Raw genomic sequence first — 129,651 nt, 5'->3', positions numbered from 1 at the left:
GTTGCCGAGTTATGACCGAAAAAGCAACATTTTACCCCCCATTCCGCGATTTCCTGGGTTGTGAGTATAAAGTTGAAAGATACAAGTATCAATACGCGTAGTGGCGCGGGGTAAAACCGGGGGGACCCCGAATTTTACTGTCAACAGCAACTAGTTAGATGAAAGTTCTCTAATTACATGAATAGAGCGCAGTACAACATTTAATTATACTTTTAAATGTTTACTTATTTTTACACAATTCTGCAATTCTGGCGATATGTTAACCGCGGAAAATATTAAGTTGCTGGGTGCTTTGAAAGTAAATCTATTCTGTTACCAACTCCCTCTTCAGTGAGTTCTTTTGATATTACAATCGATGCTGACATTAATCCATTGCGCGATTTGTAGTTCCTCGCTACAGTTAGATTTTCTGTTCGAGTCCAGAAAGATATTGAGGATCTTCTATTTGTTTTATGCTGAAGGGCAAAAGCCCGATTTCTATAGACTAGTTTATGATAGACATCCTAAACAGTTGTACCGCAAACCCTGCAGCACCAGCTTCGCATTGAATTAAATTTTCAGCTGACTTGAACCTTAACCATTTGTCCGCAATCCAATACAATAGAAAGGGAAAACAATCTTATATGATAATACACACGTAGTATTGAAGCAGTTTTCAATTATGATACAACGTGGAGACTGCACGGCCTGCATGGCGTCGACGTCTTACATTTTCTCCGGCCAACGTTCACATTGGCCAAGGTTTGCATTCAATAATCTGGTGCCTCATTGATCGTCAGGCTCTTGTTTGATGCCCGCCATGGACAGCATTTATAATTCACTACAACCTAGGAAGTTTGGTTGCTTAAAGGACATTATAGGAAAGACTAAGAGGCCAAAGACTGTTGGGAATATAATGCATTGCCCTTCACTAAAGAAGAGTTTAGTGTCATGTGCATGCAAGATCAATGAACCTAACTGAGATAATGATCAACTTTGAATTTGCCATCCAATTGGGACAGTGAAAGTCCACATACTTTATATGCACGGAGAAAATTTCTTAGGCTAGTCAATGATCAATATACATATGGTTGATGTATTGAAGATTATAAAAATTCAAAATTAAATTTTTCGCACGTGTTCCATGATTGCAAAAAGCGAATTGGTCTACTCCAAAATTATCTCACTGGCAACTACATACAACGAGCTACTTATGATATGAAACTTTCTATACACGAGGAGTAATAGCCTATGAAGGTAAGAAAATCTAAAAATTTGTTTATCGCATTTGGATATTAGCGAATATTTATTCAAGGTTAAGATCGCAAAAATAAAATGCACCATACTAATTTCCTAAGTAAACTTTAGGAGTGAACTTCTGAATTGATTAATAAGAATGTTTTTATGAAGTGCGGAAGGCAATATTTTCATCTTATTTTCCATTGAAAATAACTAACCTCTAGTATTAGGAGCAATTATTCTCATTTGTCATTGCCGAAACTCAGTATATGAATTAAATTAAGTTCATATTATTGTGAAATTCGCTTTTCCGGCGCCAGTAGATGCCGTTCTAGTATTCTCATTGATTCTGTTACGAGTTTCATAGACTTGCTCAAACATGCCTCCAGTATTAATTTATTGCAGCCATAATTCCTGAACTTAATCCTCAAAACCTGTCAGTCATGAACGAAGTCGGCACAATTTCGACGGGGAACGAGGCTGAACTTCATAATAGTGCCATTATTCACCATTGATGGACGGATCGATCTCTTCGATAGCTTGTAACAGTCACTTACAGGAGTGATGCTGTGTCAATTCATATTAAAAATCGCAAAACATTAATCACAAGATTAAACATAACGGAATTTTTTAGAAAAGATCAAAATTTAATTCTCGTGTGATTATATACCAGTATTTTCACTTGTACGTTATACGATTCACGCTACATGTGCTTCAAGAAAATGTTTTGCACAAGGTATTCATCCACTTTCGTCGAAAAATACGGGTCCTTAATTATCGCTTTTTGGTATGCAAGAATTCAATTTCTCGTCATCTGTTCGATTAAGTTCAGACAAGTTATTCTACATCTACAATCTTTTCTTCCAAGTGCTCGTGAAACTAAGTATTTGGAATACAAATTCGATCCATAAATTTACTTTCAAAGTCACATAATTAATTTCAATTTGAAATTTCACTCAAGTTACTCAGCTGGGAATTTTAAGTTACTCAGTCTGTGTTTGTCTAGTGTTCGGTTACTTCATTTGTACGCATCCGTCACAATTCAGTACAATCAGCTGTAAATATATGGATGTTGATGGACGTGGTTCGTTATTTATACAATCCACATTTTATTGTTGTTAACTGCTCTACTGAGTGACGATTACTTTTTAATTTTATTCTATTCTAAGATGGCCATGCGTTCCCGTAAGACATCTGTCAGCATCTGCGACCGGCCATTCGGCAGCATTTAAATGCTCCGGACGCACATTCCGCCGTGGCCAAGTATTGAGCTGTGAGCCTCTAGCCAGCTTAGTGCGGCCATAAAATGGCCTAGGCTAGGTCAGCCAGAGAAAATGCGTTAATGATTTTCTATAGGGATGGAAAGTTTGGTTTCGGCCGCGGTTTGTTCGGCCACCCGGAGGTTTAATCCGCTTTTTCGGTTGATGTTGGGTCGTTGCAGCTTCACATGCTCCTCAATGCTTGGGTGTATTTGGCTAAGCTTCGGATAAACGCGGTTCTCTTGCACAAACACTGTCAAACCTCCAACCGAAATATATATGATATATACGGTGCATAGAGATGCAGTGAAATTCATAGCATGCTTGACATTTACATTTGAATGTAATTCATAATATATATATACAAGCTGAAATATGTTTTTTAGGAAAAAATAATTACGATATGAAAGAAATAAATCATCATCATCACAGAATAAGTGTTTGATAAGCGTTGTAATATAATCACACTGCCGTATTTTCCTGAAGACCATCAGTGTAATAATTTGCACGGTTGCCAGAACATCGCATACATATTTAGTTGACAAGAACGTTTTTGTTCCAAAGCCACTTAGCAGGGTGAACTTTTTGCGGGCCAATACAGAGGTTGTTAAGTGAGATTAATTAAAGGCGATTTTCCTAGTATTTTTACCAATGAAAAAGCTGCACCATTTACTTCGATCAATCGTAGGCCAACTTCTAAATATTTCTCGACGCTTTCCAGCACAGTTTATGAAATCTATTTACTGAAGTCCATTTATCAATTTTTTTAATCAGCATAGTTTTAACTCTCTCTACTGTACAGCTGATTAAATCTGTTTGACCAGTTCTAGGTCAGCCAAACATTACCCACACATTTAACCAAGGAGCTAAGAAATCAAAGGATGCTTTTTTGGCCCATATATAATTTAAGCCCTATCACCAGCACAATAAACCATGCTGACACATGAACGAAATTATTTCCTGCGCAGGGGGTAAACATTTTTCTATAAATCAAAATGTACTAAATGTTCGAAAGGATCAAAACAAGTTGAGGAAGATTCAGGTAAATTAATCGGATTTTATCGTTGTATGAATTCATTCAACCTCGCTGGTCCCAGGTTTCAACGTAGTTTAATCAAAGATTTAAAAGAATAACGTCCGGGCAGCCAGGCAGGACGGAGGCCGATAGGAGATAAGATGAAGGCATATATATATACTCTATCAAAAATTTGAGCTGGTGGCGATCCTGAATTAGGAACCGCCTAGGACTCGGACCGAACGTAAATCAGCTTCTCTATGTCCGCTTTTTGGTCTACATTCCGGTCCCCGAATCAGACAGCTACAAGCGCCTGGTCATTATTCTGCCAACTCTTGCCCTACTCTCAGGAGACTATAAAGTCGGCCAGGAGGTTCTGACTAGTCGCTGATTGCGATCAGTTGGCCAACTGACCCAGAATAACTCTAACGCTAACATAGCAACTCTGGGGCGGAGGCTGAAGCATGCCCCGAATTTTGTTAGGGTAGTACTGCATGGGTGAAATCGTGCTGAAGATTGAACATAGCTCAAGTTTTTAATAATTTCATCGCTACAAATTAAGCTCACGAATGCTGTTTGTCTTATTTAACTAAAAATAAGTGCACATCCACAGAGAAGTGCTTTCAGAAAGCAAACATGTATAAAACACAGTATTTGAACGCTGCTACACTTCAATTATTTAAACTGCATGAGAAGAAGAGTTTAATATGTCACCACAGTTCAGTAATTTAAATGAAACCATGCCTAGTTACAGGCTTAAATACTTTGGTACTCAAGCTAGAAGGGGTTAAAGTTTTACCAGCCAATCCAGCCAATTAAAAAGTTTGACCAGTCAATCGAAATAAGTTCACAAATATATCAGAGTGTTTAACAGTACAGGTTAAGTAGCGTTTATTAAAATTTTTATTCGTTTAACAAAATTTACATTGAAGTGAGAGCCATTATCTGAAACGAACACCTAAGTTTAGCGGGCGATCCTGCGCCTTCAAAAAGGATGTGACAAACAAGAGTAGCTTATCAAGGGTTGTGCAAAACAAATAGTAATACCATAATAACGAGGGTAGAAATAATTTGGAAACAATGGCTCAAAAATAGGTAGCACTAGTACTGGTAAGTAGGAGAGAGCAGATATTTTAGTTTGTAATGAGAGTTAGTCCAATCAATTGAGCTGCGGCTCGGTCTGATTGATGACCCAGCAATGCATTTACATTTTCAGTCCGAGGATCCATGTCTTTCGAATCAAAAACAGAAGCGTAATTTTTGAAATATTCTATTGAAAATTATTGTCGACATTTTTTTGGTGCATTGTATTTTTATTCATTAACATCACCACAGTAATTGAGAAATGGACAAATAATTTTTAGTTAATAATATCATTTATTGAAAGCGCCTTTTAACTGCCTATATCGTGGTGGTTGATGAGTTTAATTCCTTATAGGAAGAAGCTGCTGAAATCAATCAAATCCTTCATATGAGACTTCAATAGCCAACACATTTTTACAGTCGGATAATACAAAAATCAGACGCGTAAATCGTACAGAAGGTAATTTAAAATAAAGTTTTATTTTTTAGAGTTTCATACCCAAATAAAAATTACTGGTTTAGCATCGATGATTATTTGTGGCATAAGTGGAAATTATAGGTGGAGTCCCGAATGCGCATTGATGCGTCATCGATGGCGTCACACACCTATGTTCCACCTAAATTTTGCCGATGGCCAACCCTTCCCGAAAAACTCTTCTTACACCAATAACTAACCATTGACATTGGTGGCGCATCGATGAGCCACCGATGGTCACCTTTAAAATGAAGTCGATAAAAAATTATCCGTAAGTTTCAAATCCGATGTATTTGCAATTATGTTATTGCTTCGTACTATCCCACATTCTGCGGACTACGTGTGCACATCCAACATGGCAGTACAAGTAAATGGCAGTGCAGCAAATTATTACAGTGCCATACACAAATCTCGTGAGAAATCGACTTAAAGAAAAGTCCTTTACTTCAGGATTCAAACTACGATCTCTTGCGCGTGATGCCAAGCCTCAACTGTTGAGAGAGGACTTGGTACTCGAGTCATTTTAAGGGACTGAATCCAAGTATTGCAGGTATTAATTTCATCAAATGACAGAAGTTAATGCTACCAGCGTGATAATTGGATGGTTCCACTAACCATTTTATTTGAGCATGCTGCTATATTCGAGTAAATAGTCGCTGAAAGGAACTTCGTTTATTCATAACGTACGATGGTTCAGCTCAGAATGAAGGCTATGGGAAAATGCTTGATAAGTATCGTTTCATAATGTGAGCATTACACCAATTTTGACAGCAGTTCGATTCGAAATATTTTCGCCAAGAATATTCTTGCGTGTTGTTAGACGTGATGTATCTTCAACACTTTACCAAATGTTAGACGTGAAATATCTTCACCACTCCATGTCAGTATTTTTCTCTAGACTAATATATAATTTGTTGCGCAAGAAAAATAACGAGACTGCTTTATTTGAAATGTATACTTGAAGGCAAAATAATTATCTGACCATATAAGCAATTTACCCATAAATAAATAAATTTCTCTGTCGGAGTCAGCGATAGAAACCCGATTTTTCACTGGTTTCCCTCAGCCTGCAAAGTATATTTTAGACCAGCAAATTACCTGGAATGCACATATTTCAAGAAGGTCAGGGCAAAGATTAGGAAGAAAAAAACTCAACGATGACGCGCGCTAACCCAACAGTTATGAACGTGAAAGTGTACCTACTTCTTACTAGCTCATTGCGCTTTAGAGATGCCGAGCTGCAGTCGACTACATTAACGATGATTTAGGCCCTATAAATCATCGATGATTCATCGATGAAATATGTGCGCGATCCTGAGCATGAGCATCGATGATTCATCGATGACCGCCACCAATTATCACCGCCATATTGGTGTTTTACGGTCGATTTTTAGCAGATGTAGCCGCCCACCATTACGCCACCTATAATCTACCATCGCCACCTATAACCATCGATACGCCATCCTTATTTTTTTTTCAGGTACCTATAAAGCATTGAAATGTGTTGTGGTTCGGAATTAAATTCATTCTCCTGAAAAATCCGCTAATTCAATATTTGCCATCTTCAATAGGAAGATGGCTAAAGGAATTTTTACATCATCAATACATCAAGCTCTATAGTTGATTAATATTTCTTGAATTTAGCATCCCTTCTTTCTGAACATGTTATTGAGTCTCCGATTTTTGTAGGAACTGTTTAATAACAATAACTACTTACATTGGGTTAGATTCATTTCCAGCATAATTATCTTCATATTTTCAACTGTTTTCAACAGTTTTACCATGGATGATAAAATTAAATGCTTTCTCCGAACTGGACAGTACAAACTTGTAACATAGAAAAGTATAAATCAATTGTTTCTCAATTCATCATATGCCATTTATCATTTATCTTCTAAAAATTTATATTGTAAAAACAATCATAAGTTACTATAAAATAAGTTTAATCGTTGTTCTTAAACTTTGATTTATACTGTAGAGGTTTTTTGCTTCTCGTTGAGTTTTCAATTCTTTGGAGTAGCTCAGTTAACTCATTTAGCATTTTCTATAATTTGCTATGTCATTCCTGTTCCACGTCACATCTCTCACTGTACTCGCAATTATTTATAAAGCTTCTACTAGCTTACAAATTATTTTATTTCCTTTTATTTCTTCATTTCCGTTTGGAATGACAGTCCGTACCGTAAATATACTTCCTTTTTTTTGCAACCTGAGTACAGAATAAATCGAGACACGGTTACATATAGAATTCTTTAGTGAGGTGAAATTTTTCACCAAGATTGTCCAATTTACATTTTATTTCAGCACGAAGAAATTCCATATCATTTTGTAGTACCAGAATCTCAAACGTAATCCTAATATTTTTCGAGCACTTCTACCGCATAGTGTTATTATTTTTAAATCTAGAATGTCACACTCTTAACTTGCTTCTGGAATTTTCTTGCAGTCGTTTGACCCTCAAGTCACTGGATTTGTAATTATTCTGTTACTACGGTTAACGAGTTTTCTACCAACGCGATCCTTTATCAAAAGGTTTAGTTTTTTCGGAGCTTTCTTCATGTCATGGAATAAATTTACATACCTAGACAATTTTACAGTTCTGCTCCAGCGAATCTTCATGAGAAGTCAATTTTATTGACCTATGATTACAATAACTATGATATTATATTATAGATAATGACAAAATATAGTATATAATATTATTATGTAATATTATAAATAACTATAAGATATTGTTTTGTCCTTCGTCTTTTTCCACAAAGTAAGTGAAATATTTCCGCATTTTGAATTGAAAGTTCGGTGGGATCGTTCAACAACTTAGTTTTAGCTTCAATTATTTCGCAACATACCATATAGAGTAGCCTACTTCTTCAATAACTCTTTCGTTGCTTAGTTAACAAATTCCAATCCTTTGCCTGCTTGAATTTTGCAGGGTACTCGCTCATTTAAAAGCTTCTGGAACAAAGATTCAATTCTCCCCACTATTTCTGCGCATACTAACAGCCCATGAATGCTTATTGAAGATAACAATCGCAATCAGATTGTATTTTTTACGTCGATCTGTATACTTCTTCATGTCAGCTAAATCAGCTTGAAATTTAATATTGGTCCTAGTTACTTTGACTTTTATGAATGTATGTATATTGTTTATGTAGACTTTGTAAACTATACGTTTCATGTAATTGCTACCGATTCGTGACGAGACAGGCCACTCTGATGTCATAGGTCGGTTATCCACTGCAGGTAATAGTTTCAACATAACAAAATGATTCATTCAATATTTTACTGTTCATTTCCGCAAGTGGACATTTAGGTATTTTGAAACGCCGATCCAGGCCTGCCTCAATTGTCCCAGCCCAAACAGCATTACGTTATTTTATTATACTAAAGCCATTTGTAAGGCGGTCATAGTAAGCACCACCAAACTGACTATATATTTCTACCTGAGGACAGGGATTCGTTGACTAAGGGCGTGAGGGATAAGTAAGACACTTAATTCTCTCTATAGAGCTTATCTTGATACGGGGCGGAAATACATGAGAAATACAATACAGGTATAGGCGAAGACGTGGACAGTCAGGCCAGAGTGGCTCTAACTTGAATTACATGGCGGCGTACCTGTCGGTTAATGGGGCCTTACTGAGGTTCCCAGCCTTTTTATCCAATATAATCATCAATTATGCCCACTACTGTGATCTTGATCGCGTGATCTGTCACGTAATGGTGTCCATGCTGACTCAGGTATAGTACTTTTCCATCAATCTCTAACACGTCTAGTGAATATTACGACTCAATTACAGATGATTTAATTTTAGAATATAATTTTAATGAATATAATATGTAGCCGCAGCTCATTAATTTTAGAGATTGTTTATTTTTGAGTTTCTCGTATTACAACATCTGCTAGAATAAGCAGATAATTGTGGACACATTATCTCCGCCGCGGCCACTTTTCCTTAGTCTGTGACCAGTATCGATCGCTTTACCTGTTCAGTGTTCCGAGTTCATATTTCTTCCTGTGTTTTTCATTGATTATCTTATATTCATTTGTCACAACCTTGCCAGCGTTTCTATTATATATTCATTTTCTGTTATGTGCAGATTTATTCAATAATTGCAACTGGTCTGTTCCCTCACTATTAAACCGACGAAGCGAACTTAGTTACTTAGCGTTCAATTATTGAACCTCTTTAGCTTAGAGCTCAGAACATCGGGAGGTAAAACTGGTGCTGAACCGTTCTAGGCGTAGCGTCCCTTGAGGAAGGCGTTACAGAATGAGACGCACGATTGACACCTGACACATTGGTTGTAGTTGTACATTCACTCACAAAAGCATTAAATTCTGAATGCCACATTGGGGGAAATGAGCTGCATTCCCTTTAATAACTCGGTTTACGCAGGATGCAGCACAAGAAATCATTTGTTGCATTTTCCCTTTGCGCTTCATCATGCCAGAAAATTTTCGAATAATGTTCCCTAGGAGGAATTTTATACGGGAGCGCAGCCGTGCACCACCAATTTTGTGCACCAATAAGCCCTGAATCGAACGCCTTGGAGCTCTTCGGACATCCACCAATCAGCAGTGAACCACTCCGCTTTGTCCTACTCCGGCCTTGCATAAAACCTGCCGTGCACAACCAGGCCGCGGATCGAATATGACTTCTGGGCATCCCTAAATTACGTAATTTACGTTCACCGCATCTGGGGTTAGGTTTCAGATAGCATAGTTATGTTCCAAAATTTATCCTCCTTCGACGAGTGGCCATTCGCTCGAGGGCTGGTTCAACGCACGGCCTATATATGATTGTCAAGAAGTGTTGAAGGCCACGTTCCGGTAGGCAAGAATCATGATGGTCCATTACATCCAGGGCAGTATAAGTGGTCTTCGACAGGTGACCCGTTTTTACATTTCATGATTGCAAATGCAACATTTCAACAAACATTAAGGAGAAATTAAACTTCATTTCCAATTATGCTAGTTCCAAATATTCCTACATGAGAAATATTTTCAACATTTCTGAATTTTCCAGTTCAACTTTATTAACTTTCTCCTATAATAAATTTTTTATTGTGATTAAGGTTATTTGCGTTCATCTCCATGGAATATTTCATTTTATGCTAACATTAACACAAATTCATCGATAAATTGTACATTGCTGTTCCAATTTCTCCGAAATTTTACCTCATCTCCTTAATATTAACGCAAGTTTTAAACAGAATAGTTCAAGACCTTCAACCCTATAATAAACTGACAATATATGCTTCTTATTGATGCGATGCGAAGCTTAGAGATCATTTCACTCTGGCTGGAGAAGTTGATGGCAAGCAGGGAATGTGATCTTCTCTCGGGACAACGAGGCGACTTAGTAGGGTAAACTTGAGCGAGCTCTTAGAGTGAAGCCTTGGTTTTCATAAAGGGAATTCTTTGTTGCCTTTGAAGCCTCTCAGAAGTCAGCAAGATCAATTCACAAAGACAACAAACACTAAAATGAAAAATGTATTATTAATCAACAGAAGAGAGGTTTCCTTGTAATGTTGTTTGAGCGTATAAGAATAATTTTAATAATTCAAAATAGTTGGTAATATAACTAAATAAACCCGCGTGCAAAAAGTTGAAGATGTAAAATGACTTGTCGTTTTTCGTTGAACAAGAGTGCCAAAGGCAAAATCTCAGGATCAAACGAACACTTTTCAATAAGTGAGATTTTCCACGTACAAATCTGCCACTCATTGATGGATAAGAAGAAATTATATTTTCTTCACAAATTTGTCCTCTTTTGTGATATAAGAACATTGCAACTGGAAGAAGTTTGACTCGTTTACTTCCTTTTTTTCCTTCAATTTTGAAATTTCAGCAAAATCGATTTAGCCGTAAAAGCATTGTCTACTCTCATTATCTGGAGTATAGAAATATATTACTGATTTTTTCTAAATCAAAAATTGCTAGAATTGATGACAAAATCTTATGTCACATTGCTCTCATTGGGTGCAGCCTGAGCCACTCCCGTCGTACAAAACTTTAGCGCGACCTCCCTTATCAGTGGAAGGAAAGATTGCATTACACCGGAGAAATAATGTAAAGGAAACAATTTTAATATGCTGAGTTTACTGAATCTCAATTGTGTTAGGTGAACACAATAGTTAAGAAAAAAGGTGGATTGGCCCGAGTTGCTGCCCGTAGAAGTCCTCGGAAAATCGGGAGCAAGAGCTTCTTCACCTGGCCAGCGCAAGAGAGCAAGGTAGCACAGAGAAACTGACGCGCTAAGTTCCGTGCCGCCCATCCTGTCAAAAACAAATGCCAACTGATCTTTAATTAAACGAGAGCCCATTATTCATGTAATGGAAATTTAGCGCATGCTGAATATTAGGGTCCAAATTTTATTAAATGGATGAATTTACGGACCTAGCAGCTATGCCCTTGAAATTGAATAATCATCTTAAAATTAAGAGGCTTTAATAAATTGGTATCTAATAAATATATATAATCAGTTGGAAGACAAGGAGGGTTTTATCATTTGGGTTGAGAGCAGTGAAGGGAAGACGACTATCCATAAGGGAAATCGGCCGGAGCTGCAAATTACCACAACACCCTGAGCTTTAGTGCCGGGCAACCAACCTGCAGCATCCGGTTCTCTTCTGAGCTCTGGCAGAGACCCGTCCTCCGTAAGAAGACGAGTTGTTGCCGCAATCCCCAGATCGTCCCAACACCTCGAGGCCGCCACCTCAGACGAGACGCACGCTAGAGGTCTCACTTCATAGTAGTGACGATGAAGTGGACGATACATGAGGGGTGGAGTAGTTGGCAGCCGAAAGGAATCTTACTGGTGGGCTGTCTCTGAATCTGACTAAAGGTTTGAGTTTAGCTTTTATCTTAAAATGGGGATTTGAAGAAATGCGGAAGGTTTCCCACAGTATTGTAAGAAATGTTGGGAAGCTGTAGACCGCCAAATAAAATCAACACTAACTCAAACCCAAATAATAGTCTTCCAACGGGAGTTATCTTGGGAAAGATAATAATTTTATACACCCGTTTCACACGGTCATTTACTGAACTATTTGGTGTTCGGCGTCAGCAAATACAACTTGCAAGAATTCAAGGCATCCTGTTGCATGCTGTTTCAATTCTTCATGCCCCATCTTGAGGGACGGAGCCCAGTCAGGGTCGATGCACCATGGTAAACATCTCATAAGCTGACTGGTCTGTAACCGACATACAATCACACATATTTAATGTAAGATTACCTATTTATAAAATGCGACTTATAAATGCAACTGCTAGGCAGGCCAGTGACGTAGCATTATTGCGACTGAAGAATAATAAAACACAGCCATGGGTAAACTGTAAATAGATAAACCTACTTTAGTTTTGGAAAGGAAACTGCTTGTGCAGAACAAAGTTCACCTGATGATCAAGACCATAGAAGAAAAGGAAACACGGTGGTTGCAATAGATATGACTAAAGTAAACAGGTGCCACTATGAATGATAATGCACAGCAGAGAGAAAATGTCTAGAGCAGGCGAACACTTTCTGTTCAGTTTCAAATGTTTTGGTCCCACGACGAATTGCCGCAACCCATGCTCGTCGACGTCGTGTGGTAACGTCGAGAACTTCGCTGCCTTGGCCTTCCTTCAGGTCTGGTAAACGGAGGAAAGGCATTCCATTATCCAGTTTTCTGTTTAAACAGTCGTGAGAACGACTGGTGCATCCAGCAACAGCGCAGTAGCGTCCCACCTTCAAGCAGAAACTTCAAAAAGAGGCTAGCGAAGTAGACAGAAATCGTTGGCGAAAGCTAAACTATGCTACAAATATGGCAGCCGATCCCACAATGCATTTCGCGATTCAGTTCCGTGACGTCATCCTTTCGAAGCCGATAGGTATTTCACGAAGGAAGGATCGACGTTGTTCGAGGGAATTGTTTTTAGGTATTTTTCTTACCGCCAAGTAATACATTATTTAAGCCGGAATTTTTTGTATTAGTTGTAATTATATTACTTAATACAATAATAATTGGCAAATGCAGGAGCATGGTGTTGTATGGCAAAAGTTGCTAATCATTATCAGGTATCGCCAGATTAGAAGATATCATTCGTTTCATCGCTGGAGTAAACTGAAAATAGATCATTTACGGTACCATACGTGTTCGCGTACCTAATAGGTTTACTGTTCATAGTTTCTAATTTAACTTTTTAACAGAAATTTGACTTAATGATAGAACCTATGTGACAGCGGCAAAAGTTCAACCGCAGCGCGATGTACGCGCATTTGCGTCTTGGAATTGACAGCATGGCCAGATTTTCGCTATAATCACATTCGGCTCTTCACTTAAAGCTATTTTGTTTATCCAGTGTGCTGTCAGCATCAGACTTTGTTCATTGAAGTCAAAGGAGCATTCAAATTACCGCAAAAATAATCGTTTAGACGAGAAAATGAGCGCATACTCCACAATTTTCTTCTTTTCACGCTAAGGACGCAATTTTACCACGATACGTTTTTATTAGTAAATGGTTTAGGACTCCTTGATAATAATTATAAATGACTCCTAGATAATTATTCGGAGAGAATCATCAGTACACCTGAACAATTTTCAATGTAATCCCGTCGGTCAATGCATGACAAAAACTCAAGTTTATGGTCACCGTTTGGTTTCCAATGCAGGAGAGAGTGGCCAACAATTTCACTTTGTGTCATAAAATTAGGAAACGTGACACTGTCGGACAGGCGTATTCGGCAAGTCGGAATATTTTAAGGATTTCAAACTTCGTGCCTTCTTTGTTTTCGAAGCCAGTCTTATGAAATGTAATAATTTTTGGCGACTTATTGAATACTTTTTCTCCTTTGTCTAGTACGAAAAGATACTCTTTTCTCTGGCGCATTGTAAACTCTTGGCGTTCAGAGCCTGCAGGTACTTTAACCAGCACAATACCAAGCCACAATATACTCTACCATGTTTAGAGTCAGGTCAAGTGGAAGGTACTGAAAAGGCGCAGTTTTATCGTAAATTCCTGCTGGGAGCAGTTGGGCAAGTGCAAGGGGCGGTTAAGTTTTACGAGCTGTGACTGTCCGTCTGCTTTTGTGGTGGCAAGCGCCTTCACTTAGTGGGACGCCTTCGCTCTGCGGCCTCCAAGAACTTTCCCAATATTCCACACCAAATTGAGCACTCCTCTACTTGATGGTGGTTCTTAAACTTATAAATTTTAACAGTCACTGAAACAATTAGTTTTACTTATTTACACAACAAGTTGTTATTGGGAGTCTCTTTTATTTGACAGTAAATAGTTAGCAACCACTAATCCTATCGAGGCCACAAATAATTAAAGTTTGCTTCAGGCTTCGTTTTAAACGAAGCCGTTTTGTTGCACGTATAGTTTTTTTGGTCAAAATTTCTACATTATTTGAAAAGTGCCAAAATTAACATGCTCCACGTATGCAGAGGCGGAAATCTAGTCGCTTAACGATTAATGACTGACAATAATATAATCGATTAAAAACTGACAGAATCTTAATGACTGACAATAATCGCTTTCGCGATTATTGTGGGGGAATGTGGAAAAACAATGCTTTTTAGTGGTATTTCTTTTCATGAATGCAACATGAAATTATGTCATAAAGCTTTCATGTAGAGATTCGTGGTTTTGCGAGTCTTTCCCTTGAATCATAGAATTTGTTGAAAATTTGTGAGTGTTTTGCCATCGCAGTCGCGGAATACTTCAGGCGAAGGCTGCAGCTGTGAGCAGAATACATGAATACTAAAAGATCCGAACGGTTGGTGCTGCTGTTCCCATAACCCAACAGCATTTCTGTTCCCCTTTATAAGCGACAAGTTAGAAAAATATAACTCAGTACTCACTGTAGTGAGTGACAGAGAGCATATTTTCTCGTCGATGAAAACTTGAGGTCACGGACAGACAGACAGACAGACGGACAGACGGACATTGCGAGCACAATAGTGCATTTCTTTCATAAATGAGAAAATGCGCTAAAAATAACAGTTTGGTTTGATCTATTTTAAACCTTCTACGGTCGAACCTCTCTACTGCTGCTCCAGCCTTCCAGCAAAAATTCAAATAACTTTTGTCAATCCTCCAAAGCACGGAGAAGTGTTCCAATAATAAATTCTTAGTTTGGTGCGTCTTCTTTTCAAAGTTCCCAAGACCGTTTTTCGCGCATTTCTTCCTAGTGTCTGAAAGTACGTAGTGTGCTATTATTATTTTTTATCCCCTATTCGAATCTTGATGCAGTCTGATCGAAAGATATATCAGATAATATCAGATAATCCCTCAAGGTGTGTAGAAAACGTTCTGACTATTTGAATTTGATCTTAATAAAATATATAAATTGGTTTGTCCTGAAATAATTTAAGGGTTTCTTCCAAATTGTGTGTGATTACAACTTATTTTAGAGTTTCAAACAATGGCAGGCATTCTTCGTTAACCGAAACGTTTTAGGTTTCTCGCCTTCACAAACTATGTCTTTCGGATATTTTTATCTCAATCTTATTATTTTGGGTCGCGGTCAAGGCAGATCAGCGATATTTTCTGTGTTATTTTTGCATCAGTGGATCAGCCTTCCATTCTGCCCGTCCCGTCCACAGAGTTTAAGCCTTGAGGTGACTTCTGATGTCCTCTGTATGATGTAAAGGTTAAAAAATGTACCGTGTAAATGAATTATATTATATATTATATTAAAAAAAATAATTGCAATGTATGAAATCATCAAATTTCTTAAGAGGAAAACCTGAACAAATTAGATTGCATCTCAATTTCGATTGGGCAATGAAGAATGAAAATAATTGAGTCTCGGAAAAAATTTGAACCCAAAACAAAAAAGTTAATCAGCTTGGATGACATTCTAATCTCAATTTAATTAACGGAGATATTAGAAGGAAAAGAATTTCATATGCTATAACAAACAGGGTGAAAATTTGACTTTCGAAAGCAATCCTGAAGCTTACTGTTCAAAATCCTGAGTACATTTCACAAGATTGGCAAAAATGTTTATCTGATTTTTCCTTCAAAACTACTGTGAATTTTTCATGCAGAGAGATATTTTCTGATGAAATTGCTGACGCTGTCGTTGATCGTTGCCAGCTTTTCATTCAATAATACTGTAAATTTTCAATGTTCCTAGGAACGAAAGACAATTAAATGTATCACCAATATTATTTGATGCGTCTAATTTTACATCATCGTCTGTTTTCAGCGTCTTTTTTATTTTTTCTTCTCCTTGTGATAATAATCAGTTCAAGATCCCTCTAGGCAATCTGTTTAAATTATCTTCTGTTAGTACATAGTAAGCGCCTTTTATATTTTCTTCTCCTCCTTGTGATGATAATCAGTTCAAGGTCCCTCTAGACAATCAGTTCAAATTATCTTCTGTTTATATTATCGTCGGCTCCTTTTATATTTTCTTCTCCTGCTTTTGATAATAATCAGTTCAAGGTCCCTCTAGACAATCTGTTTAAATTATCTTCTGTTTAAATTATCGTCATCACCTTTTTTATTTTCTTCTCCTTCTTGTGATAATAATCAGTTCAAGGTCCCTCTAGGCAATCTGTTAAATTATCGTCGGCGCTTTTTTTATTTTCTTCTCCTCCTTGCGATAATAATCAGTTGAAGGTCCCTCTAGGCAATCTGTTAAATTATCGTCGGCGCCTTTTATATTTTCTTCTCCTCCTTGCGATAATAATCAGTTGAAGGTCCCTCTAGGCAATCTGTTAAATTATCGTCGGCACCTTTTATATTTTCTTCTCCTCCTTGCGATAATAATCAGTTGAAGGTCCCTCTAGGCAATCTGTTAAATTATCGTCGGCACCTTTTATATTTTCTTCTCCTCCTTGCGATAATAATCAGTTGAAGGTCCCTCTAGGCAATCTGTTAAATTATCGTCGGCACCTTTTATATTTTCTTCTCCTCCTTGCGATAATAATCAGTTGAAGGTCCCTCTAGGCAATCTGTTAAATTATCGTCGGCACCTTTTATATTTTCTTCTCCTCCTTGCGATAATAATCAGTTCAAGGTCCCTCTAGGCAATCTGTTAAATTATCGTCGGTACCTTTTATATTTTCTTCTCCTCCTTGTGATAATAATCAGTTCAAGGTCCCTCTAGGCAATCTGTTAAATTATCGTCGGTACCTTTTATATTTTCTTCTCCTCTATGTGATAATAATCAGTTGAAGGTCCCTCTAGGCAATCAGTAATGCGGTTGTAGGCGCTATAGCTCCTGTATTGTCGTGAACGGTCTATGGATGAGCAGCGTGTCGACTATTGATGTCGTGCGAAGGCTTGTGTCCCGAGACAGCCAGGGAACTAACTTTGATGACATAGTATCGTGGACCTCAGAATTTCCCCGTCATCGCGCCTCCATCATCCCGTGGCCGGCGTGAGATTAGCTCAAAGCTTTTAGCTTCAGATAGTTCCTTATCGACCAATTTCTTCATGCTGCAGATTATTTTTTTTGCCCAGATTTTTCGTCAAAATTGTGAATCATCTAGAGTGAGTGACTGACTGTGTGAATGAATGAGTGAACGACTGAGTGAGTGACTGAGAGAGTAAATGAGTGAGTGACTGGCTGAGTGAATGACTGACTGAGTGAGTGAAAGAGTGAGTGACTGACTGAGTGTATGACTGAGTGAGTGACAGAAAGTGAATGAGTGAGTGACTGGCTTAGTAAATGACTGACTGAGTGAGTGACTGGCTGAGTGAGTGACAGACAGAGTGAGTGAAAAAGTTAGTGACTGACTTGAGTGCATGACTGACTGAGCGAGTGAGTGAGTGATTGAGTAAATTAGTGAGTGAGTGATAAGTCACTCACCCACCTGACTGAGTGAGTGACTGAGTGAACAACAGAGTGAGTGTTTGAGTGAGTGAATGACTGATTGAGTGAAAGTCAGAGTGAGTGACTGAGTAAGTGAATGAGTGAATGACCGAGTGAGTGAATGACTGAGTGATTGAATGATTGAGTGAGTGAGTGAATCACTGAGTGAGTGAATGACTTAGTGAGTGAATGACTGAGTGAGTGAATGATTGAGTGAGTGAATGACTGAGTTAGTGAATGACTGAGTGAGTGAATGAATGAGTGAGTGAATGACTGAGTGAAAGACAGAGTGAGCGAATGACTGAGTGAGTGAATGCCTGAGTGAGTGAGTGGATGACTGAGTGAATGAATGAATGACTTAGTGAGTGAATGACTGAGTGAGTGAATGACTGAGTGAGTGTGACTAACTGGCAGCAGGGTTTAAACGGCTGATAGAAATATGATAGCAACCAACTGTAATCAGCGGAAATGATACTATTAAAAGTAAATTTTACATTTGTGGACCTGAAGGCTCTTTTTCAATGATGGCTCCGCACTGAAATTATGAACATATAGTAACTGTTCGTTTTGGAACCTCAGGTAGCACGTCTAACATCGGTAAGTTTAGTCGTAATTCGTGATTGATTAGAGGCCGTTGGATTCACATGCTGTTTCCCTTATTTAGTTTCAACGCCTGAAGCAGTTTATCCTCCTTGACTCGTATTTTAGGACGAGATGATGCAAGCGCGAGAGCAGCAGGCAGCCAGAGCGCACCCGTGAGGCGTCAGGGTTGGAGAATTGACGGCAACTACAGAGCTCTTATTGATAACATACTCTGGACTGATGCTCGCATCGCTGTCTCTTACAGACTTACACTATGAACTTCGAAATTTTCGAAGAATGAGTTTATAGAATCCTTGTTGGTTGATTAGCTTATTTATGTACATACCCGTATAAAATTAACTTACGCGCTCCAACATTTGCTCGCGCATGTTTCGCGTATAAGTTCCTAGCTGACGACCAATCAACTATCGTTGACTTATTGAAGCCACTTGCTATCGCGAAGTAGCAATCAATGATGAATCAGAACTTCCGTCTTCATAGTTATACCCGTGAGCAATAAAAAATTATAAGGCTTCTTCCAGAACGGATACAGACCGCTGCAAGTAGTACAGCAAGCTTCTGACACGAAGAAATCGAGGCATCACATAATGCATGGAGCTTCGTATGAATGAAGCATAGAGCGTCACGAGTTCACTTGGAAGATAATTGCCTAGCATGAATTAAGCAAGATCAATATGTAGCTCAGTCGTGGCGGAGTCGCGAGTTTGCCCGTAGTAATAGCTCGTCGGCATACAAGCTGTTGCTCTTCATTACTCACCGGCCTTACAGTCTTCATCGATGGACAAGGTTCACACGATACAATGAAAGACAATACGTCTAAAAAAAGATCAATTTTATAACGTACTTTTAAACAAACATTCAAATACTACGTAAGGAGCACAGCAAGTACATGTCGAAAAGAGATGAAATTGCGCGAATCGCTTGAAAACCCAATTTTTTCGATGCAGCAGTCGCCGTTAGTGCAGCCAGGGGCCTGGAATTGCATTGAGAAGCAAGAATACCATTCTCATTGCATTTCCCCCCGGTGCCGTACGCATAAACTTCGCTTTCTTAGCAAACAAAGAAGCTTAGAGGCCGCTTGCCTTGCTATAAGTAAATTCAACAGTCCCAATATGGAGGGGAGTTGAAAAACGATCTTAAGTATACTATGTCTTCAAACATGCATTGGTGATATCGACGCTTATTACATCCATGGTCTTTTAAAAAAATTCAAAAATTTTTAAGCTCCGCTAAAAATGGGGATACGAAGGTTTTCGTTTGAATTTACGAAGTACTCTTTTAATCTTGCCCTGCCCTACATGGCCTGAAAATGTATATGATACCATTTACATTGTGCAGTGCTGATATAAAATGATCTGGGTAAAGGCCGGTCTAGACCCTACGGTTTCATTGAGTGCTCCACATGTTTGAGGGCAGTATCAGTAAGAAATGTATTACACTACGAAGCCGTAATTCTTGGTTATGTCGCCCGAGTGCCCCATGTGATGGCAGGTCTGAAGCTCGTAGCCTCGATGCTTTTGTCTCAGCGGTGGACGTTGATCTTGCTCAGTGTCCCGCGTGGTGCAGCTTTTTGCTCTCGCTGCTCAAAGATTTGTCACGTTCAGCTTAGGCGTTTAGGGCTTGCCAGCGGTCGTCGTAACATATAGCATGGGGCTATGCTGCAGGTATGCATCTCCACAGGACAGAATTTAAAAGGATATCAAATAAAATATGTTTATGGCGTGTGAGATGCATGGAAGAATATTCGTTCTAAATATAGGTTGAAATGTTTTATGATACTGTTTAGTGTGATTCAACTGTAAATTGGGACATCGGGCTCGACTTTCATCGGGTTTCAAACACGCAAGTCAGCTTGACAATCAGATCATATTGTATATTAATATTGGGCTCATTGAATAGTTCTGGAGCATCATTTTGATGTTTGATGATCCTGATGAATAGAGTTTCAAGTTACTAAATTTCACTTATGGGGTCTTCAAGTTATTTTGGAGTAACAAGATCATCTCAAGTCAGGAAAGAACCGCCTCATGTCATCTTAAGCGGTAACTAGACAGAGTTTCATTAAATAACAAGGTATAATAGCTAGTCTGCCTCTCATGATTGTGAGCACTAATTAAACAAACCTTTGGTGAATAACGAGCAGATGGTCTGCCTCACATGATCTTGAGCAATGACTAAACAATGCTCATGTGAATAAAAATTCAATAATTTATTTCAAAGACCAAAATTCTACACAAAATCTACTTGTTGATCCAAGATTACGAATGGATGCACGCATTCCCTGAGTCTCAAATAGGAGAAATAAGTGAACACGTAGTCATTTTTAATGTTCTTATAGATTTTAGTGAGAGGAAATCAGATCAACTATCTTGGTGACCCTGCTATTAGATCATTCATTTGAATGCACTCCGGCATTTACTAGTACCTATCTAATCTTTGTTCTTTAGAAATTGTTTTAACTGACTGCAACTCGTGAAATTCGTTGATGCAGTCAGTATCAATAGCGCATCACTTTTAAATGATTTCAAATTTACTTATTCCTTTAGTTTATACGAAGCGTTTACAACGCACGATAAGCAATCAAGGTTAAATGTAAAATCTCAGAATGGAATACTATCACAATTCACGCTCATTCTGGGTGTACATTGCCCGCTCAATCTGTTCGCTTTTATTTGGATGCTCAGAAATTTCATTTTGATTTCACATTTTAAATTCTGTTCCGTTTTCGTCTCTGCGTTAAGCTGCCTTCAAATCATCAATTTTCTTTCGAACAACGTTCTTAGAGTCTTGTTAAAAAAGAGGATGAATCGCTTGGAGTTGTGATGCAAGTTCCCGCGACTGCTCTCAAGCCAAACTCCATTGTCATTTTAAGTTTGTGCAATGATGAAGACTTGACAGCATCCTTCATCCAAACTTTTGATAATGACGCCGAACGATCTCAAGTCCTCAAAGGAAGTATATACGCAACTTTTACTATCGCACACCGGCTTCAGTTTTTAATGAATTGTGAGTGGATTTGCTGACTTCTGAAGCGTTAACTTATCTGTTTGATAATGAAAATCAAGGTGTTCAGTCTTTTAATCTTTCTCGTAGAGATTGTTGCTAACAATTTTACTTATGATACCTGAAAAATAATTTTTTTAGTTATCTAGGAAATGATTTTCGCCCTTTATTTTCATTTTCGTGCATTATTTTATTTGATAGTTTTTGTGCTCTATTTTATTCGATCACCAGATGCCAATGTCACGTCCATTAGGGGATACAAGTTAAGGAGCACATCGCTTGAAGCAACACACGTCTTTTTAGAATAATACACACAAAATTCAATTTTTGTGAATGAATTAGCAAACATTCATTTATTCTTACTCAAATATTTGTGAAATAACGATGAGCTTGAACAATACAGTTGATGGCTAAGTGTTATTTAATATAAGGCAGATCAAATGAGAAAACATTCTCTACAAGCAAGCATCAAATTTATAGTTAGTATAAAGTTTCCTACTCTCGTTGGATGGACTGGCTGCTGGCTGGCAACTTTGCTCGTTCCTCTGAGTTGTTTTTGTCATCGTTAGCTGCAGAGAAATTGAGCGTCTCCTAATTTTTTCATGTACAACATATCTGCCTGGTTGATGATTACTTATACGTAAAAATCCCAGAGACACAATCAATTACACGAGCCACATTGAATTTGAAATTTTTCGCTTGCATGCACCCATATTTCACTAGGTTTGATATTTTGCAACGTAACACTACTAAGTAAAATGAAGCAAATGACAATGAATGGTTTTCAGCCTGTTATGTGCCGGCACAGAGCAACTGTTAGCATTGGTTTACAGAAATCAATACAATTTGCCTTCGAAATGTCACGCACGAGCATCCAGAATGCATTACTCATATTGCCTGGGTTCCATTTCCCTTTATAGTCCGTCTTCATCTTCGTAATGTCTTAGTGGAGTCATTCTGTACTCATTTCTCACTGGTCCATGGCTCGGCGTGAAGAAGTTGAGGTGAGAACGAATAAATTAATCTTTAGTGACATTCTGCACCCCTTTTCTAAATCTTTGCCAATTTCTCTAAACAGGCTTGGAAATCTCGAATGCATGTGTTTTAAAGGGAGAAACTCCAGAATGGCTAAATTGCATGATTCTATTGCTATTATTCCTGCAGGTAAAAAACCCTTCCCAAAAGCATATCCTTCCGCACTTCGAGGATCTGAGGTCCGATAAAGTTGGCCTTTTTGAGCGTATCTGCACTATATATACATACGTATATATATAAGACATGTAAACATGGCAGACAGGTGTCGGAAAGCACCACCAGTTTTGTCAAAGGCCTTCACGAAATTCTTAATAGCACCCAGGGAGGTTGGAAGAGGCAGAATTAAGAGGCATTCATGTACATCTGAGGATTCTCCTCGACGCTTTGTTGGTCAAGAACAAAATTGCTCCAAGATCCTAATGCTTGTAATGCTGGTATACAGCTTGACTATCAAAGAGTGAAGGAAAGCCACAATACCGTAGTCCTTGTGCGATAGTAAAAGTTGTGTGGATACTTTCTTTGAAGACGTGAGATCATTGGCGTCATCATCAGAAGTACGGATGAGGGATTCTGTCAAGTCTTCATCGTTACACAGACCTAAAATAACAATGGAGTTTGGCTAGAGAGCCCAAGCGATTCACTCACATTTTTAAAATGACGCTCAAAACGTTGTTCGATAGAAAATCGAAGATAATTAATTTTGGAACATCGTAGGAAATAGGTAGGTGCATTGCATGGTAGGTTAATGCAAAGACGAAGACGAAATTATTTTAAGAATATACGAAATGCACCAGACATTTCTCAACATCCTAACAAACTTGTACAACATAGAAATAGCGTAAATTATGACAGTATTACATTCGGGCGCATTTCTATTAGCTTACGTGTGTGTCATGTGTTGTAAAGTTTCGTACTATAAGTGAATAAATTCATTTTGTTGCACATTTTGAGTGACATGCTATTCATACTGACTCCATTTAAGAATTTCACGAGTTACTATATAGCTGGTAGCTGAAACATTTCCGAAGAACAATGATTGCATAATAATAACTGATGGAGTGCATTCTAATAATAACTGATGGAGTGCATTTAAATTAATAATCTAGAAGCGGAGTCACCAAGATAGCGGATCAGATTTCCTCACATTCCAATTCATTTGAATGGTAAATGACACAGTGTTGGCTTGTTTGCTTGGTTGATCGGAGTTTTGTATGATTACTATTTAAGTTCAAGTAAGGCATTAATTATCAGATAATAAATTAATTGTCATTAATCAATAATTAATTATCATTAATCAATAATTATCAATAATTATTCACAGAAAGTTTCTTTAAGTTAATTCAAGATCATTTGAAGCAGACCATTGACTTATTTTCAACATATCTTTGTTAGGTCTGTACTTAAGATCAAATGAGGTAGACCATTCACTTGTTACTTATATAAGCTTAGGTTCATTCATTCCAATAGATCATTCACGACCACAGATGATCTTGTTACTCACAAACTTAACTTGAAGGCCTCACAAGTTTTAATGAACAGAGCACAACTTAGAATAAAATTATAGCCATTACAATAGCTTCTCAATGATGGAGTCAGAAGTTTGGCAATAGCCGTAAATTACGGGTCAATCAGAAATAAAACGGAATGGACGAACTCCGAGCAATCAGGCCAGGCTTTAATAGAGTGACAATTAGTAACAGCAAACTTATGAGGATGATCAAACATGAAAGCGCTATTTCTAAAATATTCATTGAGACCAACAGTAATATTCAAGATATTCTGTAAGTTTGAAACTCGAGCACGATGTCCAAATTTACAGTTAAATCGAACGACATAATTTTAAAAACATTCCAACCTAAATATAATGTTCATTCATGCATCGCACATGCAATAAACATCTTTTATTTGATATCCACTTAATTTACATCCTGCAGAGCTGCATATCCGCAGTAAAGCCCCTTGCTATATGTTACGACGACCGCTGGCAGCGGCAAGCCCCAAAAGCAAATCAGGCCCCCTAAGCTGAACGTGACAAATCTTTGAGCAGCGAGAGCAAAAAGCTGCACCACACGGGACACTGAGCAAGATCAACGTCCACCGCTGAGACAAAAGCATCGAGGCTACGAGCTTCAGACCTGCCATCACACGGGGCACTCGGGCGACATAACCAAGAATTACGGCTTCGTAGTGAAATACGTTTCGAACTGTCACTGCCCCAATCATGCGGAGCACTTATTTGTAAAGCAGTGTTGTCGGCGTCCTATCAAGATGGTCAATAACATGTGATGTCATCATGTCACTGCGAACGAGGCCGGTTGAGTTCTTTTACCTTGGCTATTATGTAGCTATAGCCTCTAACTATTCTACCATCAAAACAGCAATTGCGAAGTGAACGTGGGAAGATTCATTACAAGAACTGTATTTCATAACCTTGGCTACAGTTTTGGGGTACTTTCCTATCATTCAACAAACTAGCGTTTCTCCGACACAAAGCACGTGACCGCTCTTCAATAAAAAAAATTATCAAACCAAGGATTTTTCAATGAATAAACAGTCGAAAGTATATAGAATTAACAGTTAATAAATCGAAACATAAAGCAACAGACCTTACACCCTAAAAACCTAATCCTAACCGTGCATTTCAATCCACTTACAATTGAATCCTCAAGATTTAAGTACAAAATCCACAAATTGTGAACTTTAGAACATGAGGGCTTCCCGAAAAGATCAAAATAATGTTTTTTTTTAACACCTAACCGTAATAATGACTATAATAACAATAAGCAAAATTAAATTGCCACATAAAAATAATATACTGCCAGGTAAATTTCGGAGTCAGCAATCGGCGCCTAACGGTTGCAACTTTCGCCTTGAAGGTGAATCAGGCTTGAATCGGCCAACTTACTTTATTCGGCTGTTATTTAGGGGCCCATTGCGGGAATCGATTGCCTGATGGGCCAAAACTGCGTCCGAAATGTAACCGAAAAAATAGTAAGTAACTGATGGGCTAAAAATGTAACCGAAAAGAGCAGCTGGTCACGATCCTTCATGATAGCCTGATCAGACTCTGGTATTAGAGCGAACCATGACCATCTCCCGCTCATGGAATGGCATGAACACGTACGTTTGTTAACTCGTTGTAGGGGAAATTCATCAGGCATGGCAACACCGGCCAACCTTCATTGGTCCGCAGCGCCACGTCATGCAGGTACATAGCTAATTACCAGCCGCAGGTATCGACTACTGTTCATTGTCTCGTTAGAACTCGTGGGAGGTGGATAGCGCGCTGCTAGTCGTCCACCTTCGGTAAGTCCTACTTTCGATTCCTAGTAGTTTACCTGCCTTAAACGTCGTTGTCAATATATCCATCTGTTGGATGATCACTTGTGTAACTACGATCGATACTTAGTTCATTTGTAATCGCCTTGGCTCCTCTTATCATGCCTTCCATTTAAACCCGAATGTTCCAGAGCGGCGATTGCTAACCCATGCAATCTATGACGGATAGACCCACTGACTGGCCACCAGAGGGCTACTCATCCACGAGTAAACGTACCGGCTCCTCATCTTCATCGTCCTCTTACCTGTTGCTCTGGCTCTGGAGTTACCTTGCCTGCTTCACGGAGCCTTGCCTGCTTCACGGAGCCCTACCTGCATCTGGGCCTTCCCCTAAGTTTACCAACCTTAAGTATATGTTTAAGAATCTGTTGCGTTTCTGTCACCTCCCTTGGCTTGGTTTGGTTACTCTCGAGCGGCTGTGGACCCAATTGGCTGGACTAACTCAGGGACCGTAATTTGGGATCTTCCAAGCTTCACTTGGATCTCTGGAGTGAGTCCTGATTCCTTTACACTCGTAAGATGGACCAATATGAGAATTTACTTGACCAATTTTTGAGCTTACATGTCATTTAGATAGTAATTTCATAACATATACGACAAAAATTGTTTTACGACAAGAAGATGCCTCATTTACTATCCTATATTTATGAACTAGAGGCAGCTGAGACCCATGGAAACCTGATTCAGGGGTGCAAGAGGAGAAACACGCTCGATTTAGATTACGTGACAGCAAAAAATCAATGCCTGTATATTTTTATGGTAATTTCACATCTTCACATCATAAAATAAATAACTGATATGCAAGCTGTTGGCAGCCAGCAATTGGCAGAACCAGAAACAGATGAACGTCTGGTTTCGCAGTCGGGGTCTACAAGTTTTATGAAAGGTTCAGATCATTGTGATTTTGGGATTGCACTGCTTGATATTGTGATACCAATGCATTGCCAGCTAACAGGTACTGTACAATGCTCCTTCGGTTGTGCAAACAAGTTCTTCAAAATTTTAATTTTTCAGGTCAACGTGATATTGCGGTGCGTATAATGGCCTACGTTGCCCAGGTACTTCACTACTTTTTAAACAAATCAAAATAATTTCCATTCATTGGTTCAAACGACATCGATAACAAAATCTAGTCAATTTTTACGTTTTTTTTCACAGAATTATTTTATTCTATACAAAAATTTGTTGCAAGACACGTTTAATCATGGTTGAATTAATACACTAATTCAATCATGCGTTTAATGTTTTGATTTTACCCTGTTTTAGGGTAATGCAGTGTGAGGGGGCTAACTCTGACGTTGCTGGCGGCAGCGCTTAAGTGTTTCTTGTGTTGATTCGCTGTCGAACGGCACTCGCTACTCATTTCAATTGTGTAATCGTGCCATGAAAAGTGAAGAATGTGCCTTGAAATTCATCACCAGTTTTAAAGGCGGAACATGTCAATTCTGAACAATGTTCGAAACAAAAATTTCTGCGCAGTGTCTAAAGCTTTTTAAAGTAAGTTCGTTGGAAAACTCGACATCGGCTTGGCATTCGACTGATGATTCAAGAACACACATTTGAGCTTTCAAGATTTTGAAAGTTATGAAAATTTTGTAACTTAAGGTATGTGTCGGAATGAGCGTGTTATGTTAGCTACTCGTGTTCGCATGCTTCAGGTTCTAAATTCTCGAATTCATCAAGATAGCTGGATCGAATTGTGAAACCGAAAATTGAGCATTAGCAACAGTCGACTGCGTAGAAGCGTATTTATGTTGACAGTGCAGACTGTTCAGCCTTCACCACCGAGCCGTTTTAAGCGAATTTACGCGTTTAAACGTGGATGTGGAGTGTATTCGTGAAACTGCTATGCTAGTTTCCTGTGACGATGTGTTTTTCCGTTGGAACATCAGGTTTGTTACCGGAATGAAAGCAGAGTGCCGTTATGAATTGTGTAATTTTCTAAGAATTACATATCATTACAAGATAAATTTCTGAAACTGCCATCGAGCATGGCAATGTCAGTAAGGCAACAATTCCAACTGCAATTTCGACATTAGTAACAGTTCAATTCATCTTTACAGCCACTGTAGGCAGAATTTATTGGCCCGTGTAACAGTTCGCTGAACGGAACTTACTAGTGACGTATCGTGAAATGACAAGTCGCTATCGAATTATATTATACTTTTATGCCCACATGGGTGCGGGAATGGAATGCAAGCGGGTTTCGCCTTGAATTGCATAACACCCGATAATTCATATGATAATATTGTTAGTCATTCCATCCCTGGAGATAAAGGAATTAGCTACAACATTTAAACCCAACCATGTGTAAATGGCTTATTCAAATCAAGTCCATGCATTAAAATTGACCCTTGTAGATCCAATAGGCAGTTTGTGAATGTTGTGAGAGAACATTGAGGACTGATAATTGCTGGGGGAATGTTTGGTACTGCTGTATATATGGTAAAATGCTTGGTAATGGAGAATGTAAGAGAATGCATGGTACTGGTGCTATATGAGAGAACGCTTGACACTGGGTTATGTTAAAAAATATTTTGCACTGGTGTATGAGATGGACGTTTGTTACCTGGGATAAAGTAGAATGTTTGGTACTGATGAATGGGTAGAATGTAGGGGTAGAATCTGGCAATTCAAAAGGCAATGTATGTAATGAAAAGCCCCCTCCCTTCCCCCAATATAAAGAGGGAAGGAAGGGGACATTTTTTTACGCACTTTGCAGATTCGGCCGCGTTTGTCCCGAAGGTATCAGGTGCAAAATACGCGCGCCCCCGCACTCGCCCCACGGTTGTCAGGAGAGGCCATTCTAAGGCGAACCTACAAGAATTCTACGATTGGTGCTTTATCTTGCTACCGTGGCCACTTTAGGGCGAACATACAAGGATTCTACGATTGTGGCTTTATCTTGCTACCGTGGCCACTCTAGGGGCGAACATACAAGGATTCTACGATTAGTGCTTTATCTTGCTCAGGTGGCCTCTGAATGGCGAACTTACAAAATTCTGCTGTGTGCGCTAAATGATCATACCGTTGGCTACTGTTAGGCATACATCATCATAAGGACCCTCCAATCACCGCCGTTATTCATCTTGCCGGCCTATGTAATCACGACTTACTTAATTGTTGGTGCTGTATTCTTTTATTTTTTAGTCTTCATCTTGGCAATGACTGTGTTAAGGGTTAAATACACCGATGTCCAATTTTTTCGTGTTCAAACGTAGATTTTTTGGAAATTTTAGTCTTCTCCTTTTATAGACTACAAATCGAGTTCTTATTATATCCTGTCCTAATTATGACAGGAAATTGATTGTGCAACAATAATATTGTTGTTTCGCTCTTTTTTTCTGCCGTACTATAATAATTCAATAATTCGTTTCTTCCGAATATATTTCGTCAACCATAAAAGAAATTTGTTTTTCGAGGCAACAGCTCTAAGCGTGTCGCCGACCGGTGAGCGTATCACTGCCTCGATATTTCGTCAGCATCGTCGGCTGGCGGAAATAAAAAGCGAAGTTTTGAAAGCGAGTATCTGCGAGCGGAAGAAGTGCCCCGCCAAGCGTTAATATCGGCCTAGCAAACACGAAGTTGTTCTTTGCGCGCGCTGTGATCTCCGTCTGCTCTACAGGCTTCTGTTAATGGTTGTTGTTTTTAGCTATAACTATCCGCCAGATTTTTAGTATCGCGTTCTTTGCGCTCGCGGTGATCTCCGTCTGCTCTACAAGCTTCTGTTAATGGTTTTTGTTTTTAGCTACAACTATCCGCTAGATTTTTAGTATCACGTTATGTGTTATGCAGTGAGGTCAATCATTGTTCTTTGCAAAGGATTTTGATATATTGTATATCGTCCCTAGTTATAAATGTGGAGACAAATGGTTGTGTAAGTTTTCTCATTTAACCCGTAGTCTTCAAAGGAAATTGAATAATTTTTCAATGAAATAGACACATTGATTGGTACACATTCATGAAACTGTCCATGAGTAGCAGGGCTGTCGACAAATACGATTGGTAGTTCAATTTTAGATGGCACTGCAAAACTTTTCCACATTACGTAGTTAAACCGTTAGCCGTGGATTTATGTACAGAGGCTGGACAAAAGGGAAAAGCCTAATATTTTGATATCGTAATTTTTGAAAATGTTATAAACAATGAAAACGTGACATATTTTTAGGTTTTATTGTTGCTGCTAATTGATATTTTATCCGTGCGCAGATATTTTTGGTAAATTTTTGCGTCTATAACCTAACCTGTAACCGATAGAAGGCAAACCTTTCTGACTTTCAAAGAGGCCGAAATGTTGGAGCACGTGTGAATGTGCTAGTGTGACAGAAACTTCCCGTATGCTTGACGTTTCTAGAGGTACTGTCTCAAAAGTAATGACTGCTTTTGAAAGAGAAAGAAAAACGTCCTCAGTGGAGCACAGTTCTGGCCGAAAGTCGAAGTTGTCCGAGACAGACCGCTTGTACCTAAATCGAATGGTGAGGGACAGTCGAAAGATCACGGCTGTTAAAATTACTGCAGACCTCAAAGAACACCTACCGAACTCAATTTCCATAAAGACTGTCTGCCGGGAGCTGCACAGATCGCTATTCTATGGATGAGCTGCAATTAGAAAACCTCTGGTTTCATATATAAATGCTTCGAAGCGTTTAAAGTGATGTAAAAAAATCTAGAATCGTTCTCTCGAGCAGTAAAAAAATGTGATTTTCTCTGACGAATCATCGTTTACCTTATTTCTAACCTCTGGTCGAGTTTACGGTTGCTAACAGCCAAAAGAGTCTCTTAATCCCGACTACCGCCTCCCAACCGTAAAACATGGCGGGTGATCTGTGATGATCTGGAGTGCTATTTCTTGGAAATACGGAAGACCAACGATTTATTTTATGGAAGAATCGACAGGAATTTTAGGAATTTTGGCAGACCAAGTTCATTCTGTTCAAGTTCATCAGGTTCAAGCATCCAAGTTCATTAGGGTCAAGCACTGTTTCCAGAGTTGAACACCATATTTCGAGATGATAATGCCCATATCCATAGAGTTGTAATTGTTAAAAAATGGCACGAGGAACATTCTAATGATGATGAGCCACACATTTAGCCACCACAATCACCTGACTTGAATATTATCGAGCATTTATGATCGATTTTCGAGTTGCAAGTCAGAACTCGATTCCCGCCGCCATCGTCCTTAATAGAGCTGGAGGGGAGCGCAGCCGTTCACCACCAAATTTGTGCACCATTAAGCCGTTAATCGTAAGCCTTGGATCTCTCCGGACATCCACCAATCAGCCGTGAACCACTCGGCTTTGTCTTCCTCCGGCCTCGCATAGAACCTGCCGTGCACCACCAGGCCGCGGATCGAATCTGACTTCCAGGCATCGTTAAATTACGTAATTTTACGTTCACCGCATCTGAGGTTAGGTTTCAGATAGCATTGTTCTGTTACAAAATTTGTCGTCCTGCGACAACTAGTGGCCGTTCGACCGAGGGCTGGTTCGACCCACGGCCTAGATACGGACGGCTTGAAGTGTTGAAGGCCATCCATTGGAGTGTTGAATTGAAGTGTTGAATCATGATGGTCCATTACATCCAGGCAGTGGTGGTCTTCGGCAGGCGACCCAGCTGGAGGGAGATTTTACTAAAGAATGGGTTAAAATTCCGTTGGAAACAATTCACAGTTAGTATGAATCAATACCTCGTAGAATTGAGGCTGTAATTGCCACAAAAAGTAGACTTACACCATACTAAACTATATTTTGTGGATTTTTCAGGCGTTTCCTTTATTTTATTTAGCCCATGAAGGTTGATATTGACCTTGCAAGCACATTTTACTGTATTGAAGCAATACCTTAACCTTTGCGGCGATACCTTTTATACATTTGCGGCCGAAAGTCTGTAGGAAGATTTTCCCACCATTAATAATATTTGTCGTGCTCTGTAAATTTAGTTGGCTATATGTCGTTTTCTGTTCATGTTGCATTCACAGTTTTGTTGTATTCAGTTTAGTTTCGCAGTTTAAGTAGGTAGCAGTATCCGCTAGGTTAGACATTCCTCCATAAGCATCCATATCGTTCAGACGACCTATCTCTAAACGTGCCTTTTGGCAAACTCAGCTAATTCTCAGTTATTCAATCGGGACCAATATTCACTTCGGCTAGCACTGCAACTGGGGCTCCTGCGATTCTAAACGTCTTCCTGGTTACTTTTTCACTATCTTTTTGTTCGTGCGAATGTTGCTGTTTTTCAGTTTACTTATTTACGCTCTGTACGCAATGTTGTTCTATGGTACTCTAGACAAATCAATATTCAATTACTGAGATCTCAAATTTCAAATTAGCTTTAAACGTGGTCTCTGATATTGGCAGAGGAACTAGCTTCCTTAGCTGTGACCCACAATTTATTATCTTTATCTTCAAATTTTCAACGTCAAAATCTCAAACTGTCCTTTCTACTTTTCCGTCTAGAGTACCTTCCTTCGACTGATTTCCTTTATAATTCTTATATGCCTCTTAACTGCTTTAAGCACTGAGACGCACCAAAATCTTAGGTCTGTTAATTTAGTAATTTGTTCAGTATTGATTCATAATTTGGAATTGTTTGCTACATAGGTAGTGGCTGATCAATTAATTGTTTAGTAAGTAGTTTAATTTTCATTTCAGTATCTGGGACTCGTCGGGGCATCGCCATTAAGGAACTTGAAATTCTGCATTCAATATCACTTCACTGAACCGCTCGTTCTTCCAAGATTTCTAGACTCCAACGTATGAACTTTCGTTTTCGGCTTCCTCATACAACTGGCCCCGATCAACGCCAGTTGCTCGTTCAAATCAATTTGAATAAATTTCAGCTGACTCTAGTCTCTTTATTTGTCCGATTGTGTGAGACAATCAAAATTACTCACAAGTCTAATATAGATTTTTGCTGCTAAAAAACTTAACTTCACTCTCTGTTGAAGCGCCATCATATTTTTTCAATCGTTGATTGCCACTGTTGTTGAAAAAAAAACATCGTACCAAAGGATTCTTTTGACGAGGTACTTCACAATTCCATACGAGGTTGATGTCAATTACTGCCTCTGCTTGCTTTCGTTTTCGAGGCCCTATCTTTGTTCATTGCTAAGCGGCCACTTCGAAACTTGCCTTGTCTATCCTATGCCATCGATGGGAAATTCGCTCAAGTGTATCCACGAGAAGAGAAGGCAGCCTTTTTCTCCTGCTACTGGGCGAAACGCCATTGATGTTACCAGCGTCCATTTGCCGATGGTGGAATGAAAGAGCAGAATTTGGTCTCCCCTGGACGAAATATCGGACGGGATTTTGTGCCCGAGTGTGGCCATTGTTATGTTATGGCCCGACACGTTTACCATGAGAAGGTTGTTATGATATTATAATAATTAATTATTGCAGCATTGTGCGTTCCCCGGCTACTCTTCAACTGGTAGAGATATTCAGAATAATTCACGAAATTCTTTTCCATATGGGATGATAACATACATCATGTCTATTTTAGAGGATTTTTGAAGTGCAATTTAACGTAAAATCACAGTTATAGATTCAATTCAAGACTCGATTAATCCAAAGTTTTTCATGCATGTATCTTGCAAATTTTGAAAAACTGAAAAAAATTCATCTCGAAGATTGCTGGATGTACTCGAAATACCAATCGAGAAAAAATTAATATATCGTTAATAATTCTACTATAATGCTATGTTATGTTCTTTTGTCTAGCCTAATTGAAAATGAAAGCAATTATCAATTTTTTCTATGTTTTAATTTTCTCACATTGCTAGGAATGAAAATATTTGCATATAATTTTCCTATCAGACCACGTTGCGAAAATATTTTGTTTCGTGCGAGTCACAGCTCCGGGCGACATGGAAGCCAATTGTGTTGCCTGTAGAAGTGTAAGTCAGAACCCAGAGAGAACATCCAATTATGGAGGCGGCGACCCACGTTGCTGTTGCCTGTCGCTCGTTAGTCAAGTTGTCCGCCGACTCCAGCCCCGATCCTGGCCGCGGCAGCGATCGCCATCGACAATTTGACATTTTGTTTTTTGGCTCAACGAAGCGTGTTTTTTTTTCGTTCCGGCAGGCAGCACGAAAAATAGAGTAACATTTTGTGAACTTTTAGTAACAGTTGGTCCACTTTTGCTGGAGGTTTCCACCATTCGATGCCCAGGTATTAGTGTATATTAAAATATGATTGAACTAATCAACGGGATAGAATTTAAGATTCCCAAAATACGGGAGAAAAAAACTCGTTTGATCGCGCGAAATGCGGTTGTCGCGGTTGCGGATGTCACGAGTTTTTCTATCCCTCATTTCATGTACCACGAACATATTTGCATCAAAATAAATATTTTGAAGGAATGGTACGCTTGTCCTAAAATACGTGTATGATAAATGCGAGGTTTTAAAATAAAGAACACAAAATATCACAATCTGACACAAGACGTCGAGCCGAACGAGAACATTGATACCAAACTACATGAAACGTTTCACATTGGTGGGACTGTCAAGCGAATACGTTGTTGTACGTAAAAAAATAACGGGGATGAATTCATTGACACATACAGTACAAAATCCATCGATCTTTATCTATTGCATTTAAAACTGGTATGGTCGTCAGAACAAGTTATACTGCTGAGATAAAACGAGGTGGAAATGTCGATTTGGAAGTGAATTTGTTCCAAAGTCGGGTCATGCGAGGACTAAAATTAATCCCCATAATACCTTTTTCCGAAATTCTTTGCATAAATCGTACAAACTACAAGTTAGTTGTTTAAGATACGTGCAAAAACTTCTTTTGTTGTACTGAACCTAAAAGTGCGTTGCGTAAGATTTACACGCGGCCAAAGCCGTTACGTTATCCGCGTCAGGGGCGTTCAGCTGTCGCACTTGTGACGGCCTTTGATCCCGCCAGGCTTAGCCTGCCCTCGACGAGCCCCAAAATTCCTCAAAAGAAGACGTCGTGCCCGGCAGATGCTTCCGTCTTTTATTCGATGCTAAAAATTTAAAAGTCCGCGGCTCAATCTTGCGTGAATTTTTGACAAAGAAAGGAAATGCAGAACATCATATTCCTTCGTTGTGGGGTTTTGGCCTGAATTTTTGTGGCTACGATGGAAAGATTTCTGTTTCCGTGGTGGTAAGATATTATAAAAATGTAGGAAGGGTTTCATTGGTAAACAGAAAAAATTTACACGTCAAAATGCACAGAGTCAACGAGTTTCAACTGATATAATCTCATCGGCCTCAGTGTCCCGCTTATCTTTGAATGTTCATTAGTTGCTATCGCCCTCTAATTACACGTCATTATGCCAGTATATACACCCTGCAAAATTTTGTGCGCGAAAAAAACTTAGCACTTCAAAACTCATCACGAAACCTAGCTTGTACGTAGAATATTTTCATCTCTTTAGATAAATTATATTTTTATATTTTTTTGGGCATCATTGCAAGTTAGAATTAAATGATTCGCTCGATTTTATTTTCATTTATTTGTTCTGAAATAAGATAGAGTTAAGAAATATCATGAGCTGTCAAGATGTCACCATCTAGATTCTCGAGCATTTTGGAGACTCTTCAATGGTGTATTATCTAGGCTGTGTTAACTGTACAATTGATGTATTTCAGAGAGCCTTAAGTGTCGTCTGAATGGTGCTTTCTTCTAGAGTAAAAAATCATTGACTGATAGACTTGCATAGTCAATTAATGTTGTTCAACAGGAATATTTGCTGCATTTCTGGGATAATGATGAGTACTATTTAACATGCTGTGTAATACGACTCATTACTCCACTTCATTATTCACCCGCTGGAGGTCTTTACACGAGTCATTAACTTTTATTACTAACACATGTAAAAGATATTTCCATTTTCGTTGGCACATTGCCTCAGTCACGTGCTGCCAGTGAGCTGTTAGTGCGTTATTTTTAATGTCATTGTAGATGAATATTTTTAGGAATTCTTAATGCTGTTGATTATTGCTTTATTCCTTAGGGTACGCACACAGTGAAAGCAGGTTGCCAGCGTGCTGGTTACCTGCTCAGGCTGGCGCCTGAAATAAGCGCGAGAGGTTCACAGAGGAAGCAGGTTGCCAGCGTGCTGGTTACCTGCTCAGGCTGGCGCCTGAAACCATAGAATACAGAAGCCTATTCGTACAGGTTTTCACTGTAAAGTCTTACATTATTATCCTATGTTCATTCTTGTGGCAGGTTGGAGCAGGTTGCCCGCGCGGGCAAACCTGCTTTCACTGTGTGCGTACCCTTCAGGTTGATGTCAACTCTTATTATTCTATTATTATTACTGATTTCTTTGCTGTAAAAGAAATAGGTTTAATTTATACATGTATATTTAATTTCTAAGTTGCAATTTACTAGGATTTATGAAGTTCGTTTGCCTTTTTTATATTTCAATCACCTTAGCTTGACCTCCCGCAGTAGCTAGTGCGTTTTAACAATCGTTGTAACGGGTGATCTTGTCGTGTAGGTTCGTGTCTAAGTTGATCTATGAATACTGGGGATTCTTTGTGATGGTTGAATTCTAGAACTAATTGTTTTGTATTATGTTCATTATTTTCGTGTGCCAATTTGATTGTGTGTATTACTATTACATTCACTATTTTATCTAGGTATATAATTAAAGAAAACCATCTTGATCTTTTCAGTAAGGTCTAAAGTTCTGAAGTGCTCGCGTGCTCGTATTCTTGATATTTGGGACTTGAACTTGTGGATGAATCGGAAAGTGGATTGGAATGTCAAATGAAACACACGCTTAGGATTAGAGTATTAGGGTGTTATATATTTTGTATTTCTATTTATTCTTCGTTAATTAGATTCAATTTTAACTGCTTATTCATTGAAAGTCCTTTGTTCGGTAAAGTGTTTGCTTTAAAAAAAGTACCGTCGTTTTAATTGTGGCGTGGTAATTCTAGGGATCACTGTTTGATAGGTCCTAGACTATGCTATGCCGAGCCACGCAAATACCTTTACGATGAGAAGCCTGTAGTTGGTCCTGATTCGTGATGCCTTGTTTCCAGGAGTCAATTTAAGTACATCTTTGCTTATGAAGACTTCCGTCCCGGGATCAAGTAAGACTTTTAAAACGCCATCAATACACAATATAACAGAATTTGTTACCTAAATTAAATATCCACTGAGGATCTTTCGATTATGTAGAATCTGAAAATGTCTTGCAACATCGCCCAAGGTAAGAACAAAATATTGGGCGGTCCATGATCTAAATAGTTTGGGGATTCAGTCTGGCTGTCAATCGATTAACCTTGATGGAGCTCCTTAATCTTTGGGGATTAAGATTCGTTCATTAATACGGTTTAATAGTAATAAAAAATAATGTAATAATAATAATAATACAATAATGTAATAATAATAAAAATACAATAATGTAACCAAATTAATACGGGGATTAAGTTAATCGTTTGGGGGATTCAGTCAGGCTGTCAATCGATTAACCTTGATGGAGCTCCTTAATCGACGCCACAAATCGACCGCTGGACGCTCGTTGCTGGGCGACAGGAGGCTGAGGACCCGACATGTCGGCCAGACGCATTGATGTTGGAGCCACAATGGCGTCATCGACCAATATTGGCAGTAAATCTCTTAACTCAAGTCATATATCCGTAGGAAACGAAATAAATCCGTCATTTTTCTGTCTTTGACACAGAGTTTGATGAAATAATTGGATCGGCTAAGTTAAGCTACAATAATGAATAGTAAAGCGTTGTGCCATGATTATTTCGTAGATGTAAATTAATTGGAAGTGATAGCAATGAAATAATTGGAACTGTAGTGGCACTTGAAGATCAAATGAATTCACGGGGAATTTTAGAAAATACGTCATTCAAATAATTTTTAGAGCCAAGACTTCTGTACGCCAAAGACTAAGGATTTCAAATTTCTAAAGCTCCATCTTTCAAACCCCTGTTTCGCAATCTTTGAGGTACAAAGCCGCTCGTCGTCCAGAATGCATTTCTATTCAACGAGAGCTTGCATCTTGGCAAGACGCGTTAACGCTGCCTCTCCTATGGCTCCTTGAGAGCCTTCCTTTTGTGTGTCGAGTCATAACCACAGAACCTCTTTAAAAGATGCAAGATGAATGCCTCCTTCTTCTTGACTTACTCTTGCATGACCACAAATCAGGATGGCGGTGCTGGCTTCCAACAAGCATCTGGGGCCTCTGCTTGTGCTGGCGAAAATGTCAACACAACCATGCAGCTTGTGTTTTTTGTACATGTTGCATTTATAAATATGGTCACTATTTGAACATTAAATAGATTAATTAAAGTAAAAGTAGGATAACACTACTCTCAGACATATTCAAAACCCTGATAACTCTCTTTTCATGAGTAGTTTATCGGTTCCTAATAGGAACCGGACAAAATAGGAAAGACAAATAGAGAAAATTAATGCCCTTCTACTCTCTCATCTTTTGTTTAGATCCTTTCATAAAGCGATGGAAGAAATTTCTGTGTTGCCAGGCTTGAGCTAACTTCATAGGATCAAGGCTAACAGGCTCTTCATTACCTGCGAGATGACGAATTAGGGATCCTTCAGTTCCCGGGGGGGCATGGCAATCGACGGCTTTGTTTCCGGTGCAGTTGACCTTGCCTCCACTCCCTCAATAATGGTCTCATGCCTCCACTCCCTCAATAATGGTCCCGTGCCTCCACTCTCTCAATGATGGTCTCGTGCCTCCACTCCCTCAATAATTGTCTCGTGCCTCCATTCACTCAATAATTGTCTCGTGCCTCCATTCCCTCAATGATGGTCTCATGCCTCCACTCCCTCAAAGATGGTCTCGTGCCTCCACTCCCTCAATGATGGTCTCGTGCCTCCACTCCCTCAATGATGGTCTCGTGCCTCCACTCCCTCAATGATGGTCTCGTGCCTCCACTCCCTCAATGATGGTCTCGTGCCTCCACTCCCTCAATAATGGTCTCGTGCCTCCACTCCCTCAATAATGGTCTCGTGATGTCTAACTGCGACTGGGAATTGAAGTCAGTTTGGTTTCAGAGATCTGATAAACCTTAATTTTCATGTCAGAAATCGATTACAAGTTTGCCGGCGAATTGTATTTATGGTGATTCCCGACTTCCCTTCAATCTAAGGGAAGATTTCTTAAAAAATATTTGCAGCATTATTTACGGAAGGTATTTTAAGTAGTCAGGAAACACATTTGAAATGCTAGAGCTAAATTGGACTCGTTTGTCGATACGAAGAGAGACTATGCTCCAACGCTCTACGGAATTGACAACCAGTATTTCATTATACGCTGTCAGTCAGCAGCGAAGAAATTAAAATCTATAGCTTTTGATTTATAATTATAGGTGATTCTTACAACTACGCAGTTGATAGTGTCGGTGCTGAAAGTTGCGCACTCTGTAAATTTTAAAGCATAAAGCTATAAACTTTCATTATGTCACGAAGCGTCCATTGCGCCGTGGAGGCTCGTGTCAAGCGGATGGATAGAGTAGACAGCCTCTGAGTGGCTTAGTTCATCCGTTCCGTCATCTGCGTTCCTGTAGAACAAAAGCTGGAGGACCGTTGTTATATTTGCTATCAAGGTTCCAGGATGTAAGTTTGAGACCTAATTCATCATAATGGATTGCTACTTGAATACGCAAACAACGACATTTTTTTAAATTATATGCTTTCTGAAGTTAGTTTATTTGAAAAAGATTTTTCAATATTAGAATAGTAATAAAATATTGAATTAAAGAGATTATAAGGAGAAAGCACGACTGTGTATCCTCATTCCTGTTATTGTAGTGTAGTTGAGTACTTCAATGTTTTCTGGTATCCGAGGATTGAATAAATCGCTTAAATAGCTTTCGCAAATTAATACACGACCAAATAATTATTCCAGAAGTCTTAAGACGCTTTGCTTTTGCTTATTAAAGAAATTTTAAGACGCTTGATGGATGTGTGAAAATCTCATTGTCTAATAAATTTCAAGTCACTTTTTAACTAAATTCAACGAACCTTTGACTAACACATTATATTAAGTGGGTCGTAGTTCGTTAATGAACTAATAGGAGTAACTGAAGTAGCTGAATGTAAAAAAAATTCATAATAATTTAGGTCCTGTAGCTGATTAATAGTATATCATCGAACATTTTATGTTTTCTTTAATCTCAAAGCAAGTTTGTAATATTCCTCAGTGAATAATGAAAAGTGATTGGTGGCACCGTTTTGGTTTAGATTCTATATATGTCTCAGTAATAGTAATTATGGTGTCATTCAATTCCCGTCGATTGAAATACTGTTTAAAATGAAATACTTTTCCTATCCAGCACTTCATATTGTATTGTTATTATAATTTATGCTACTTTGCACAAAATAAGCTGTCTGGCTGGTGGCGAAGCGCCGCCGGTGTTTTGGAAGCGCCGTTTATTCATATTGGGCAAATCAGAGCCACTTTCGAGGAGCTCAAAGTTAGGAAACTTCCCTCATCTAATCACAGCAAATGGCAAGGAACTGAAGAAATCTGCGTCTCATGGGCTTGACAATCATAAGCCTGAGCTTCGCACATGAGAATGACATTCAAGATTACGGTGTTAAGTTGCGAGCTTCTGACGTAGAATAGCATTAAAATTGCATGGCTAGTTGAGGAGTCGGAGTCTCATGAGATCTTCTTCATAATATATGTACCTTACAGGTGCTCGTCTCTTAAATATCTTTAATTAAAATGTTATCAAAATCAAAAAGCATAAAATATAGAAGGAATATTTTAGGGAACGCACAAACCGCCGAAATATATTCGATTTGAAGTTTTTTTTTTTTGTGTCAATACACTGGCAGTTTTATGAACCCCCATGAATTACCATTCGGATGCACTGTTTCGTCTTGATAAGAATCAGTTGAATATTTTGAAATTTTTAGTTGCCGTTTTTCTTATGACTTGGTAAAGTGTGATGCGTAAAAGTTGGCTTTCTTCTAAGATTTGGGAATATGGAATGGATGAAACTACGATTCTTCCTTAAGACTTGGGAATGTGTTATGGATGAAAGTTACGTTGTTCTTTAGAATTGGAAAAGTGTGATGGACAAAGTTACAGTTATTTTTCGTTTGCAAACAGATGGTTTCAATGCTTATTGTAAGGCTCAGTGAATACTGGAACTTTTCTTGGAATGTTTGTGACGGGTATATAATAAAATCAATTATTTTTCAAATCGACCTGTCTTTCACGACGAGACAAAAGCGGGTCTTCCTTCTTCTGCACGGATAAATAACGTGTGCAGAAGCGTGACGGGAAATTGTTAGGGGCTGCGGGGCCTCGAATGTCAGCCATGCATTATTGAGTGGTCGACATTTGCGTGGGACTCCACCCGGAGACATTGCGCGCAGCCGGCCCACACAACCGGCATTTTGCTCCACTATATATACCTACGATTGAAGAGAACAAACTGAGTAATGTGTGATAGAGAAATTTTAAAACCAGGGAAATAAATCGAAGCGAAAAAATTGCAATTCGTAATCAAATTTCAGAAAGCATTCAACAGAAGTTTTCAATTTTGTTTTAATTTTGAGGAAATAATACTATGATTTGGTAATTCGAGTAATTATATTAATTTTTTACATGAAACCGACGGAATAGTTAAAAATACATGAAACCGACGGAATCTAAGCGCGTTTGACAGAGCTTTGAACCGTATCAGAAACCCAATCATTTTTTTGCTGAACTCTATTCAATGTTTGTTTAATTTTAAAGTATAATTTAGTGAGAAATTTATTTGAAAATTGCATTGAGGAAGATTGTGAATATTTTCAGACACCCCGAATTCTTTTATGTTATAAGAGAAGTAATGAGCACATCAGCCGCTGGCAGTGAGAAACACTTTCAGATTATTACTACATGTCATATATGAGATCAATATACAGCGTGAATTACTGGTAATTGGCTTAGAAACCTTAGATTAACTTATGAAGTAATAGAATCGCGATAGAATAGAAGCTTTAAAGGTACGCTTTGATTTATCACTTGAGTTCGACAATGACTCAGAAAATGATTCACTACAAGTTTATGAAGTGGCCCTCGTGTAGTGTTCTGATGGAGCCCCCTCGTGTAGTGTTCTGATGGAGCCTCCTCGTGTAGTGTTCTGACGGAGCCTCCTCGTGTAGTGTTCTGACGGAGCCTGATGGAGCCTCCTCAAGTATTGTTCTGACGGTTCCTCCTCGTGAATGTTCGGACGGTTCCTCTTCGTGTAGTGTTCTGACGGAGCCTCCTCGTGTAGTGTTCTGACGGTTCCTCCTCGTGGAGTTTCGGTCACTCAAGGGCTCTCGAAGACCTGCAAGTCACAGGCTCTGCGCTCGAAGGTCCTTTCGACGGTCGAGAGCGCTGACAATCGATGCTCGCGACCTCGCTTCTGTGACCACAAAAGATTTTCTTGGCTTTTCGTGCTTCTTTCGTCTCTAGCCAAAGAAACGGCGAATCTTCTTCCACTTACCAGGGTAAAAACTCCGTTCATGGTAGGCTTTACTTCGTTTTCATTTCCAACAGCGCATGACACATGTTTAGAAAATTCACTCCATTCAATTGCATCTTTAATTAAAACAAGAAGGTGATTCTCTGGAAACATCATGAACGTTTCTTTAAATGGTGATGATATTATTTCTTTGAGGAAATAATAAATATTTATTCAAGTTATTAGGGGAAGCGAACAGCATGGTTTGAAGCGACGGCCGCCTTCAGCTACGTACGTTCACTGTTGATCAAGCTACGTTCTGAGGTTCTCGCATTTCTGGCTGTATTTGTCCAGAATAATCAGTGATCATTAGACCAACTTAATTCAATTTCCAACTCTCATGCAATAGGAGGCTCCAAAACCCGACATACGCGGAGGGTGAGGGAGGCGAGCTCGTAATAACCGTCGCTTCGATGGTAATGGCATATCACCTTACTAACTATAATAGCACTACAGCGAAATGTGAAGAGAAATTGAATCAGTTGATGAACGTCAGTAGTTCCTAAACAAAGTATTATTTCTATGATCATTAGAAACAAAGCATGAATAAGGCTAGAAACTGAAAAATACTTTGACGAATTTCCTAAATTGGAAATAAGTTCGATTGAACAACATTATACCGTTTAACGGCCCATCTACTACTGCTGTAGTTCCTTGCCATCGACTGTACAAACGTTGTGGGGAATTAAGCTGTGTCTGATTTTAACTACCACTTCAATTTTTTATGGACACTAGCGACGAAAAATAAATCGGCTGAATAGCTAGTACAAACACTGTAAATCATTAAATTCTCACAGCATTTTTGCCGTGGCAGTGCTAACAAATTCCAGTAGTTTCCGTGTAAATTCGAGTACGGTGATATCAATAGTACTAAAGAAGATCTGTTTACTGACGTGACGAGTAAAGTTGTAGAGACGTTATCATTGCTCCTACAGACACCGCAGCAGCTGTCTTCTAAACCAAGTGAAAAATTAACCATGAAATTCTTCCGAGGGAATAACAATTTTTATTAATTTTGTCATGTGCAAATTTGGCGTCTCATTATAATCATTATAATTATATTATATGATTACATCATATGTAATTGGGTCGTAATATTCACTTGACCTGATAGAGATTGATGGAAAAGTACTATAGATATCGGTCAGCATCTGGAAGAAATCACGTGTTAGATCACGAGATCAAAACCTTAGTTGTAGAACGCTCGTAGACGACCTTGGCTGATGCCGGACCTTTTCGCTCGTAGTCGCTCTCGTAGTTGCTCGTAGTCACCTTCAGCTCTGCATGTTCGTACTGGATTCCAACGAACGCAAGAACAATTTCGCGGACGCTTCAAATTTCTCGGCGCCTGTCGTAGGCATAGATAAGGAATTCTTGACGTTGCAGGTTAATTTATAAGGCGCGCCAGTCCAAACTTGAATATTCACACAGTTTTCGGCTGCTGAAATAGTGTGATTAGTACATGAAGGTCTTTTTGTATTCCGTTAATCAGATGTTTAAGTGAGTATGACCATTACAGAACTCTCCGTTGAAAGGCTTGGCCGCACGAAAATCACTATGCGACAGTGTTGCTATAATCACAAATATTTAAAAAGTCTTTGACTTCACCACCGTATTTAAAGTCTCAAAATTATTGTCAAGCAGTCGAGTTTCACTTTTAAGAGAACACGGCTGTTATTACATTGTTTGGGTGCCACTCGTCAGTACTTATATTTATTAAACGCTACCTGAGGATCGGGATACGTGACTAAGGTCGTGAAAGATAAGTAAAACACAGCTCTCTAGATAACATATCATGATATACGGGGTGTTTATACAAGAGATACGATACAGGTAGAGGCTACGGCGTCGAACATAAGGTCGGAGAAATCAACCAACGCGTTACATCGCGGAGCGCATATCAACTACTGCGAAGGGTTAGTAGTACTCCTGCGACATACTTGCTCATTAGTAGTAAAACTACCATTACTACTACTACTACTACTGCTACATGTGTACTTATACTACTACCATTATTACTACTACTACTACTACTACTACTACTACAAAATGTGTACTAATGCTACCATTAGTACCATGTGTATCAATACTACAACATTTACTACATTATGTACAACATACTACATTACTACTGTGTACTTATACAACTGTAGTACCATTACTACTACTAAAACTTGTGTACTAATATCACCATTAATACTACAGCGTTTTTTCTTCTTTTTATTTTTACTGGTTTAGACCAGAATTTTTGAATGAAGAATAGTTCACGTTAGTAAAATGATATTGTGGCGAGTTCGAGCCAATACAATTACTGTGAAAGGCGCTTGAAAAGCGAAGCTCTGTGAGACTTTTTTGAGACTGCAATTACGACCATTGCCCCGCTCAACGATGCTCATTATACTTATCCAATATTGGTTGCGAGGGTCACAAGCTTCAAGTGGGTACCGGGAGGCTCACATTACTGATTTTTACCGAGCTCTGTTTACAGAGCTCGGTAAAAATCAGGCTCACGGTTGAGGCTCACGGTTGAGTATCTCAGGCTCACGGTTGAGTATCTCATATGACATTTTTAAAGTAACCAATTTCCATTGATTGACAATTTGATGGAGCACGATAATCATTGCTTTTTGCTTAACCGTCGAAACTGAATCAAAATGACGATTCAACGGCTCGATAGAATTTTGTTTCAGTGCTATGTCAAATTAACCTTTCCTATAATTAACTGACTCAGAGGGAGTCAGTTTATGATAACCCTCATTAATTTCAAATTCCATGTGCGTTGAATGACCATTGCTTTTCAGTTTTTCACAATAGCCATTTATTTGAGCCTCGATGAATGAAAATAATTTTGTACTCGACACTACCGATTTATCGTTCATTGATCCCGACGACGTTTGCTATATACAGTACAGAAAAATGTTTTGTTGCTGCACAGCACAATAACCTGCCATCAACCATTAATTTCACCGAGACAGATAAATTCAGTTTTAGACATTTTGTCTTATATTGGCGTTAATAAACTATGTCCTTGAACAATTTATCCTCAACCCCATTAACCTAGACCGAAATACATAGACGTCTGAGATCTGGTGTGTATTGCTATTCAGAGGGAAATTTCAAATCAATTTACACTTTAATTTATAATCGAGGTTCATTCATTTATTCGCTCCAGTTATTTATTACATTTATTCTCTAAGGAACATATGTTGCGAAAGCTTTTAAGAATTAGACTCTACGCCAAAGGTTTTTGAAGAAAGAAGATTTGTTTTTGGTTTCCTGATTTTTGTCATAGATTGCCAAGCCACAATCAAAGCCAACACTTAATGACATTGATTCTGGCCGTATGCGATTGTTAAACAAATTATCTAAAAATCCCTCAAAGAAATTGTTACTTTAAAATAAATCTTCATGTCATGACCTCAACACGACACAATGGACGCCCCGTGATCGTGTGTTGTAGTATTGGAAGTGTAATTAAATCTTTCTTAGTGACGTCTTACACGCGGTTCTTAGTGACGTCTTACACGCGGTTCTTAGTGACGTCTTACACGCGATTCTTAGTGACGTCTTACACGCTGTAAGCAAATGCTGGTCTGCTGATGTGTAGAGACGACCCAGCAATAGATCATTCAAAGTGAGCTTTTCTTTGGTTATTGAGTGGTCGATTATTGGGATCCTCCTTGCAGCAACAGGCTTCTTGGGAGCCATTTACGACTTTTCATGGCTGTTGTGGCAGAACTTTTAACATGTGTGATCTTGATCAGTATATAAATAAATGCCTAGTAATACCGGAATGGTAATTTTTGCACTTACTGCTGCAGGAGAAAAATTATAGTTTAAGGATGAATACTTAGCGTCATTAATTATATTGAGGTCAGTGTATCTAAGGTGAAATTTCAGGAACTGTTCAATGAAGATGTAAATTAAACGTAAGACCTGAACGCAAACGTCAGCTCGCCCGAAGTTTACCCGCCATGACAGAAAGATCTCACGACCAGGAGATATTAGACGTTAACGTTGATTAAAAATTTAATTAACAAAACTGCGAGAGCCGAAGGGACCTTTCGTACAGGCCTCGAAGAGAAGAACGAATGGTGACAACTACAAATTTGTCTGATAACAGAAGTAAACAGCGGACAACCTGCTAAGAGAAGGATGGCGGGCTGCACCGCAAAAGAACTTCGAAGCACGACGCTTCGTCCTGAGCCATTTGGCAGTGACATTATATAGACAAATTATTCCTCTTCATAATATTGGTAAGCTTTGGATGCGTAACATCCCTGCAAAGCCTTCTTTCCTTCAGGAGACAATCCTAGTGGACAAATAACATAAAAAGTTAACAATTCCCACAAAATTAGAGACATAAAAGGTGACTTGGGCTGCGTGGTACTATGCGTAATGGCGTGGTATGTGTAATGGCATTGCATGCGTATAGCTTTGGCATGTGTAATGGCATTGAAAGAGGAATGGCATTGCATACTCATAGCCTTGGCATGCTTAATGGCGTTGCATGCGTGCAGCCATGGCATGGGTAATGGAATTGCATGCGTATAGCTTTGGCATTAAAAGAGGAATGGCATTGCATACTCATAGCCTTGGAATGCTTAATGGCATTGCATGCATAATGCCATGGCATGCTGGCGTGCGCGTAGCAGCAGCGCCCGCCAGAACCTAATTATCATCCAGCACAGCGGCGGGCTGGGTCCGACACGCCGCATGTTCATTCCAATTGCCTTCGGTCCTCAAGGACTAATTTGCTCAGCACCAACATTTTCCGTTTACATAATGCATTCTTCGTTAATTAACGCCTGGAAAACTCATTATATATTAATTTTAGTAGGTAATCACTGGACAAGACTGGAAGCGAATTTTGATGGAACCAAAGCTTGGTTTAGCCTGTTAATTGCAACTGCTATTTATAATGTTCAGTCTTGATTTCCAAGTTTCGGTTGTGACATCAACGCTCAAAGTTTATCGTAATAACTATATTTAAGTTTAAATTAAAGAAATTTTCTTACTGTAAATTCTTCAGTAACATCCAAGCACTTTTTTAGCGCATTTTCTCATTTATGGAAAAAAGGCGCACTTGTGCTAGTCGTGTCTTCTTGTCCGTCCGTCCGTCCGTGACGTTTTCGTTGACGAGAAAATGCGCTCTCTGTCACTCCTCACTGCAGTGAGTACTGATCTAATTTTTTGCGCTATTTTATCAACTCTCAGACTTTTCAAGCGTTCATCTCTATCGTCCAGCTCATAATTATCTCAACGGAAATACAAATTAAGCGCGGACGATACCAGACTCCTACATCGAAAGATCATCGACGTAATAAATACGCAGCTAAAAGCCTCAAGTTCAGTAGCCTTAACCTTATATTCTGAATTTGCAACTCCCTCTCACCGCTTGGCGTTTACACTCGCGCTGTAAACGGCACCGTGGGCGTCAATGGCGAGGCAGGAGATTATCGATGGTTTGCTCTGCGACGCAACAGGTTTGTGGCGACGTTCCTTTTGTTCGACAGCCTCGAAGACTTCGAGGGTCTGGCCATAACAGATGTAGAATTTTATGACCTTTGGCTAGGTTTCCTCTCGGTGAGCTCAGATTCTCAAGCAGTTATAGAAATTATTGTCAGTAATATCCGCTTCAATTTAAAATTATTTTCCAAGTAAGCTCCGTTTCTCAAATGAGGTGGATTTTATTGAGATTTGTGATCAACTCCTGTGAATTTCAACGAACTTGACTTGAATAGATGCATCGAAAGCTACAAGACGAAACACTACGGGAAATACCTAACAGTAGAAAGTCATATGGCATGCAAAACGTGCTCACGACAATTAGATGAAGCTATTGGTGACTGCAGGGTGTTTTTTATTCGGGCCAGTCTTTTTCAGATGGGTAATTTTGACTGTATTTTCTGTTTGCTATTTTGTAAAATTTTCGCTGCCATATGGACTTGCCATGAAATATTTTCATAATTCTCTCTGTATTCCACTTCTCAGTCTATAATAAAAATGTGGTTACAGAGCGTCTTTTTTTGTTGTTATTGTTGCGGTGCCACTAGGAAAGTATGTCAAAGAGCCTGAGGCGGCGCTGAGTGGCCAGAAAGAGGAAGAAGAAATGGAAAGCATCGTACTCCAATTATGCCAAAGTGAATGACTATCACCATTAATATTCATCTTCCTACTTAAATCTCGTCAAAAATTATTACATTTTGCTGCTCCAAATTTGTAGATTAACCAGAAAGAGGAAGAAGAAATGGAAAGCATCGTAGACGGTGACGAAGGAGCATTGCGCATGATTAGGTTGGTTGTGAGTGTTAGGTTTGATTGTGGATAGAGGAGGGACCCATCAGAGCTTTGAGAAATTCACACGGAGGGTATGGGAGGGTGGTGGTTCCTTATTTACATTTTTTGAGTACAATTAACAAAAATATAATGAATGCGCGTTCGCGCTATTTACACGAGTTTTAACTTTTTTAAGTATTTTACTCTATTTTATTTTTCTCAAATGATGATACGATGGACGTGGTTGATACTGTGTATGATGATTGATGATGATAATGGTGAGTCGATCGAGACTCGGATGAAGGTTGTGTTAACAACGATCGAGTCTCTCGGTGAGTCATGTCAGTCCGTCAGAGTAATTGGGCCTATTAAATTGGAGGTACAAGTGATATGGTGAGTAAAATGCGGGGTAATGAGCCCATTACTCATTACTCAGAGTAATGGGCCTAATACAGACCAATACATTACAGACCAATGGGCCCATTAAATTACATTTGCCTTATTGCACTGGTCTAATATACATAAAATGCAGTTTAAGTAGCACATTGATCGATAAAAGTTTATCATCAGATCGGAAATACATTTGACGGTTCAAAAGAAGTATATTGGCCAAGTATGATCCGAGGAAGTTCGTGCAATAGTTTAGAATCAACTGATCACATTGAGCAATGAACCGCATCAAGTTTGCAATTGATGAGATTTAAGGAGTAAATGATATGAAAAATTTTCTTCCACGCAATCTAATAAATTGCCGCCAATACTCACAATGACACATCCATTTGTTAGGTAAACTTCCAATTCTGGACAAAGCAAGAAGGGATCTGAGCAAAATAAATGAGGAATTTTACTTAAGAAATGACATGACCTCGAAGCATCGCATAATATCGGGCGCACGGGAAGTTAGCGGCGGAGCTGCCATTGACAGCCATTGATTTGTAAGGCAGGCGGCGGCATGCAAAAGAATGATGCGCTCGATACGCTCCTATAGGCAGAGATGCAAGCTGTTATCTACTCTCTGAACTGATGCAGACGTTTTGTGGAGGTAACTTGGAATATTTATGACGATCTGAATATGACGACCTTCATAGTTTGTGATCAGGAAAATGAATGACAAGTGATTTATACCACAATAAATTATTCTTCTCAAGAATAATGGCTGGAATAGATAATCCAGAATTTTACCGAGGCTTATCAAAAAAGTAAGATTTTGCTTTCAATATCATTACCTTAGGGTTATAGCTTGCTCTGTGCCTAATTTTGGGTGACGCATAATGTAGATCCAATCTCAAAATTAGATTTTGAACCGTTTTCAATGAAGACTGCTAATGAAGCTTAGGATACGATACTGATTCATTTTAATTTTCTAAATTTCGAGTGTCATTGCGTGGAGGAATCTTTGAGGAATCTTTGACCCTGGTACATCTTTAGATTTGAAATGAAGTAAAGCCTCATATAGAAGCCTCAACGAACGATGGTTAGGACTCGTGGCGTGAGCGCCTACACGCTCTCAGTTAGGTGATGTCTGCGCTACGTCTTCTCAGGCACCTCTAGTTCCTGTCTAGGCTGCGACCATTACTTTGGCCCCGGCAACCTACCTCTGCGCGGTGTGGACCAGCCCTCCTATTTTGTGGTGCTTCTCTTCATTGGGAGGGTAAAATAAATAAATTTTAATTCCTTCATTAGAGCCCTATAGGAACCAGCTCTGCACCGACAGTTCACCCAAGGAGTTTTAGTACATTAGGTACGTCACCCTATCTGCGGCGGCACTGAACATGTGGTGCTGAAGTGCTGAATCCTGTTCCTTTTCACTTAAGACCCGAGTAAATAATAATTAAGCCCCTAATTGTCAATGCATTTTAAATCTTTTAACATCATCTTTTAACAGTTTACCTGCCTCTTTGAATACTCTTCTCAATTATTTGACAGTTTTCCAGTGAAAGATTTTCAGTCCAGCAACGAATACTTTACGCTACGATGTGCGATTCTTATCAACTGTGTCATCAGAAAACCTTTCTCCGCATCTAGCCTTTTGTGCCAGTTTAGTTTGTTGGTGCCTGACGTAACCACGGTTTTTCTTTATTCACGATTTGCGGGTCGGTCATGCGCGTGAACAGGTTGGCGGTTCCCTTTCTTCTTCACTATCCGTCAAGAAGAATCGCTATCGGAATTCGGCAGCATAGAGCGAATTCTTGGGGCTTTAGCATATGTACCGTCTTGCGACTTTTAATTAAAGAAAATATAATTTCAGCCATGATTTGATTCATGTTTTTATTGTCTCCGAATTTTTCTAGTCTCTTTCCTCAAACTTTTGTCTAGAGGTCAAATTCGGAACGCTCAAATTTTACCCTCGATCGCAGTATCCAACTATGAACACACGTATCCCTCCATATTTGATCTCTCGACGAAATAGCATACAAATAAAACTCCCACGAATCCAATGGAAGTAAATAACTGTGCCAGTAAGAAATTTTTACCCGAGTATGAGCAGTTTCAATTTTTATTCGCAATCACAAGTCTAAAATTGGGTGATTCCCCGTGGAAATGTTAATTAATATTTTTTATAAATTTATAAAACAAAACCGATGTGCTGGCGAAGGAAGTTTCGCTATTTGGTCTGCTCTCATCTCATAGCACTGATCAAATATTCCTCGAAGATCTCGGATGAGGAAGAATTGAAGTTCATTAAACTTTTTCGAAACAAATATGCTTCTCAACTGGGTGGTAATGAAGCTTAATTAGTTACATCGCAATAGCGCCTGATGGAGAACCAAGAGGCATAGTGATATCGCAGGAGCAGATGAAGAGCCCAATCGAAGGACTAAATCGATTGACCTGATGAATGTAGTGAAAATAGACTGTGACTGATGATGTAAAAATTTTTTTTCAAAACTACCTTTGGCTTTCAGTCACTTCTTTTAAACCCTGTTTATCGGCTTTGTTTTAACCCTGGAAAAGCGTACATCGCATCGGAATTCAATCTCCGGGCTGTTCGTGACTATTATCCGCAGACTAGATAAACAATTTTTACGAAGGCTTCGTTGCTGCATCCGTTTTCAATTCGATAAAGAATAACCTAATCCCAATACGTTTTTAAAATGACTTAAATTTACTAAAATTATTGACTAAATTTAACTAAATATAGCAAAACCTCAGCAGGAATTTAAAAGTAGCACGTTTCTTGAAATTAGAATTTGGGCTTTTCTTTGTTCCGAGCTCGTTACTGATGGACAAATAAAGTGTACCTGCCACTGCTTCGTTCTACGAATTCTACACGAGCGAAAAATCCAAAATTCAATTCAAGCAAACAACGATATCAAACAGGCATTGGAAAATATTGCTGTAAAAGTGAGTTATTTCACGTAGTGTGCCAAAAAGTTGAGATTCAGTTTCCATTAGAACCTCTTGGCTGGCTTGCCGTCTTGGCGCAACTGAAAGCTCTTCTGTTTGGTAACAGGCACGCGATTGCCTTTATTTAAATAACAAAGACGGCAAGAAGACAAACAGAGCCGTCACGAATAATAACATCGAGACGAGACATACGCCTTCGTCCATACTCTGCACAGGAAAATCGTCACTCGGCTACAAAACAAGCCGCTAGAATACAAGTCTGTTCCTCTGCGTGCATGCAACTACGAATGTGTTGAGTTATTTGCTGGAAAATTTCGTTGAAGGGGATTTTCCTTCATGAATAAGAAAGGATACACACGTTTGGGTGCCAGCCTGCCTGGGATTATTATAATCACTTTGCTATTGAAGCGACTCCTATTGAGAATGAATCGCATTCCAAAAAATTCCGCAGAGTTTTTAGCATTCCAAAAATTGATGGCATTTGCCATTGAAGGAGTCGCTATTGAGCGACTGCATCAATTGAAACGCCATCTATTTTTCATTCAAGCGTGCCATCATTATTCAAGCATGAAAAGTAAACGCTGTAAGATGAATTGTATTTTTGTATTCGCTCGTATAAAAAGTGTGGCATCGAAAGTTCTTGAGAGAATGTATAAGAGATTTTTTTATGTTCGCCTTCATTTATTCCATGTTTTTATGGGTACATTGGGTTTCACTTTGCATTATTGAATGTCCTGCCAGGAATCCTGATCCTGTGTCCTTAAGTTCAGCAACATATGCATGGACGAGCCCTGCATCGACTTTGCATTATCTCCGGTCCTCCCGATAAGATTATTTTTGCGGTAGAATATAGAAAATATTCTTGAAGCGTTGACACCTACATGCAAAACCACGATCCTTTCAACTTGAACGACTTTAGCTTCATCGTCCGGAAATTTTTTGGCTTTGGCGAGACGAGTAAACCTGTATAGAGAACGGCTTCAAACCCAGGCAGTACGCAGGTTTGCGCGTAGCAAAGAACACTAATTTTAGAAACAAATATAATTTTCGAGGCAGCTCTTGGGTAGATATTTTATTCACTGTTATCATATGAAGTCGGGCTGCGTAGTCCTGCAACTGAAGGATACACAGTAAAAAAATATGAGCCAAGGCTGGAAGCAGGGCAGCCAGACGGTCTTGTTTCGAACGAATTCCACGATTTATTTTTTTTTTTCAATTGCGTTGGTCGGCAAGAAATTAAGATGGCGATACGGCACTTCCCTATTGAATTTTGAAAAGTATAAATAATAAGGAAAATTGAATTTTTGCAACGGAACCTGTAAATTTACTATTTAAAATTGGAAAATAGGCATTTTTTTGTCCGTAAACTTGGCCTTTTTTAGGCCAACTGGCAACCCTAGCTCGAAGCTCTTCACAAGCGCGTCACTAAAACTAGACACAAATCCGACAGTCCCGCCGCCGTGCGGAGATAATGGTTTTGCCCCACATTCAGGCAGAATAATTCCTTCATTCGAACAGCAATGAACAGCTCATCCGTATTGATCCTTTGTCGATATGAATGTGGACCATTCGTGGATTCCGGTGGATATACATATAATGCACTTCTCGGTTGTAGACCATTCATGGTTCCTGGTTGATAATGCACTTTTCGGTGGCACGAAGATAATCTTACTGAAAAAAATGGTAGCAATTGTGATGAATTGTTAATCTTCTTTTGCAGATGGAACCCGGGACAGAGAAGTCCGATTTGGGGCGCGGAGTGATGCCGGCTCTCGATCTGGGCGTGAAGCACGTTAACGATCACCCAACCATCCTCAGGAACTACAAACTCCATGTGGTGTGGAATGATACAGAGGTGAGAATTTTTAAAGGAACTAGTATTTCTTGCAAAAAATTAAAAAGAGAATTCATACTGTGTCCCTTGAGCTAGAAGACTAGTATTATTTGTTTTAATGTATGTAAACAATTTACCTGTGCTCTGTCCTAGCTGCTTGCTATAGAGCAAGACGTTCTATTGTATCCACGTGTAGTGTTCGCTCCGCGTGTAGATGGCTGATCGAGCACTGTGAGCAGGTGTCAGTTGCTAGCAATACTACAAAAGATGGACAGCTAGGAGATCAGTCTTACAAACAGATGGCTCCCGGAGCTGTCTGAAGTCGCGTCCTCACTAGAAATTGAACAGAATAAAATTAGACATTCTCCAAGCCACAAGATTCGTTTAAAATAATAGTTCCATCAATTTAATACTACACGACCCTAACAAGGCAACCGAGCCCTAGACCGTCTAATTGGATGACGCCGTAAAGTTTGCATCGCTCGCTGTCTGTAATTCATTATCTTCGCATAAAAAGATAGTAGCATTTGACCAGAAATCCAGAGTGAGGTGAACATGTCCTTTGTGTTTTCAACAATTGCTTTTTGCGATGTCATTTCCGTCAGAGAATTTAACAAAACGGTCAAATTCGTTAACACGTCCAGACTAACGAGTTCAATACCCGGCGAATGGTACGGTAAATTTCAGTGTAGGCCAGATGCCACTACACTTTGAGAGCTCGTTGATCCCTTCGCTTCGATAGTTCACGTTCTGTTAGCAGAGGACGGCCTTGTCTTTATTTCTATCGATTCTCACGATGTTGCGAGTAACAACGAAGGGTTATTCCAATACGCTTTTAAATGAAATCAGGATTTTGATCAAGTCAACGAATGTAGGAAATGCATCAGTATGTAGCTTCACCTCCGAATAATTACTTAATTGATCGTAATTCATGCAAGTGTAATCGCGCTTTGTTGATCATCGCCCATTTCTTTATAATTAAATTGCACGACAAAACGATATGCAGAACGACCAGTCCATTAATAACCACTTGGACATTACTTAATTATCTACTTTAGTCAATAGAAAAGCGCATTTATTCAGCTACCAAGTGGAACCCCTTCATTTTTTGATGGTCACAAACAAACTAATACTATGATGCCTGGAAAAAACTTTTCTGTTTCCACAATGTTCGTAAGGGTTGTACAATAAATCAGCGGAGCTATCAACCCTTGGCCCTAGCAAACTAATACTATGATGCCTGGAAAAAACTTTTCTGCTTCCACAATGCTCGTAAAGGTTGTACAATAAAAATCAAGCGGAGCTGTCAACCCTTGGCCCTAACAAACTAATACTAGGATGCCTGGAAAAAACTTTTCTGTTGCCACAATGCTCGTAAGGGTTGTACAATAAATCAGCGGAGCTGTCAACCCTTGGCCCTCCAGATCGGTATGGACATCATGCAAATCGTGCCTGGATGGCTCACGTCGCTGCCGCTGCGGTCGCTTGGGTCATATGGACAACTGCTATATAGGAGGCCACGCTCCTTGTATATATAAAATTCTGTCTATAGACATCAAAATAACATATGCCATTTCTATCTCTCTCATCTACACAACCTTTAACTGTCATTTTAAGTTCAATAAAACGCTGGAACAATAAAAAATACTATCAGGAACCCTGATAGAACTGGCAGATACCCGTTAACTGAAGACAAACACTGTTGAATTGCAATTTATTGTCAAAAGCAATAACTTTATTTGACGAAAGTTGAGTTTTGAATTATTGGGTATAAAATAATCCCACAGAGGGTATTGCAATTCGAGACAATTAGTTTAAAGTAAGGCAATTCGTGACATTTCAAGACTATATATTACTTTAAATTTGCTGGGAATGAACCTTTGCACTTGTAAGAGTTTATAAAAAAGTCGCAATAAAAAATGATTTGTAAAAGCGTGCCCAGTTTAGGCATTTGGCTTACATTGAAATGTGAGAAATTAAAGTTTCATAGGGTAGTTCAAGAAACTATGACCAATTCCGATATTTATTTACCCGTAGGCATTTTCAAACTTTGCAAGCTGTAAATCGTAATTGAAAAATGTTTCAAGTGCGGCCACTACTGCTACTTTATTTCAGATTAATAATTATTGTCAAGTTACGGACATTAAATGAATAGAATTGGCTTCTCCAGTAATTTGCAAGAATGTTACAGGTGCGACAATTTCAAGACCTGAGCCACAACTTTCCTTTAAATGCTCCTATATAAATCCTTGAGCATGATAGGAGGGTGGGGAAAGATGATGCTATGCATGGAACGATGGACAGGTTATTATTGATTAAATTATAATGATAATTAATAATTAATTAATAATAATGAATAATAATATCATTCCATCTAATAATTATTATTATTATTATTGTACGGCATGATAAGTTGCATCAAACACTAGCAGGGGGAACGTGGTGAGCTGTTTGGGCGTAAATTCCAAGTTATCATTATAGAAGGTTGCCCACTAAAAGGTTTAAAAATGTTTGAGAAGTTTGGGAAGGCTGGGCGATGCTCACTGTTGGTCGCTGCTCTCAGTCTTGACAATTCCGTTTTAGTTATAAGCCACCGAGGCATATCGATGCTCATTCAATGGCCGTCGATTGACAAAAATTTGAAATTTTTCACCTGCAAGTTGGCAAGGTATAATTGCCTCTCTTCTTCTTCAATGAATGTTTTCTCATTGTAACGCTTTTAAATTGATAACATGTTATCAATTTATAACATAATTGATTATGTTCTCAATAACAAAACCAAGAACGAAATCTGGTATACTCGTATAATACAGACGTCAATAATGATGTCACCTGACCTTTTCTTCGACGTCACCGATAGAAGAAAGTCAGCGGGGCCACGCACGTCACACTGCCGGATCGAACCAATCTGACCAAGCAAACCCAGACGAGTTTTTTTTTTTATTTATCAACCGTTTAGCGGCGTGAGCGACTGGCCATTTTTTATCAATACCGTAATTTCAAGGATAGAAATTGCGCTCATAAACAAATTTGATATGGCCATTACGCGATTATTATCTATTAAACAAAGTAGGATAAATTCTAATAAATAATTTTTCTAATGCAACTCGCATTCAATATCGTTTTTTATTAATGAAAACGATGTCGCGATGAACGAACTTTAAATTTTAGAATAAATATTTATTTATAATAAGTAGTTAAACAAGATTTTTGATGCCATAAATTAATTGTCATTTCAATTCGACCGCTGAACAGTTTACTTAAACTGAAAAGTATTTTACGGTAAAACGGATATAATTAAGTTGCCTGCTGTATGAATACCGGGAAGCAGTTGACTGCATCCCGGTCAGGTAAAAAGAGCAATTCTGTGAAAGTTGCGTGTCGGATATCATCCTGCCGCTCCTCGGCGATTTGCAAAATTATTAAAATATTCTCATTCATATAACAAATGTGTATCATTCTAAGAGGAAAGTGTCCTGGTCCGTAGATAAAAGTGTCCTGATCCATCGATAAAAGTGTCTTTGCTTATAATGCTGCACTTTCAAGTAGATGACTGAACCATTCTATATAATTGTACAGATTATGCTGCTGCTAACGAGTTCTGTTACACTGACCTGCATAGACATTGCATGTAATTTTGGGTATTGGTGAGTCGAAAGAGCGAATTCTCATATAGTTTGATTTTTTGGAGAATTTTCGAAGCTGTGAAAACTCGAAAAGATATTGTAATGATGAGTATATATTCTCAAGCGGGAAAAAGCCAATGTCGTTATCGCAAAATTGATAAAATCATGGAGCAATGTAAAAACACATAAGAAGCTCAAAATATTTTTGAAGTAAATAATTTTCACAAACCTTTAAAAATTTCACGCGTGGAGTAGAAGATACATAAAGTTCAGCCGGTGCTTTTTATGTCATCAAGAATAAAAATTGCACCTGCGACTTGGAAACAGGTTGTCTAAATGTTTGAAATGCAGCCAACGGTAACAGTTTCAATTGATGTGACAGTATCAGCAACACAACACAACGTTTCAATGGGCATAGTTTAATCCAGTTTAACCTTTTCGCCAAGACTTTCAAGCTTTTCATCAGGAAAATCCGTTCGAGCGTCAAAAAAAATGACATGATGTCAAATTCTTCTCCTATGCTCATCTAGTCTGGGCTTCAATGCACCATCCGGTTTCGGTTTTTCAAACTCCGAAATTGAAGCAGTGAGTCTTGGGTTCGATTCCCGGAAGCAAAATAATTATGTGTTTTAGTTTTCTGGCATTGTTTAGCTTTTCTTCTAATTATTATTAGATTTAACTAATCCCAGGATCTCTAGGTGTGTAGGCATATTTTTTTCATATTTTGGCGAATTTAAACCTAAGATTTAAATTTCTGTGAAACCAGCGATGCAGGTAACATCGCTGTTGCTCTAATCTACTCATAATTTGTTAAAATGTATTCTTCTATTATTCAAGAGTCAGATCAGACACTGAGAAAAATGAATTGGTCGTATTATTCTAGTTTTTTAGTCGCACACATCATATTATACTCTGGAATAAAAAAAGAATGAAGTCAAAAGAAGCATTATTCTTTTAATTAGAGAGCGGACGTAGCACTGATAAAAACTGTTTAGCGCGGCCAAACTGTGATCAGGATGATGATCAGGATGACAAACACAGAGGAACGAAGTGCATTGCCATTCTGTCAAAGTAACACCCATTCCTTTAGGTGGAAGACCAAACCTCTAAGAAATAACCCAACCCTTAACTGCCATTCATAAGCTATAAACAATCAGAAGCACATCAGATCTCAAAATGCATATAGTGACTTAATTTTTTTGAGCCCTTGTACTATATTTCATGTACTACACCAACATGAAAAATTAGCATTATTTCGGCAGTCATCTATTTTTATCTACTATATTGTGAAACATTGATTGCTAGAGATAGCTCCTGATATATCGCAAACAATGACTAATAAAATGAGTGAAACTTTTCCACTTTCTCTGGCAGCGCAGAGACAGATCGAGATCTGGAACTTTTTGTAGGCATTAATTCTTGGAGCTCGCAATTCTTCGTCGGGTCGATCGGCCCCAGGCACAAATAAAGAGTGCGTTCCCTCGAGCAAAGCAAAAGGAGCTGTGAAATTCTCCGGAAATAATGGAGGAATTGCGGCTCTCGAGCTCGCTCCATCATCTATCGTCCCGTAGGAATATTACAGGACGTGTATCACAAGAACCGTGCTTCGGTTCTTTTCCGTGTTAAGGATGGAACGCGTTCTAAAAGATGCTAGTATGATAATACGCTGATATCGCAATGACGTCTGATAACTATAAATGCTTATAAGACGAGACGCCTAATTAAAACATTGTTGCAGGAGAAGTCGAGTGAAAACTTCATAGAATTCCTGATTAATTACCTATGTTTGATATTTCGTTTCACTTTCATTTCTGTTGCTTTCTTCGTTCCTCATGCGTCATTTAATATAGTTCATTAGAGGTCCTATTCATGATTGCACGCCTTTGATGTGAGCGCTGAGATGCAAGTTGCAGCCACTCTAGATCACGAAGTCCTGGGACAACGACGGGCATCTCGACACTCAATTACACCGCAACTGCCACTTCACTCCAGGAGTTTAATTTATTGGAAACTATTGCTGTCTCTCAGCAAGCTCGCGGACGCCTGAATATTTCGCGGGCCTAAATATTTCTGAAGATTAAAAGTACGGTGCAGGTGAAATTTATGAGTGAGCGACTAATATACTGGGAATTTTCATTTAGTATCACGGTAAATTATCACATGCTGACAAGCATTCAATGCAAGGAAAGGTTGACGAACCTACGCAAAATTTTTGCCCGCACTTCAAAACGTCCGTCACAACCGCCTGGAGCTGGATCTTAAATCTGTGCGGTTTTAAATGTTCACGCTTCAACACTTTTCTGATGGGATTTCCTTGCAACACTCCGGATTCCATAGACCCTAGGAATCTCTGTTACATTTAGTTCTGGACTCGAGCTCAGCCTCAAAGGTCGGAACGAGGAATTTGCTTCTTGCCGCCCACTCTCAGCTGACAGTTTCTAAAGGAGGTCTTTGACGGTAAGTCACAGAGATAACGAAGCATCTTTGTGATCATGGTTTTCTATTGATTTTTTTTAGCTTGAACCTCCTAACGTTGCCGATTATTTATTTTTATTTTCAGTGGAAAATAATTAATTAGAAATTGTTAAGAAAAAATCAATAATAATAATAAATGAATATTATTCTTTATATATATTGTTTGAAAGTTTTCACTTTGTTAATGTTTTATAAGTTTTCTCAATTTCAAACATGATATTATAATCTGGATTAAAAACAATATGAAACAAGCTTTATTCTTTTAGAAATGGTAATAGTTTTGGAAGATGTGCCTAAATAAGCTCTAAATATTTTTATTCTAAAAAGATCAGTGCTGAATATATGTTTAAGTCAAACAGTCAGCAGAACTAAACTAAATTACGAAAATCTCGAAAATCATATAAGGAAGAATATACGTACGTAACATGCATCTTCGAAGAAAATCCTCCTTGAAATTAATAATCCTGCGTCATTTTATGCTGATAAAACAAAACTGAAATAAATTTTTAAGTAATTCCCCGTGAAGATTTCCTCACGGTCCATTTGTAGCTCGCAATAGCCACGGCTGCACAGAGAAGTGCATAATTAGCAGCGCTGGTAACAGGAGATGGTCGTAAGTTTTGTGGTGGCAACGTCCGTGGAGTTTTGTGTGGATGTGACTTCCTCTTGACTTAACTTAACAACGCTGGTTAGAAAAACGGCTTAAATTCTAGCCGTAGGTCTTCTCATGGCACTAATAGTGCCTCAGATCACAATGAATAGCTTCCGCTGTCGCTTTTATGTCATAAAATTGCGATTTACTTCACCAGATTCCACTTCTTATAGACATAATTTGAAAAAATTCAACGTTAGTTCACGGTTAAATTTTTCCGCTGTTGACTGAAGGGCAATGTGTGTTCATTGTCGCTCACGAATTTCTGAAAATTTCTCAGATGATAGTGAAGCAAGAGCCGCTCTAAATGTAACTTTTTTGCTAGAGTAATAAAGTATTTTCATCTCAAGCTCAAAAATGCTGTGTTTTTGGCTACCTGGACCCACAGGACGAATGCTGACCCGAGTGAGCTGGATGTCCCGCCGTGTCTGTACCGCGTCATAATTGACTTCAATTTCCTACAGGACCAGGCTGCCAGGGCCACAAATTTTATGGGCGCCGGGCATGCCTCATCAAGGCCAATTTTGAGCGGTAAAATGCATCCAACCGATGGACTGGCCAGCGATGGATGCTGGCCGTTTTAGTCGTGGCTGTCCTCCTCAGGCTGTTTATGGCACTGTCCACAAATTAAGAAAAGATGCGATAATGCCGTCCATGGCTAAGTTCAGTTTGAACGGAAAATGCTCATTATCACTATGTAAATAAAGTTATTGTGTAGTCACAGATTTAATATACCGATTTGGGAGCAAAATTTCACTGTAAATGATGGACTCTTTTTTAACAAATTTAGAACTCCAGCAACAAGTTTAGAGCTACAGCTACAAGAATAGAGCTACAGCTACAAGTTTAGAGCTACAGCTAGTAGTTCTGAGCTACAGCTACGAGCTTAGAGCTACAGATACTGGTTTAAATCTATAACAGCTACAAGTTTAGAGCTACAGCTACAAGTTTAGAGCTACAGCTACAAGTTTTATAGAGTTACAGCTACAAGTTTACAGCTGCAGCTACAAGTTTAGAGCTGCAGATACAAGTTTTGAGCTACAGCTACAAGTTTTATAGAGTTACAGCTACAAGTTTAGAGCTACAACCACAAGTTTAGAGCTACAGCTACAAGTTTAGAGCTACAGCTACAAGTTTAGAGCTACAGCTACAAGTTTAGAGCTACATCTAGCAATGCAATTCAACGACACAAAACTACTTTAATAGGTTTACTCCTCCATTTCTAACTTATTTTGATTATCTAGACTTTTATTTGTCATTTCTATTTACTGTCCCGATTTTTCATTAATTTTTAAACAGTCATTTTGGAGATGATTTTCCAAATTTTTTTAAACTGTAGAAATTCGAATTTCGGGCCAAGTCAAGTTTTTTATAATGCGTGAAAATGGGAAAAAGAGTTTCAAGTCGGGGAAAGGAAGAGCAACCTTCTTGTAACTAGATTCACGAGTCCATCTAAGAGTATATTGTAGTTTAGAAATGAAAATGAGCCTTGAAATTTTAATCTTGTCGATCATTACGATGAAACATAAGGGCGTGATTGAATTTTATTCGCCATGATAATTCACCAAAAATACTTTGTTCATAATAGTCTGAGAGATAACCTAGTGATATTGTTAATCATTCGTGCAACAGGGCGGTAAAAAAATGTCCCAAATTTGAGCTGAGAAGTCAGGTGCCACATTAGGACTATAAAAACTTTCCTTTCTGACTAAGGCTGACGCTAAACAGGACGGTCTCTCTCACTCCTAACATGCATGGCCTTCGGAAAAGCCAAACAATTTCAAGACTTCAGGAGAAATTTTTCAATCCTATCTGGGAGATAGATTTTATGCCACCATCAACTGCCACCATAAAGATATTTTTCTCTTCCGTAAGGAGATGGAGGAGGCAGCTTGGTTACCTGCTCTAATGGAGTGGCTGTCGGACACCTTGCTGCTACGACAATAATTATTTGAGGACCAGTTTCTCACCCTACAATTTTCCAACTATTCTCGAACGTCACTTTTCTGTAATTTATGGTTCCAGATTTTGTATAAATATTTGAAATTTCGTTGACTCTTGACTAATGCTTCCTTTCAGGAACTCCATAAATGTGAGTTGTGCAGGTTCAATGGAAACAAAATCTTGAAAATATTTTCAAAACTCCTTTTCATTCTTCGTGTGATAATTAAATGAACAAATCGCTCTATGAATGTATATAAATGATGAAAATATATTTTGGTTTTCATTTGGCAAAATTATTCGATGAGCATTCCCATCGAAAATAAAAACAGATCAAATGAAGGCATGCTGTAAGTAACATGCAGGATTTATGCAATGGGAGTACCAGCAACTTATCCTGTGGCCATACTTTCAAAAAATCGCTAAGTGAACGTAAGTACTTACGCTCTATTTACTTGTCCATGATTGGTGGATTTTGCTTGAAAGGCCGTCAATGATTGGTTGATGAACTTACGATGTCTTAACTTTTTTTGAAAGTATAGGCCCTGGGGCAAGTGTGCGCCAAGTCTAACACCACTGCATATTTGCCATCTAAGCCGCGGACATCCAACACTAGTCCGGATTGCAGTCACTGCACCCAATCTCTCAGATAATCTCTTATTCTGACAAGCTTGGACTTGGGCTTCATCTTGAACCATGGCCTTTACCAGCAGAGTCTTGGTCCTGCTCATGAACGTTGATGTGTGTCAGCCGGACCCTAAGTATCCGACTAGTACACTGATATGTTTACCAGGCGTCCCTAAGTCTCTCAGGGCAGAACATAAGAAGGTCAGCTGACCCCAAGTCTCAAGCTTTGGGTTAGCCTTTACGACGCCTAAAATTGTTCCACTCAAATTCATGAACCCGAAATACTTCTTAGGTCGTGGCCCAGAGTGCGCTCTTTATAGCCCCGGGTCCGAAGTTTTGTGCTTCATGAAGAGAGTTCTGTGTACCGACGTCGTCCAGTTGGCAATTAAATTCGGTTGCAAAATTAAATACTTGATGGGTATTCTGGTACTCAAAGTTCAAACTGCCCAATTAAACTCAGTTGAAATTTTGCACGTTTTATGAAGGTTTAACGTACAATTACCGCAGCAGCGCAGTTCAAAATCAACAAGTATTTATAAGTACAATTATTCTATATAGCTTGTTCTGAGTTTTTTACCTGCTTTTTCCAGTAGAACATCCAGTAGAAGACAATGGTTTTCAAAAATATGAAAACCTGTTTGTTGGTTTTGGTTTTAAGAAGCAATCGAGGTGGAACCCTTTATCATGATGGGCTTTTTTTTTCAGTGCAACACGGCAATTGCGACGAAGGCGTTTTTCGACCTGATGTTCAAGGAGCCCGTGAAGGTGATGCTCTTCGGCGCGGCGTGCACACACGTCACTGATCCCATCGCTAAAGCCTCCAAGCACTGGCGCATCACTCAGGTAATTATTATTGTAGTTACGTATTAACTACTATTACCTGTACATACCCGTAAAATATCGCAGAAGCAATCACCACAATATATTTGAAATTATTCCTTGTTAAACTCCCTGTTTTTATATTTAGGCGGTCAATATTGATGCATAGTCATTCTGCTGACAATCATTATAGACTGGCGGCTCAGATAATAAAGAGATGAACAACACAAAAACTCTGACTGAGGAATCGTGTCAAAGGAAGACGATCGATCACTCTTATCTGCCGGACAGTCAATTATTTCTATCTCTGGTAAACCAGATCACTCTGCCTGACATTCATGCATGTCTTAACTCTAATTACTGAAACTCTTTTGTATTAAAAAGTCACCTGCCAAATAATAATTTCCGGTTAAATGATTCATTGGTCGTAAGAAAATTGACCCTAAAAGTCTTTTCCATGTTCAACGTAATTAAGAGCATTTTATTAATAAGAATGGCACATGCAGGTCACGCATGTCAGATTGAAATAACCGACTTAAAAAGCAACTTCCAGCCCTTATTAGCCAGGGAAAGGCATCGTGTAGCCACGCAAAGATCGTTACTAAGCCCAGCTTGTTTGCTCATAACCAGCCAGTCGTGATGAGCAGGAAGAAAGCAGACCTGGGCCGATACTTTCAAAAAAAGTTAAGAGATCGTAAGTTCATCAGCCAATCATTGACGGCCTTTCAAGCAAAATCCACCAATCATAGACAAGAAAATAGAGCGTAAGTACTTACGTTCACTTAGCGAGTTTTGAAAGTATGGCCCTAGGTTGCGTGCGATGAGCAACTTAGCACTCTGAACTCGCCCCAGCTACCGTTAATTACCCACCATGCTACTCGACAATAACACTAAGGCGCTTCACTGGCGCAAATTAGATTTAGATGCTCTGCTGCAGGTGCACTTTTTCCAATGACAGCTGCGTGAGCGTTTGCGTGCCTGTATTCGGAACAGGAGAATAGGCAAAATAAGTTTAGAGTAACAGCAGCTGTGGGAAAATCAAAGAATTGATGTTTTTTCATCTTGTTAATGAATTATTTTTTACTGTAATTTCGTTATTATAAACTGTGCATTAAATACATGGAATTTATATGCCATTATGACATGTGATGTTGAGCCATTTTAAAGGAGGCGATTGGGCATAAAAAAGTGAATAAAGTAATGCGATTAAAAATTAAATATATTGTTTTGACTGAGTGTCATGGGTTATTAAAGCTGAGTCATGTTGATGTGTCCTGATCGTTGACATGGCAGAATGTTCGGCGGCAACGACCATCACAAACAATGCCCCGTTTATTGACGCTACAATGCAAACAAATGCTGGACAAAGCATATGATTTGAATTTATCCGACGAAATTCGGTGAAGTTGTTTGTTTTTTTTTTATGTTTTTATTTTTAACAATGATGATCGGGGGGAACGAAGTTGTGAAGAATGCTAAATAATAATGTGGTTATGATTACCTCTAGTATGTGCTCGTCTAAAATACTGCTATCACAACCAATCAAATGATTTTTGGCTATTTTTAGCGCATATTCTCATTTATGGAAAAAATGCACTAATGTGCTCGCCGTCCGTCTGTGTCCGTCTGTCTGTCCGTCCGTCTGTCTGTCCGTCCGTGACTTCACCTTTTCATCGACGAGAAAATGCGCTCTCTGTCACTCACTGCAGTGAGTACTGAGTTATATTTTTGTATATTGTATAGATACCAATATTGTATTGTTAACTCATCCATTATCTTTAAAGTTATCAACATACGCAATACGACATTTCTAATATTACGAATTTAGCACTTGACTCTCTATGCCCTGGTTTTTCCGGCAGTTGTCGTACGCGGACACGCACCCGATGTTCTCGGCCGTGAAGTATCCGAACTTCTTCAGGATGGCCCCGTCGGAGAACGAGTTCAATCTGCCACGCCTGCAGCTACTGCGAACCTTCAACTGGACGAGGATCGGCACGCTCTATCAGAACAAACCTCGGCATGCGCTGGTGAGGACTTGGTTAATGATTAAATATAGGTCACCTTCTCTACTGGTAATAATTCAGAATTGTTTATCATTGTAAAATAATTTAAAATTGGTCCTAAAGTGAAGTGCGTACAAAATGTACTGTCAACGTTTGATGTCGAGAATTTACGATTGCTGGTTTGCTGGCGAGCTTGTTTAATGTTTACAAGAAGTTTAAAGCAAGAAAACTCTTATAAATATTCGTGCGTGTATAAATATAGGAAGTTCCATTCAAATTTCATTACACTTAACAGTAAATAATAATAATAAATCTGCAGCATCATTATTAAAAATTTCATTGAGCGACGAAAAACAGAATTAAGCCAGATTTTCTCCAGACGAGTCAGGTGAAGTTAGCAAATGTTCGTCAGGTGCCTTTAACCACTCGTTGCGCGGATGCTATCGAGTCTTTATCAGTTCTTAGAGCCCACGCTCGTTTCCATGCAAATCCTGGCACCAGGAGTATGTTCTTAGAAGCAGAGAGGCCGCCCTATATAAAGACAGGACAGTCTTGTGCAATTCGCTAACAAGCCCAGAATGCGACGAGTATTCTAACGGGTATGATTGAATTTAACACAATCCTCGATCGATTGTTTGGGTTTCTGTGACATTCAATTGCTCTGCTATTACATATATAGTTTTCAGTCGTAAATATAAATATATTGAGGTGTTTTTACCGACTTACTACATTATTTAGAGTAATACATTTACATATTTACAACCGTTAAAATTTTCCTGATAACTTCGACAAATATCATTCTATGGATATAGTATGGGTTCTCACGAGCATCTATAACCACGTTTGGCTAGATGTTTCTATTGATAATGTCATATCTGACAGGTCGGAGATTCGATGCAACGCCATGCAGTTTTTAAGTTCGAAACTGAGAGAATTTGAAAATCCCGAAACACTCAAATAGAAAGAATAGAATAGAAGTGTCGGCACTGAAGAAATAGGCCCATGGCCTGTTGCAGATTCTTGAATTTTTCGTGACTTGATTCACAAGGAATCCGGCCTTTGGAACCCGATCTTTCCATAAACATGTGGAATCAACCAATTTTGTTCAACGCCTTTTATTTAACTTGAGACGAATTTTGACGACCAAAGCCGCCTGCACCAATCCTTCCGTGCCGCGAGAGCGCTAAGCGAACTGTAAAAACCCTCAAAAAGTTTGAATTTTAATGGAAAGCTCATTGTTTGAAAGACAGCATGGCAGACTCTCGTTCGACACGCCACCCACCTTTTCTCTAATTTCTCATCCAAATTATACATAATCATGCCAATTCTCACTAGCTATGCTGAGCTCGAAAAAATACTTGAGTTTTTAGTGTGAGGAGAGAAGACTACGTTTCAAGGACGAGCTCACGTGCTCGAGTGTTGAAAAAAGTGGTCCAATCACTGAATTGATCTTGGTGGTATCTTAAGATCATTGGAGCTTTTTACATGCCTAAATAAAGGGAAATAGTCAAGACCTTGATGACATTTTGAAGTGCCAATAATCAACAATGGATTTTTTTTGCGGAAAAGTATACAATTTTCTGGCACTGCTTAGTACCAGCATTCGACTAATTTAATAAATATTCTACCAAATTTTTAATTCAAAACTTGACATTCGTATTTTTATTTTTTGGGTAAAGTTTTTCTCTTCCTCGCTCGTGTGGATTATTATTTTTTTATGCTGGTGAAAATCATTCACTTTCCAAACTTCCCTTTGTAATATATTTATCTCGGAGAAAGCCTTAGACTCTGTAAACCACAGGTGGTTCTCCTCTATTTGCAGTCGCACAATCACCTGCTGAGTTTATTGGATAACATGGACGGATATGAAATCGCAGAGGCTCAATCGTTTGCCGACGAATTGAAAGATCAACTGAACAAACTTATCGAGAAAGACGTTCGAATTATATTGGGAAATTTCGATGAAGATTGGGCCAGGAGGATATTTTGTGAAGCTTACAGGAAGAAAATGTACGGCAAGAACTACCAGTGGATTATAACAGGTGAGATATTTTTAATCTATATGATGATAGAAAAAGGCTACATCTAATTTTTTAATATTATGGCCTGTTTTATTTGAATTTCATTAACAAGAAGTGAACCGAACCTATACGTTAATATAGCCTGAAGTAACTAGGTTTAAATTTTCATTAGTTAAAAGTGCATCGTAAATAAATGAAAAATCATCGTAACTCGAAAAATCAAAACTGAACTCAGCAATGAGAGTCCTAATCGTTGAGAATCCTTCTCGTAATCAATTTACATGTACAGTCAATTTAATTCAAATGTTATTTCATTTGTGTCACAGTGGCCATGACTTCGTCACGATCAGGGTCTGCTAGCAAAGAAAAAATTCAGCACATTCAATATCGTGGACCTAGACGCAAAATCTTTAGCTAAGAACACTAGGAGATTTTGAATTGGTCGGTGTGGAAGATATTAATAATTATTTTCACAAGGCAATTCTGATAATCAATATATTAATATAAATTTCTACAAATTGCGGCCAATGAACACATTTTCGAAAGTTTTAAAGTCATAAAAAAATTACCTTACAGAATTTTCAGCACCGTACAACATTTTACTTATAATGACGCAGACATGCCCAAAAGTTGTGATCCACTTCCACGATATACTGACTGTTCATCAGCAATGTAGCTCTTTCAAATCACAATTCGTTCAATAACTATTTTCTTTGGCATGAAATGACATACTTTACCTAGATAAATAGAAATATTTTCCGAACACATTCCGAACTATTTGAATGAACTCAAATTTAGGTGGTTCTATAACATGCTCGTGCAACGGTGCTGTTTACTGCTAAAAGTGACAGGAACAGGAAGTAGTTAATTTATCTTGATTGACATTTTTTTAAATTGTATTTATTACATAATTTTGATTCTGGATCTTTCTGAAAGAAATAAGCGGCCGTTTTATCAAAAATATTTCAGATTTCGTGACTCCATCAGCCAAACATTTTGGTGTTATCTATAAAATAATCATAATGACACGACTTCATCACTGACGGCTTTTCAAGCTATATATACGCGACGATCCCAAACAAGAAATTTTCCGCTACGTGAACTTAGGCCGCAACACGGACACCAATAAATTTTGTATAGCAATGCCCTGTCCTGAAATAAGAGATTCTTCTTGTGCTGTTCTCATTATTTTCTTGCATGAAAAATTAGTCTATAAAAATTACTGTTGTTAATTTCTACTGTGAAGTTCTTCTCACACTTTCCATAACGCTACTGTAATTCCTCTGCACGCCGTAACTCAACTATGCACTTGATGAAAAGTTTCGCCATTTTTACTAGTTTTTCAGTTCTGCTTGGCTTCCTTTTAAAAGTCAAGGCACAAATATGATCTTAAGCGACCATTTTGTTATGTTTTGCAGTGCGCATTTATTTGGGGTATAATCTCCAAGTAAATTTTTGTAACGAAAAAAATTCGATCAGTACGCACTGCAGTGAGTGACAGACAGCGCATTTTCTCATCGACAAAACGTGAAGTCACGGACAGCCAGACGGCTGTCCGTGACATCATCTAATAACATTACATTACATTGCATCATCTAATAACAATAACATTATATACTGTCATCTTGTACTCACTTGAAATTTGGGCAAGATTTACATTAGGTATGTCAGTAATCAAGTATTATTCTCGAAGCATTTTCCAGTGAGGAAAGAAACATCTCTTCTAACGGACGGCAACGTAAAAGACGCTTGTTCGCCTGTAACGAATAATGGTGGCAAAAATGGTCAATTGTGTAAATATATATGGCTATAGTTGGTGAGGTACTTATTAAGAATATTAGATTTTGAATCTTTAGTGTTCGATAGTGGCCTGGTAATTAACCTGAATGTAGCTAGGCTGATTTTAGTGTGACATTTTGATTAAGCCATGAAGAAAGTGTGACGTGAAACACATGATTTTAAACATCCCAACTGTTCTGCACAGAAATATACCTAGCTACAGCTGCTGAATAACAAATGAATGACATGTTGGCGCACGCTAATTGCATTGTAAAACATATAAAAACTTTACGTGTTTTTACGCTGTTACGTTGTTTACTAAAATACGCTGTTTTGTTTATTAGATTCTACTATGTTAAAAGAATAATTCGCGTACGTAGACCATATATAGTAAATACATACACACAGCGGATCTGAATGTTTTGGGTGTGTGTTAATTAACAAAAATGGACCAAAATATGTGGTAACTGAATTGAGAGAGTGAGAACGTAAGAGGAGGACGTAAAAAATAGCTTGAATGTTCAAATTGACTCGTTTCGAGGAATAAAATTGCAATTTGAATAAAAAAAATTAGGGAAATGTGGAGGGAATGATATAATAAAGTGATGTGACACAACTTGATTTGGTGCATACAAGAATCGAAAAAAAACACTGGCGTTTCAATTTGCGGTATGAAAAATGTTCATTCTAAAAAATAAATAGATGTACAACGGTGCGGAGAGAGCTACAAGGTATTAATGTGTGTGGCATGTGTGTATGTGAGTAATATGTGTGAGTATGTGTGGCATGTGCGAATGCTGGAGAGAAGACACGTAGAATGAGAGGAGAGTAAACGATAGAATGCTAAACACACAGAAATTTACCACAGTTTATAGAAAACGTTTCGGAGTCCAGCTCCATCGTCATTTCGAAATTCTAGAATGTTCAAACTGACGATTGAGTCCGAAATGTTTTCTGGAAATAAATGGTGGATTTCCCTAAAGTTTTAATTACCTTCAAATTTTTATTGAAATTGCGATTTAAATATATGAATGACATAATACTTAAGAGTAGACATGAATGAGAAGAGGTGTAAACAAAACTGCCGAGAACTTGTCAATGAACTGCGATATGAAAGAGAGATAAAGATAGCAGATTTTGGAGAGGATCCTAAATGAGGAGAATGGGTGAGAGTGATAAAGAGAAAAGAATGAAGAACTCACAATTCTTACTGGTTCGTTCTTTGAAAAGATAGTGGCTATGATTGTGAGTGAAAATTGATGTTTGTATAATTGATAGAATATAAGAGAGTAGAAGAGATTGGTAGCGGTGGAAGTTAGGTAGGGCTAAAAATATGTACAAAGGAGCACCACGAGATAATCAAAATTCTTGGGAGCATTGGCTTCTATCGAATTTGTCAATATACTATTGTTGCTGTAGTGTGGTAATTGGTCGATGTATTGGGTCAAACGCAATTGTTCTCGCCCCTATATTAGTATTGCCATGCAGAACCGCAACAGTCTGTAGGAAAGGCTTCATGTTGCAGAAACTCTATTTTCGTTTATTTTGCTTCGGGTGAGGCGGCTCAGGATTTCAAGTCAATTCTCTTATTGAATTTAATTGCCAACTGAGAGTCTTGACCTTTAGACGATAGACAATACGAAATATAAGCGTAAGACAATAGGACTTTTAGACAATACGGAATATAAGCGTAATGTAAAATTTTAAAAAGTGGCATGTTTTTGATCCATGTACGAGAATTTGACAATAGTCAGATCACGAATAGTGCAATGAAAAATAATAAATTCTCATCGGATCCCAGCTACTGAATACAAGAACTCTATCAACTAAGCATAATCGTTTTTTGTTGAACCTAATACCTTTCTTCCTCCTAATTCCCCTCTCAATCTGATTTACGAGTACCCCCACAAAAAAGTGCTAGAAATAAAAGTGAGCCTCTGGAATTTAAGTACCTAACAAGGACTACTACACACAGGACATGCATAGCCTATGTCCAGCCTCTGCTAGCAGAGGCGATCGCCTACACTATGAAAATGCTGGTGTTTTAGTGGCATCAACAAATGATATGCCCATAATTGTTTCATACAATAGTATTACAATGTGTGTAGTAGTCCTTGTATTGTAATACTATTGTATGAAACAATTATGGGCATATCATTTGTTGATGCCACTAAAACAACAGCATTTTCATAGTGTAGGCGATCGCCTCTGCTAGCAGAGGCTGGACATAGGCTATGCATGTCCTGTGTGTAGTAGTCCTTGGTACCTAAAGAAGTAGCCACCTCACCGCTCATCAGGTTCACGACTGCAAATTTAACTTGCAGTCTCGTTCTGAGCTCGTTCTCATATAGACATGAACGATGCAATTTTGGTGATAAATTTGCATCGTATGAGAGATGCACTTGCTCAAAATAGGGGCGGCACTGGAAGTTAAAATTAGATCTAAAACTAAGGAGCAACTTAAGGCGGGACACCAACCAGCTTCTCTTGTTCTGATGATATCTGCACATGCAAGCCTTTGCTTCAGATTAAATTGAGCTCGAGGTCTTGCCGCCAAACTCTCTGAAATTTAATTAGAAGAGTGCCTCAATATTAAAATGTACAGATGACATGGTCCTCGAATGTGTAAGCAGGGGAATTTATGCCCGTTGGGATAAGGGGTGAAATCCATCAACAAGATTGTTATCTAGGCTCTTGGGTCCAAGTTTTGATCAAGAAATTTGCCGATAATATATTTGCTGGTAATAAGAAATTAATTCTTTTTCGCATTCGTTTTGAATCTTTCGTAGTCTTCCAAACGTATCTTGTACCCGCAATTGTGTATATGACTCACATTTTTATGTGCATTTTTCCGTGTGTGTCGACGAAGTTATCATTTTAGCATCATTGTCCAATGCTAAATGCATAACGTATTCTGTCTAAAGGCGGAATTGCACGAGCTGATCTTTTTATGTATCGTCTTTATTTCATTTAAGCACATGAAGTGTCTCGCTTGACGCGCCAGAAACATGGTATTGCATTTCTTATTGGCCGTCACACCGGCAGTTTGTGACAAATTCCAGCGTGTCGTTTAAATTTTTATCACAGCTGCCAGCCTCGCAGGCAGGAAAAGACTTTGAACTGTTTTGCAACCATCTTTAAATCAAATTTAGATCAAAGATTTCAATGGAACCGAATACCTGGAATTTGACGTGAACGTATGATGCAAGCAGCTACGTAATGATATTTCAAAATATCATCAATTCCAGTAGCGTTAGAAAATAACGTCTTGACACGGATTCCAGCACGTAGACACTGAAGCATGCTGAATTAAATGTTGTCATTCTTTAATCATTTTGGTCACAACTTCAATGAGTTTTCCACTCGACCAATTACTGGCGTTACTCAAGTCAACAGACTTGGTAGTCGAGGGAGGGGACGAAGACTCAATTCTAAATAATTTATAATTGAGCCTTCAATTATAAATTATTATACTCAATCAAGGGTAAATCCTTGTTCTCACTTATTCTGTTTCTCTTGTTCTCAATTACTATACTCAATAATTATTCTTAAACTCAACTTGGTTCCAAAAAGTACCAAATTATTTTGTAAAATATCTATTCGAAGCGAATAAGAAATCTTTTTTGAAGAATAAAATCGCATGCGTGAAATAAAACATTAATTGGTTAGATAACTATCAAATGCTAAGTTTCCACTTTTTCAGAATCGACGAGGAATTTTTTGAGATTCGATGATCACATTAAAATGGTAACGCTGCCAAGTAATAAAAACTACAAGTCTAGTATCACACCAGCAATCGTAGACTTGATTTCCTGGTTTATTTGATGTTCACGAGTACGAGGAGGAGGGTTGGGAATTAGGTTCAGAAAACATTCTTTTGGTTTTGCTTCTTACTCCGTGGTTGGATGCAGGGCGTGAGGCTGAATCCCAATGACAGCATCTGCAGTCTGGTTGGGTTGCGTCGCCAAGCCCCTGAGATGTGTCGCAAGCGCACACCATTTATTTGATGTTACCTGGGTGCTTCATATAACCCCTGTTGCTCCTTCTTCCATTGCTCTTCTTTTTCGTTCATCCTTTTGAAACGTTATGTGCAAAAATTTTTCGTTTCGCGAAAATTATTTTAAAATATATTTTTAAAATTCAGTATATTGCCACATTAGATCGTTTGGGCTGCTTTTCCCATAGTTCAAATCGTAGTGCAAGTATATCGTTGATACATACAGTATTACTTAATACGAGAGTTGATCAGCTTCAAATTTTGGTTAAAACTAAAATACATCGACTTCATATTTTAATTAAAGCTAGAGTATATCGGCTTTCTAAATTTTAGTTTAAACGAGAATTTATTGGCCTAACATTTTAGTTTTAACGAGAGTTCATCGGTTTAAAATTTTAGTTTAAGCAAAAATTTATCTGCATCTTATTCTCTGCGCGTTATTGAATACCATGGTGATTAAATAAATTTCCCAAATATGACCGTACGAGTATCAGTAGACCCCGTATGCCGAGGAAAGAAGTTGGTCGTCCCACGTCCCGTATGCTGCGCTTCCTGAGTGCCGCATTCTTCTGCGTAATGATGACCGTAAATTGCCCGCTCGATTGCCGGCCCTGATCTGCGCTGAGCGACTCGCGCCTTCAACTCGACTATGAAATTTGGCAAACTCGCGCGAACTGAATCACGAAAAAGCCTGATGAATGAAGATGATGAAAATACACAAAACTGTAAAATACCTGTTCGCATAAAATCACTCAAAGAACACTGGAATAACGAATTAATATATATAACTCTCGTTTCTACCCTAAGTTATAATGGCATTTTGAGTATTTTTTTTTAATAAATTCACATTCCCTAATTAACTTAATAATATTAATCTTTACTATCGTAACTATTCAAATATGTCCAAGTAAGTCTAGATATAATCCGTTTCCTTTTTCAATGTTCCAATCATTATATGTTCGCCCTCCACAGCAACTAATTAAATTATTCAGCAAATTCTAGCAAATTTCAATCTTGCCAAAGATATCCAAAAGTTGGTTGCCATTCCTTTATCCTGAACTCCATGAAAACTTCCCTTTGAAAACAGTAGATTTCAAAGTTCCTCTTTGATTTCGACTCTCATCAACGACTGAGGACAACGACGTTGAAAATTCTTGGTATTTTAGCAGAAGTTTATAAGGCCACGGGAGGTGCGGCGGCGACAGCGACAAGATACGCGATGGAATTAATCTTAACGACAATCATGAGCCGTTAATTCTCATCTCATCCCTTATATAATAAAATTCGTTCTCTGGAGCCTATTTATACTGAGCTCGCGTTAGACTGTGACTGAAAGACTAAGCTGAAATTGTTTAAGATTGTTCTCGAAATATTATTGAATTTCATCACTAGAAGTTTCCAACTTAGTTTAATAACTTTGAAAATCGTACAAGCCTTGCATGAGTTTTTACTTGATTGCATGAAGTACGAGAACGTGAACCTTCTTAGTTTTCCTCCCTCATCAATTTCCATTTCCTGCGCCAGGAATGTACCGAGAGGAGTGGTGGGCTTTGGACGAAGAAGTTCACGGACCGCAGGAGAGGGAGACGCACGAGACTACCGTCAATCCTGGCGGTCACCAGAGTCTGCCCAACGACACCGAGGGCAAGTGTGCCGTTGAGGAGATCATGGCTGCCCTCGAGGGTTGCATCATGACTGACCTCTTACCCATATCGTCCCACGACCGACCTACCGTATCCGGCAAGGTGAGTCACTTTTAACATCGTCCCATGACCAACCCACCGTATCCGGCAAGGTGAGTCACATTTATCATCGTGTCTTGACCAACCCACCGTGTCCGGCAAGGTGAGTCACATTTATCATCGTCCCTTGACCAACCCACCGTGTCCGGCAAGGTGAGTCACATTTATCATCGTCCCTTGACCAACCCACCGTGTCCGGCAAGGTGAGTCACTTCCAACATCGCCCCATGACCGACCCACCGTGTACGGCAAGGTGAGTCACTTCCAACATCGCCCCATGACCGACCCACAGTGTCCGGCAAGGTGAGTCACTTCCAACATCGTCCCATGACCGACCCACCGTGTCTGGAAAGGTGCATCACTTCCAACATCGTCCCTTGACCGACTCAAAGTGTCCGGTAAGGAGAGTTCCTCCCTATACATCATTCCATAACCGACCCACCGTGTCCGGCAACCAGTCGGCAACCCACCATTTCTGGCAAAGTGTGTCTCTCTTAACATCATCTCGTGACCGACCCACCGTTTCTGACAGGTGGGTTATTCCTAACATCAATCCACGATTATCTGTCCACAGCATGATGAGTCGCTATTTATACTTCTGATGACTCTGCTGCCGTATCCGACAAGACAAGTCACCACTAATATTATATCTTGATTGACCAATCGCTCGTGTTCCGCGAGGTGAAATGCTGCACATAAAGTATAATTATCGACTAGTGGGGGAATATTCCACTGAAATTCTAATTTCAATAAAATGGTTATGAATAGTTTTACGCTCATTTTTATTCTTTCCTGTGCTAATTTTGATTTGCTTTTGATTTGTTTGTGTTCGATGATTAGTCTTCATTTATAAAGAATCGTGGAATGATGTGTAGCAGGTTTCTTTTTACTTGACTTTCAAAGAAAATGAGGCACTCTCATAAAATACAGAGGATTTAAAAAAATGTCCGTCATCGAGAAAACAATTAGGCTCAGGACTCATCTTCAGGCATTATTTTTTTGCAATGCGCACTCAATGTTTTCAGAATACAAACCTCAAAGATCTTATAGATCCAAATTTAGCTCACACGACAGCTGAGTCTGGACGGGGCTTTCATGCGTGGTTCCAATAGCGCTCCACTTGCCTGGAACTCTCCCGCACACTCATCCTCCGGAGCCTCATAAAGTTCATTCAACCAAGCCGCCAAAACTCCTTACAGGGAAAAATTGTGATTGCCGAGCCCGCATCTTTTTGCACGCAAGAAGATGAAAGAAAACAAATCTTGTTGTCTAAGCAAGCAACGTCAACAAGAGAGGCTGTGCTGCCTTAGACCTAACTTTCTACAAGATGACGCTCGGCATTGAAACTTCAGAATCTTTTCAACATAGAATAAACTGACGACTCCAATCAGCGTTTTCGTATTAAATTGCCGTGTTCTCTAATGATGGGCCCTCTTTTGAGAATCCGATATTTTACCAACGAAAAGCGATGTTTGCGCTTCATCGGATAAATGTTCTGCTCATTTTTATTTAATTTTTTTGGGTTACTCGAAAATAATTGTCATCACATTTGTTAGTTTAAAACTGCCTGTAAACTGTAAAAAGACACACATTATTCGTCAACAAAATTGAAGACTAATTGAAGTATATTAATAATTGAACACTTATGAGTAGGTATACTAGCGATCCCATAACCACAGTTTGCATTAACACCGTAAATCACAGGTTACCGACCATTTACCCACAATATTATTTCTAAACTTGGACATCAAAAATTCGATCACTGTCCTCCGATCAAAATCCTGATAATTTACTTATGATTAACCATGCACTTTTTAACCGAGAACCCGGTACTTGACCTAGTGTCACGATTGGAGATAGTTCTGTGGGAAATATAATCGATTTAGATTTTTGAAATATTTTCCAGAACCTGGCACTCATCATTATTGATCACCACAAAACTTTGTGTTGTTACTTTAACTCTTCTTGTGGTGAAATTATGCCTTATTGGTTCATTTAAAGTGCATGTTTTCTGTAATTGCAACCAATTAATGATTTGCTCTCGAGGTCCACCACTCATACGATAAATTTCTTTCTTCCCCATGTAGCCGGTTTTAGGACTGTAAAAAAATTTACTCATTTCAGTGTGTGGGCTTTTACATTCTTTTATACTCCAAGACCTACATTAATTTTTCCAGCCATCATAGCATTGTGTAATTTTTCATCCGTTCCAACATATTTATTCTCATTAGGATCTATCGCAATTTCAGCCGCTTTTTCGCTTGGATCCCAGAATTCGCTAGGATCTATCGCATTTTCAGCCGCTTTGCACTTAGAAGCCAGGAGAAGGCTCACAGAAGGAGTAGGTATAGTATAGTAGTATAGTATCTTCGGCATTAAAGAATAGGCCTGGATAGGCCTGTTCACATTATTAGGTATGCTTATTATTGGAAGAACAATTGGGAAATTGCTCATATTTAAAGTTGGAGGATAGTTTTAAATGCATTTCTGGCAGTGGTAATTTCCTTAAAATCGTTTGAAAAGCCACTACCACTTTTCTCATAACGAATAATGATTTCAATTGGTTTAAATATTCACTATTATCGATTGATCGTAGCTCAGGATAGTTCATTGATGCGCTTTTATTGTAGACTATCATTTTTATTAGGTTACTTTACTGAGCACTTCTAGAAGACTCGTACTCGATCCAAAAATATAAAATTTTTCTAATGTGCTTTTTTTCTATATGAAATGAGAGCTCATGAATCATCTAATGTAACTAATGTGGAAAAATGCACCTTGAATACAAAAACTCTTCGAAATAATTTTTTAAGGAAAATGAGAGTCTAACAATCATCTAATGTAAGTCATGCAAAAAAATCATACATTTAATGCGAAAACCCTTTGGACACATTTATTTCAGTAAAATGGCAGCAAATATTGTCAGCATGAATCATTGTGAAGTTTTTAACGTAGTTAAAAAGATAAACAAACGTATAAAAACTCACAGCTATCGTAAAGCAATTATAATTAACGCATTACAAATGAGTACTTTAATTCAAGGACATAACGTGTAATATGCGATTGCAAAGTTCAAAAAAGTTTAGCCATGGTAATTACGTTTGATATGGAAAATCAATTATTAGTTGGCTAGTTCTATGATTAATGCAACTTTTCCCGTTAAATATTGCACAGGAGCAAAAATACGTAACCAGTTAGTTCAACTTACGGATACAGTAGACTGGTAGAAATAGACGAGAATTGTGAGTTGTCGGGCGTAAATGGGAGTTTCAGAAAATTCCAGGGTTTAAATTGCGAGTTACTCAGGGCCATTCACTCTCCTATCACGAGGCCGTGTAATCACCTTGTTGCAGGTGCCGGTCCCTGCACACAAACGCCTTCGCTTTTTAGATGGTCTTCTTCATACATAAGCGAGTGACTTAAAGGTCACTCGCACATACTTTCAATATATGAAACATACTCAACGAGTTTCGATCTTGGATACGGTCATGCAGACCGGTTGATCACCTGAATGCTCACTGAACGCTTGTGAATGACGCTCTGGTGCTGATGTTGCTTGCCTACTATGATGCTCAGCAGTGCAAATTACATCGAATCTTACGTGTGATAACATTCCATTCTCTTTCACACTTACTCAAGTGTGTCATGTGAGAGTGATGACAGCTCTGTATGGATGCAATATGTTTAGGGCTCGCTGAAGCCCCGAGTTCTCAATTAAAAAAGTGCATGGTCAATCAGAAGTAAATGATCAGGTTTTTGATCGGGGGACAGTGATCAAATTTTTGATGGCCGAGATTCGAGGTAAAATTGTGGGTAAATGATTGGTAACCTGTGATTTAATCTGTGTATGCAGAATGTGAAGATGAGCTCGCTTTTCTTCCTACTCTTATGCCTTTTAATCTGCAATTTAGTGATTATGCAGGGGGAAATTTAATAAAGAGCGAAAACAATATTTCATCATCTCTCATGAAATCCCGTCTAGCAGCCGCATCAAAAATCTAAATAAAGATCATGTATAGCTAGGCACCGTCCTATGCTGTGGTATTTGTACTCGTAAGTATGCGTATTATTGCGCAATGAGATTGCCTGCTGCTATGCTGAGAATGTTCTTCTCACGAATGCCTGGCGGCACTAACACTTCATTGATTCTCATAGAAGCGATTGAGATGCAAATGCTGGCCGAGACTATGCGGAACTCGACGTTGCAGCAGTTGGGACGGCAGTTTCTATTCCATGAGTAGCTTCATGCGTTCATTTGGCCCGGAGCAAGACGATTAGAAGAAACGCGCATTACTGAACTTGTCGCATTCTACTATTTTCTGCTTTTTAGCGATAGTCCAAGTCGACTACGTTCGCCTGTGTGCGCTACAAATACATTATACAATGCAAATTTTAGAGGAACTTCCTGCTTAAACGAGACGGTCTATGGAAATACTTTTCCTTTTCGTTGGACGCGAATGAATTATTTGAGAACAAATTTGTGTTGAGCTCAACTTTGTAGAGTGATATTCTTTTTAAGCACAATGTAATCAGTTTTCGATCATTTGTTTTTATTCGCACATTTCTATAAACAAACTGGCTTGTGTGATACCTGAATTTTTACCAAATTGAACGACAAAGATTAGATCACTTGTATGGCAAAATGACGCTGGTTTGGCATCTTTTCTAGACTTAGATTCGGAACTTTGCTTTCATTTAAAGTCTATATTTAATTTTTTTACTGTATGGAATCACATTTGACCTGCTGACAAAATAATGCATCTAAACAAACAAACTTCGCGCCTTCCTCTTCTTACCCCCTCGGTTCATGAGAGTTAATGCCATTTAGCCTACGCAGAGGAAATGCTCAGATCTAATTTACGAATCAATGAGCATTATTTGTCAACTATTATTTTCCTCCAATTCAGGTCTTTTTGGATCGTTCGAACAATCAAGGCTACGTCGGTTTCCATTCGAGTAATTGATGATTGTAGTGCCGGAAAGACAATAATAATTGTCTGAGGTTGATGGCGCAGCAGACCGACTCGGGTTATTTTCAAAGAGCTTCAATTAATCATACCTTTTGGGGCGGGCCTGAAATTATGGTTCCTTGCAGAGGCTGTCCGTCTGTGCCGTGAGAGGCAATCGACTACTTCTTGTGTTACGGCAGTTCAGCTAGCGAGCCTCTCACCACTTTACTTGTTCTTCTTTCTGCTACTTGTGTTACGGCAGTTCAGCTAGCGAGCCTCGCACCACTTTACTTGTTCTACTTTCTGCTACTTGTGTTACAGCAGTTCAGCTAGCGAGCCTCGCACCACTTTACTTGTTCTACTTTCTGCTACTTGTGTTACTAGCGAGCCTCTCACCACTTTACTTGCTCTACTTACTGCTACTTCTGTTACGGCAGTTCAGCTAGCGAGCCTCTCACCACTTTACTTGCTCTACTTTCTGCTACTTCTGTTACGGCAGTTCAGCTAGCGAGCCTCTCACCACTTTACTTGCTCTACTTTCTGCTACTTCTGTTACGGCAGTTCAGCTAGCGACCCTCTCACCACTTAATATACTTGCTCTACTTTCCGCTACTTGTGTTACGGCCAGGCTTCGTCTTCGAGACTCTGCAGTTTTACAACGCAATTAAATAAGTTAGGAATGCTTCTTGAAGTACTTTAAGGCAAATAAATATATTTTATTCGTTTTAAAAATTGATTGAAAAGAAAAGGCGAATATGTGTCGTAGTAAATTTTATAGAGTGTGCTGTTGCAGATTTGTAGAAATTTACAAGTGAAAAAATCATGTCTATTCTATTTTTCACTTTAATGAACCGTTATTATATTAGCAATTGTTATTATATGAAAGGGATTATTATGCATCAGTGATTCTCTGTAATGAAGAGCATTGGCTTGACAAAAAAAAAAATCTTGCATAAGTCGGCATTGACTTGTTCACTTCGAATTAGATAACTAATATTCACGAAAATACGACAGTTAGACAGACATATGTTAATCAAAAGATTCCTGCTAGTCTGGAAGATTGTACACAATTCTTTTCTAGCTTTTCAATTTCTTGTAATTCAAAGTATAGTTCAATAATTTGGAGTTGAATGTTTTCAAGTTTTCGCTCCATAGCAACGTCTCAACTGATAAAAGCCAGCATCCGGAAAAGCGCTAGGTTCTCAGACCAGTTTCCAGAAACGAGGGCAATCAACTTTGTAATGAACTCTCATTGCTTAAGTTCATTTAGAAGATGTTGGAAGAGACGGTTCCCTCAGAAACACCGTTTCCACTATTGTCTGAAATTGTATTATAAATCCACGAACGCTGCGCTTTCCTGATATCTCCGGCCTCAGCAATATGCCAATCCGATGCGATGTATTGTTTGCACTGAGCACCAACGAGAGCCGATCCAAAGGCCTACTTCATTTGACATGGTCGTGGCTTTCTGAGCTTCTGGAAACCTGAAGACTTATTTAGCTCAGGTATACAGATAATTTCTTTTTACCCCCAAAAAATAGCAACGTATCTGATGAATTTTAACTTCAAGGAGAGTGAATAATCTTTTATCGTGAGTATATTATTTAGCTCTACTAATAACTGTTTTCATCTAAGAAATATACCTACATAGCCCGCATCTTTCTTACATAAGCGAGTCAAGAAGGGCTGCGAGCCAATTATTTCTATTTCCATTGGAGAAATTCTCTTGGTTAAGGAACGTTTCCTTTAACGTTAAACTTTCCGGAACGGATTTTTGGCGTCAAACGAGGTTCTACTGTACTAATGAATTCGCCACCTTATTACTCGGCACCGACATCATATTACACCGGACTATGAGCCCAGCAGAGCGACAGAGTTGCAGCGGCACATCGTGAATAAGAGTTGTCGTCTCATGCAGAGCGACAGAGTTTCTGCGGATCACTATAAAATATAAATGAAAGCTATCAGCTCCTGCAGAGCGACAGAGTTGCAGCGGCGCATCATGAATAAGAGTTGTCGTCTCCTCCAGAGCGACAGAGTTTCTGCGGATCACTATAAATGAAAGCTATCAGCTCCTGCAGAGCGACAGAGTTGCAGCGGCACATCATGAATAAGAGTTGTCGTCTCATGCAGAGCGACAGAGTTTCTGCGGATCACTATAAAATATAAATGAAAGCTATCAGCTCCTACAGAGCGACAGAGTCGCAGCACCTCGATCGTCAAACAGGCTCAAACTCTGCCTGTAGTGCATATTCGATAGGAGTGCAGCTCTCGTTTCCTTGCGTTCACGGTTACATTTCTTAGCACTCAGAAGCCCAATAATATAAAATAAAATGAAATTTAAAGGTTTTAACATTTGGGACTAAGTTTTACAAACGCTATTATATCATGCATTAATTGAAGTAAATGAAAAAAATTTAAAGCGAAATATCTTTTTGAATTTATTTCGAAGCTTCAAATCCATGGATATAATTGTTTGATATCTGAAATTACGCATAGTATTTTTCCTGTCATGTTAGCTTATATCGCAAGTATTGAAGCTCCTGGTAAAACGCATCTTCGGGTTATAGCAATGATCTATTGTCTCGCTCTCTCTCTCCTGCAATAACAATCCCTAATTAGCGTCACATGGTAGATTGCCTTTGGGCCAAAGGGATAATGGGCGACAAATAGGCGAGTGTTTGCTTCGATGCTCTGAGCGCTGCGTGGTCATGGCGCGCATATAACGCCTCTTTATTCTTCGATCCGTAAAACGAAACTATCTAAAATGAGCGATCTTTTAAGAGAATGTTGATAATGAAGATCAATAAACTGCGTATTTGTTCAATAAGGTTGGGATTCGTGTTTAATCAGGGTTATTTGAGCGACGAGGCTCCAATTAAAGTGTCGAGCCAAGATCGATGCGGTCTGACTGGCTTCGATGTTATGACACTGAACCACGCGTATGAAATCTGAGTCGCCCGCCAGTGCTACTACAAGTTCAGACTAAATCTTATTAGGGAATATTTTCATAAACGCTCTAAAACCAAAAATATTTTTTTAGAAGATGACATAATTTACCGGATAAAACATGATTCTTTTCGAAAAAATTTTCTTCTGTGTTTTTTTATAGAATCTTTATTAATTATTCCCTAATTTTGATTTACTTAAACATGAAATACGAGCAACAGACGCAATATGTTCGGATCACATTATACTGAGCACTAAGGTCTCTTTTCTACTTTTCTCACATTATACTGAGAACTGAGGTCTCATTAATCGAGCTGAGACTGGAGCCGAGAAAACTCAATTATTTAATCAGATTTGATAAAATCTAGAAGCGCTACATGTTTGCGTAATTGCAATTTCGCTCTCCATCAAGTCTGTCGAGCCGGAAATTCAGTTAGCACTCTGGCTATTTCAGTTCCTGAATGATTGCCCGGTAGATGTGATTTACATTTGAATCGGATTAGTGGCTAGTGAACTATTAAGACAAGGAGACCATACCGCTTTGCATCGAGCTGGGGGCTATAGATTGCGTTGCCATGGCTTATGTCTCTATTGCCTGGCATAGTCTAGATTAATTGTTCTATTTGTGCTTTGCTTTGGAGATGTAACGGCAAGGCGACAATTGCACTGGAAGATGCTGCGTCATAGGAGATATCGAAAAAATTGAAAAATGCCGTGCATTGGAATAAAACTTCTCAAGACTGGCCTTATATTATTAAAATTTCTTAATGCTGCTACCACACGGCAGTACTTTCCCTTTCTACAATTCGTGACTTAATTATTAGTTTTCCACTCAATATTTTACACTTCAATGAACTATACGTACTCTCAAGATGTTGCATAACTTCTTGCACTACGAATGATTATTCTAAGGAGTAATACCAAACCGATCGAGATGCTTATCGTATTATATAAGTTTACTGAAGTATCATACATGTTTGTGCAGAATGTGTCGCAGTACGAGAGTGAATACAACGCTGTGAGGAAGGATCAGTACTCTCGCTTCCATGCGTACACGTACGACGGTGTGTGGAGTCTGGCGCTGGCCATACAAGCGGTGGGGCACAAACTGCACCGCATGAACCATAAGAACAAGACATACAGAACTGTCCAGGACTTCAGGTAACTCGTTTAAAACCATCAAAAATGTCTATTAACGTAAAATTAATTATTTATTGACGAGTTCATTCAAATAACACATTCTGGATGTGTGATTTTCAGAATTTCAAGGTCTCATTAATTTTTTAAGTAAATCAAGTGTATGTTAGTAGAAGTAAGCTAATAAACGTCGATGAAATCGTAAATGACATTCTATTAATAAACATTGTTGCAGCATCATTTGAATAACTAAAATTAAGTACGACTGAAGCTTGAAATGAAGTTGACTAAACTGAAGCTGATTCCAGCTTTAAAATGAAGTACGACACCAAATGAAGTGTGACTCCAGCTTGACTAAACATTCAGTTGATTTATTATTAAGTTTATTTATAATTATCATAAGTTATTTCGGTACCCCACAAGGACCCTCAACTCACGCGGACCGTTCCCTCCTCAGGTACCGCGATTATTAATTTTATTTACAATTATTATAAGTTATTTCGGTACCCACATGGACCCTCCACTCACGCGGACCGTTCCTTCCTCAGGTATCGCAATTATTAAGTTTATTTACAATTATTATAAGTTATTTAGGTACCCCACATGGACCCTCCACTCACGCGGTCCGTTCCCTCCTCAGGTACCGTGATTATTAAGTTTATTTACCATTATTATAAGTTATTTCGGTACCCACAAGAACTCTCCACTCACACGGTCCGTTCCCTCCTCAGGTACCGCGATTATTAAGTTTATTTACAATTAATATAAGTTATTTCGGTACCCCACAATGACCCTCCACTCACGCGGACCGTTCCCTCCTCAGGTACCGCGATTATTAGGTTTATTTACAATTATTATAAGTTATTTCGGTACCCCACAAGGACCCTCCACTCACGCGGACCATTCCCTCCTCAGGTACCGCGATTATTAAGTTTATTTACCATTATTATAAGTTATTTTGGTACCCACAAGAACTCTCTACTCACGCGGACCGTTCCCTCCTCAGGTACCGCGATCCCATCTGGGAGACGCTGTTCCGGGAGGCGCTCTCTGAGGTGCACTTCGAGGGCGTCACGGTGAGGCTCGTTATCTTATTTAGAATTTAATAAATGCGTGGCATCTCTGCATGACGTGGATTTGCCTTTTTGCATTTTAATTTCGTTCAAATTTTTAATTAACGACTTGGAAGAGTTGAAGCAATGTAATTTTGATCACAATTTGTGATAAGGCAAATTTTTATTTTATTTTATTGCATTCTCATTTCGTCGAAAATTTTCATCCAAGTTCAGTAAGCATTTAGATGGTATTTATACATATAAAACAACTTGAATGTTCTATGCTATAGGCATTTGTGTCATGACCATCGCCAGTTAGGACTTTTCGTCCTTCTAGATCTATGGTAACCAGTGCAGGACATGTATATCAGATTCTATGTCTCAACGATGCAGATAATGACTTTATCTCAGTCTTAATAATAACGCACAATTTTTCATTGTTAGGGGCCAGTACAGTTCACTGAAGACAACACACGTGAAGGCTACATCCTCCTGAAGCAGTTCCAAGGTGAGTGATAATAGCTGTATCTCCTCAAAAATTAAAGAAACTCGATGAAATAAATATTTGAACCTCTATAGAACACATCAATACAGCGGCACACAGCTAGCTGGGTGTCGCTGGTCAATGATGTTGAAGGGAGTCTGACGCAAACAAATATCCTGTGATATTTCCTGTAATTCCTTCGAAGATATTCAACGCTGTCCTCCTCCTTCCCATTGGAATGCATGAGTATCGATTTTGATCCATCAGGGAGTCTGGAAAAAATTTTATCATATACGTAAAATGGTCAACTAAGATCTCACAAGAATGGTTGTGAACCTTGGTTCACCTGAAATTTGTACCTATGAACATCAGTTCAAAAGTTATGCCGTATATGACTCGAGCATTACTACACACCTCCCCGTTTGTATGTCAGGTAATCGTAACTTGTTATAATACATAGTAATGTTATATTTTTTCATTCTTAGGTAATGGTGAATTTATTCGCTGTTTTCCTTGCTTTTAAATTCTTGATCAACTTGCGATTTAAGCAATCAAGTGCTTTTAATACATAGTAACGTTCTCTTGTATGCGATGTCGTGCTGCGGTCCCAATAGGTGTGTTGCCGCTAGGTCGTGGAAGTACCTATACTTACTCACCACAGTTTATTAGCTATGCCATATATGAATCGAGCATTACTACACATCTCCCTATTTATATATCAGGTAATCGTAACTTGTTATCATACTTAGTAACGTTCTCTTGTATGCGATGTTGTGCGGTGGTCCCAGTAGTAGCGCTAGGTGGTGGAAGTACCTATACTTACTCACCACAGTTTAATAGCAATGCCATACATGAATCGAGCATTTCTACCCATCTTCCTGTTTATATATCAGGTAATCGTAACTTGTTATCATACTTAGTAACGTTCTCTTGTATGCGATGTCGTGCGGCGGTTCCAGTAGGTGTGTCAGAGCTAGGTCGTGGAAGTACCTATACTCACCACAGTTTAATTGCTATGCCATATATGAATCGAGCATTACTACACATCTCCCTGTTTATATATCAGGTAATCGTAACTTGTTATCATACTTAGTAACGTCCTCTTGTATGCGTTGTTGTGCGGTGGTCCCAGTAGTGTTGTGCGGTGGTCCCAGTAGTGTTGTGCGGTGGTCCCAGTAGTGTTGTGCGGTGGTCCCAGTAGTGTTGTGCGGTGGTCACAGTAGTGTTGTGCGGTGGTCCCAGTAGTGTTGTGCAGTGGTCCCAGTAGTAGCGCTAGGTCGTGGAAGTTGTCACGGCGAAGCGAGTGTCGGATGGGTCGAGTTACTGAAGTAAATACGGGCGCCTCGCGCCGCAGCCTGCAGATATTTGTCCTTTGTGAACCTCATTGCTGGTCCTAAGTTCTTAGGAAGAATAGGATGGCTGGGTGACCTGATCGTCTATTCTTATGAAATATTTTTTTTATTATATTTATGTTTAGCTACCATTTGCGCAGGACCGACTGATTTCAATTCATGGCGACTATTCGTCTCAAAAATTTATCTATGTATGCTTGATGGGCCATCATGTTAAAATGAATATTTTAGAATGGAAATAATTCGGGTTTTTGCTGCATTGAATGTATATCTTATTTATTTTTCCCGGTCATTTTTAAACAGTTGAAAAATGTTTGTCTTGGAAAAGTCATTAGAAAATATAAAATTTTTTGATTATTGTGCTGTGAATTAATAGAAACGTCTTAAAAAGACTAGAAACATTAAAAATCGACTAGAAACAATAAAAATCGCAAATTATAGTTCAAATATTTTCGTAGGTTTGAGACCCTGCAATTCCAAAGTGAATAAAATTTCCAAATTATATTAAGATTAATCTATTAGTCAAGCACGAATATGAATAAAATTTTCCTTACATTCAAAATCCCATGCATGGAGAAAACGTTCGTTTCGAGGTGCAGGCAGATCCAGATGCTAAAAACTTTTGTACAGAGGCGAACTTTACGTTTCAACTTCAACTCGTTCGATTTCGTGGCCTGAAGCATACGCTCTTGAACAACACAACCAACAACAAACCAAACTCGCTGTTCGAGATATCGCTCCGAAATTCAGCAAATGTCATACGAAGTTTTGTTTAAAAGTTTTTCTCGATCAAAAAATCTGATAACGATGCCTCTACCATATGCGCTGGAACGCGAACAGTCAAATTGATCAGTATGAAGTACGAAATCTTGCGTACTGCCAAGTAAATTTCTTTATTTTTTATCTACAATTTAAACAAATATTTTAGATTAAAGAAGAACTAATCTACTAATTATTTTATTGCACTAATCTACAACAGTCTTTTTCGCATGAGATCTTTTGTACATGTCCTCGCATCAGAACTTATAGTGCATTATGAAATGAATTAATAAAAATAGAAATTAGGAACTGATCAAGTACAAGGCTCGCGTTGATGAGAATAACCTAATAACATCTGCCCCAAATTTTCGTCGTAAACGGAAGTAAATTTGTATGGAATCAAGAAGAAAATCATGACCTTTTAAGCTGGAGAGAAGTTTCTTGGCCCGACAGCACCGGAGATTACTTTCTTCTTGATTACCGGCGTTCAACGTCAGCCGAGAGCCGGCGCAGTGCGAGAGGCTGCGTACATATATGGGAATTATCATGATCACCAAAAAATCATGACTTTTCTGTACTAAACATTCTTAAATCGGTAAATTTTTTAAATAGTTTGAGAATAAGTTGAAGAAATATTGAAGTTGGCAATATGATGCGTTGTGATATCTACGATATTAAAGAAAACTGCCGTTCCGAATTGTTATGATTTATTAATATTGAAAAATATCTCCGATACTCCTAAGAGAGGCGTAAACCTGTAAGTGCAAATTAATATGTTTTGCTTGATGAACTCAACAAGGTTTTCAAATTATGATTGCACGCGTTAACTACAAGACTGAAGTGCATAAGAATCGAATTTCGTATAAAATAAATTGATTATTCTAAGTTCTCTTTGACCGCTATCGGACAGTTTGTTTCTGCATGCCGTCAATGTTCATCTTTTGTAACAATTTTATCAAAAAGGGAACAAGTAATGATTCCAGAATCCTGCTCAGAAGTTCTACTCAGATTTATGCATCCAATTCTCAGTTTTTCGAGCGTGAATCAGTTATGATTCACGATATTTAATCATTTTGATATGATTAAATATCGCTGTCTACTTCATGCTCAACTTTTTTCCATTAAATTGGCTTAGCATTAAAAAGAAAATTATGACCTCCATAGCCTATGAACTATAAATTTCATTATTTACAACCCCTAAAATATAATATGGAAAGAGTAAACGCTGAGAATATAACCAAAAATCGTTATCCAAGACCACTTGTCACTGCCAGAAGGTAGGGAGGGAGGGAGAGGCAGAAATTATCTGCTGGCACAGGACGGGCTAAATAATAATTCATTTTGAGGAAAATATCTGGCGCAGCGACCGCGAATCTTGCGAAATCCGCCTGACCGAAACGAGATAAATAATAACAAAATAATTGCGGATGATTTGAAGTAATTGTTTCTGATTCAGAAGAATTTTCAGATTTTGTACGATTTTTACCCTGTAACGAAAGAACCGATTAAGATTTCATATTTACACGTGACTGGCAGGTCACTCGTAACATTATCAACATGAAATCATCGAAACAAGTAGTTACTGAACGGAAATTAACTATAAATTCTTTGAAACCCGTTGCTGTAAAAGGATGGAGATTCTTCTCGTGTTGAAAGTCGCCGAACTTGAAATTACAATTCGGAAGTGACTAATATGCGAAGAATCATGATAATACTTCACATTAGTTCTGCTAAATAAAATATAAGAGTATTGTTAAAATTTAATGAATATAAGATTAATATAATAGATGAAACGTACTTGATATATTTCACAGATCAAATCTAGAAGTCGGGTGGTACTGATTATGGTACAAGGAAAAATGATAGTGAATTTTTGAACCTCATCAAAACCAGTCGTGATGCAAGTAAGGATATTAGCGAAGTATTTGACTTCATCAGTCCAAAGTAGAAAATAATTACAACTATCGGTTTGCAGCCACGAACTGTGACTGCAGAACTGACGCACGGGCGCTCTATACCTTGCATTCAGTCGCATGGTATGAAAAATCAACTGATCAATTAAAAGCAGAAAACTTAAAAATCAACTGATCAATTAAAAACATAAAACTTAAAAATCGACTGATCAATTAAAAACATAAAACTTAAAAATCAACTGATCAATTAAAAACATAAAACTTAGAAATCAACTGATCAATTAAAAATATAAAACTTAGAAATCGACTGATCAATTAAAAAACATAAAACTTAAAAATCAACTGATCAATTAAAAACATAAAACTTAAAAATCAACTGATCAATTAAATTTGCCAAAAGAGGAAAAAGAAAGGTTCAAATGAGAAGAAAAAATGTTTTGAAAAAAAAGTTTGAACCTAGAAAAGGTTCAAATTAGATTATATTAGATAGGGAAATTCACATCTCCTCGCTAATTCCATTAAAATTTACACCAGAAGATAAGTCGCGTCGACATGACACTATTGGACGTCATCGGAGAAGTTCGAAGGGAGATATTATTAATAGGTTTAATATTAATATATACTCGATTTTCACGTTTTGACTTGCAACGAAAAGAAAAATATTGATATATATATATAATAAATACACATACATGTTCCATGGCTTGACAGTATACATTTGTGAAAAGATATTAAAAGAATTTAAAGAATAAATTAATTTCATCCAGTGGTATCCTCACTAGCAAATGTAATTAACGAGTATGGAGCCATAATCCCGCGGAAGACCCAATTCTATGCACTCCAGTAATTTTCAGATATCGTTTGAATGTTAATGGTCTTCCTGGATGAATATTTTACTAGGCTCATATATGTACGTCAGGCTGCTGTCCAGCCCGCTGGTTTTTACAGCGCCACATTCATGAACCTCGCGTAAAAGTTGCGCTGATTGCAGCCCGCGCGTCGCTTTGATTTCCAGTCCCTCTGGAGTTGTCATTTCACAGAGCTCATCTTTGCTTCAACTGCCGAGACTGATGATGTTCATCAACAGCATACACGAACAAAATGTTGAACCTAATATCTTTCCTAGAATTTCAACAGCCACAATTCCAAGTCAAGGTAGAACATTGCGAATGAAAAGTGTAGCCGTCTTCGCGTGGACGATATTGAAGACTTGAAGGTTGTAACGATTCTCTTAGAATAGAAGTGTCAGCACTGAAGAAATAGGCCCATGGCCTGTTGCCGATTCTTGAACTTTTCGTGACTTGATTCACAAGGGATCCGGCCTTTGGAACCCGATCTTTCCATAGCTGACGATTGATTGAGATAGCTGCTGGACTTATTGCCTGGTCCGTAATTTGCTAGGCATTTTAAGACTGAACATATGCTCCTGCATAGCTTCGTCTAGTCTGTTTTTGAAGATGTTCATACTCGGAGCGTCAACGATGCTATCAGGGAGGCTGACGATGCTATCAGGGAGGCTTGATGTTAGTTTGTTAAACTGCGAAACAAAGATACCGCACACAAATAAAAATAATTGTTACAAAATACTGCTAAATAATTGGCTGAATTTTTATATTCATGAAAAAAATATTCATAGAGAAGCGACAATATAATTTGTAACCAAATGCAACACCCTTACTCATCAAACGACTAGTAGCAGAGCTGGTGCGCTGCCTGCAGCAACATGTAAATAAATCATGATCAGTCATGCATTGTAGCTCCGAAATAAGGTTCCCTTCAAGCCGAAAGTATCACACTAGAACTTCACGTCACGCCTGCACTGGACGGGACACTTTAACATATTTACGCATATCTAATTACCCTTGTACTGTGGTTAAAAATCATCGCCATGCAAAGCACACAATGTGAAAAAATTAGTAATTACGGTATTTACGGTATTAACATTACTTTTTTAACTAGAGCATTGCATTATTTTTGTTTTAACGACGACGCAAAAACGGGGGTAACTGCGTTGAAATTCGCTGACTCGGCACCTGCCGAACTGAGTGCTGATACCCATGGCCGATAGCGCTTTATTTATAAACTCGTGACCCACGCCAGGGAAAGCCTCCGCGAAAACTGGTTTACCATAAATTAATTTTAAGTGATTCTTAAAGTATCATTTTTCACACATATCACATTCAGTGAAGTTTTATTATTCCAGAAAAATAATGTAAAATAATAATGTAATAAATAATAATAATAAAATAATAAAAATAACAACAGGTGTCTTCAATTTGATTTTGTGGCATTTATCTTTTATAATTTGAAAATAAAAGTAAAATGTTCAGAGGACGTTTCATCATTGTTGCTTCAGACACAGCGCCAAGTTTTGAACAAACAATCAATGATGTCCGGCAACTTCTATATCCTTTACTTATTTATTGATTGCTCCTTTTTCCAACGCATTTCATAACAGTCAACGATTTTATTTTAAACCCTTCGACCATGTCAGCAGCGAAAGTTTTAATTGTTTCTGGAAGTTTTGCAATTGTTTCAATCGTGAAGTTTCTCCGCTTATGACAAATAGCACTTAGATAGGCTTATGAAAGCGAGTAAGCATTTTTATCAATTTGTCGTAAATTTTAATTTTATTATTTTAGAACTTTAGAAGTTACAGTATATCGTTATTTATATCCAGATATCACACTAAAAAATGTACTGGAATCTTCTATGTATAGATTCGATATTATTACTTACGGAAAACCTAGAAGCAATGATTTAAAAAATTGCTGCTTGAATCTCAGTCTTTTGAGGTTGAGTTATTTGTCCGTCAGATAACAGTCCCATTCATTGCTATTAATTGACACTGCAACATAAACTCTATGATAGATAAGAAGCTCGGTTGAGATTACAGTCGCAAAGTATTCACTAGCTGTTAGTAATTGACGCTGAATGTCAATCAGGTCAATCATTTCATGAGATTCATGAACGCTAAAATTACATGCAGCGAACTTAAAATCATTAAATCCCAGTATTTTATACTTATTATGCCCGCAATAACCATTCTGTGGCGTGTTGGGTCAAGCAATCTTGCGTAGGGGAAGTCGCCTATTTATTAATAAAGTACCTTAAACAGATACAATGCAAGGCATTGAAAAAGCTTTAATTTATGATAATCTGTTGAAAACAATATCAATATAATTAATATAATATATATATCAATTATTATATATAATAATATTATTATTATATATAATATATATTTATATAATATATAATTAATCTAAAAAAAGTTAGTATTAGTCAATCACAGGTATCAACGGTAGGCTTTTCGGAAAAAGATTTTTTCACTTTTCCTAAAATGTGATCATGAGCATGAAACTTCGACGAGTCCCAGACTCTGTTCAAATAGAACCAAATGCTGGAATGAAAGGAGAGTCAGGGTTCAGTTAGCGCGCGTCAGGACTTGTCATCAAAGAATTCTTCATCGGCCACAAAATTGCCCAGATAAGGTGATGTTGATTTTCGGACGTTCATAACAAGCCGACGTTCATCTACCTAGAATAGGAATATAGAACATTATGATTCTACATATAATGACTATTACACCAATGAGCAGGAGGTGGTATGATTGAATATATGATTTTTCCCCAAGATATATAATCGGAAATATCATGAAATTTGCTTGTGTTATGACATTTCATTTCCCATAGACTAGAAGGACAATATTTTGCAGGTTTTTATGCTACACTTAGTAATATCAAGCAATTAAACACAAGCTCGACAATTAATTTTTAAAAATAAAATACCCTTCCACCATTTACACATGTTAAATTTTCTGCTATTTTTCCGGGTCTCTCATTCGAAGCGAACTAAAACCACGATTTCATGGACGAGCCTCCAATCGAATGACCTCGTTTGGTTTTCCGCCAACCCACAGGAGGCCGCGAAGTGGCCATCGGCGTATATGACGGATTTGAGAAAAGTCTCGACTTGGATAAGAAAAATCCGATTTACTGGCCGGGTGGGCAGCCGGCCAAGGACAGGACGACACGTATCATCGAGAAAAACACCGTCAACATCCACTTCTACGTCGTGCTCGTCACCATCTCGTCTCTGGGCATCGTCATGGCCGCCATTTTTCTGTCTATCAACATTCACTACAGAAATCAAAGGTAGGTCGTCTTAATTTGGTTATATTGTTAGTCTTTTTAGCGCATTTTCTCATTTATGGAAAAAAGGCGCCATTGTGCTCGTCATGTCCGTCTGTACGTGACTTCACTTTTTTGTCGACGAAAAAGTGCGCTCTCTTTCACTCACTGCAGTGAGTACCGAGTTATATTTTTTAGAGTTTCATGTATTGAATTTTAATATTTGTAATTTTTTTCAGTGCCCTACGCTATGTAACATTGTTTTCTCTCGTGCTAAACATTGATACACCTTTGTGAACCAAGAATTCTAAGAGTGTGATTGTTGATATTTAAACATTTTGCAAATTTAATCGCGCAAATTTCCGAGGCCAACCCATGACGTCCAACTTTTAAAGAGATCCAGAATTTTCGGTACTGTTATAACATCAAAATTAATTCCGGTGTTCAAAACGTGCGTAATTGTAGAAAAATTAACCTTAAACTGATAAATAAAAATTCAGCGCTAAGAGCATAGCAAAGTGAGTTGAACATGCAGAACTTATTGCGTTCTGTATTGTAACACACAGAAGATTTTACGTTCTATATATTCAGAACGTTTTACGTTCTGAATGTTCAGAACGTCCTACGTTCTGTATGTTCGGAACGTCTTACGTTCTGTATGTTCGGAACGTCTTACGTTCTGTATGTTCAGAAAGTCCAACGTTCTGTATGTTCGGAACGTCTTACGTTCTGTATGTTCAGAACGTCCAACGTTCTGTATTTCAGAACGTCTGTATGTTAAAGGTTCCTTGCTATCTTTGAAGCTCACTGGCAAGCAAAAAGAGCGGCACTGAATGTGACCCTGCAGCCGCGTTTGCATTCCTATATAGAACTCTGCGATCGCTGATACTTTTGTCCACATCGAACTCGAGTCTAAGTTTTCTTCGCGAGAGAGAGTCGTTAATTAAATTCATAACTTAATTTGAATTTAGACACTGGGTTGAATGAGGAGTTATTAGTTGCATTCTTTCGAGTTTCGAAAAAAATGTGGGATCTAGATTTGAATCCTCAAATTCAGCAATTATTGCTTGTTTACATATAGCGTCTATTTCGGTTTAGAATTAACCTGCTATCGTGCGAATACTCTTCTTTGACGAGCAAAATCTCACCCCATGGTTGACGATAAAAAACATCGAAGTGTCAAACGGTCAAAAGGGATAGATTAATTACTTCTATGCATTGCTTCCACAACTAAGCGGTTGCTGGCGAATCCAATTCACCAATTTAAAGTCAAAACCATTTTCATCGCCGCAGCGGAAGCTGTTTCGGTCAGCTAGCAAAATTCCTGTTCAAGTTTTTACAAAAGTTCATCCAGTTTCGTAAAATGCAGCACGCGATGTGCTGTGGCGAAAACATTGAATTTCTGGGCTCTATCGTGAGCTCCAGACCACCAAACAACTCTTCGCGCATGCTGCTGATTTTAATATGAAAATCCATTTAACTGTACCTGTGGAGCGTATACTGAAGGCATGACTCTGCATATGTAGTAGACAAAAAGTTCACAACGACACGAGAATGAAATTTTTAGCCACTAATTTTTTTTTGCTAATGTGGCCATTGGACGGCTTTATTTATTCCCTTAAATTTTTCCTAATTAAAACAAACATTTGCTGCCAAACCTTACAATGGCCCATAATTACGCTTCAGCCATGGACATCAAAATCCTTGAAATTCTTCACAATATAAAAATTGCACCATTCTTAAAATTAAGAACGCTTATTTTGCTTCACTTCCATAGAAATTCCCGGTCCATTAAAAACACTCGTCCTTCCCGATTGCATCTGGAGATATTCAGGCTCGTGAATAGAGAGAAACGAGAGTCTGTTTTCTGGGAGAAGCGAGCCGGAAGACCGAGGCGTAGTTTTTATATTAATGTCATTCTGTTGGCAGCTCCTTGATGAATACCGCGTCGACACCACAACAAATTGAGAGTGACTGCGAGTCTCACGCTTCCACCGCAAGGGAAATAAATTCTTTGATGGAATCTAACAGGCTGCGATAAAAATTATCTCCAAATGGTCTCCATTCCGATATGTTCAAGCCATCCTGAGCGATTTCTGCAGCAATCTGTTTCCAGTAAAACTTGTCAAGCCCCATTAAGGATGATATTGCGTGCGCCCGAGCTGTGGTTAACGCTGCAAGACCCCGAGAGGATGCCGATAGATGAAGATCGAGTTAAAAATGAGCTGGGATGCTTCAGGCTGCAGAGGAGGGCGTATATGGAAGAAGTCTTCGATATGAACAGTTTTACTCATGTTGTATATGAGACCTAAGCCATTGCAAATGATTCTGTCATTATTTCCTGCTCAATTATTTACTGAAGAAACGATCGATCACACAGCATTACAAGAGCAATAAATGCGCACGAAATGCAGCCAATGAGACGATTAATTGACTAAAACAACCGCGAACGAGAACTCATTTTCTCGGTTTCCTAACTTTAATTGAAAACAGAGTTTTAATTACTTGACCCCTGACCGAGTTGAATTTCTACAGTTGTTCATGCCTGCAGAACTGTCATTTATCGGTTAGGGATCACTCCTCATTCGTGTCTGTCTCCTCGCATCCGCGAAAGTGCCATCAGACTGAAAATTGTGCATTTCAGTGAGAAAAAATGGCTATTGTTTTCGCAATTTGGACATGGAGAAAGCAACTTAGACTGAACACGCGGTAATTAAATACGAGTACAATAGATTCTCGTGTTCTCGTGTTTATAGATTAATTTGTTAATGAGAGCAATATGCGCAATTTACGACATTAATTATTTGATTTAATTAGTCTTGTAGGAACTCTTGTAATCACCTTCGTGGACTACGTTGTTCTTTCCTCTTCATTTTACATTAATCGTTAATTGTTTCATCATTGTAAGGAGTACGAACATGATTAATTTAAAATCGATAATACCTGCCACCGTTCGTCTTCGATGGATGACGTCATCTGCCAAGCTTATTTTAATTATTGAATTTTACCCAGTTAATCTACTTACCAAGTTTACTCACAACGCATTCAAAGTCTGTACAATCTTCGGGAAATATTTCATGGCCCAGATAATACAAGGAGAAATTGATGCAAACAGAATCATTCAAGTGAGACCTACGAACGGGAGAGAGTGATAACCTACGCAGAATATTCTGCAATCTCGCCCGTAATGCATGAAACGATTTCTTCATTTTGCATGAAAAATATTCTGTTTGATGTAGTGGTCATGTTCTTTATGAAGACCTGAAATGACTACAATAACCTTGCTGATATGATCAAGTACGCACACACTTTCTTTATTTAGAGTTCTAGGTTCTTTTCATTAGCGTTTGGACGGACGTTTTCAATTTTAATATAACGACTTACTGACAGTGATAACTACCTATATTGACTGCAAACCCCTACAATACAAATTTCTTAAGAAACCTCACTCATACATTGTAATCATTTTCAAAATTTTGATATTAAAAATCCTTATGCTGGTAATAAACTCGTATGGTTTTTGAAGTTCATTTTTATCGGAAAACAATTTTTTCGCTTGACCAATTTATCATCCGCTTTCGAGGATTTTTCCTTTGGTAAAGTTAAATGTCCTTATAAGATAGAATATAAAAATTTTTATTCTCCAACAATATCAACTAAACATTTAAGTATATTTTCTTTCAAATAAGGTACATCAAGATGTCGTCACCATACCTCAACAACCTCATCATCATCGGCTGCATACTCACCTACACTTCAGTCATCTTACTGGGCCTAGACTCAGAGCTCACGTCCGAGACGAGCTTCCCGTACATATGCACCGCTCGAGCCTGGGTTCTCATGGCCGGCTTCACGCTCGCTTTTGGCTCGATGTTCTCCAAAACCTGGAGAGTGCATTCCATTTTTACCGACGTACAGCTCAACAAAAAGGTTAGTTCCAAAACCTCGAGAGTGCATTCCATTTTTACCGACGTACAGCTCAACAAAAAGATTAGTTCCAAAACCCTTAGCATGCATTCCATCTTCACTGACGTTTATTTCAATAAATAGGTTAGATCCAATACTCTTGAGCGGGCATTCAATTTTTGCCCACGTAAAACTAAAAAATTAAGTTAGTTACAAAACCTTAAAGGTGCATTCCATCTTCCATCTTCACCGACGTACAGCTTAGTAAAAAGGCAAATTCAACAGGTAATTTTTTCAATAACAATCAATCAAGGTTCGATTCTTTACAAGCTACTAATTAGGAAATTATTGGAGGAGAATATTAAATAGCTCGTAGAATTGTTTGTTTGTTTGTTTGTTTATTCTTGAAAAATCACTTCGTGAGTTTCGTTATGATTTTCAAGTGAATTTTCATTTGATTCAACTTATTAATTTTAAAAACTTTGCATTCAATAATATCTCGACACATCATTACGTTTATGATCAAAAGTAAAATTTCGAAACATTTTGGTTATTACTGTACAATGGCAGGATTGTAAGTGCAGGTGTTGCTTCATATAACATGACCAGCACACGTACCATATCAATATGACCAGCGCACGTACGATATTAATATGACCAGCACACGTACCATATTAATATGACCAGCGCACGTACCATATCAATATGACCAGCGCACGCACCTCATTATTATGACCAGCACACGTACCATATATCAATGTGACCAGCGCACGTACCATATTAATATGACCAGCGCACATACCATATTAATATGACCAGCGCACGTACCATATCAATATGACCAGCGCACGTACCATATTAATATGACCAGCGCACGTACCATATCAATATGACCAGCACACGTACCATATATCAATATGACCAACGCACGTACCATATTAATAAAACCAACGCACGTACCTCATTATTATGACCAGGTGATCAAGGACTACCAGCTGTTCATCGTGGTGTTCGTGCTGCTCTGTTTCGACATCGCCATCATGACGACCTGGCAGATCGTCGACCCGTTCTACCGACACACCAAACTCATGCCCGCAGTCGTAAGTGGAAATTACCCAAAATTACATAATTCTGTAGCTGATGATTAATTTTTGCTTGACCTAATTATGTATATTGATTATTGTCAAATATTCTTTGCGGTAGTAAATAAACTAAATCACAATGGATGCGTATGTGACATCTTTGAACTGAATTTGTATCAAGCCTACTGTATAGCATAAATTATGCTCACATGCTAGTTGTATTGACCAATTGAGTAATATGGATTGTACAGTGTATGCAAACCTCGAATATTAAATTCCTGTGCGTGTACGTTGAATGTCAAACTTCTTCGTCATTTGTACATTTTCTTGTTGTTCGCAATTTTTCTTGTTGATGCGTCACCAAAGTACGAAATTTCTGCAATATTATGAGCGCGTTACATCCTATATAGGCTTTATTTGTACGGGCAAGGAGGGCGCCTGGAGCGCGTTTTGTGCAATAGAGGTTTATTGAAGTGGCAACTTTCGGTCGTTTCTCAAACTCGCTTCCTGTTTTTGTGCGAGCAGAAGAGAGGCGACATCGACATCATCCCCATGAACGAATACTGCAAGAGCGAAAAAATTTCCATTTTTGTCGGCTGCATCTACGCCTACAAAGGACTGCTTATGGTAAGCTTTGCTTATGTTTATTTCTAAGCTCAACAACACTGAGAACTTGCGCCAAAATAGGAGTTGCTTGACGTGAGCGCAAACGTCTTTTAAAGTTAGTCCTAAAGTATTAATGTCACTTATTTACTTAAATCGCAAGTTGACTAAAAATTTAAAAGCAAAGAATAGTCCACAAAAATTCATATCTTTATAGAAAACGTTTTCTATAAAGATATGAATTTTTGTGGACTGTTCGTTGCTTTTTAATTTTAAGTTAGTCCTATTTTATATTCTGTTTGAAAATTTAATAATCACAAATCAAGAATATTTTTCAGTTAATAATTCGTTTGGAAGGGTACAAGATCGAAACTAAAAAGTTATCAACATGTAATATTTTAAATAGCATCTGAGTCTGTCCCATAATCTGAGACGATCCTCCTTTTCTCGAGTTTATCGCTGGACGAACCTACGCTGGTCGATGCAATGAGCGAATATTGTGCGTCGTCAATCTTGCCTTCCTTTGTATACGAGGCGCGGGTAAACTGCCGTCAGGGACTCAATCTGCACGGCTTTGTTTGATTTTGACTCGTCCTGTCAGCGATTCCGTTTCTTTACTTTGTAGCTACGAGCAGCGACTGAGTTGATCATGAGCAGAGTGGATGTCGACACGTTCAAGGAATAGTAGTGAAAACCGTTATTGAGCAGGTTTAAATTTTTAATTCTTAAATGTGAACAGTGAACACGCGTGCTCTAAAATACGTACATATTTTCCCTGCTAAAATTTTCAAAATGCTTTTAGTTTCCTATGAGGGTTTTAAATGGGTAACTTAAATAGTCCCTGATACTGCTTATTGAATAAGTTCTTTCCGCAGAGTCGTTTCACATCAGTTAGATCACTTTTATATAAAAACATCAACATTTAATATAAAATAATCCCAATTTAATATCAAAAACATTAACATTTAATATAAAAAACATCAACATTCAAAGAATGACGCGTACAACGTGACCACATCAACATTTAATATCAAAAACATTCACATTTAATATCAAAAACATCAACATTCAAAGAATGACGCGTACAACGTGACCTCGTTGAGTCTGTTTCCTAGACCGAGGCAGGCTCTTCAAGAAGCCCTCAATTTTATTCTCCCCCGGGTGCATACTAAAATTGCTGCAAGTTTCTGCTCGCCTACATTTGTTCAGTCCTGGGCGTATGATCGACCGCTGCGACATCAGCCACTTTGAGGAACCTTTAAATAATAATAAAATCAAATGAAAACATGCTTATTTGTTTAAAAAATGACCTCAGTAATCATGCGGCTCCAAATAGATTAAATTATAGTAATTAATCTAAAAAGGCATCATATCATGATACGAAAGCTATTTCCAGGAATCAAATATGGCCAGCATTGATTTGGTTCCGAGTCGTTCCATTAGATAATGTCCGCAGTCTGGTTTTTCTCTAAAATAAAAAAACACTCATAATTTGGGATTTATCTCAGTAACTTGATAAAAGATCTCGCTTATCATGCTGTCACCAGCAACGTCAGCCATCAATCATTTTGAAATGGATTTCTCGGATAATATAAATTAAACTCATTTTTGTGCCTACTCATCCAAAACAAATGATAAGAGGGAACAACATCTGGAAAATACGCTACCTAACTATCTAGTCCAATACATTTTTGTTCTATCTTGATGTGGAGAAAAGAGACAGAAAATGATAGATGATGATCATGCGTTTGGTTTAAAGCTGCTTGTTCTCAACGAAGTGATTAAATTAGCAAATAACAATATAATGGTTTAATTTTGTACATTATTTTGTAATGAACGTTAGGCTAACTATCTCTCGAGACACTCACTATGATTCCCATTTCTTCACTCAACTGAAATCTCCATTCAGGAAAGGTAATATCTCTTCTAGCAAATTCGCTCGCTTATTTTTATCTGCGCTCAGAAAGGATGTGACATCAATCAGAACGAACTCCTATAGAACATATAATCTCTTTATTGATTCACGAAGTACAAGTATTGCAGTGTGTAGATTTTGTATTGATATAGGATACATACAACTGATCCATTCGAAAAGTTCATTGCAAAATTTAATACCTTAATTCAATCTGCACCAATCTGAAAAAGTATCAATTTTTTATAAAGATTTTCTTAGCCGCAGAAGAAGCTAAAATTTGTCTACCTGAAAATATCTTGAGTAGCCCAGTGAATACTTTTGTCTATCCTGAGATACAAATCTATCTGAAATAATTGATTTCATCCCAAGATATTCGGGTGCCTGCTGGCATGGGAGACGAGAACAGTAGATATTCCTGCTCTGAACGACAGCAAGTACATCGGCATGAGCGTCTACAACGTGGTGATCATGTGCGTGATAGGCGTGCCTATCTCCTACATCCTCAGCGATGATCAAGACGCTTCGTACATCATAATCTCAGTGTTCATCATCTTCTGTACTACCGGCACGCTCTGGCTGGTGTTTGTTCCTAAGGTACGTATCGATCAAGTATCCATTTTGTTCGTACTTTATCTACAATTCATTTGTGAGCGAGCAACTGAAGGGTAAATAGGTTTCACGGTATAGCGAGGCACAGCTGGTGCACGGATTTGATCATTTGAAGCTTGTTTAATTGTGGGAAGTGTTATCGCTAAAAGTCCTCGTGTATCTTTTACAGTTAATTGAACTAAAAAGAAATCCTTCTGGTGCCGTTGACAAGCGCATCGCAATCAGAACGACTCTTAAGCCTCCAAAGCGGCAAGAATCTGAATCGGACGTGTCGGATCTGCACGACCAGATGAAAAAAGCTGAGAGTGAGAGACAAATGCAGAAGCAGGTGCTGCGCGACAAAGAACAAGAACTACAAGTAAGTTCCACTTTTTCAAGCGTATTTATGTTATTTCGAGCAGAGCTATCAACAAAAGTTGAGGATTTGATGTGTTTGATGAACGGGCGCCGCGTGTTGCTTATAAAGTTGACCTTGCCCATTGCCAGGTCCGACTACACGTGTAATTTTTTATCACCATGGTAATATTAATGACGAGTCGGATATGATTATTTTATTGTTTAAGAAGTATGTACATTCATAATTGGCTAGTGTCGAAGCGCCCTCAATAATATTAATTACCATCTTTTTCTTTGGAACTGTTTTTTTTATATCCAATTTTGGGCGTTTCACTTAGTATGCAACAGTTCTACCAGCTTTTGGCTGGGCTGGTATTTGGTTATATGCTCAATTTTTTGCGAATATTATATTTTGGTTCTAAGATCAAATTATTTGCATTCATTTCTGGTTGTTAGCTCTATTTGGTCGTATTAATTTTTAGCTCCACAATTTTATACAACCAAAACAATAATTATTATTATCCCATTTCCAAGAAGTTTCAGGGGGAAAATTAGGAAAACAATTGCAACGCTATTCTTCTCGTATCAGCCTTGATGTACATAATATTATGTACATATCTATCTTGATAAGTGCCAACGAGAATCATGTTTCAATTTTTACGTGACCCTCTCCCAACTCAATCAAGTTTGAATGTACCTGCCATTTGAATTAAAATATCGTATCTCGCGCGCCATCAGGTTCTGCTTCTCAAGTACGGCGATGAAATTCTAGAGGAGATAGCAGCCGAGAAGGTGGCAGCCGCCAAGATTCTGGCGGCCGCAGCGGCAGTGACGGAGGCCAGGGGCGCCACGCCCGACACCAGCAGAGCTTACTTCGATATTGGCTGGGAAGGTCCGTAGCCTGTAGCATTAGTATTAGTCAGTAGCTACAGTTTGCTTATTGCATTAGTGGGCCCGGTTCTTGATGACACCTGAGTTTACGAGGCGCTAGAACTGAAGTTAAGGAGGCATTCTTGAGAAAACGCTATAACTTGAGCTAAGGAGGCGTTCTTGAGAATAAGCGATAACTTGAGTTAAGGAGGCGTTATTGAGGATAAGCGATAACTTGAGTTAAGGAGGCGTTCTTGAGAATAAGCGATAACTTGAGTTAAGGAGGCGTTCTTGAGAATACGCTATAACTTGAGTTAAGGAGGCGTTCTTGAGAAAACGCTATAACTTGAGTTAAGGAGGCGTTCTTGAGAATAAGCGATAACTTGAGTTAAGGAGGCGTTCTTGAGAAAACGCTTTAACTTGAGTTAAGGAGGCGCTCTTGAGAATACGCTATAACTTGAGTTAAGGAGGCGCTCCTGAGAAAACGCTACAATTTAAACTAAGAAAGCGCTCTTTAGAACACGCTATGATTCAAGAAAGCGCTGTTTGAATCCATGATTTATTTTGATACGTAAGAACCCTATATAGTTGAAGCTCCACATTCACGAAAGTATAATTTACTTTGCCATTAGCCGTAGAATACTGCGCCCAATTGAAATCCGCTAACTAACGTTAATGGTTTCCTCAGTTTAAAAAATGGTATTCAAGACAAAAATGCTTAGGCCTAACATTTGATTTACCGGATTAGTCCTTAATGAGAACTCATGTAGTAGCATCCATTTGTGTGCAAACCAATTTCAGTCGAATATTGGCAAGCAAATTATGACACATACAATTTATTAGTGACTTGGCAGTGAGAAATAAAATGTAAAGGAAAAAATTTAGCATATTGTTAATATGTGAAACCCAAATGGAAGTCTTTTTACGCTTGACTTCATTATGCTTCAGGAGGTTGATGGACAGTTAATAATAAAATGCATTTAATTTTCGTTTTCTCATCAGGTCCATCAACTGGAGACGCAGCTGAAATAACTGAGGAGACTTCGTTATGTTCAAGTCACAATGCTGAGTATGTGACATCTCACTACCCCCTCTCTACCCTCACCACCTCCACTACATCCATTCACCATACACAACTTACAACAAACAACCACACTCACGTGCCGAACTCTAATAACAACAACTTGCCCGTGGTTCCCATTCCAGCAATCCTCAATCCGTTCCCAGATGACTCAAATGTACCCAAATTAAATGTCCGTTCATCTTCTGAGTTTGATCCCACCGCCACCGCTCCCCCAGAAATAACCCCAAACATTTCCTCGAATATTATCCCTGATGCCATCACTTCGCCAGAACATAGCCTTATTGAAACCTCTACTTCTGAAATTGTTAACTCCACCTCCAAAGATGAAGACCTAGATCGGGTCACCCGGTTAGTTTTTTGTTCTTGGTCCGTTCCCGTAGCGTTTCCTTCAAGCTACTTCGGAGAAGAGTACTGCTTTCACTTGATTGATGCCATGAAGCACCACCTCCTTCCCATAGTTTCTTGCGTAGCTTAACTTGATTCGTTTTGTAGATTGGCATCTACTTTGACGGTGGCCACTAACGCCTGTGTTATGTCCGCCCATCACACGCCATTGAGGCCGCTTGCAATCCATGTACGACATGGACCGACTGCTTGCTTCCTTGCTTGCAAAAGTTTAAGGCAGTTATATTATAAAACACTCACACTCCTTCCCTAGAGAGGCCTTGAATTCCTCTCCGCACGAGTCTAATATTAAGACTCCGGATAAGCAAACAAGTTCGCAATAAAACATTCTCATTAATGCTTGCTGTCACTCCGATTCAATAAGATCGCTTATTTGGATTAGAATACATAGAAAGTTATATTTAAAACTTGAATATTCGTAGGGCTATAATTGGTGATTATAATGAGTTATTAATATTTTTGACATATTTGCTCGTCATTGGTCAAGAAGAACACCCTACATGCCACATGTATTCTGTATGGTACTTTCTCACTAAATATTAGCATTTTCCTACTATTTATGCATAAATTCTAGATATGTACCATTCGTATTATCTCTCAAGATTTTTTTAATATCTTGCAAACTTAATTCGTGAAACTTGGCTCTTGACCTGTCTAAACTGCATCTCATTTCATACGCACGCATTGTCCTTGAAGTGCGTTGACTTATGAGCTCGATTTTATTAGTTCGATTGTCATGCAGTTGTTGATTCCTGTCCCTTCTATACGCCGTTGACTCGCGATAACAGCGATGCAACTTTGCGAAGCATGAATAATTCTTGTTAACCTCCATTTGCTTGCTTTTCCATATCCATGAAGTCCTTTGTGTGGAAAAAGTAATGAAATTTTATGCAATTTTACCTCTTCCCATTGTCCCCATCGTATTCGTGAAATTCTAGTTTCTGTACAATATTCTTCCTGTCAAAATGTTTTTCAGTTCCCGTTCATGCTGGATATTTTTACCACATTCTCCTGAACCTATTGAAAATTTTTGCTTCAGCCCGCGACGCCTTCCGTGTAGGAACAAACATTTCAACTCGTGTTCGTTATTTTACACAGTTTTCCTTTCATTCATGAAATGAACGTTTCAACCAACGTTCAGCATGAGTGTTTGAGGCTGGAAATCATAATTTTTTACGAATAATCATTTTAACTCATCAACATGGAAGTTCAATCCTAGCTATTATAAAATATTTTGTTAAGTCAGTGTACAGGTATGCCTTTTTTTATTTAATTTCAGAGCTACATGTGAATGGATTTAATCTTTTACGATTTCTTCTTCCCGCCTTCCCCCCAACGTGTAAGAAATGTGTTCCTCTAACTTAAAAATAATAAAATTTCAATAGTTTCGGCATGACGCACTCTTTGCTTGTTTAGCGCCAACACTCTCATATCTATTAGAAATATGAACTGTCAGTTTTGTGCATATTTTTATGTCTTATTTATTGGATCTAACAATTGTAACTTATTTTTTTACTCTAGGAAAGCGTTTGATGTTACATGGAAGATTTTCAATTTAACATTTTCATTGAACTCAAAAATTATCTGAAGACGGCTTGTATGTCGAATAAAAACAGAGAAATTGATTTAAAAAATTCACCAAGCCAGCTTATATTTATTTCAGTAAGATCAAACGCATGCACTTTATAAATTAATTTATTTTATTAATCGTTCATTTTGAAATTTTTAAGGATCTCCGAAATTATTATAAATTATCCGTCTTCTCTCGCCGACATAAAGTTTGATTACGTCTTGTTTAGCATAAAAGCCTTCCTCAAGTTCATATATTTATATTTATATTGGTTTAGTTGAATTTGCAACGTTATCTTTTCCGTTAATACACTAAAAATTAAGATATGGAACTATTGTAAATACACTCCAAGTACGAGAACTAGTTATTTTTCCTTCTAATTATGTAATAAGGTTTGATCAATGCATTAGCAGCAACATAGCGCATTCACGCTATAACATGAGTGCCTGAAGGCAGGTATCCCTAAAGTCTTGCTGGTAATTTTGCAGCCAATAAACGTTTTGAGTTTCAGCTTTCGACAAAATCCGGCGTTGTTATTAAATTGAGTTCTCGCACTGCAAAATATCCCGTATTTGACTTGTATTTCAGTAGCCGAGGCGTGTCGTTCGTCTCACCATCTCAGACGCCTCGCGACATTAGCAAAAGCGTCTCCTTCAGACTCGAGGGCGGGTACACCAAGAGTGAGGGTCAAGTCGAGTGCATCGCAATGCAGGATCTTGCACCGCCGCCACCACACCCCATCCTGCCTTCTGCGCCTCCTTCAGAACCTGCCCCAGCTCTACCACCTCGCGGCCGCAAGGCGCAGGTAGAAACATAGAATTAATTAATCTTTGGATAGTGCGAGTGGATAACGTTTTCAAAATAATTCCGCTTATTAGCTGAGTTTCTGGTAATATTTTTTGTCATATATTGCTTGTTTGAAAACTCTTCTAGCTAATCTAGAGTGCGACTGTTACTGTTTTTTTTATTTCTATAATTGGTAAAAAATGTTTTCACGGAAAAATCATGTTATGAAAGGTTGCCTACTAATATTCTCGCAGCCTTTTCCTGAAAAGTATCTGCAAATAATGAGTAAATAGGTGCATTCAACTCTGCAGTTTTCTCCAAAATTTGATAGTTCTGAAGAGGCAATGAAGTTTCGAAAAATCTTTCACTTTACAGGAAAGATTGCCTCCCATATCATCCGTCGGCTACTCATCGACTTACTGCCATGACTACAATCCAGGGATAATGCAACACGAGATGCAGTTAAATTCAATGGAAAATCCACCTTTACCTCCTCGCATGGACCAGCCCCTGTATCCAGCCCCTCAGTATCCTCCTGGAGTAGTCATGAGCCAGCGTGTGGATATGGAATCGGCCCTAGACCGTAGAATGTCCTATGGATTTGGTCCTATAGAATCAGCAGTGCCGTCAATGAGTGATGAACAAGATTACCATTACAATGAACATGGCATAATTAGCAGTCAAAGAAGGCACGACAGCAGAAGACAATCCCGAGGAAACGAATTTCCCCTTTTGCCGATGGGCTCAAGCCGCATGGCCGAAGGCCAATGCCCGGACAACTATTCTCAAGTGCCTCGTAATGTTTATGTTCCTCTGAACAACCTTGATGATAGAACCAACTTTACAGCCAGACGCCCGCCTGATCTTACTATCGTCAACAACACAATGGCAGGCGCAGCTCCCACTATCCAAAAGAACAGCAACATTCGGGCCAATATGAACCTAAATCAAAGAGTTTCCACTTCGCGACGGGCGAGTGAGCCTCCGCATCTGATTGGTGCAGACTCTTACCGCGTTCGCAATCGTTCCAATGAAGAATTAAACCCTCGGATCCCTCTTACTGAGGCTGACTTCGAGCAGGAGTATAAGGAAGACTGGACTCGAAGAAGAGACATGGAGGAGCGGGAATCATCAAGGAGCATATCACGGTCCAGGCTGAGAAGAGATAGTTTCGGAGAAGTTGTATCACGACGTTCGCCGTCCCAAGACTCAATAGGCATATCAAGGGGAAGTCGAAGTTCACCGCTTCTAGATCGACCGCAGCTCGATGAACCATCAAGAGATCGCTACACACCTGCACACGACACGTGGAGTGTCACGGGACCTTCATCTCGGGCCTCACCCACGCACGACAGCCCCGAACATCAGGTACCATTGATGATCATATCTCATCTTCATCCAGATTATCTTAGTGATAAATGTTTATATTTTCCATTAAAAATTGTTATTTCTATTCAAGTATGGACTTGGGACAATAGTATTAAGGTATCACAACACCAATATTAATAGGCCTTTCTAATACCCAATTTTTTGGTATAGCAGATGATGCCAACTCGTTTTTCGTTCGCTATTATCTTTTACGAGTATCTATCTTCTCATCACAACTTTGTATCTTCAGATGAATGCATAACAAAAAAAAAACATAACAGTAAATACTAGTACATTGTTGACATAATTAATGTTGTGTTGGTGAAGTGGGTGTCGGGGGGCGATGGCGGGCGCGCCGCTTCGGAGGAGAGTCTGGCCACGATGAGCAGCCGCGGCAGCATCTACAGCGTCACTTCGGCCCGCAGCGACGCGCTGCCACGCCGCCACTTCAGAGCTGCCAACGCACGCGCGGTCAGTTCATGTCTTTCTCCAGAGACAAAATACGAGTCCTTGCGCGATCTCCAGTCAGTAACTGCTCATGTCTTTCTCCAGAGACAAAATACGAGTCCTTGCGCGATCTCCAGTCAGTAACTGCTCATGTCTTTCTCCAGAGACAAAATACGAGTCCTTGCGCGATCTCCAAAAGAGGCACATTTATTCATATCTGATGTCTTGTGTAAGCCGTTTTCAAGTCCATGATGCAATTTGGGGGAATTAAAAATGTTTCCTGACGAGTGAAATGAGGAATAAATATGCTTCCTTAGAAGGTCAAATTTTATCAAGACTTCCGAAGCAATAGTGTCTCTTTTTCTATGTGAAATCTTGGAAATGTCCTATGACGTGTTACCTAATTAAGCAATTACCTAAAAAGCCAATAAGGCAATAACCTAATAAGCCCTCACTCAGGGAGGGAAGGCCAGTTGTTTCCTCGTGTAGCAAGCTATATATACTATTTCGGCAAAGCTGCTTCGGCATTTACAGTCTTATCGTTATTGTATTGTAGTGAATATGACACTAAGAAGGAACCCTGACAATCAGGTAATGACTTTATTGTAGTTAATGTATTAAATACGTAAAAAGAGGGCGGTGTACCTGAGCGGCGGGCCAAACAAATAATTATATATAATAATTATTTATAATTTATATTATCATAATTATAATAATAATATATAATTATAATTTATTTATAATTTATATTATTTATAATAATATGCGGGCCAATTATATTTGTTCAAGCAAATATAATTTATTGGTTACGGTTTCGGAGTTAAGCGATGCTCAACGATGTCTCTGGTAGAAAATTTTGTGATCAAACATCGCAGCTACAAGCATTAAATGTGATGGAATGGGCATACAATAAAATAATTACTTTAAAATTATAGTAAAATCATATCAATTTTTATCAAATAATCTGATTATTACATCTTACCATATGATTGCATTTGCTTCATCTTTATATGAAGTTCCTCCAATAGAGCTCATAGCCTATAATATGACACGTTGCCGTGGCAACGGTGCAAGAAGAAAAAGCTTTACGCACGCCTTCGTCCGCAGTTTGGGACTGTAAAAACAGAGTATAGCGTGTAGCGCTTTCACGTGTAGCGCTTTGTTCATGTGTTTTATATTGCATTTAACCAAAAAAGTTCAATTTGCTTCTTTGTAATTCATCAACGCGATAACTGAACGAAACATAGTGAAGAATATTCAAAATATAACTAATGGTGTTGCTTTATTTGAATGAATATATCCCTGCCATTGAGCAGGACGATAGAGCGTGCAATGCTTTTCAGCTCATACCTTCAGATGCTAAACATCAACGTTATATTGTGTTTGTAAATAAAATTTACAAACACATCTCTCATTTCCGAAAGTACCTTAAAACATATATGTTCACTGCTCGTATGCACAGCTAGTGAGGAGAAACGAATGCAATACGCACTGAGTCCTACATCGCGTGACGTGTGAGACTAGAATGGAGTCGCAACACGCACTCTCCTGTCTCGGCAATCAGCATAGCAGTGCATGAAAAATTCATTGAACAATCGATTCATTTTCTCGTGCTCTGGAAGGAACAAAACCTGATGGCTATTTGTCTGGCTCAAGCGCGTTCAAGATATCCTTGAATATGAAGTAAGGTCTACCGGGAGTTCGTCTCACAGACGCTCAAATATTGGAAGAAGAGAATTTCAAAAATGAATTTGTTCTTTGTTTCTTGCACCCAAATAGCTTCAAGTAAAACATGTTTTCAACGTATCCCTGACATTTTAATGTTATTTACAAAGCAACTGGCTCAAGGAGAGCATATATTTGTCCCCAAGAAGAAATCGACAACAATTTCCGGCTGTAAAAATTCAAAGACACTTTCGTTATAAAGTTAATTTTCTTATGCTGATGGATTATGGAGCAACGTAAAATTAAGTTAACACAATTTTCAATCCATTTTTGTAAACAATAAGCTTTTACTAAACCTAAAATCTAATATTTCGTCAAAACCATTAATTCAAATACAGTAAATGTTATAGATGTGTCGACAGTAACTAGAGCAAGAAATTTAACACGATATTTACCCCTACTTCCATCATGCTCTTTGTTGGCGCCGGCCCTGCTAACACACTGCTTCTAATTTTGACTGGGTAGTCATACTCCGTTAAATACAACTTCGCAACTTTGCAGTGTATGCCCATCATGTTTTATAAGGATTCTTATCATGATAAAACTAAACTGATGCTTTTTACGTCTAGACCAATTGTCGCCACTTGGAACATCACTTTTAATGGATCAATCTTAGATTGGGTTGATGATTTTCGTCATCTAGGCTTAATCCTTGACAATAAAATGTCTTTTCAAAAACATATTAATTACGTTTGCCAAGGGCTTAGCAAAGCCCATGGATTGTTACATACTCTATCAAGTATCCTACCTTTCTCCTCGTTAAGAACGCTCTTCTATATGCGTTGTTTTTATGTAAATTTTCTAATACTCATGTATGTATAATATGGGGTGGAGTGCCTCTCTGTACAAAATACGGTTATCACGTTGACACTTCGGTCAATCTTTAGGGTTAGATATGTTAACTATGTACCATTGATTCGTACTAATGAATTATATGGACAGTCAAAAATCCTGAAACTCGACGGCATGTACAAATTTAAGCTTTTAAAAATCACGAATAGGACACTTTTTCATGATCAGCGTCTTTTTGAACTTTTTTTGCCTCTCTTGTTCTTCCTCATTTTCATGATACCAGAGGCGTTCGTCTCAACCTTCCACCGGTCCGTTTAGAAATAGGGAAAAATGATACTGTTTTTAATTGTGTAAAACATTTTAATGAACTGCCTGATGATTTCAGAATGAACCGTAGCATATCCATTATTATTATTTAACTTTGTTTATCACAAAGGTTTTTTTTCTTATTACAATTCACTTATGTACTGCATTTTCTTTAGGATGTATTATTTCGGATAAATATTTGTTTTACTTGTTGCCACTATTGCATTCAGATGCTTGGCACCTATTACGCCCGCGCAACTTTTTTATAGCTTGTATGGGCTTTTAACCTGAAAGCTTTTATTACCAAATAGCATGTCTTTTCTTTTCTATTGAGTCGTGCTGTGTTGCTTCTGTGTGTGAAAGAATAAAAAATTAATGTCGGTATCATGAATCTATTAATTAATAATTCTACAGTTTTTGGCTGGGACACACTGCTAGAATTCTGGATCGATGCTGGGATTCCAGACGATAATAGGTCACGACACGTGACATTTTTAAATGAATCAATCCTTATGGATGTGGCCTTGACTGCTAAGGCTTAGCAAATCACGGGTCCCTGAATTTTATCTGCAATTCCATCAAATTTATCATCAGCACTTCGGTCCAATTTATCATCGGCAAATTTGATCTTTCCCCCTCAGACGCGCCCGAATCCCCTCCCCCACCTCCCACCGTTCATTCTCAACGGGGAAATGTCCGACTCGGTCGCCTCGTCCGACGACATAGCGAACCCGACGGTACGAGGCTCAGCCCGCGGTGAGTTGTCGCTAGAATTTATTTTATTCAATCTAGACGTACGGTTCTATGTATATGAAGGGCGGAGTTTGAAAGGAAATTCATGTAATGAATTATCACTCAAAAGTGGTTAACATTTTTATCTGATGATTAAAATTTAGATTCCGTTTTATTTAGATTATATAAGATTCCATTTAAAACTTTGGGGAACATCTGTTTAGTTGCAGTTTTCATAGTTATTTCCACACATTATTCAATAAGAATTTTCACTAGACTAGATTTTTCACAAAATTTTGACAATTTAGTTTTCCAACATTAATAACTTTAATTTTGATATAATGAAACTTTATTTTTTAATGTACCAATTAACAATATGGGAATAATTCACTTACGATTTATAGACATGCCAAACCAGCAAATTAAACGCACGCTGTTAATTTTATTTGCCAGAACTAATGAGCCTTCACCGGACAACGAGCGAACCACACTACAACTTCGAGCACCTGGAGCTGGAGAACAGGCTTGCGGATCCGGTTTTTCTGCTGGAACAGCAGAGACAAATGGAAGGTCGCGGAGGGACGCTAGCTCTGGGCGGCACCTTGCCAAGACATCACCCACACTATCAAGATCCGACGAGCGATTACCCGACGGCCAAGGGCCGTGGTATGGACGGCTCAGGGGTGTCCGCATATACTTCGTCACTCCGGGGCAGATCTTTCTCAGGGATCCGATCGAGAGCGACCACGAGTTCAGTGGCGGCAGCCCTCATGGCTTCCAAAGCCCGTAATGTTTCGGACAACGCGCTGGACCACAGCACCTCAATACTGCCCATATTTCAGAAGCTTCTGAGTGAGAGGCAACGCGGCATACAGTCAGGTAGAAGAGACTGCGCCATGTCTTCTTGTCCTAACATTACAATTAAATGTGACATCGTCGAGTACCTATGATGTGACACATCTTATAATGGAGCCACTACACATCAATTTTATTGCTTATTTATCAGTTCGAGAAGTGGCTGGAGTAGAGTGATCAATCTTCGGGCCGGTTGGTTTTGCGAAACTACTTTGTGTTACACCTGAAATGGCGAAAAATTCGTGCGATCGTACCCGACTGGCCTGTTGCTCAAGCGATATCGTACGTTCGAAAGAGATTAATGTACATAACTTTGCATTTACTGTAAAGTAAGTATAGATTAGCAATATGTGAGGGAGAGGAATGATATATGTAAATGGGTTATACAGTAGTATAAAAACGGGCATTTTCTTGTTATTACTTTCACGAGTCACGTTGCACTGGTGTTGCTCGTTCAAACGGCTAGGATTGTTGTGTGTGTTTTTTGCTAAATGTGATAACAAGAGGTGCTTCATCACAACACTAGTAGAAGGTAAGCCCTCATCCCTCCCTCAACCCTCGGTTCTGGTGCGTGCATCGTAAGATGGAGCTTCGCGCTACCGCCCCTCCTCTTTTAGTCTTTAATTCAGCAGATGTATCGCAGTGAACTGCTGTGTGAGTGTGGCGAGTGTTATCTTATGAACAAGCATGATAAGGTTGAGGTGAAAGCAAAGAGAAACGATTGCATGAGTTATAGAAATTGAAATCACCGCGAATTTAAGTTTTGCTCTTCCGCTTTTTTCCTTATTAAACACTGGAAAATTCATTCGAATAAAGGTTCAAATTTTTTTTGATAAAATGGTTCTTGTAGGATTGAACTGCCAAAGTTGTGTCAATTGTTTCGATCAACTCGGAAGCCTGCAACTAACCTTCTGATTAAGGACGTTTCCGTTTATGACTTTGAATGGTTATTTTATGAGCGCTTAAGTAAATCAGTCTGCATTAGTAGTTTCCAATAGCCTTTAAGGCCTGTAAAAATATTCATTTCTCAGTTGTTTACCAATTGCTTGCAGTCTACATCAATTTACAACGTTATAATCGCACCGTGTTTCGGTTCAATTGCACTAAAGCCAAAGGTTTAACCTAATTTTTCTATTCATAATTATTCATTGCATCTTATTAGAGAAACGCTGCTCAAATCACTGGTATTCACATTTTATTAATCAAATTCACTAAAATAAATCACACACCGCCAAAAAAATCTGTCACTTACCTGGTCATCCGACTCTCAGTTTGTTGTCTTTCTGTTAATGAAGTTTGATATAAGTTATTTGTTTTTGATGAGCGTTACTTAGCTAGAAATGTCACGCTAAAATAAATTGACTGTTTCGAGGATGAATTGTAAGCTGTCCAGGAAGCACGACAGCTCACAAATCACATAGAATTTTTAATAAAAAGTCAAATTTTTAATTTCTCTTAAAATTTTTGTTTTTTAAGAAACATGACTTGTTATGTATCGAAATTTTATTGAATTTTAATATAACGAAATTTTATTGAATTTTTAATTTTGATTTTTTCCGTGATAATTAACGTCAGAAAATTATAAATTTTTTCATTTTTATTCGCGCGCTTAGTTATTTCTGCATCTTAAATCTTAATTCTATCCCTGTAATCTCCATTTCTCTCATGCATAACTATATGAAGGTCACGTCGTGCTCACAGACTTATGAAAACTTTTGGTATATTAGTCAAGTAAACATTGCGAACGTTTAGGAGGTGATACTCAGCGTTTATTCTCTAAGTTTCGATTATGATTATTATTATTATTATTATTATTATTATTATTATTATTATTATTATTATTATTATCATTATTATTATTATTATCATTATTATTATTATTATTATTATTATTATTATTATTATTATTATTACACTGCGGTGATAAACAATAAACACGGCATTAGCTCATGGAACTAAATGCTGAACTAATAATATGCACTTTTTAAGCACACTAAATGTCATTGAACTAAATTAATGATGCACTAGAATCAATAAAAAGCCTATTCCAATAACTACCTTTCTTTTAACTGATTCAAAGGCCCGCATTCCGGGAAACGATGGAAAAAATATATTTCTTGACTGCCTGCAACATGATTATAATTTTGGTTTCGTTGCGCGTATCATTCATGCACAAAATATTTTGTAGTTTCGTGAGTGCAAGTGAAACTTTTTACACACCGCTAATTTAAAAAAAAATTGCCTCATGTTCGAGAAGTAACTCTTCAGTTTGAGTTTCACTCAAAAATAACCCTACACCCTTTGAGGGTAATACCACTAGCCCAAATAAATTATTTAGTCCTCGTGATCCCGGAAATCAGATTTTGTACTCCTGCGTTAGCTTAATTAATAATTTAATGGATCGCAAGCGTTGATGTGAACGGAATGGACCGAGGTGCTCATTTTGGTGCGCTCTGGAGAAGCTCGAGCCCTTCTTCCGAGCTCCGCCAAGGGGTGCCTTCTATGACGTCTGGAGCACAATCATTCTTATCGTCTTTTAGCTTCCTAGCACTAAGGTCCCTTGCACCCCTGCCAAGGCGTTCGCTTGTTAGCTAAATAAATCACTTCAATATAGTTAATCAGCAATCTGGCCGTCGCTTAAGCAGTACCTCCATTTTAAAATTCAAAATTGTTTTGACTTTACGGGGAAGCATTTGTTCTGGAACCTTGAGCGACTTGTTGAGCTCTCAATTGGACAGCTATTGGTAATGGTATCTGCAACACCCCAGCTTGCGCCGCACAAAAGAATCGTACTCTTAAGATGGTCCCAAACGGAACATTGCAGACACCATGAGAGTTCCTTACTCTCGTAAGCAACGCTGAGCTTTAACAAAGACCCTATGGTAGGAGTGTGAGGTTTTGTAGCTTTACCATATAAGTGTTACCGACATGTTTGATAGAGCTATATGAGCGCCTCTCTGGTGTATAGATTGTTGCAAAAAATTTTAGTCTGTAAATAAGTATAAATAAATGAATATAAAGATTGTATAGATATTATTGAAATTTAATTCTTTATTTAGTGAGGCAAGGGAATTCTATACGCAGTAGGCTTTGCCAGTGGTAACAATTTAATCAGATTTTTTAGTGTTGCTATTACAGTTGCCTTGAATGCTTCTGTAAGATCTCCCCCCGATTTTTGCCCGTTAACTTAATTTACTGAAAACACACTCTATGTTTGTAATGAACAATGACTATGATTAAGTTTGTGAGGTATATTTGGGAGTAATATGGGCATTTAGTCTCAGCAGGCCCAAGGAGATGCTTACCACGGTAATATTAGTCACTAATTTGGCGAGTGCATTATTTATTAATAACGAACGTCTTATGATTTTAAAAGAATTTAAGCAGGTTTGATGGCGAAGACCGTAGACAATTATTAATTCCAACAGTCCCAAATATTTGATTCCATTCTTCGATGTCAATAATCGTCTCAATGGCTTTCTCATCGAATTCTACGTGGACATTCACTTCAATATTTTCACTCTTAATTTGTAACATTTTCGCGCCAGGTAAAGTTCAAGGATAATCTCCGCTGCCATTCATATAGTCTCACTAAACACATTTGCTTCGTAGAGATTTAGAAGAACTTCCATCGAAGTAAAATTCAAAAGGACGATTGTAAGACACCAGACTTAATTTCTCCAATTATTATTATATTTCAAGTGTCTTCATTCTTTGCAGAAGAAAATGTAACGAAGCCCATTTAACTACGTACTTTTTGTAACTTGGAGCGTTATAAATTCCTTGCGATAATTTTTCTTCCGTCTGGAGGAACAAGAAGTGTTCCCGCAACGGAATGTTCATCAGTTGACGGCGGCGTCCGAAGACCATGGCCTATACTTTCAAAAAAAGTTAAGAGATCGTATTAAGTTCATCAGCCAATCATTGACGGCCTTTCAAGCAAAATCCACCAATCATAGACAAGAAAATAGAGCGTAAGTACTTACGTTCACTTAGCGAGTTTTGAAAGTATGGCCCTAGTCGTTTAAGTATGACGCGACGCTGAGATTTCATAAGGTCATCCCGCTCGCCATTAATAATTCCTAACAACGATGGACATATCGTCGTGTTTAGAGTTACCGACATTTATACCTGCTCACCTTTCACAAGCCGAGTGTAGACCAAAGTCTCGAATAAATAAATATATGCTGAATTTCACTGTACTGAAATCCGTACCTCAATAACTGTGTATGCACTCTTCAAATGAGATGTCGTCTTTAGCTATAGTACTAATACCCTGTTTCCGATGCGCCTGAAAATGATAACAATGCAATAACTCCAGGGCTGCATTGGTGTTCCAAACAATTATAGTGACTGATGGTTGGCTTAGTTATTGTGAAAAATATCCTGAGAAAGTGTCAAATTTGTGTGGCTCTCATGAAAGGTTTTAAGAAGCTTTTAGAGGGCATAATTCACTGCCAAAATCACTCTTAGTTATTAAGACGCTCGTGGCGCTTGCTCATGTTGGAGCTACCGTACTTCATGATCGGTTCCTGCTTCCGTTTATTTTGTTTCATAAAACGTGAGTAATCCGAGTATAGTTTGTGCCAACAGAGGATTTATTTGTGTATTAAATCGCTGAATAAATGTGGCGGATGTATGATCGAAGATTATTTCAAATTTTTTTATAAATTTCTATATCTCTAGAGAATATTTGATCATTTATTTCATAATTCAAAATGAACTTAAAGCCAACCCTGCAGTTTTCTGCCCATAATTTCCTAAATTATATTTTATACGGGTAATTTTGTTGACTGGCAGCTCTAATTCTGAAGAGGGTTTGAAAGATTTCTACTTCAAGCGCCACTGAAAAGCAAAGCGAACACCACAGAGAGTAGTTATTAAACCTTAATTTAATAATAATTATTTAATTCAATTGATTAAATAGATTAAGTTCATGCAAAGTAAATTATTATTATTTGAATTATAAGTTGTTCTATTAGTATGAGATGTAAAACCAGCGATGTCATCGACATAACCGACATATTAAGTCGCTTGTAATGTTTAAGAGCAACGTTCCTGGCGGTAGATAAAAAAATTGGATTTTTTATTACGATTCTCTGGTTGTTTTTCCATGACAATGAGCTTTGATTCTCAATATGTTTAGCAACGATGCAAATTTTATGATTGGTGTATTTTAATGAATAACTTATTGACCACATTCCATGTGATTAAGTTTACAGAACGCAAAGGCAATCAATTTATAAATGAAGCACGTGAGGAACTCCAACTATTTATCACGTTTTGTTTAATCATAAATAAGTGAACCGTGGCATAAGACAGATAACTGTGTTTTATTTCTATTATACAGATTTGATACTTCCTTTTCGTTTTGAATTTAAGCCGGCGCTTTTTATAATTTTTTTTCGTCCATATCCCAACTACCCACAATTGCTGACTGTAGGAAGCTGAATTTATTTTTCACTTACAAGTGTTTTTATTGTTTTTTTGAATGAAAGCTTTAAAAATTGATAAAAAACACTAAACAAATTATTAATTAATAAAATTGACCGAATTTCTGTTCATTTAACTAACCGAACAATGGAGTGTCAGAATGTAGACAATTTTTGTGGAAATCCGATAATTATTAGCAAATTATGATCAATGGTATTCCGTTTGCAATGAATTAGCTTTAAAGAGGTTTCCAAATAAACGTCTAATAAATAATTGACAAATATTTTAATTTATTATCATTATCTGTAATCCAAACACTCAAATACGTCATCTGATATGCTGTTTTAATTAGTTTTAAATAGGATGCATTTCTCCACTTGTAACAACTCTTCTTTGTCTGAATTGTTCTGGTTGTGTGAAGTAGAATTTTTTATTTGAATGAAATTTCGTCGGAATTTCCCCCGGCCGCCAGACGCTGTCATATTAGCGATGCGGTCAGCAGCAGATCGAGCGCTCTTCAATAACTGGAACAATCCTAGATTGATGAATAAATGTCTTACCCTAAACTTCTTTGCTGAACCTTGGTTTAATTTCTGTTTTGACTATCAGTCGACCAAATTTGAAGGAAGCGACTGTGTTCTGCCCACTTGTATTCTGTTCAAAGCCCAATTTTGACGGAAAGTTATGAGGAAAGTCAATAAAATTAGCTATTTGGCAACAACGTGGCAATTAATCTACGAATGTGCTGCTAAAAATTAATAATGATTATCGTATGAGGTCAATCAATGTTGTCATATATTAGCATTTAAGATCGACTTTTCTCGTAGAAAAATTTTGCTAATTATTTAGATCACAATTTATTTCTGATTTACAACTGAAAGTGGATTCATTTGCCTCAGAAGCAAGTTTTGGAAGATAATCCTTCGTGTCCAGAGATGTCCCGTTACAATCAGCTGAGGCTGAGCATCTGCACTACAATTTTGCGCTTCTGAATCGTAATCGCGCACAGTGCCTTTATTGCCATATAAAGATGGTAGTAAATGTAGTAAAAGATTGAGAAGAAAACCTCCACGTGATTTTGCTCACGGACAGAAACTGTGTCGCAATACGGAGTGCCTAGATCACACGACATTAAAGTCAGCTCTATCAAACATTTAATCTCGTGATTAGAATTGAAAAAAATAAACTAAACAGCTGGTGGAACAAAAATTTAGCTCATTGATAAAGAAGTATACGCGAAAAATTATAAAGAAAAAAAGACTCCCAGCTTCCAGATGAGTGTTTTTTAATCATAACTATCACAAAGATAGTAATCTCTTCAAGAGAAAATATATACTGTGATTGGAATATGGTGTAATCTTCAAAATTATTCTTAGATTGCGCTGAGGGACTACATATCTCATTCACTCGCGCACTGCCATACATTGTGGTTTGGTTCATACATTAGCACAGGCAGGTTTTCACATATACATATTTGGAAGAACGTGTTTGTAAAATGGTGCTCTGTTCACTTAATGTATTTTCCAGCTGCACGCAAAACATGAATGAATCCCGGAAATAATGAAAACCTAAACCGAAAACTTTAGACGTAAATTGGAATGATTGTTACTTCAAAATATGATTACCATTGATTTACATAAATTTGTATACCTCCCTAAAAATTTAAATTATGGCTTATTTTACTTTAGTATTACTTACTACTGTGCAATTTAAGACCCACCCAATTTCGTGCGAAATTCACGCTCAAATCGATCGTTTTGTGCAGTAGCAGCCGTGCGTTCTTCTCGAATGCCCGCGCGTGAAATTCTCTTGACTCAGCGGGATCGGTGTTGCAGCACTTCTTTTCAGTGGTAGCTCAGTGTGTCTGAATGCAGAATGTCCTCATCGAGAGCCATCACTGACGCATGAAGAGATTTACATTGAATGACCTGCTTCTGCTCGACTCTGCCCATCACCACGTGTAAATTGCCAACTACGTCGAGAGTCAAATATTCTAGCAGCAATACCTCATTCGTTATGATTCAAATTCGTCCGAGCATAGAAATCTTCTTTTTCCTTCTTTAATATTATTTAATAATATTCTTCTTTAATGTTATATTTAATATTCTTCTTCAATATTTTTTCCGTGCTATTTGGTTTCAACACATTTTATATAGAAAGCAATATAAATTTTTCAGAGTAACTAACATTTAAAGTAACATTTGCTTTTGATCAGCACTTGATTCAACAATGAACGTTCATACGACACTAAACTCGGCAATTACAGTTATGAGCCTCGCTTATAAAGCTTTTGGATAAGAAACAGCTCATATTTAGAAATATAAAACCAATTATATGTATATATATTATTTGAGTCATAATTAAAATTTTATCAAATGATATTGGTGCGGCCAATGCAGTCATAGAAGCATCGCAAATATGAATTGAAGCGTTAGTGTGAAAAATTTATTGGAAACTTTTAGTACGATGTATGCATTTCATTAATTGAATTAAATATTCAGATTGAATGGTAAATTTATTAGGTCTGCCAGAGCAAAAACTAAATCACACTCACACGCAGAGCTATGACGCTAATTCGGAAATATCGAACCTCGTCACCGTAGGCCCGAATGGTTCAATGTTTGATGCAACTGTTTGTCAAAAGACCTCCGTCATCATAACTCAAGATTTCGTACCTCGAGCACATCGTACCGCGGCAGAAGCTTCAATTTTTCTATGAATGTTCAGTGTCAAACATAAGCACAAAAACATCCCCAGATAAAACTGGGGATGTTTTGACGAATAGAAAGTACAGCATTGCAAGGCTACTGAGGCATTAAGAACCTGGGCCTATACTTTCGAAAAAAGTTGAGAGATCGTAAGTTCATCAGCCAATCATTGACGGCCTTTCATGCAAAATCCACCAATCATAGACAAGAAAATAGAGCGTATAAGTACTTACGTTCACTTAGCGAGGTTTGAAAGTATGGCCCCTGGGCCTATATATGCTTTCAAAACAGTTAAGAGATCGTAAGTTCATCAGCCAATCATTGACGGCCTTTCGAGCAAAATCCACCAATCTTAGACAAGAAAATAGTGCCTAAGTACTTACGTTCACTTAGCCAGTTTTGAAAGTATGGCCCCTGACCGCCAGTTGGCGCTGCTTGTGGCGCTATACGCTCACTAGAGCTTCACTAATTCGATGCCGTGGCGGAAATTACTTCCGCTAACTGAATTTTCCCGCGGAACTGCACTAGCTTTTGTGAAAAAAAAACTGCAGACCATTCTGATCCTGTGAGCCGACTCACAGAAGAGTTTCATGCACCGAAAGCTATAATTGGGAATTTGCTGCTTACAATCTGGGCCTATACTTTCAAAAAAAGTTAAGAGATCGTAAGTTCATCAGCCAATCATTGACGGCCTTTCAAGCAAAATCCACCAATCAAAGACAAGAAAAATGATCGTAAGTACTTACGTTCACTTAGCGAGTTTTGAAAGTATGGCCCTGGTCTCTCGTTTGATATTTGGTAAAACAACTACTGTAATTCGTGCTGCACAAGACGTGATCCTTTCAGAAATGAGCAATTAAATTGCTATTATTCAAGTATCTGGAGATGATAAAAATAAAATCCATTTTTATTTCCTCTCTTCCTAACCTCGGATTGTAGCACAAATAAAAACGTCGGTAAAATAAAGAAAACTTTGGAATTAAGAACTGCATGTCGTTTGACTTTAACGTTGCACCGTCCGTTAATTACACCTGGTTTAGGTCTTTTCAAAGGTCTCGTCTCAAGCTTCATCACGCACTTATGAACCCAAACCTTGAGTAACGTAAATGTGCGAGGTATTTAAAAACAGTGTTGATACAATCCGCTAAACTAACGGTTAATGTTTCTATCATTTTCGCTCACTGAACCATCTAACAAAATCATCTGGCTTAATGGTGCAGGGACGAAGACAGTCTTCGTAGGTGCGCTCCGTAGGTGCCAAGATCGTGCTGCCTCGAACCAATTAAATAGATCAGTGAGGGCTAAATATTTTAAATCATTTTAGACTGATTACCTCTATTATTGTTGTTTTTTATTAGGATAAAATCAATTCAGCTAATAATAATTTTTGGATTTCTGTCAGTGACTTTTATCTTTATTATTGTATTGAAGGTGAATTGAAGTAAGAAGCATCAGTATATTTTAGAAAGGTTAAGATCATTCAGATTCGTCTTTATTTTTGTGCAGTAAAATAGAAGCCAGTTTTGTAATCGCTAAAATCACTCATTATCTCCACTAAAATCGCGTACCTAATAAAATTACTGAACAGCGTAAGTTGGTTATTTTGGACAAGAAATTTGTAACAAAAAGAAATTAGTCAGCCCATGTGAACGCGCCTTTAGAGATAGTCTCGCTATCCAAATTATAACGACGCACAAGGCCTATTTCTTTTTCAACAATGATCAATTAATTAATTTTATCATTATTGCAGATAATTATGTATATAGGCTACCATATTTCGCAATATCATCATCATTTCAGACGCTAATTATGTAAATAAGCTTCCATATTACGGAATATTATCATCATTGCAGACACTAATTATGTATATAAGCTTCCATATTTCGCAATATTATCATCATTTCAGGCACTAATCATGCACATATATTAGCTTCTATATTAAGCAATCAGTTAAAAATTATCATCGCTGTTGACGCTCAACATATATGCTTTCAAAACACGCAGTAAACCATTAATTTCATTATAATGATGAGAAATTATGTTTGGCTTGCAGGCAGAAGGCTCAATCAGCCATCATCATCATCATAATGAAGGTTTATCATAGAATGGAGTGGATGCGAGACTTGACACGAGAAAGCGATTTGAAATCCTGCCATCAATTTACACAGGCTTGTTGTGTTTACTCATAATGTTATGAAAATATTTAATTTCAGTTCATTATTCTTGAGATTCTATTATATAAGAAAAGAGAGGCGATTATTTTTTATTCATTCAACACGCATTTAAAAGACAATCATTTCATTATGGAAGCAAAAAATCCGCATTTCGAATCAGAAGTGACACTTTCCGTTTGTAATGCAAATGCCAAACATCTGCTGTTATATAGCTTCAAAAGTTATAGTACAGACGATCATGAACAGAATATAACAAAATACAATTTCTCAAACAAGAGATGCATGTGTAACTGTGGATTTTATTTAAAAATTATTAACATTTAAATGGTAGTGGCAATCTTTCATTATGAGTCTAACGCAACACAAGCTCCACACTATTTTGATTGTATCACAACCACTTTCGTAGGCAAGCATGAAAACGGTTCAGCAATCCTGTCTTGTGGCTTACGTACTAGTGGAAAATTTTAATGATGTGTACTGATTAATTTCGTCCATCTGTATAATGCAAAAATATAATATATAATATAATGTAAAAAATAATAAAAATATTATGTGAAAATAATAAAAAAAAGACTTAAGCCGTTATTGATGTCAATCTGAAGAGTTTTTTCTTATCTACATACATCACGCTAAACATTCGAGAATAATTCAAACTTTTGCTTTATTTGAATTCAGAAGCAGTAAGGCGGGCTGAGTTTTAAAAGTCTCTAAATTGTTGCGATTAACTATACATGTATGTTCATTATATTCAGGCTCCAAAAAATTTTTAGAGATCAAAATAATTAATCACTACACCCAGTACTTCTCGCTTCTTTCAAATACAATTTGGACAGATTATTGAACTGATATTCAGACACTAGTGCAAAAAAAATTCAGTCAAGTGTAGTTCAAGGACAGATTTCAAGATCAGGAACGAATTTATCTTTCAAAGAAATGCAATTACTCATTTATACCTCAATCTATAATTAACATAGAAAGTTTAAGCTGAAGTTTTAATTGATTGGCGCACGCAGTCTGGCGATCAACTCGTACGCCCTCCACCTTAATGCTCGCTAACTTCACTAATGAGGTGATAGTTAGAGAATTATCCCCAGAGTTGCAGCCTGGTGCCACAAATAATCTGTAGGTGTCAGCACACAGCCAACGAGTTCTGAGTTAATACGCGTCAAAATAATGCGTGCTTGAATAACAGTATAAAGACCGTACTCAACATCAAATGAATAAATGAGGGATGATGAAGAAATGTCTAGTAACGATTTGGCATTTTATGAATTTTCAGAACAGCTCAAAAAAATACTTGATGATGCAAATCAGGGCTAAAAATATACGTTTAAAAATTACTTTTTAAAGACAAAACTTCCAAAGAATCCAGTATCTCCAATCTTACAGATTACAATGAATTTCTCATCTAATTTTCGAAAATTAAAAAAATTTACTTTTCAATTTTTTTTAATATATATAATTTTTTCAATATATAAATTTTGTTCAAAATAATTTACTCTGTTAATTGATTCATGCAATGCCTCTGATTTCACACAAGTGTGCAAAATTTCAGATCAATTAGACACGTAGAAGTGTGTCAAATAACAGTTATAATATTCGTAGCTGACAAAATTATTTTTTCAATTTTTTAATATTGAAAAAAAATTTTTACTTTTCAAAATCATTTATTTTTACATTTGATTCATGCATTGTCTCCAACTTTAAACAAGTATGCAAAATTTCAGATCGATAGGATAAGTAGAAGTGTGTTAAATTTCGATTACAAGATTTGTAGCAGACAGACAGACAGACAAACAGACAAACAAGAAGTGAAGTTAAAGAGAGGTGTTGTAAAAATAACACGTATTTATGAAGGAGTGAAGCGAGTATGTAAAGTTGTAAAGTAAAAGCCAAGTTCAAACGTGACAGCCAAAGATCAAACTTCATAATCTCTGCATTTATTAAACAAACGACTCTTGCAAGGCTTGAAATGAGATTACTGTAATATTTTCATAACAACATAGTGCCAGGTATTGTTTGTGACTTTGTTACAATTGCTTCTATTGTATCCATACAGAAAGTTCAAACCCGGACAAGGGACAAGGTGCGGACGTTGTTATTTGTTCCTCTCGAGTGCCATAAACTTGCACGCAAATGATGCAGTGCCAACACATGTAAAGTTTTAATAACTTCTACGCTCGCTGTTTCAGGACCAGCGGGGCTCGTCCTAAACTTTCTAAACGACAAGAGTTTAAGCGTCAGGGGAATTAACGACCTGCCCGCCCCGGTGCCAAAACTTGCAATTATTCCTCTGAATTTGCAGGCTTGGAAGCCAGTTTGCCTGCATCAAACCAATTTCCAATTCCAGGTAGTATTATAACTTGTCATGATTATATCTTCCATCAGCCGTAATGGTACAGGCTATCAAATGTTAATGGCTATCAATATCACAGTTACATTCAGCCTAATTTTTCGGAATATTTTTTTTATATATGTTTTTTCTTATATTTATGAGTGGACGCTTGTACGAATTGATTTCACGTCAAACAATAAATGAACAGGTCCGTTATTTGTCATCGATATCTATACAAATCTTTAATTAATTTATTTTTCATGAAAATTATTTTCGCTTGTTTCATCGTGACCGTTGATATCATTTGCTGTGGATGGCGCACAATCACAATTTCTGCACAACTGTCATACCAAATTCCAGTTTGGTCAGCTAGCTACGTTAGTACTTGCGGAAGTGAAGTGCAACCGGACGAGGGCTAACGAAAACTCTGTACAACTTTTCCATGTACAGGCAATTAACGATCAACTGAACGAATAACCGCCATTATACCAACCGATTATTCTTCAAAATAAAACTATAAATAAAATAGAACTAAATACTAAAAATAAAATAGAACTAGAATAGAATAGAAATTTATAAGTAAAATAGAACTATACAAATTTTACAAACTATTAGAGTAAAAAATTCAATGAGTTATATGTATGAGTTATACTGCCACGGTGTGAGGATCACAATAAAATCATTAAATTATTCATGAAGCTTTAGAAATTCTTAACTAGTCAAAGGTTTACTGATTAAATGTGTGCCAAAAATTCAGTAATTTCTCGCTATTATAATCAAATAAACCTGCATACCAGTTCTCATCAACCATAGGAAACTATGAGTTGTTCTACGAAACGTTTTAACTTGTTTAGTATATTGAAAATTAAAGCACAATTGCATGTTGGACCGGCGCTATACCCGGGATCCACGTTATCCTTAATTGCAGATATACATTCCCGTTCCCCCGAGTCCTTTATACCGAATCCCGTAAATAATACAGCTAATGCTTGCTGATTAAAAAAAGATAGATCAGTACTCACTGCAGTGAGTGACAGAGAGAGCATTTTCTCACGTCCGTCCGTCCGTCCGTCACGGACAGACGAGACGAGCACAATAACGCCTTTTCTTTCCATAAATGAGAAAATGCGTTAAAAATACCCGCTCAAACCCATATTTTATATAGAACATAGAACTCCCTGTTGATGATCGTATCAAAATATGAAGAAAATAATTTTACGTCTTTTGAATTAAAGTTTCCTCAAATGTAATTCGTTACTTGTGAAATACTTGTTTGTATAGACTTTTTGTCAATGAATAATGTTTCTCATGTACGACAAAACTGTTGTCACTGAAGGAAAAACTGCGCCATCCAGAGTCATTAGGAAAATTTAGCACTTTATTTAATTAGACTTCTGGCTTGTCTGTCAGTTCCACGTAAAAAACTTGAGCTTCCGCAGCCCTCAAAGTTTCGGGCCTTCCAAAGTTCATGTTTTCCACAGCCCCTATTAGAGACCGTTACCTCCGGCCGACGTCGGCTCTTCTCATCAATTCCAACAATCAGACCAAAACGTTGAGGAACGCTGAGTTAAAGAAATTTAACTAAAAGTTAAAGAAATTAACTTTGGGGCCAAGCAAAGCCTTTTGAAAACAGGAAGAATTATCTTTCTTTGAAGCTTAAGAACTCAGCGTTACCTTGTTCGACGACAAGAAAGTCGAAAGGATTTTCAATTCTATCAATTAAAGATGTTTCATTTCTTGAAAGTCAATAAAGAACCATTTAAGATAGAAAAAATTATTTGTGGGGTTTGTCTTTCTAAAGACATTTGAAATCTGAAGATATTTCATGTGAGCATAATTATAGTTTCTATTTTATGAATCTATTTGGTCGGGAAGTTGATTGTAGAACGAATGCAAAAAGAAATTCTTAAAGCAGCTCTCGCACAGCGTTCACGGTTGCATCTCGAGTGAAAGAAAGATAGAATTTTGGTCTCAAGGTGCCATGCATTGTGAGTATTGAATGAAGCTGGGAAGAAGTGTACTTCGTCTAGAACTTACTACGGTCGACCTATCCAAAGCGCATTAAGATAACAAAAACTAAACATTTAATTATACAATTATTTCAAGTCTAAATTAAGAAGCACCATCCATCGAATGTTCAAATAACATATGGGCATAAAATAATCTCTTTCAAATGTGCAGTAGAATAGTGAACAGTTACATTCTGATAACACAGTTGATAGCCAAAAATTCTGTGGCTCTCAGTTAATAAAAATTAATTTTGGTGTTTCTGAGTCCCAATATCGCATATTGATTTTGCTCCAGTAGGTTTACTTTTTGAGATACAGTTTTAGCTCCATTCTAATCAAAATTGGTAAAAATTTGATATGTAAATAAAATTTTTTTAGTCATGTGAAAGAAAGATGATGAACTGCCATTCATTCACAAGTTGAAATCACTTCAAGCTTAAATTGAACCGACATAATTTTGAACTGATCGGCGAAGTTTTTAATGTAAAAACCTGAAATCCGAAATTAATTCATTACTAAACGCTTGATGTAACAATAAAATTTAGATTCAACACATTTTTATGTATTCGAAAATGATAATAAAGCGATTAGGGATGACTTAATTCTGAGTCGAGGTGACGATGTTGCCAATAACAAGGAGAAGGATACAACTAAGATGAAATTGTTGACGTAAAAATTCCTGCCATGAGAGGAAATTTTGAAAATTTTGCCCTATAAACTCCCTCATGAGTACAATGTTAAATTACCCCATTACATAAATGATAAAATTAATTAGCTGTTTGAAACGGCATTTAAACAAGCTTCAGTCAGTCAGGGATAGAAGTTATTAGATAGAACTCCGATAGAAACTTCAGGAATTCAAATACAGCGATTTGGCAATTCAGCTTTTCAAGCTGTTAGAGTCGAATTCCAATTTCCAGTTTTGATAGATTTGATATAAAAAATCCATGCATTAAGACGAACAATAAAAAATATCCAGAACAAAATTCAAAAATTGCTTCCGGTTACAATAAATACTTATATGCAGTGGTATATGAAAAGACAGTGGGTTGTGCATCATAGGTAAATTGCGTTGTCAGATGCAGAGTTTATTGATTTTCATTATCGGTTTTTTATTATCGTATTTTGCGTCAGGCTAGCCAATTGTTGGGGGTCACCGACACACCAACTCTGCCTACATGATGGAATAGAGTCATTTGGTCACTGATAGTCTTCAATTAACATCACTTTATTGCACAATCTATCCACTTTAGTATAAATTATAAACAATTCACGTGCTGGCTAAACTTATATATCATCGGGGAAGAAGACTTAGTCTCGAGTCTTGGGTTTGAGGCTTTCCTGAAATGGTCAAATGAACAATAATTAATTAATCTTCATATTAATTAAGATCTGAGCTGAATAC

General features: G+C 38.1%; 1 protein-coding gene across 1 annotated transcript; it reads left to right on the top strand.

Annotated features, from left to right (window-relative positions):
• The first annotated feature begins 46,717 nt into the window (after window positions 1–46,717).
• On the top strand, window positions 46,718–115,057 carry LOC108679805. Its single transcript, XM_047884749.1, has 23 exons — window positions 46,718–46,725; window positions 47,806–47,926; window positions 53,685–53,801; window positions 63,807–63,944; window positions 65,783–65,950; window positions 67,749–67,968; window positions 75,248–75,468; window positions 84,349–84,524; window positions 85,507–85,576; window positions 86,000–86,063; window positions 93,986–94,220; window positions 97,886–98,126; window positions 99,080–99,202; window positions 99,713–99,811; window positions 102,072–102,296; window positions 102,481–102,669; window positions 103,386–103,539; window positions 104,520–104,949; window positions 107,165–107,381; window positions 107,738–108,730; window positions 109,058–109,201; window positions 112,642–112,756; window positions 113,186–115,057. Exons 1-23 carry the CDS (start codon window positions 46,718–46,720, stop codon window positions 113,680–113,682), a joined length of 4,965 nt encoding a protein of 1,654 aa, XP_047740705.1. The 3' UTR covers window positions 113,683–115,057.
• Window positions 115,058–129,651: the final 14,594 nt, after the last annotated feature.

The sequence above is a fragment of the Hyalella azteca genome, unplaced genomic scaffold (genome assembly GCF_000764305.2).
Source record: "Hyalella azteca isolate HAZT.00-mixed unplaced genomic scaffold, Hazt_2.0.2 contig16075, whole genome shotgun sequence".
Lineage (NCBI taxonomy): Eukaryota > Metazoa > Arthropoda > Malacostraca > Amphipoda > Hyalellidae > Hyalella > Hyalella azteca.
Note: the sequence above shows the minus strand (reverse complement) of the source record. Positions and strands in the feature narration are given on the sequence as shown.

What these genes read in the sequence shown, in the direction of transcription:
- LOC108679805 (XM_047884749.1), top strand. An exon ending in AGCACTGGCGCATCACTCAG is followed by an intron (nt 63,945 to 65,782) that starts GTAATTATTATT and finishes TTTTTCCGGCAG; the next exon opens with TTGTCGTACGCGGACACGCA. An exon ending in ATTCACTACAGAAATCAAAG is followed by an intron (nt 94,221 to 97,885) that starts GTAGGTCGTCTT and finishes CTTTCAAATAAG; the next exon opens with GTACATCAAGATGTCGTCAC.